This window comes from Gopherus flavomarginatus, chromosome 2, assembly GCF_025201925.1.
Source record: "Gopherus flavomarginatus isolate rGopFla2 chromosome 2, rGopFla2.mat.asm, whole genome shotgun sequence".
Lineage (NCBI taxonomy): Eukaryota > Metazoa > Chordata > Testudines > Testudinidae > Gopherus > Gopherus flavomarginatus.
Genome location: NC_066618.1, coordinates 94,357,830 through 94,502,008, shown reverse-complemented (window position 1 = coordinate 94,502,008; position 144,179 = coordinate 94,357,830). Strand labels below are relative to the sequence as shown.

At 40.5% G+C, this 144,179-nt stretch overlaps 1 protein-coding gene, 2 long non-coding RNA genes and 1 gene segment (V, D, J or C); all 4 read left to right on the top strand.

Annotated features, from left to right (window-relative positions):
• The window catches only part of LOC127044635 (T cell receptor gamma variable 9-like), a 3,103-nt gene extending 828 nt beyond the window's left edge, over window positions 1–2,275 (top strand). Inside the window, 1 exon segment of the V gene segment in view lies at window positions 1,908–2,275. Within this exon segment, the coding sequence occupies window positions 1,908–2,275 (368 nt within the window).
• A 30,334-nt stretch (window positions 2,276–32,609) lies between these two features.
• Window positions 32,610–140,933, top strand: LOC127044634 (uncharacterized). The gene is made up of 10 exons (XM_050939722.1): window positions 32,610–32,828; window positions 32,940–33,253; window positions 67,688–67,733; window positions 79,147–79,452; window positions 118,632–118,703; window positions 119,909–120,048; window positions 125,193–125,502; window positions 137,516–137,821; window positions 139,356–139,409; window positions 140,234–140,933. The coding sequence occupies exons 1-10, from the start codon at window positions 32,714–32,716 to the stop codon at window positions 140,365–140,367; spliced, it is 1,797 nt and encodes a 598-aa protein (XP_050795679.1). The 5' UTR covers window positions 32,610–32,713; the 3' UTR covers window positions 140,368–140,933.
• LOC127043760 (uncharacterized) lies at window positions 96,557–99,186 on the top strand. Its single transcript, XR_007772307.1, has 3 exons — window positions 96,557–96,669; window positions 97,865–97,934; window positions 99,029–99,186. It is a non-coding gene; the product is annotated as an uncharacterized LOC127043760 (long non-coding RNA).
• Window positions 104,002–117,248, top strand: LOC127043768 (uncharacterized). Its single transcript, XR_007772318.1, has 3 exons — window positions 104,002–104,056; window positions 107,023–107,135; window positions 117,162–117,248. It is a non-coding gene; the product is annotated as an uncharacterized LOC127043768 (long non-coding RNA).
• Window positions 140,934–144,179: the final 3,246 nt, after the last annotated feature.

Sequence of the window (144,179 nt, the reverse complement as noted above, 5' to 3'; positions counted from 1 at the left end):
TTTGGGTTGAATTTACAGATAGTTTTGCTGAAAAAAAATGATTTTTTTTTAAAGTTGAAATTTCACTTCAACAGTTTCAAAATGAAACATTTTGACTTTTCATTTTGAAACATTTTGTTTTGAAATTTAGTCAGATTTATTTAAAAAAAAACACCAAAAAGATACGAGCCTCCCCAAAATAAAATATAATGAAACACAAACAAACAAAAAAAGCTTTGGCGAGAACAAAATGTTTAATTCAATCTGAAATTAAAATATTTCAGTTTTTCGTTTTGGTGAGAAAAATAAAAATAGGTTTTATTTTGGCCTGAGACAAAAATTTGGAGAGGATTTTTCAGACACTTACACACATGCTTAACTTTAAGCATCTGGATAGTCGACCATCTCTGGAGAGCAATCACCTATGGCAGCAAATTGTTGCATATGTATAACTGTTTGTGCAAATGAATGTTGGATGGTAGAACAGCATATTTGCTTATAAAAGCCCTAGATTGAGGCTAAGATTCCCCTTGAGTAAGAACTACCCCGGGGCGGCAAAGCGCCAGCATGGCAGGTCTGCGCTGCCACCACCATCCCCTTCCCACTTTACCTGATGAGGAAGTTCCTGAGAGAAAGTAGGCCTAGCAGAAGCACCCTGGGCCTTGCAATCCCCAGCAGTCAGAAGTCCCCTGGGCAGTGGAAGAGTGGGCCAAATTCTGCTCAACATTACACCATTTTCTTGAACATGTGCTGAAATGAAGGGCAGAGTCTGGCCTAGAGAATAATGTCAGCTACAGGAATATCACTGTTGGATGTATAGTAATATCACCAGCTCATTAAAATTATGCCAAATTCTGACACTAGTTACATACAGGCAATGCCAGTGCCAGCAGTGGTCTTGCACCTCTGTAAATGCAATCGGCATATGGCCTATAGTGGCCTGTGCATATTTCACAATAGGATCTCCTCTATCCTGGTACAGCACTTTCACAGACAGGGTGTATATAGCAATATAATTCAAGAACAGCTTATGAAACTCCTTCCGAAACAATAGCAAACTATTACTTTAGGTAAAAACAAAGAGTTAATCCTTGAGGCAACTCTGAGTTTGCTTGACACAAGAGTCAAAATGAGTGCAAGGACAATGCGTTTATTTAAGAGATTACTGATTTGTTTTCCTTAACAACAATTCTATCAGATCTAGAAACTTGATGGGAATCTCAGTTAAGAAAGGATGAAAAATTCATGAGTAAATTCTCTCTAGGAATTGGGGCTTATTCCAAAGCTCATTTAAATCAATTGAACAACTTCCCATTGACTTCAAAGGACTTGGCATCAGACCCTTAGTGATCTATTTTCATCACTGCTTGAAAAAAAAAAGTTATTTTAGTTGCCTTTTTCATGCTGAGAGCATTAGTCCTTGATCAAATCTGCTGATGTTTATATTGAAAAAAAAAAAAGAAAAAGAAAGAAAAAACCCAAAGGAGTCCAGAGAACCTCACTACCTGTAACTATTGTTATAAAAATCTCATACTGTTTTTAAAAAAGTTCTAAACAAGGGAACAGTCAGAGAAGAGCTGGAGGATAGCATGAGGGAAACCAGGGCAGCTTAGTAAATGTTCCTATCTTAAAGTCCAGCCTTATGAACTTTTATAGAGGGAAAACGCAAATCTATATTGCTTTGAAAAAGCTCATTGTCACTGGACATTTCTCCCCTCAGATCTGTCGCTTCCTCTACTCAAGTGACCCCTCCCTTTTTCTGAGATCAGAATTCATATTCTTTTGTTTCTCAGTAGCAGGTTCATTAAAACTTAGTGAGAATGTTACTGTTGCAGGGTTTTTCTACACACAAGCACATTACTGAACAATAATTGGAGATCCTCCATGTTCATTTCAAATTAACTGGTCTTTGTCTCTTTTCTCTGTAGATGGAGATGCTCAAGTACTGGTACAATCTCAACTATCCATCACCAAAGCAGAAGATAGAACTGCACGAATTGACTGTCATGTTTCTGGCATAACCCTTAGTAGTGCTTATACACACTGGCATCAACGGAGACCTGATAAAGCTCTGGAATGGATTCTCTATTTTTTATCAGAAAACCCCATCTTGAACCAGGATTCTGAGAAGGGAAAATTTGAGGCAGATAAGCAGCTCTCTGAGTCGACCTGTACCCTAAGAGTAAAGAAAACCAAGAATGATGCAGCTACCTATTACTGTGCCACTTGGGATCACACAGCATCAGAAAACTATTCACATTCTGTACAAAAACCTACTTTGTATTCTCAACAATAGTCTTTCAAATGTATGAAACCACAGCTCCCTCCTAATCCTGTTTCTCTTGATGGAACCAGAGACAGAGACACCTTACTGGTTTCTGCAGCAAGAGATAAAAAGCAACAGAACTATTGCTCTCAAGTTTTGCAAACAATAAGATCCCACCTGTCTCTGCCAAACAAACAATAAGACCTCGTAGTTGCACAGGACAGCTACATACTCCAAAGCACGTGAAACTAGACTAGCCATGTTATAACATATTTTGACATTAGCAGAGCAGAAATAGGAAAAAGATTTGAGCTCTTTAATTAACTTTTGACCTGTGAACAGCTTTTTAGTCCAGGAGATGCCTGCTCATAGAACCACAAAGCTCAGTTCTAAAGAACCATTTCATATTTAATCTGCGATACCAGTTTGTTAGATGAGAAGTAATATAAAAGTTACATTCTCCTGGAGCAGATATTTCTATCTAGCCATACATGTGAATGCACATTATGAGCAAATAGATGATAAAAGTCCTGGCCCCACAGAGCTGATACCCTAAACTGAGAGGAGTTACTAGAGAAATGTGGATTAATACTTGGATGGATAATGAACGAAGGAAAACAAGGACTGCATGTCATAACCTTAGTCCCAGATTTGGACCTTAGGGTCCAAAATATGGGGGTTAGCATGAAAACCTCCAAGCTTAGCTACCAGCTTGGACCTGGTACTTGCTGCCACCACCCAAAAAATTAGAGTGTTTTGGGGCACTCTGGTCCCCCTGAAAAACCTTCCCTGGGGACCCCAAGACCCAAATCCCTTGACTCTTACAACAAAGGGAAATAATCCTTTTTCCCTTCCCCCCTCCAGGTGCTCCTGGAGAGATACACAGACACAAGCTCTGTGAAACTACACAGAGTGACTCCCCCTCTCTGTTCCCAGTCCTGGAAACAAAAAGTACTTTCCTCTTCACCCAGAGGGAATGCAAAATCAGGCTAGCAAATCCAACACACACAGATCTCCCCCCTGATTTCTTCCTCCCACCAATTCCCTGGTGAGTACAGACTCAATTTTCCTGAAATTTCCCAGTAAAGAAAACTTCAACAGGTCTTAAAAGAAAGCTTTATAAAAAAAGAAAGAAAAATACATACAAATGGTCTCTCTGTATTAAGGTGACACAATACAGGGTCAATTGCTTAAAAGAATATTGAATAAACAGCCTTATTCAAAAAGAATACAAATCAAAGCACTCCAGCACTTATATTCATGCAAATACCAAAGAAAAGAAACCATATAACTTACTATCTGATTTCTTTGTCCTTACACTTAGAAACAGAAGATTAGAAAACAGAACTACTTCTCCAAAGCTCAGAGAAAGCAGGCAGACAGAAAACAAAGACTCAGACACAAACTTCCCTCCACCCAAAGTTGAAAAAATCCAGTTTCCTGATTGGTCCTCTGGTCAGGTGCTTCAGGTGAAAGAGACATTAACCCTTAGCTATCTGTTTATGACACTGCAGTGATGTGACATGCATCTGGGCACATCTTCAGACTTACACATTTTTTTTTAATTTAGTTACTTCTTTTCCACTCTCTGCCATATGGTCAGGAGCTCACGTACACACACACAGAGCACCAAGAGGAATTAGGTTTTGAAGGCCCATGGGACGAATGCATTTTGACAGAAATCTGAAGGAGGGGAGATGATAAAAGCATGACAGACTGGATCAGGGTATAACGGTATAAATGTAAACTAATAGTGCTATAGTGTAGAACGTTAAAAGCAATTGTCACATGCTTTAATGAACTGGAGGCTGTGTGTGCGCGCGTCATAATATAATTCCCAATTCTGAACCTTAGCGTCCAAAATGTGGGTACTAGCATGAATTCCCCTAAGCTTAATTACCAGCTTAGATCTGATAAGCTGCCACCAATCAGGAATTCCAGTGCCTGATACACTCTGGTCCCCCCAAAACCTTCCCTGGGGACCCCCAAGACCCAGACCCCCTGGATCTTAACACAAGGAAAGTAAACCCCTTTCCTCACTGTTGCCTTTCCTAGGATTTCCCTCCCTGGGTTACCCTGGAAGATTACCGTGATTCAAACTCCTTGAATCTTAAAACAGGGAGGAATGTCCCTTCCCCACCCGCTCCTTTCTCCCTCACCCAGAGGCAAAACAGATTCAAGCTCCGTGAATCTAAAATAAAGGGATTCCCCCTTCTCCCCTCCCTCCCTGTTAAGTACAGACTCAATTCCCTTGAGCCTCAACAAGGGGGAAAAATCAGACAGGTCTTAAAAGCAAAACTTTTAATAAAAAGAAAGAAAAAAAGGTAAAAGTTTATCTCTGCAATCTAGATGGTAAAAAGTTACAGGGTCTGTCAGCTTATAGAAACTAGAAAGAAGCCTCCCCCCCGCAAGAAACAATTTAAAATACTTCCAGCAAACTGCACATTTGCAAGTACAGAAATAATCAAAAGACTATAACCGCCTTTCTCACTAAATTACTCACTATTCTGAATATATAAGAGACTGTAGCAGGGAGATTGGCAAGAAACCTGGTTGCACGTCCAGTCCCTTCCAGGACCCAGAGACAACAAAGTAAAACCCAAAAAACACAAAGGCTTCCCTCCACCGAGATTTGAAAGTATCTTGTCTCCTGATTGGTCCCCTGGTCATGTGTTTGGTTCCCTGTCTGTTAACCCTTTACAGGTAAAAGAGACATTAACCCTTAACTATCTGTTTATGACAGCGTGTTAATGCACGCTTCCCTCTAGTGAATGGTTCCAGATTTGCACAACTATGTGACATAGGCTCTATACAGATAAATGAATTCATTTGTGTGGGATTATGCTGCTTTATTCTGTGTTTAACAGAGAAATGAATTGTCTCTTTATAAAAAAAGCTCTTGAAATATACAGATCACCTTTTTGGTGGCTTTCTGATCACTAAACGATAGCTAAACAGAGTTCTTCTTCAGTTCAAGTAGATGGAGTTCTCTGCATTGGATTAGTCCCCAGTGCAAGTCAACAAAAACTAATAATGAAAAATTAATTAAGTTGCTTGTAAATTAAGAGTTGGGGTGAAACTAAGGACTTGTTTACAGTTACAGCGCTGCTGTAGCGCTTACTGAAGACACTATCTATGTTAACAAGAAAGCTGCTTCTGTCAGCACAGATTCTCTGCCTCCTCAAGAGATCGTAGCTATCTCAATGGGAGAAGCCCCCCCATCAACATAATGCTGTCTATACTGGGAATTAGGTCAGTATAACTGTTATCTGGGTTGCGGATTTTCTACACCTGAGTGATGTAGTGATACTGACATAAGTTTGTACTGTAGACCAGGGCTAAGTGTATATGGGCAGCCATTCTATTTCAGTAGAGGACATTAACACACAAGTATGTTAGCTTTGCTATGAGTCGTGAGATGTAAAACGGCCAAGCTATCACAATTAAATAGGGAGAAACACACTGAAGAATTTAAGACTGAAAGATGCACTACAGCTCAATTCTGCCAGATGCTCAGTGTCTCTGGAAACATTGTGAACACCATCAACTTCCACTGGCATTGGTGGGACCTGAGGGCACTCTGTCTCTCTCTGTAGTGGCTCAGCAGCTTTCCAAGGAAAGCAATGAGTGAATGACTTCAAGACAACAACAGTTTTAATTGCACCATCAACAGCGTTTCCTTCTCCCCACTCTTTTTCCAAATGCCCACTCTGGTCCACCAACTGCCTATCCAGTTCTCCAACAAATGAAAGCATGCTTTCTTTCACACTATCACATACACACATGTGTATAGCCCCCAACTGGTTTCATATCCAACATCATTACCTTCTCCTCTGTAAGATTTCTAGTCCACAGGGCATATAAGAAATCTTCTAACACACAATGACTGAGCTTTGGGGATGAGTGAGGAGAAAACAAAAACCAGTGTATTTGTGCATAAACAAGGACATGGGGAAAAAGGTTATTTGTTTTGATTTTCCCTTTTCCCACAAGCTTGGAAGGTCACTCTTTTTTAAGATTGTCAGCAGTCCAAGGCAGAACTTTACCTCTTTGTTTTCACCCCGGGGCCCAGATCCTGCGTAGTACCTCAGGTTGTAATAATTAACAGAAATAATCATCAACACTGATCCTTCATTATTCATTAAAGGATCATGAAATATACCCTAGGAATCTGTTTCATGCTAGTGCTAGGGTTGAAACTCACCCAAGGTCAAAGTTATCATAATGAGCAGCAATAACTCTACGTCACCTTGAAATAAGTCTTCTACAGCCAGTACCACATAACTGGAGGTTACCTAAATGGGTCACTTCCTCTTCCCACCTACAGGTCTCTCTCCATTCAAAATCATCGTTTACATTCCTTGGCTGGAGGCTAACAAGAGCAGCAAAAATGTTGCTGCTGAAGACTTTTGTTTTGGCTACGGTTTGCTCCTATGTGTTTCTCTCACTGTTCTCCACATACGAAGGCCCATGACAGCAGCAGCTGGAGAGCCTTCACTTCTATCATATCCCACCTTAGCGGTCTCTTTTCCAAGCTGAGAAGTCCCAGTGTTATTAATTGCTCCTCATATGGAAGCTATTCTATAGCCCTAATCATTTTTGTTGCTCTTTTCTGTACCTTTTCCAATTCCAATTTTTTTTTTTTAGATAGGGTGACCATATCTGCAAACAATATTCAAGTTGCGGGCGTACAATGGATTTATATGGAGGCAATATGATATTTTCTATCTTATCTATCCCTTTCTTAATGATTCCCAACATTTCTTAGCTTTTTGGACTGCTGCTGCACATTGAGAACTATCCACAATGACTCCAAGATCTCTTTCTTGAGTGGTAACAGCTAATTTAGAGCCCATCATTTTACATGTATAGTTGGGATTGTGTTTTCCAAGATTCATTACTTTACATTTATCAACACTGAATTTCATCTCATTTTGTTGCTCATTCGTTCAGTTTTGTGAGATCTCTTAATAACTCTTTGTAGTCTGCTTTGGATTTTACTGTCTTGAATACTTTTGCATCACCTGCAAATTTTGCCATGTCACTGTTTACCTCTTTTTCCAGATCATTTATGAATATATTGAATAGGGCTGGTCCCGGTACAGAACCCTGAGAGACACCACTATTTACCTCACTCTATTCTGAAAGCTGACCAATTATTCCTACCCTTGGTTTCCTATCTTTTAACCAATTGCCGATCCATGAGAGGACCTTCCCTCTTATCCCATGACAGCTTACTTTGCTTAAGAAACGTTGGTGAAGGACCTTGTCAAAGGCTTTCTGAAAATCTAAATACATGATATCCACTGGATCACCTTTGTCCACATGCTTAGTGAGGCATGAATTCCCTTTACAAAATCTGTGTTGACTCTTCCTTCAACAAATCATGTTCATCTATGATAAACAGAAATTTAAAAAGGTACAGAATTAACTAGAACTTCCTCATTTTCCGTAGTACCCCTTCCTGGTATTAAATGCTACCTTGGTGGCCTGCTTTGGTGTTTCCTCCTGCACAGGGATGTTAAATTTCATATTGTTATGGTCATTATTAGCAAGCAGTCCAGGTATATTCACCTTTTGGATAAGATCCTCTGCTCCGCTTAGGACTAAAACAAGAATTGCCTCTCCTCTTGTGGGTTCCAGGACTAGTTGCTCCAAAAGCAGTCATTTAAGGTATCAAGAAACTTTCTCTCTGCATCCTATCCTGAGGTGACATGTACCCAATCAATAGCAGGATAGCTGAAATCCCCCGTTATTATTAATTATTATTATTGAGTTTTTTTCATTTTTATAGCCTCTGTAATCTCCCTGAGCATTTCACAGTCACTATCACCATCCTGGTCAGTAGAATATCCCTATTGCTATATCCTTATTATTTAAGCATGGAATTACTATCCATAGAGATTCTGTGGTACTGTTTGGTTCATTTAAGATTTTTACTTCATTTGACTCTACACTTTCTTTCACATATAGTGCCTCCCATGCTCCCCAACAGCATGACCTATTTTGTCCTTCCGATATATTCTGTACCCTATTTGTTCTATTGATTATCCTCGTTCCACCAGGTGTCTATGATGCCCGTTATATCAATATCCTCATTTAATATGAAGCACTCTAGTTCACCCATTTAGTAGTTAGACTACTAGCATTTGTATACAAGTACTTTAAAAAATTGTCACTTCTTAGCTCTCTTCTATTATGTGATGTAATTGAATTACTCTTCCATTTGGCTGTTTCTTATCAGATCTTCTCTGTATTTATCATCTTCAGTCCTCTCTTCCTTACTAAGATACAAAGAATCTTGGTTAACTGATCCTCCCCTAATGGCTGTGTCTGTCTGAACCACATGCTTCTCTACATCTGTCAGTTTTCCAGCAACCCTTAGTTTAAAAACTGGGCTTACAGGGTGGAGGTTTGTCATCAGTCTAGAGGAGCATATCAGCTGGAGTGAAAGTCTTGGCTCTAGAGAAGGAAATGGAGCCAGGATCTCTTACCCATAACTGACAAACTACAGTCTCCCAGTCCAATCCCAGTCATTCATCTGCTGAAACAGGAAGCAAGTGAAAGTAAATTTGGAGCATTGGACTGAGTGCATAGGTACAGTAAAATATTTCCCTGTAACTGGGGCTCATCCTTCATAGTATCCTCCTCCGGTACAGAGCCTCATGTTTGTGTCTAGAGATTCCAGTCACGGCTTGACCCAATGCCCATTGAGATACACAAGTATCTTTCCATTGACTTCAATGGGATTTGGATCAGACCACAAGTCACCAAACGGCACTGCAAACCAGCTTGGCCACATCATATTTTGATATTACTCCGAAGGAAACAGGAGTAAGTTTATTTAGGCTGCTTTTTTGCCATTTAAATAGCCCCTGAGGCACAAAGAACTTATTGTTCACTTGATGAAAAAACACAAAGCTCAGTTCTGAAGAATCAACCTTTATTTAGTCTCTGATGACAAGTCAGCAGAAAACACATGGTGTGACAGCAGGTTACACTCTACTTGAACTGATATTATGCTGTATAATTTCAATCTTAGCATGAATGTTCAGGGAAACTTCACAGAATAAGAGATCCAGTCCCTGCCCCAGTGGTTCTTATAGTCTAAGCCAAGTCACTAGAGCAATGAGGATAAATAGAGTCAGATTCTTCAGAACCCATGATTAATATTCAGGGCTTTGTCTTATACAGGTGACTATTACCCCCCACCTACCCTGACTTTTCACACTTGCTACAAAAATTATAGCTTTCTCCTGGCTTCCGCTTAGAGGCAAGATTAAGGAGTAGATACTCCTTCCTGTTTTCTCTCAGCTAGACATAAGACCAACACATACAACTGAGGTTTTTAAGTATGGCAGGTACAGATTTAAAAGTGTGTAGTAAAAGCAAACTTTTATAGGTACAATGCAGCAATTGACAGACCATGTCCTGCAGATAATTATAGAACAAGTCAGATATCTAGTTCCTCCTTCATTTCTGGTTAATAATCTTTGGAAAGTCATTCCTATCAAATCTATCCTGGAATGTAGTTTTACATGCTTGCTATCATTTGCTGGGCCTCTTACCAATGTTGGTTTCAACACAATTATTGCCAGCAACCTTTGGATGATGTTAGTTTGCTGGAGTCCCCTGATTAGAAGATAAAGCAAATTTTCCAGGCCTATGGCGGAAGATCTGTTTATCAAAGAGAAGACATTTTGTCCATGGCTGCTTGAACAGCACATCAAATGAATGGAGAGAGCTAAGATACAGAGCTGGAAGATTTCCCTGCCAGTAATATCATGTCTTCATTTTCTCCCCTATGAAAAATTCTTAAGCATCAGTAGCCAGAAGTGGGGAAAAATTCTAACAAACATTATCAGGATTCTGAACTAGGATGCAGAAACTTGATGACGATGAATCTGCCTCCATGTTCCCACTCCCCAGACTTTGTGCCATGCATGGACAATGCAAGTTTGCCATTGTCGCTACTGGACTTTCATGTGGTACAGCCACTGGGATTTATAATGCAGTCTTCCTGCCACAGTGCTGTATTACTAGGATTGGAATAACTGTACTACATTGTGACAGCAATCGGAAGAGAAGAACATGTACTTAAGCTTCCTACACCTGTAGTCTGAGATCCGATTCCCTCCCACCATCAGTGCAACAGTTGCTAGAATAAATCAATAGTTGCACATTTAAATTCCATCCCTCTTTGGATCACACATGGTGGGGAAGTTGGAGGAAGGGGGACCAGGGGACTGGTATGGCTTCCACATGCAACTGAAGCTAAGGCCACCCTATAGCACATAAATATCCCCCACGACAATAGTTTTATTGGTTGTAACCCAGAAATCTCTCCCACTTATGCTGCAATTTTCCCTAATAGTAGCAACAAAGGTTGCAGCAGTGGTCACTTCCCAGCTGCAGCTCTGGCTCCATTGGTGCTTCCTCTCCAGCACATTCCCTGGGCCCAAACAGATCCTGAAATCAGAACATGGACCTAGGACAGTCCCCAGCCCAGCTGGCCACAGAGTCTGTTCCAAGGTCTAATCCAGGTCTGGACTCTGTTCCTGCTCTTCTGCCACCAGACAACCCTGTGGTGCTGTCCTCATCCTTTCTGCACCAGTCTAGAACTCAGACTATCCCAGTTCAAAAAGCCTGTCATGCAAGAAGGGAGGGATCCATACTCAGGGTTGTGGTGAGCACTATTAGCAGATAAATGAGTTTCTTGGAGGAAAGCTATTGTGGCTTTAGGGTTTTATAAGAGCGTGTAAGGATTTGAGGGTGGGTTTGAGAAAGTTAGGATAATAGTGAGAGATGAAAGTAATTCATTGTACATTAGCCACCCTACCCATGGGGGACAGGTTCCCTTATCAGTTCTAAATCTACCTGCACAGTCCACTCGGCTAGCAACGCTGGTCTCAGTCTCCAGAATTACCCTCCAACACCCTAAAATAAATTCACACTGGCTCTGCAGCCCAGAGGCTCGGGGAGTACAGTGACCCTTTAGATCAGAGGTTCCTGAGGGCGGGCCACAATACAGTCCAAAGTGGTCCACTGACAGGAGTGGAGATTGGGGGGCATGTAAAGGTGTTGCCCCCTGCCCCAAACAGCATCTTTCCACTCGCCTTCCAACCCCGGCCCTTCAATGCCGCTCCAGGTCTCACAGCCCCTCCCATTTCTCCTGCCTGCTAGAATCTGTGTGGAGAGTGTGTGTCATGGGCAGGGTCTGGAAGAGAGGGATTTTGGGGGGGGGGGTGCTGGGGTCAGGAGAGCAGCAGAGGCACAACTGGAAGGTTTCCTCTTCCTTTCCTCAGCATCTGGCTTGCAGACAGACAATGGAGGTGATGGTGGTAAGTTGCTATTTTGCAGTGGGGAGTATCTAGGACCTTCCCCTGTGCACTGAGCTGTCCCCTCCATCTCAGTGGCTGGCAGTGTGGTGTGAGTGTGCTGTTTTGCAGTGGTTGAAGTCAAAGGACCCCCCACCAGGGCACTGACATGTCCTCTTCCCCCCCTCCCATCTCTGCTATCCATGCCAGGAGCCATATTACCCCATTGCTGGCTGCGCACAGTGACCTCCCCAGCTATCCATCCCTGCCCAGGGTGGAACATGAAGCTGCCAGTGGGAGTGATCTCAGCCTGTCCCCAGCAGTCGGGATTGCTCAGCTATTTTGCCAACTGAGGCTCCCCTGCCAAACCCAGAGGTCCCCTGCTCCATTCTGCCCAAACCTGCCCCCCACCACACAACCCCAACTCCCCATCCATGAGGTGGCTGCACCACCCCTTTCCTAACATCCTTAACTCTTCACATGCCACAGCCCAGCCTATCCTATCCACTCCATCTCACCATGAGCCACCTGTCAGTGCCTTCTCTATTGGACCAAACTGGTCTCTGTGTCGCACACCTCACCTCTCTGCCCCTGGGCTAGGCTGGGGGTTCTCTAGGGCTGAACCCCTGCTCTGACTGGGGTAACAGGCTCAGTCTTCTTTCTCTGCCTCCTCCCCTCCCACTCCAGCCCACCCCTGCACAGCTGGATCGAGCACTCTCCTGTCTGCTGCAGGAGAACTGCGCCCTGCAGGCTGAGGTGGGGCTGTGGCAGTCCAAGAGCCGAGCAAAATATGCTGCGCCTGCCGCCAGTCAGGGCCAGCACCAAGGGACCTCATCTGCCCCACTCCCCCAACCAGTGCTCTTGGCCTTGGCTCTTCAAGGGAAGGGACAGAAACCCCCTGTTGATTGTTCTTCCCAGTGGCCTCTCTCTCTTGTTGACCTTGCAATCTTTAAATTAGCATCTGGCTTTGCATGCAGCTAGGCTTGCATTGTGAGAGATACACCCCTGACCAGATAAAGAGAGAGAAGCATCCCCTCTCCCCTGCCCGAACAGAATCTGGCCAAGGTTTGTCACCTCCTGGTGACCTGCTTTTAAATTTCAAGGCTTTAATTTCCAGTATAGATACATGACTTCTTAAACATTACCTGTACATGCATTTCACAGTGCCTGAGCTGACCAGTGCATTACTGGCAGCTAGTAGAGCCCCCACATGCCACCCTTTGGTGCACTATTATGTAGACATCACACCCAGAGGATTCCTATAACCATCTGTGCCTTCTGCCAGTTGGCACCAAGAGGTTCCTGGGTCACAGCAGGATGTCACCAAGAGTTATTTAAAGTCTCTGGCCTGATATTCAAAGTGCTGAATTGGATTTGCTCTGCCTACTTCAGAACTTGCCTTGCTTTCTGCAAAAGTGACCTGTCATGATAGCTACATTCCACCAGAACAAGAGGAGGCTTGTATGAGATAAAGACATTTCACAGGAGCTGGACCTAGACTACAGAACTCACTACTGCAAGGGTGAAAGATGACCAGAGGTCTTACTGTGTTTAGAACTAATTGCAAAACTCTTAACTTCCCTTTCCCACATTAACCACTCCCAACCTCTCTCACTTACACACACCACACCCCAAAAAACACCCATCTATACACCAGAGATCGAGGAGTCAGAGGAGCAGTTCCACTTCTCCTCCCATAGCTCCACTGCTTCCCCAATGTTTGAGTAAAACGATGATTCCTTGTTTTTGTGGTGTGGGGCCAGTTTTGGGCCCCATACTACAAGGATGTGGAAAAATTGGAAAGAGTCCAGCGGAGGGCAATAAAAGTGCTCCAGTCCCCTAATCATATGATTTATGAGGAGAGGCTGAGGGAACTGGGATTATTTAGTTTGCAGAAGAGAAGAATGGGGGTGGGGGGATTTGATAGCTTCTTTCAACTACCTGAAAGGGGGTTCCAAAGAGGATGGATCTAGATTGTTCTCAGTGGTACCAGATGACAGAATGAGGACTAATGGTCTCAAGTTGCAGTGGGGGAGGTTTAGGTTAGATATTGGGAAAAACTTTTTCTCTAGGAGGGTTGTAAAGCACTGGAATGGGTTACCTAGGGAGGTGGTAGAATCTCCATCCTCATAGGTGTCAAAGTCAGACTCAGGACTCACAATTTGTCAGACCACTCTGTTTATTAGCAAAGCGCTCTGCTAATACACCCAGATAGTTTGAGTCTTGCATGGTGCTCACACTATCTTATTTATACAGATAAAAGGGCATGAACTTAACAAGATAACAAAAAAAGAAGCAGAACTGATAAGTTTACCTGAGGTTAGGCACATATCTTATTTCCTTACTAACTACTACCGATCTCCTGTTAATGTCCCACCATAAGCTTAAGTGGACCCATTGTTTCATACCTTAACGTTTCTTTTCCTGACAACTATATTTCAACATTTCCTTATTCCTGCTTAAAGGAACATACAGCATTTCTTTAATCCATTCTATTTTAACAATATAATTCATTCTACTTTCACATAAGTTTTTAAGGTCAGGCTTAACAAAGCCCTGACTGAGATGATTTAGTTGGGGATTGGTCCTGCGTTGAGCAAGGGGTTGGACTAGATGACCTCCTGAGGTCCCTTCCAACCCTGATATTCTATGATGCTCACATTGCCACAATGCACAACCCAGTTATTTACACCATGCACTTCAAGAAGGGTTTGGCTTTTCACTGGTTAAGTTCATCAAAAGCTCAAGAAGCAAATCATTTATATTTAAAAAACACCAGTATCAATTTTGATTGCTCTAGGCAAGTATTGCTGGATAATCCAATCAATTAAGGATGACAATAAGCTATTGCCTAATGAAGCCACATTGTTGCATGGAACAGAAAAAAAACCAACAGACGCATGTGATTATGAGAACTGAATACAACTAAAGTTATGTTTGTCAGTCAGGCATTAACAAAATTATAACCAGCACCATTCACTGTGCAAGCTCTGCTATGCACTCTGCTGGTCACATGGGCAACCAGTTTAGCTGCTTATGGAAGTCAAAGTGATTGGAATGGACTTGATGCAAATAAGTAAGTGGCAGTGTATTATGCAAAATGAACACCCCTTAGTCTGTGTTCTTGCAACATATAAAGTTTTGCTTTAGTTACATGAAAAACTAATTTGTAAAAATCAAACTTCATTTGAAATAAAGCAGCAGGGACTGGAATTGTAGGATGTAACAAATTCTCAATCCACGTTCAAATGAACACAGTAAAGGTCTTCTGGGTATTTGGACTCTGTCGACCCAAATGTACAGATCTTGAATCATTACCTATATCCAGACTCTATGCAAACATACCATGGATTCTTGTTGTGTGCACCTACTGGTCAGCCGCATTTAAAATAAGCCAGTCTCTCCTCAGTTTAAATCACTGAAAGGGAAGAATAAGTGAGCAACACACACAAACAAACACACTGTGTAGAAGGTTTTCTGTGATTAAAGGAGATGCAGTTCCTATGAATGCAAATTTTACAAAGCTGAAGTCATTTTGGAAGGAAATACTGTATGTTTGGATTCTCAGCATGAGAAATTCCAGTGAAACAAAGTTCCCAGGCAGTTCTAACAGCACCGATGAAAGGGTTAACAGGTAGAAGCACACACAGTTTCAGTCCATCCACAAACACCAAGAACTAGTGATGCAGAGAACTATGGAGGGTTTTCGAGACCATGGAAAGTGGAACCTTCAGAGGCTGGAGAGAGCCGTATTGCCCAGGTGGAAATGAATAATTCTGTCACAGAGGAGTGAGGCTCTGAGGGCTGATGACGTAGTTAGAGCTGTGGCACCAGCTCTGCTCCCTCAGCCAGAAATACATTGAGTTTGCCTGAAAAAAATAGTAGTAATGGTGAAGACCTGCTGTTCCTTCAAAGCAGAGCTGTGAACCCTGAATAAGGCGACAGCCTTGCCTTGGCTTCACAGCTCACAGGAGCGTTGACTACAAAAGTTGATGATCAGCAATTCCACACACAAGAGGACCCACTGCATCACATTCTGGTGCCATAGCTGGCTCTGAGGATTCCCCTTGTGTAAGAACTACCCCTGGGTGGCAAAGCACCAGCATGGCAGGTCTGCGCTGCCACCACCACTTCCTCCCCAGTTTGGCTGATGGGGAAGTTCCTGGGAGAAAGTAGGCATGGCAGGGGCACCCTGGGCCATGCAATCCCCAGCAGTTGAAAGACCCCTGGGAGGCCATAGAAGAGTGGGTCACATTCTGTTCAACATTACATCATTGTCTTGAACATGTGCTGAAATGAAGGGCAGAATCTGGCCTAGAGAGTAATGTCAGCTACAGGAATATCACTGTTGGATGTGTAGTAGAATCACCAGCTCATCAGAATTATGTCAGATTCTGACACCAGTTACATACAGGCAATGTCAGTACCAGCAGGGGTCTTGCACCTTTGTAAATGCAATCAGCATTTGGCCTATAATGGTCTGTGCATATTTCACAATAGGATCTCCTCTATGCTGGTACAGCACTTTCACAACACTGGAATTACAAACTTCATTCTTATCGTGCTTTTTTGGCATGAACTGTGCACTAAAAATCACCTAATCTATATCTTTAAAAAAAATCACTGAAGAGTGATTGATACAATGTAACATCACAGAAAATTGTCAGCTAGAGAAACCATCTCTCTTCATATTTCAATTTTAGGCTATTCAATCTGATTCCCAAGAGTTTTACTCTTTATCGCCATGAAAGAGTACCAGAAACTTGAATTTGTATTTAGCTAACCTGAGCTGTTACTTTGTTCAATCTTCAAGGGAGGAACTGGGTGCAATATTTATCATGGAGGCAGGGTTCATCTCTGCAGATATACATTAATTAAGTGAAACGATAGAAGCAAAACCAATGTTGCATGTACAGTAATTGGGTATTGAGACCTGTAGGCAAATATAAAGTAGATTACTCAGTGCACAGTATCATACATTGTAGCAAGCCACCCTGGGAAACAGATATGCATATTAAAACATACACCAGAATTCAAACCATACTCTCTCCCCTTGACAATTGTGCAATGAATAGCTACCAGCATAATAATATGGAGATACACCTATCTCATAGAACTTGAAAGGTCATTGAGTCTAGTCCTTTGCCTTCACAACAGGACCAAGTACTGCCCTGAGAGATTATTTTTGCCCTAGATCTGGAAATAGCCCCCTCAAAGATTGAACTCACAACCCTGGGTTTAGCAGGCCAATGCTCAAGCCACTGAGCTATCCCTCCCCCCAGTTTGGTTTAAAAGAGGAATTGTCAGGGTAAAAAACAAACAAACAAAAACACACACACAAAACCCACCCTGCTATTTTTAACTGCTTCAAAGAAGTACCTCAAATCATCATTTTATAATAATGAAAGAAATTTTAAATCCACCGCCTGATTCACTCTGTTGCTCAGAGCTCTTCCCAATACCTTGGTAATGCATAGCAGCCATAAACCCACTTCATGCTCCCAGTCTTCTTAGATTTTCTTTTTCTGTTTGTTTCCACTTGGACAAAGAGCACTAATTATTCAGTTTTACTTTTTGGTTTTCACGCCCTGGCCCAAAGCTGCAATGTTTGAGTTGCAAGCGCTGCAAAAGAATATTCATTTTCGGGGATTAAAAACAAAATGTGTAAGAAACTCAGTGAGGGCATCTTCACAGACACACACACACAGTGAAATCAACATTAACCTCCATTTGGCAATAAAAATCTAATCCTTCCAAGCCTATCTATATTGTAATGCAGCTGTCTCAGGGGTGAAATGTAATGAGCCTACACAACAGCTTGGAGAGGAAGCGAGGATTACACCATATCCAACTAAAACTCCAGGGGGAAGTATAGGTGAGCAGAAAGGAAGTACTCAGATTGGAATTTGACAAGGACACTAGGGCCCACATCTTCCAGATTTATGGGTGTCTAACATGAATTGAAATTAATTGGAGTTAGGCACAGAAAAACTTTCAGCATGGAGCATAGGCTCCTATTCTTATAAAAGGTTCCATGGGATCTTTAATGACAGCAAGTTAACATGACCTGTCTTACATTTCATTTACAAAAAAATAAAAAAAAGGAAAAGAAAAGGAAAAATGGAAGCCTGTGAGCAGTCAGTTATCTTCCCAAGAAGGGATGAGTTTGTGTTTTATTTCCAATGACAGTACCTCCTGCCTGTTGCATTTGAGGGATCTGGTGCGGAGTTTGAGAGTCAGACATGGTTTCATCCTTCCCCAGTTTTATTGACTAAGAATTATTTTAACATTAACGATTTAAAGTTTGTACGCTTCAACTAATCAAGACATATGACTGTGTAGTTCTCTATTACAGAGTGAAGAGAATGCAGTGAGCAGTCTGTTTTTGGTTAGTGGCTCACACACTGGGCTGACACATGTCCCCTCTCACACTCTTAAATAAATTGTAAACTTTGATACAGTGAGCACGACAGCACTTACATCTCTTCTGCTCAGGACTGGGCAGCCTGCTCCCACCTTTTTCTTTCAGCATTTGAGTATTTGTCACTCAAGACTGAGCAGCATTGACTTCTTGTGCATTTATTTCTCCTCAAGAGCCAGAGCAATTCCAAGAGACATGGTGGGGTTTCTGGAATTTCTCTTTGCTTGCCTCTTGCCACGTAAGTTTGTTGAACTCAGTTCTGTTTGTTATTGATGGTTATTTATGCAGCATTATGGGCTTGGATCCCAAGAGTTACAACATTTTTATTCCAGGGCAACTCTAGTGAAAGCAATGGAGTAAGACTGGAGTTTCAGCACCCTGCATGTGTGTGGAGCTTTGCAGATAATCCAAAGGCAATGGGCCCAGTTCTTCACTGCCCTGCCCTTTACGCTGTCATTGATAACTGTGCCTGGGAGAGAAAAAACCCTGAAATCAGAATTGTCCTCTCACTCACACCCATGGCTGAAATAACACACTTCTCCCTCACTATGCATATACAAGGTGAAAGGCAGCAGAGAAGCAACCCCAGTGTCCCTTCAGTCTAAGCAGCAGGGACTCTGCATAGAGCAACATTACGGCTCCATGTAGATGGATTATTTCTAGTAGCCATTTCCTCATTGCTCCTTATCCTCCTTTTCTCTTCCAGCTGCGCTATGGGTCATTCACCTGGAGCAGGTACCAATCTCCATCACAAAGGAGCCACATGAGAACAGAACGGCTGAATTCACCTGTAAAATGTCCATCATGTCCGGCTTTACCTATATCCACTGGTACCGAGCCCCAACTGGAGGGGCACCGCAGAGGCTGCTCTACCTTTCTTACTCCAAGCCTGACCCCAGCTGGGACGCTGGCTTGTCCAGCGAGAAACTCGCCGCCCATTTTCAAGACCATAGAATCTGCAAACTGTTGTTGCACAAGCTAGAAGAGGCAGACAGTGGCCACTATTACTGTGCCGCATGGGATTATACACAGTGCCACAAACTTCCTGCAGCCCTGCACAAAAAATCCCAACAACAACAAAACCACACACACCACAGCCTGGGGAGGCTGGGCTCAGCTCTCACATTACTGCTGCAGCAGAGCTGAGTGAGCCCCATCCTCAGATTGGCAGCCCTAACACCAGTTTTCTAATAACAGAAAACCATTTTTCCACTCCTTCTGAGGCCCTTTCCCCTGCTCACTCCATCTCCTCTCCCTTCGTGGTTCGCTGTCCCCCACCCTCGCTCACTTTCATAGGACTGGGGTAGGGGGTTGCGGTATGAGAGGAGATTCCAGCTGGGGGTGAAGGCTCTGGGGTGGGGCCAGGGGTTAGGAGTTTTGGGTGTAGAAGGGGGCTCAGGCCTGGGGCAGGGGTGCAGGAGAGGGTTCAGGATTTAGGCTCCGGATAGTTGGCGCTTGCCTCTGGTGGCTCCGGGTTGGCAGTGCAGCAGGGCTAAAGCAGGCTCCCTGCCTACCTCGGCTTAGCATGGCACTCGGAAGAGGTTGGCATGTCCAGCTCCTAGGTGGAGGGGGGCTCCTGGCCAATGGGAGCTGCAGAGCTGGCACTCGGGGTGGAGGCAGCGCACGGAGCCCCCTGGCCAACCTACACCTAGGAGCTGCAGGGAGATGCTGGCTGCTGCCAGTAGCTGCGTGGTGCCAGAGCAGGCAAGGAGCCTGCCTTAGCCCGGCTGTGCCACTGATCAGATTTAAACAGCCCGGTCACCATTGCTGACTGGAGCTTCCGGGGTCCCTTTTCAACCAGGTGTTCCAGTCAAAAACCAGATACCTGGCAACCCTATCTATAGGGCAGACAGCCTCTCAAACACGTACCATAGCCAATACAGCAGACTGACTCCTGCCCAGCTCCACTCACCCATGCTGATGCCCCTTCATCCCAGGAACTGGGAGGAGGAACTTTCCTAGTGAGTGGCACTGGGCCACTCCCCCAGCATCTGCCTAGCAATACCAGCTCCATCTCTAAAGGCAGAACAAGCAATTATCTTGTGATGTGACTACTTCACAAGTGACTTAAGAATGATGGTGAGGGAGGAGAGAATAAGGGATAACAGGGTGGGGAGGGTAACATACTGCAGATGATTTGGGGTAAGTGAACGGGGAAGATGAGGGGAAGAGAATTTCTACTTTGCTCACATGAACAAGTCACTGAATTCATGTCCACTGAGAAATTTTAGCTATAACTGTAGCATTAACCAGGGTGCAGGAATTTTTGCTACCATGTTGTTTAACCCTATTCAAACCAGGTCTAAAATCATGCAATTTAAAAACCATCTGCATCCACTGTGCTCCAGCTCTCCTACCATTGTCACCATCCCTGGATCTGCAACAGTGCAAGGTGCTGATTGAACCCCTTCAGTGTGATGCTATCAACTCCCTCCATCAATGCTTAGGCAACAGAAAGAGACTGAATAGCCTGCTACAGCCTTGGCTAACACTGCTGGCTCTTTGAGCTCATGTTTTGAATCCCTGTTTCCGAAAACCCACCCAGGGACATGGCATTACACTAACACAGACAAGGCCTTAGAACCAGTTTTGCCCGTTTCACACTCAGCAATGGTGGGTGCACTAGTACAGTTGTTCTCAACCAGTGGTCTGGGGATCCCTGGAGGGCCGCAAGCAGGTTTCAGGAGTTCAGCCAAGTAGGGCCAGTGTTTGACTTGCTGGGGCCCAGAAATCTCCAAAGGAAAGGTCTTCTATCCTGCAAGATACTGAGCTATTTCTACAAGGTAGTGGGTGCTCTCATCATCATCTGTAGGCACTAATGAGAGGTGCTTACTTAGGGTTACTTAGCGCTTTACAGTATAAACTCTGTCTGAACAGAGTGTTCAGTTTATTTTTAGTAGTTCTTAGACTTAGGTACAGAATTCAGTCAAGTCATAAGATTTCACACTTGAGCTAGGTGACTGCTTTTCTTCTAGTCCCTTGATCATTGTGCTAGCAATTGTACAATTTATTTTTTAAAGAGTTATGACCCAGTCCTCAGTGCAAATTTATCCCACTGTGTTCCTAAAAAACAGGATTTTCAAAGGGCTGTAGCAAGACCTGGAACATGGATCTGGGCATTAGCAGCTGAGATGATACAGTGACACAAAAATTTTAACTGACTTAATATTGAACCATTAACATCTTACTTTGTGAAGCTACAAGATGTCTAGTGTGACAAAGTTCCTCCTTTACCTTGGTGGGTCCTGCACTTATTGGCAGATTTGCTCACCTCAGTGATCTTCCCCACAGTCTGGGTCAACTCCTCCTGTGTCTGATCAGGAGTTGGGAGGTTTGGGGGGAACCCAGGCCCGCCCTCTACTCTGGGTTCCAGCCCACGGCCCTGTGGATTGCAGCTGTCTATAATGCCTCTTGTAACAGCTGCATGACAGCTACAACTCCCTGGGCTATTTCCCCATGGCCTCCTCCAAAAACCTTCTTTATCCTCACCACAGGATCTTCCTCCTGGTGTCTGATAATGCTTGTACTCCTTAGTCCTCCAACAGCACAGCCTCTCACTCTCAGCTCCTCGTGTCTCTTGCTCCCAGCTCCTCATACACACTTCCTCTCCTCTGGCTCCCCCCTTCCTAATTGGAGTGAGCTCCTTTTTAAACCCAGGTGCCCTGATTAGCCTGCCTTGATTGGCTGCAAGTGTTCTAATCAGCTTGTCTGCCTGAATTGGTTCTAGCAGATTCTTGATTACTCTAGTGCAGCCCCTGCTCTGGTCACTCAGGAGACAGAAAACTACTCAGCCAGTGACCAGTATATTTGCCCTCTACCAGACTCCTGTACCCCACTGGCCTGGGTCTCTCATATCCCTCCCCCCTGCTCAACACCAAGGGGTTGGGCAGCTTGGGAAGCCAGACAGTGCACACGTGACAAGCCATCTGCATTACCGTGACGGCTCCCTGCTCTGTGTTGCACCTGGAACTGGAAAGGTTGGAGGGATAAGAACCACCTGGTCACCCTTGTGTTCTTCTCCTTGTTCCACTGCATCCACTGAAGAGGGGCACGGTCGGTCACAAGGACAAATCTGCACCCGAGCAAGTAGTAGCGCAATGCTTCCATGGCCCATTTTACGGCAAGGCACTCTCTCTCCACCACTGCATATTTTTGCTCCCTCGGAAGGAGTTTCCTACTAAGGTAGAGAATTGGGTGTTCTTTCTCCCTGACCATCTGTGATAGAACGGCCCCCAAACCTACTTCCGATGCATCTGTCTGCAGGATAAATTCCTTGGTGAAATCAGGGGCTATCAGCACAGGGTTACTGCAGAGGGCAGTCCATAGGTCTGTGAATGCTTCCTCTGCTGCGTCAGACCATCTCACCAGATCAGATCCAAGGGCTTTCACTAGGTCTGTCAGGGGGCTTGCCCTTGTGGCAAAGTGGGGATAAATCGTTGGTAATACCCCACTACACGTAGGAATGCCCGGACTTGTTTCTTGCGAAGTGGTCGGGGCCAATTTTGGATGGCCTCCAACTTGTTCACTTGGGGTTTTACCATTTTCCCACAATGTAGCCAAGATATTTGGCCTCTGTAAACCCTACAGCGCACTTGGCAGGGTTTGCTGTAAGGCCAGCTCACCTGAAGGTATCAAGGACTGCCTCCACCTTCTCTAGGTGGGTTTCCCAGTCTGGGGTATGAATGACCACGTCGTCCAAGTAGGCAGCAGCATAACTGTTATGCGGGTGTAATAGCTTCTCTATGAGGCGCTAGAAAGTAGCTGGGGCCCCATGTAGTCCAAAAAGGAGGACAGTATATTGAAAAAGACCCTCTGGTGTAGAGAATGCAGTCTTTTCCTTTGCGTCTTCTGCAAGAGGAATCTGCCAGTACCCCTTTGTCAAGTCTAGAGTAGTCAAGTACCAGGCATTCCCCAGACGGTCCACTAGCTCATCTATGCGAGGTATGGGGTACGCGTCGAACTGGGATACTTCGCTTAGTCACAGGAAGTCGTTGCAAAACCTTGTGGTGTCATCCGGTTTGGGCACTAGCACGATTGGCCTAGACCACTGACTGTGGGATTCTTCGATGATCTCCAACTCCAGCATTTTTTTTACTTCTGCTTTTATTTCCTCCCTTTTGGCCGCTGGTACCAAATAGGGCCTCATTGTTATTCTGGCCCCAGGGTTCATGACGATGTAGTGATATGTCTCGGTTGTTCGACCTGGTTTTGTCAAGAACACATCTTGGTTCCAGAGGATCATTTCAGACACCTCATTCTTCTGGTCTGGTATTAAATCGAGAGACACTCTCACCTGTTTGGAAGGCTTGTTTTCCTGGGTTAGGTCTTTTTGGATAGTTATGCATGCCTCTTGTGCATGCCAGAGCTTCTTGTTTTTGGCATCCTGGCTGCCGCACCTTGTAGGTTACTTCCCCCATGGGTTCAACCACCTCATAGGGCCCCTGCCATTGGGCCAGAAGCTTGCTTTCTGTCGTGGGTACCAACACCATCACCCGATCCCCTGGTTGGAACTGTCGGACTTTTGCCTGGTGATTGTAATAGGTTCTCTGGGCCTCCTGTGCCTTTTCTAAATGTTCCCGTACAATAGGGGTGACACGGGCTATCCGGTCTCGCATTTGTATTACATGTTCTATTATATTTCTCCCCTCATTGGGTTCCTCTTCCCAAATCTCTTTGGCGATATCTAGTATGCCACGAGGGTGATGTCCGTATAATAACTCGAATGGGGAAAACCCAATTGAGGCCTGAGGTACTTCCCGGATAGCGAACATAAGGTAGGGCAGTAGGGTGTCCCAATCCTTCCCGTCCCAACTTACCACTTTCCTTATCATAGCCTTGAAGGTTCAGTTAAACCTTTCTACCAACCCATCAGTCTGTGGATGGTAAACTGAAGTTCTCAGGGTATGTATATGGAGCAGCGTACAGAGGTCCTTCATTAGCTTTGACATAAATGGGGTTCCTTGGTCTGTTAATATCTCCTTTGGTAGCCTCACTCTGGCAAAGATCCCCACCAGCTCTTTGGCTATCGTTTTAGAAGCCATGTTCCGCAGGGGGACAGCTTCTGGGTAGCGAGTAGCATAGTCCAAAACAACAAGTATATATCGGTGGCCCTGAGCAGTCTTCTCCAGGGGTAATAACCAACTGTCCCATGGGTGCATGTTATCCCCGTTCGCTTAGCCCGCAGCAGCTGACTACACTTCACAAGTTTCCCCGAGACAAGCGTGATAGCACTCCCCGAATCAACCAGTGCTGTGGTCTCTACCCCATTTAGCTTTACTGGTCCGTACATATGTGGGGTTAGTGAGACCCCACAAGGTGGATTAGGGAGTATGGGTCTGCCCAGTTCCCCAGGTTACACTGCATAGGCTCCTGAGCACTGGGACACTGTACAGCTATATGTCACCAATCCGCCCAGACATAACATCTGTATGGGGCCTTAGGCATTCCCCGGTGTCTTGGTTTGAGCATTCTAACATCACGATCCTCTTCTCCCTCAGTGCTCTGACTCTTTGTAGCTTCTGGCGGGCCTTCAGCCCCTCTCTTTTTTCCACCTGTGATCCCCTGGTTGCCCAGTCACCCGAGCTCTAGGGCTTGGTGCTGCTAGTTTAACCCGGGGTGCCTCTTCCTTAACTGGTCAGGTCAGCTCCCTCGCCGTCCTTCGCCTCTCTACCAGTACAACCACCTCATCATAGGTGGAGGGTTCGTTCTGGCTTACCCAGGCACGAAGGTCTGGTGGTAGTCCCCTCATGTTTCGGTCGATGACCAGAACCTCTAGTATCTCTTCCAGACTCCGGGACTCCATACGCAACCACTTTCGTGCGAGATGGATGAGGTCATACAATTGGGACCGCAGGGTTTTGTTTTCCTGGTACCTCCACTCGTGATACCGTTGGGCCTGCACTGTGGTCATTACCCCAGATCTGGCCAGGATCTCCGCTTTCAGCTGGGGGTACTCTGCTGCAGCCTCTTCAGGCAGATCATAGTAAGCCTTCTGGGCCTCCCCACACAGGAATGGGGCAAGGATGCCAGACCACTGATCTCGAGACCAGGCCTCCCGTAGGGCTGTCTTCTCAAAGGCCAGAAGGTATGCCTCTACATCATCCTCCAGCGTCATTTTCTGCAGCCAATGGCTGGCCCGTATGATCTGCGTCCCATCATGGCCATGTTTCAGCTCTCTAAGGGTCTTTACCTGGTTTACCAGTTCCCACAACATAGCTCAGTCTTGAGAAGCCTGGTCCATCAGCAGGTGATTAGTCTCTTGCTGCAACTGCACTGTCTCCTGTTGGGCAGCTGCCTGGACACGGGTAGCCTCCTGCTGGGCTGCCATAGCTTGTATCAACACTCGTACTAAGTCATCCATTGTGGTTAAAAAACAAAACAAAAACCCTCTACCTTTTTTTTTTAATCACCCTCCTTCTTCTGCCACGCTCTGCACACCAAGATCTCACTTCTTACACCAGTTGTGACAAAGTTCCTCCTCTACCTTGGTGGGTCCTGAGCTTATTGGCAGATTTGCTCACCTCAGTGATCTTCCCCACAGTCTGGGTCAACTCCTCCTGTGTCTGATCAGGAATTGGGAGGTTTGGGGGAAACCTGGGCTCTACTCCAGGTTCCAGCCCAGGGCCCTGTGGATTGCAGCTGTCTACAGTGCCTCTTGTAACAGCTGCATGACAGCTACAACTCCCTGGGCTACTTCCCCATGGCCTCCTCCAAAAACCTTCTTTATCCTCACCACAGGATCTTCCTCCTGGTGTCTGATAATGCTTGTACTCCTTAGTCCTCCAGCAGCACACATCCCATATCCCTCCCCCTCAGCTCCTCATGCCTCTTGCTCCCAGCTCCTCACACGCACTTCCTCTACTCTGGCTCCCCTCTCCCTGATTGGAGTGAGCTCCTTTTTAAACCCAGGTGCCCTGATTAGCCTGCCTTGATTGGCTGCAGGTGTTCTAATCAGTTTGTCTGCCAGAATTGGTTCTAGCAGGTTCCTGACTACTCTAGTGCAGCCCCTGCTCTGGTCCCTCAGGGAACAGAAAACTACTCAGCCAGTGACCAGTATATTTGCCTTCTACCAGACTCCTGTACTCCACTGGCCTGGATCTGTCACACTTGAGAATAAAAAGTTCATATAGCAAATTTCCCTCCCCTCTCTCCCCATACCATCCTTTTAACAAAACAGGATGTGTCGCTTTTCAGCTGCTTCATCATCAAGACAGGAAACCAACAAATTGCTGTTTAAACTTCTAGCAGGTTTGGACTCCAATTACTTCACCATTATTGTCACAAGCTTTTTTGTAAACAACAACAAAACCACCCTAAGTACCAGGGGGGCTCAATGTATTGATCAGGAATATTGCATATGTACAGCATTCATTACAGTGTTGCCATCCTAGAACTGCATGTTTCTATATAAACTAAACGGTAAAATTAAAAATCAAAGAACCCTGTAGATTTTTATCACAAAGGCCATGTAACAGTATATATATGTGCATAAAAATAAGCACAGCAAATGAATTACTATAATTGAATTTTCTTGTTTCAATATAACTGAGTTACAAGATGGAGTATTATCTGACTACTTGAGGAGTCAATTTTGAAAACAGCCATCTATCTCGAATAAACCCACTTCAGTCAATGAGACTGGTAATGTGAGTTGACTTACTCAAGACCTTCCTCTCCCTTGTACATCCCCATATGTCTCACAGGTAAGTTAGCCCTTAATTAACAAGGCAGGGCTCAGATAATTCTCATCATCATCAAGAATTCCACAGGGAGGCTTTCAGTTTATTTAAACATCCACACTCATCCACATCCAGTACTGCCCTCTTTGTGAGATCATTTCTGGTCTCACAATTAGAAAATGGCTGCCTGTGTACAAATCAGCAGAGGGGTAGCCGTGTTAGTCTGGATCTGTAAAAGCAGCAAAGAGTCCTGTGGTACCTTAAAGGCTAACAGAGGTATTGGAACATGAGCTTTTGTGAGCGAATACCCACTTCGTCGGATGCAAGATGTGGACAATCTATGATATTTAAATCCTTGAAATTCAGACCAAGTTTCTCCATATGACCAAGTTCAGGCACCTAAATTCCTTTAGGGATCTGGCCTTAACTCCCTTTCCCCAGCTAGGTCTATTCAAAGAAAGGTTATAAGAAATTTGTGTTGATGGGAAAAAAAGTAGATTTTCTCCCTCTCTCAAAATGCAGGAACAGCGCAGGTAGCACTCCACATATATACTTAATTGCTATGCTTTTGAAATATGGTATATTTGTTGCTATGTTTCTTTGGATAGGGTGCAAAGTATATTCACAAAGTTACAGATTTTAAGGAGTTCTCAGAATAGTTTATTGTAAAGTTTAATGGGTTAAATTCAGCCCTTTGTAGAGGGGCAAGGACAAGGTTTATACAGCACTTATTTCCCTCTTAAACCCTCAAAATAGGGTTTAAGTGGGGTTAAAACAGAGTAAAGACATCATTCTGGTTCTCTGCACAGAGATGAAGGTCACCTATAAAAAAGTTACATGCTCTTGTGAAGTGGGGGGAATAAACACCAACAGATACCCAAAGGGGAACTCACAGACAGGGTACAGATAGCAACAGAATTCACAAACAGCATATGAAATCCTTTATGAAACAATGTGACTCTATCGATGTAGATGAAAACAAAGTTAATCCTTGTGGCAACTCTGAGTTTGGAGGACCCAAGTGTTTCTAATTAGCATTTGACCTGGGAAGCGTTTGTTAATCCAGCAGATGCCTGCTCATAAAAATCACAAAGTTCAGTTCTAAAGAACTGTTTCATATTTAGTCTGTGACACCAGTTTGTTAGATGAGATGTAATAAAAGTTACACTCTCCTGGAACAGATATTTCTATCTAGCCATACATGTGAATGCACCTTATGAGTAAAAAGATGATCAAAGTCCCTGCCCCACAGAGCTGATACCTTAAACCGAGAGGAGTTACTAGAGAAACATGAATGAAATCTTGGATGAATAATGAAGGAAGGAAAACAAGGACTGCAGTGATGTAACATCCCTCTTTTTTAAAAAAAAAAAAAAATGGCCCCAAGACAAATTTGGTTTTGAAGGCCCATGGGACGAATGCATTTTGACAGAAATTTGAAGCAGGGGAGATGGTGAAAACATGACAGACTGGATCAGGGTATAATGGTATAAATGTAAACTAGTAGTGCTATAGTGTAGAGTGTTAAAAGCAATTGTTATATGCTTTAATGAACTGGAGGGTGTGGAGGTATGCCTGTGCATGCACACTACCCTCTAGTGGATGGATCCAGATTTACTCAACTAAATGACATAGGCCCTATACAGCTAAATGAATTCCTTTGTGGGAATCATGCTGTTTTAAACAGATAAATGAATGGTCTTCTCACAAAAATGGCTCTTGAAATATACAGAACATCACCTTCCCGGTGGCCCCTTGATCCCTAAATGAGAGCTGAACAGAATTCTTCTCTAGTTCAAGTAGAGTTCTCTGCAGTGGATTAGTCCTCACTGCAAAACAATAAAAAAGAATATTGGGAAAAAAAGAAGGAGGTTGCTTGTAAATTAATTGTGCAAGACACATTCAGGTATAAATTGGTCCTTTTTCAGAGCTGGGATGAAACTAACTGTCCATGAACAAGGCCATCCTATTTCAGCAGAGGACCCTAGCCCACAGATGTATTAGAGCTGTTATGAGTAAGATGTAAAACGGCCAAGTAGGAATTAAGTAGGAAAAAACTAAAGTATTTAAGACTGAAAAATACACTACAGCTCAATTCTGCCATATGCTCAGTGTCTCCAGAAACGCTATTAACACCATCAACTTCCACTGGTATCCATGTGATCTGAGGGCACTGACTCATTCTCTCCAGCAGGAAAGGCTCAGCAGCTTCCCTGGGCAAGTGATAAGTGAATGACAGAAAGACAACTACAGTGTTAACTGCACTGTCAGCAGCTCTCGTCCCAGGGCCTCCCAGAGGATTCAGGGGGCCCTTTCCATAAAAAAGTTGCAATACTATATTCCCGTGGGGGCCCCTGTGGGGCCCGGGACCTGGGGCAAATTGCCACACTTGCCCCACTCTGGGCAGCCCTGTCTTGTCTTGCCCCCTCTTGTCCACCACCTGCCTATTCAATTTTCCAACAAATTCATTCATGCTTTCTTCCATACTGTCACATACTCATGGAATGGGCCCCTCGTTTCATATGGAACATTGCTACCTTCTCTGCTGCAAGATTTCTATTCCACAGGATGTACAAGAGATCTGCTAACACACAATGACTTAGCTTTAGGGGTGAGCGAGGAGAAAACAAAAATCAGTGTGCTTGTGCATAAACAATGACATGGTAAAAATATATATGAGGGGAGAAATAAAATGTGTTTTGACATTTCCCTTTCCCACAGGATTGAGAGGTCACTTCTTTTTTCAGGCCGTCAACTAGGCCTTTTTTTAGGCCTGCATGAGACAGGACTTTGTCTCTTTGTTTTCAGCCCGGGGCCCAGATCCAGCACAATATCTGAGATTGCTGCTGTAATATAAGTAATAAACAACAGTAATAATCATCAACGTTGCTCCTGAAACACACCAAAGAATTCTATTTGATTCCAGTGCCAGGGTTGACACTTACCTACAGTCAAAGTTGAGCAGTAACTATCTCACCTTGCAATAAATCTTTTACAGCCAGTACCACTTAACTGAAGGTTACCTAAATGAGTCACTTCCTCTCCCCATCTACACATCTCTCTCCATTCAAGACCTTCATTTACATTCCTTGGCCGGAGTCTAACAACAGCAGCAAGAATGTTGCTGTTAGAGATTTTTGTTTTGGTTATGGTTTGCTCCTGTAAGCGTGTTGCTCGCACTTAGGGTGACAAGATAGCAAGTGTGAAAAACTGGGATGGCGGTTTGGGAGGAAGGAGTAATAGGCACCGATATAAGACAAATCCCTGAATATCAGGACTGTCCCTGTAAAAACCAGGGAATCTGGTCACCCCACTCATACTGCTCTCTGCATACATTGCAACACAAGAGCAGCAGCTGCAGAGCCTTCACATTATTTCAATTTTATATTGATATTTTTTCATTGTTTCTCCACAAATGACTCCTCACAAGTGCATCTGACCCAATCTCAACTGTCCATCACCAGGGAAGGAAGTAAAACCATACTAATTGACTATCACTTTTCTCTATTCGAGGATTTTGGCAAGGCTTCTATACACTGGAATAAACAGAGATCCGGTGCAGCTCTAGACCGGATTCTGTTCATCTCAACACAATCTGTCTTGGATGGAGACTCAGATAAGGAAAGTTTAATGCTGAAAAGATTATGGTCAGGGTACAGGTAGACTGTCCAAACAAAATAACGTCCAGCGACATTGTTACTTACTATTGTGCCTATTGGGATCATACAGTGTTAAAAAACTGCTGACAACCTGTACAAAAACCCACTCTGCATTCTGAGCCACAGCCTAAAAATTCCTCTCAGTCTGGAGCCAGATGCAGAAACTCTTCATTGGCTTCTGCAACTAGGTATGAACAGCAACTGCTGATTTAGTGTGTGTTTCCCACATAAATCAGTAAGACCAGGTCAGGTCTAGCAGAACAGGAGGTCACCTAGGGCAGAAAGGGGAGTTAGGCACCCAATGCCATTACAAGTCAATGGGAGTTGTGCGTTTAGCTGACCCTTGGCGTTAAACACAACTCCCTGCTGAATGTCTGTGTGGGTTATCATGGGCTGACTGGGTGGAGATTTATCATCAGTCTAGAGGAGCATAACACTTGGGGTGAAAAATCTGGCTCTAGAGAAGGAAATGGAGCTAGGATCTTACCCCCATAACTGCCTGACATGACAGTCTCCCAATCCAGACAGCATTCATCTGCTGAAACACGAAGCAAGTGAAAGTAAAACAGAAGCGTTGGACCCAGTGCGCAGGAGCAATAATCTACCTCCTTAACTCCCCAGTAACTGGGGCTCATCCTGCATAGTATCCTCCTCAGGTACAGAGCCTCATGTTAGTGTCTAGAGAGATTCCAGCTGTGGATCTCAGTTGGCATTGGGTCAAGCCCCAAGGGTCTTTCCATTGACTTCAATGGGCTTTGGATCAGACCACAAGTCACCTAATGGCACTGCAAACCAGCCTGGCCACGTTACATTTTGATATTACTCCAATGGAAATAGGAGTAAGTTTCTTTTGGTTGTTTTTCTGCTGTTTAATTAGCCCTGAACCGCAAAATTTCTTATGGTTAACTTAATCAGAACCACAGAGTTCTGTTCTGAAAGACCAGCCTATCTTTAGTCTCTGAAGCCAGTTCAGCAGAAAACACATGGTGTGACAGCAGGTTACACTCTGCTTGAACTGATATTATGCTATATAATTTTAATCTTAGCATGAATGTTCAGAGAATTTTACAGAATAAGAGTCCCTGCCCCAATAATTTGATAGTCTAAGGTGGGTTACTAGAGCAATAAGGATAAATGGGGTCAGGTTCTTCAGAACCCAAGGGAAAAAGCGTGTGATTGCAGATGATACTTGAAAGAAGGTCAGAAGTGGAAGCATAGCTTGTTGAATGATGCTAGAAAGTCACAAGAAAACTAATGGAGCTACAATATAGAAACATCATGGATTGAATTAGCACACATCACAAGGAAACAAAGTGTTTAAGAAAAAAAATGAGGTTACATGTAAATTAATTTGACAAAAACATCAGTTTAGAGTTGGCCCTTTTTCAGAACTAGGACAAAATTGACTGCAAATATACAATTGCAGATCCATCCTGTATCAGTAGACGGCATTAGTACACAGGTATAATAGCCAGTGCACATCACTCTATTTATAGAGCAGAGGGTTAGTATCACACTGAAGTAGGAAGCGATATTCCACTACTTCACATCTGGGGAAACTCAGCGAGAGCAGGATCCTGGGAAGTGCTTAATATCTTCAGAAGGGTTCTGAGTGCTGTACTGGCAACAGCACCACTCAGGGCTGCATCTTCCATGTTCAACAAGTAAAGAAAATAACCCCCAAGAAAATTAGTCTTCAGTGTACCATCACCATGGCTCTGCCTGTCCCTTCATCTTTGTATTAGTTACAGTCATAGCTAGGAACCCCAGTCCCAGATCTGGCCCACTCTGCAGGGGGCACTGTATAAACAAGCAATAAAGTGTTCATACCTGCCCACAAACATCTTGGTGCTTTCTTCCTCCACTTGTGTGTGGAATCTCTCCCTCCCCTACTCCCCAAGCCCCTAAACCAGTAGCCTCTTCTCCTTCAAATCCCTCTCAGGACCCACTCCTGCTGCAACTCCTGCAAGAAATCTGTTGACAAATAACAACTCAGGTTGGGGAGGGGAGGGGGATATGGCATATTTAAACATGAAGTACCAAAAATTCTCTGCTGCTGCAAATATCCTTTTAGACTGTAGATCTTTGGGGCTGTCACTCCATATATTTCTATGTATAGCACCGAACACAATGGGACACCACCCACACAGAGGCCTGTGGGAACCACTGTAATATAAATAATTAAAAGACCACTCCTTCATTACCCAGACTACCATGACACAATCTACACTGGTCTAAAGACAGTGGAAGAGTTTGCTTCATGCCAGATTATGCTCTTTGATAAAAGTAACTTCAGATGAGTTTTAGCCATAACTCTACTTATCTTAAATTAGCATATGCAGCCAGCAAAACCTCTTCCCGTGTTAACTAAATGAGTCACTTCCTGTCCCCAGATGTACCTCTCTCTCCATCCCAACACAACAGTCACATTTCTCACAGATGTAGGATCAAGCAAAACCTGTAAAATGTTACTACTTCGGGTTGTTATCTTGGCTTTGGTTTTGTCTTGTAAGTTTCTTTTTTACCCTTTTTCTACACAGTTGTACATTATTGAGTCACAACTCAACATCCTCCAGATTCATGTTAATTTCTGGTTTTCTTTTCTTGCTTTTTTTCTAGATGGTGTAAGTGCACAAATACATCTGAGACAAGCTAAGTTCTCCGTTACCAGGGCAGAAGATAAAACTGCACATATAGACTGTGAAGCTTCTGGCATTCAGAACTTCGGGAATGCTGTTATACACTGGTATCGACACAGACCTGGAGAAGCTCTGGAGTGGATACTATACTTTAAAACACAAGCTGATAAATCAAGTTTTGACAAGAAGTTTAGGGTTGACAAGACAACTGAAAAGTCCACCTGTACTCTAAGAGTAGACAAACTAACCTACAATGACGCAGCTACCTATTACTGTGCCTACTGGGATCGCACAGTGTTAGAACGCCATAGACAGGCTGTACAAAAACCTCACTCTATTCTGAGCCACAAACTTTCAAAAGTTTACCAAAAAAAAAAAAAACCCCACACACCTAGTTGCCTTTTTAATCTTAATCAACAGAAAGCACAAGTAGATACTCATTTTCTCTGAGCTAGATATAAGACCAGCACACACAACTGATGTTTTTAAGTATGGCAGGTATAGATTGGAAAAGGAGTAATAAAAGCTAAATTTTATAGGTGCAGCATAGCATGTCATTGACCACATCCTGCAGATACCTATAGTAGAAGTCAGATATCCAGTTCCTCCTTCATTTTTGGTTAATCATCTTTAAAAAGCCATTCCTATCTAGTCGCTCCTTGAATGTTCTATATACTTTCTACCATTTTTTTGGGCTTGATATAGGGGTCAGGACACTTAGACCAGGGGACCAACAGCATTATTGGTTTTAACACTATTACAGGCAGGGACAACCTTTGGAGGATGTTAGTCTGCTGAAGATCCCTGATTGGAAGAGAAAGTAAGTTTTCCAGGCCTGTGACAGAAGGCCACTTATTCAAGACAACAACATTTTGCCCTGTGCTGACTGAACAGCAAATCAATGAATGGAGAGGACTAGTAAGCTACTAGAGTGGTCATAAGTGCTGGAACTAGGGATGCTGCTGCACCCCCTGGCTTGAAGTGATTTCCATTATATGCAGGCTTTCCAGTTTGGTTCAATGGCTCTCAGCACCCTGACTGTATACAAATTATTAGAGGGGTATCCATGTTAATCTGGATCCACAAAAACAACAAGGAGTCCAGTGGCACCTTAAAAACTAACAGGTTTATTTGGGCATAAGCTTCCATGGGTAAAAAAAACCTCACTTCTTCAGATACATGGAGTGAAAATTATAGATACAGTCATATATATATATATATATAGGCACATGAAGAGAAGAGAGTTACCTTTCAAGTTGAGAATCAAATGTAGAAGGCCAATTCAGTCAGGTTGGATGTGATCCACTCCTGATAACTGATGAGGTGTCAATACCAGGAAAGGGAAAATTGCTTTGGTAGTGAGCCAGTCACTCCTATTCCCTATTCAAGCCCAAATTGATGGTGTTAAGTTTGCAAATGAATTGTGGTTCTGCAGTTTCTCTTTGAAGTCTGTTTTTGACTTTTTTTTTTTTATTGAAGAAGAACGGCTACTTTTAAATCTGTTCTTGAGTGTCCAGTGAGATTGAAGTGTTCTCCTACTGGCTTTTGTATGTTACCCCCTGATGTCTGATATGTGTCCATTTATCCTTTTATGTAGAGATTGTCCAGTCTGGACAACGTACATGGCAGAGGGGCATTGTTGGCACATGATGGCATATATCACATTAGCAGATGTGCAGTGAATGAGCCTCTGATGGTGTGGCTGGGTCCTCTGAGAGTGTGGCTTGAGTAGATACAAGGACAGAGAAGATAATGGGGCTTGTTACAGGGATTGGTTCTTGGGTTAGTGTTTCTGTGGTGTGGTGTGTAGCTGTTGGTGAGTATTTGCTTCAGGTTGCACATTTAAATTCCCTCCATCCTCCACTTGGATCACACCTGGTGGGAAGGGTGGGGAGGTTGGAGGAAGGGGGAGCAGGGAATTGGCACAGCTTCTACCCACAACTGAAGCTAAGGCCACCCTATAGCACATAAATATCCTCCATAACAATAGTTATATAGGTTTTAACCCAGAAATCTCTCCCACTTATGCTGCAGTTTCCCCCTATAGTAACAACAAAGGTGGCAGCAGTAGCCACTTCACAGCTGCAGCTCTGGCTTTGTTGGTGCTTCCTCTCCCGCGCATTCCCTGGGCCCAGACATATTCTCAGAACATGGGCCTAGGACATTCCCCAGCCCAACTGCCCACAGAGTCTGTTCCAGGATCTAGTCTAGGTCTGGGCTCTGTTCCTGCTCCTCTGCCACCAGAGAACCTTGTGGTATTACCATCATTCCCTCTGCACCAGTCTAGAACTCAGACTGTCCCAGCTCAAAAAGCCTGTCATGCAAGAAGGGAGGGAGCCATACTCAGGGTGGTGGTGAACACCCAGTTAATCTCCTTGTAGTAAGGGCAGGTAGATGGGCCACTATTTTTGCTTGGCATCTTTTGCCTTGTGATAGGCACCCTGAAGGGTTTTGATTCACTCCCAACATTGGAGAGCCATCTGCTGGATCCCCTCCTCTGCCAGTCTCTTGGAGATGCTCTCGCACAGATGCTGGTTTCAGGCACACCTCCCAAAATCATGTTCTTTGCCGTGCTCTCACCAGAGAGCAACAAAAACCCGATGCTTCCACCAGCTAAGCCATGCTGGGACAGCATCTTCTCAAGCTGTTTGAATGAGCTGAGCAGGGCAGAGGTGGAGCAGGCTGGATGAAATGAGGGGTTAAATGCTGACTGGATATATAAACCAGTAGAGGCAAATGGGAAGTTAGTACTGTAGGTAGAAGACCAGAAAAATACAGGCATGGAGAATTGTGGGATGGCATTAGAGGACTACCACATCTGAGCTCCACAACCTGAGATTCAGCTGCATCCCCATTGCAAAGTAGACAGCTTTGGTCCAACCTTAAAGCAAAATTCAGGCTGTAATCTACACTCCCAGCCTGGCAAGCAAGCCCAGGTTCAAAACACATACAAGCTTGGGCATAAGGGTTTTGTGTGAGGAGGAGAGAGGGATTTTAACTAAAACCAGGGTAAGAGCCAAGGTAAATCTAGAGTGACAACACACCCTGAAAGGCATAAAGCAGCAGTGTTCCCATACTTGCTTCCTACAGTGGAACTGACCCAGGGGTAGCAACAGAGAGAAAATTTAGGGAAAAAAGTCTAGTGTAGACAGATGAGGCTAATTGACATTTGTAGTTTCATAAGAGAGGGTGTATGGATTTGAGGGTGGGTTTGAGTTGGTTAGGAGAATACTGAGAGATTAAAATAAATCGTATATTAGCCACTATGCCCACGAGTTACAGGATTCCTTACCAGCTCCGAACCTATCCCCACATACCCTCCACTACCAACCCTGATCAGTTCTAAACGCAGTCTCCAGAACTCCCTTCCCAACACCTCCTTGTGGGGTAGTGTAAGAAGTTCATATTAGTTTTTCAGCAAAAGGCTGAAAAGAGTACAGTGACTCTTCAGATGATTTCTAGCCACTGTATTACAATAGCTTACACATTCTCCAAGGTGCAATGTATACATATGTCTTAACACCGGGGTTCTCAAACTGGGGGTCAGGACCCCTCAGGGGGTCAGGAGGTTATTACATGGTGGGGGTGTCACAAGCTGTCAGCCTCCACCCTGAACCCAGCTTTGCATCCAGCATTTATAATGGACTTAAATGTACAAAAAAAGTGTTTTTAATTTATAAGGGAGGGGGAATCACACTCAGAGGCTTGCTGTGTGAAAGGGGTCACCAATACAAAAGTTTGAGAATCATTGTCTTTACATTAATAACAGTTAAATATGCTGTCAAAGGGTAACTCACCATCAAAATGCCCCTATGTGGCTGGCAAAGTCTTCTCCTTTGGTCCCCCTGCCAACAGCCACTCCAGCCCTGCTGTGGTCTACTCCTGGTGCCTCAGTCCCCAAGCAGGTCACATTCACTCCCACCCCTTCCAGGGTTATGGAGAGTCACACAAAACAGGCCAATGACCTTATGAGAGATCTTCAAAGCAAGTTGAGGCTCAGTAACTCTTATACCCCTTATCTCAGAGGGCTTTTATGTCACCTTCTTTGACAGCCAGTAGAGGAACATGGGTAAACAGGCTGTGTACTCTGGGTTTCAATCCAAGAACCGTGTAGCAAGCCCCTACAGACAGCCTGTTCCTCCCAGCCAGCATTCATCCTCAATTCACCCACCCAGTCCTACCCAGATGAGCATAATTCTAAATTAGGCCTGGCCCACCCTTCAGATGCAACTGGATGCACTAATTGCTGTCTGGCAGTGGCTCAGGTTAACACTTCCTTTGCCGGTGTGTGGTATACACTCCATCACATACGCTATTTAATATCTCACAGGTATGTGAATATATACCGTATCTTTAAAATGAAACCTTGTGGCAATATTTTACCTACACGTTTGAAGCAGAAATACATACCTGTAATTAAGTGCACAAATGGCCTTTTTTGAACGACAGGATAAGGTCAGTTATTAATGTACACAAGCATGTATTATATCTCAGCAGAGGGCAGCAATAGCACACAACTGAACTGAGAGTGAGGCAGCTTGTGGTGGGAAATGTAAGACCCCTGCTGAGGCTGAGCTGTGCTGTCAGTGTGGTACAAGTGGGGCCAGCCACATGGCATGCTCCTCCGAGAACCGGCTGCAGGATTGCCAGAGCAAAGGCTCTGCTCCCTGAGGAGAGAAGGGAGGGAGGCCAAGGCTGGCAGCTCTGCAGGCTCTCTTGCATGGAGGGGCGGCTAAACCGCTTTAACCCACCTCCCTGCACCCAAGCTTTCTACACTCCTGACCCGACTTTGGTGTGAGGGCCAAGCACTCTCTGCCTTCACAGTCCTGTCTGCCACACACCTCCCCTTGCTGGAGCGAGAGCCCAGCATTCATCTCCCCAGCCCTGGCGCAGGACGGACTCGTGAAGGCAAAGCAGCCCACATGCTCCCATTGCCCTGTTGCAAGCGCCCTTGACCCGCTGGTCCTGCATGCCAGGGACTGGAGAGGATAGTGACCATTTCACCTTGCAGCTCTTTGAATCCTACCCCACCCGCTGCCCCCCTTCACACCCAAACCCAGTCCGCTTCCCTTCCCCGCCTAACCCAATACCCCACTGATTCAGTCTGCTTCCCTTCCCCGCTCCAGCCAAACCCGATCCTCCCACTGACCAAACCCAGTCTGCTTTCCTTCCCTGTGGAAAAATAAATTCTAAATTATTAGTGTTACTCTGTGACAGTGTATTGTGTATAATGTATGTGATTTATTTTAAGATCCATGCTACGTTGCACAAAGTGAAAACAATAATGTCAGCACTGTCAGGTTATTCATTTATTTTCATTAAATATGTAAACTAAATAATTAAATTAATAAATGTTCAAGCAAAATGTGTATTAATTCTAATGAACAATGCCACTTTATGCAGTATTCATTTTTGAAAGTTTTTAATAAGTGATGCTAGGGGGAAGGGGGCAAGGTAGAAGTTTTGCCTAGGGCACAAAATATCCTTGCACCAGCCCTGGAAATTGGTGCTGGCCCACATGAGCAACTGAGCACAGCTTCAGGCCCCACTAGGAGCAATGAAACATCCTAATAACCAAATTACGTATTCTCCTAACATGAGTGTGCACAGGGGCATGCACAAGTGGGGGCAAGCAGGGCACGTGCCTCCCCTTCCCCCCTCAGTATTCTTCTAAAAAAATATGCTTTTCTACTCTAGCTCCAGCCACAGCCCTGGCCACAACTCCAGCCATGGCAGCTGACCATGGTTTGCTGCTCCAGCTCTAGGCACGCACTGCTACAGCCCCAGCCCTGGCCCATGACCTGGCCCCTGCTCCAGTTCCCAGCCCCTGCTCTAATGTGCCCATCCAAAAGAGATCAAATTTAAATTCCTGTGCATGGCCCTGTCTGCTGTACCTGGAAAACAAACCAAAAATAAATTATTTGACAGATGGAAATCACATGGGATTCTATGCAAACAACTACACAAGTTTCATTGTATTTGCATTCACTTCTGCTTTAGTAGATGTGGCTGCATTATCTGGAGGACACAATCCTTGATTTGCAAAAAATTTTTACCCCTCCAGATTGTTTATGAAAACAGATGAGACTTCAACTCCCTCATCCTTCCTGGGATTTTAGCTTCTGACCACCTGACCACATACATAGTTTGATGCTTCTGAAAACTTACCCCACACATCTGCAGGCAGGAGAGCTATCATTGGATCCTGCTTAAACAACTCATTTCCTCTCCCCAGCTGCACCTCTCTCACTGTCTCTCCATCTGAGGGGCTATTTCAGAGTCCTCTGTTTCAAGTTCAACCCAACCAGTGAGAATGTTACTGCTGCAGGCTCTTATTGTGACTTCAACATGGTCTTGTAAGTCATTTTTCCATTCTGTTCTTTTCCACATGTACCCATTCCTTCAGCAACAAGGTATGTTCCAAATTCCTTTGGCTTCAGGTTTATAGTATCATTTCTCCTTTTTTCTTTCTAGATGGATCTTCGCAAATAACTCTGACACAAACTCCACTGTCTGTCACCAGAGCGGTAACTAAAAGTGCATATATGTGGTGTAAAATTTCTGGGGAAAGTTTTAATTTTAACAATGATTATATACACTGGTATCGACAGAGCCCTGGGGCAGCTCCAGAGAGGATTTTGTATGTTAGCGCACAATCAGTTTCTACAGATGAAGGCTTTGATAGCAAAAAGTTTAAAGCTAGTAATGATGTTTCTACATCCACCTCAAAGCTCACAGTACACAACGTAATCAGTGAGGATGCTGCAACCTATTATTGTGCCATCTGGCATCGCACAGCACTAGAGAGCCATAGACAATCCCTACAAAAACCCACTCTGCATTCTGAGCCAAGTGTATGAAACCAGACATATCCCTTATCCTTCCTCTCAACTTGAAACCAACAGCAGAAACTCCTCACTGGTTTCTTCAATAGGACAGGAAGAACAGCACCACAGAACTAGAGTTTTGAACTACATTTTGTTACAAATCACACAACAGCTTTTAGAGTTGGCCAAAGTTGTTTTGACATATAGTTTATTCCCCCAAAAAATGCAATTTCAGTTTAACCGAAACTATTTTCAAATTTGGGTTGAATTTACAAATAGTTTAGCTAAAAAAAAAAAGATTTTTTTGATGTTGAAATTTCATTTCAACATTTTGACTTTTCAATTTGAAACATTTCATTTTGAAATTGTCAGATTTATTTAAAAAGAACACTCTGAAAAGATACATGCCTCCCAAAAATAAAACATAATGAAATACAAAAACAACCAAAAAATGCTTTGGCAAGAACAAAATGTTTCATTCAATCTGAAATGAAAATATTTCAGTTTTTCATTTTGGTGAGAAAAATAAAAATAGGTTTATTTTGGATTTAGCCAAAACAAATTTTGGAGGGCATTTTTCAGACAATTACACACATTTAACTTTAAGCATCTGGATAGTTGACCATCTCTGGAGAGCAGACAATCACCTATGGCAGCAAAACGTCACATACGTATAACTCCTTGTGCACATGAGCGTTGGCTGGTAGAACGGCATTTTTGTTTATAAAAGCCCTAGACTGAGGCTAAGCTCTCTGAGGGCTAGTCTACACTAGAAGCACTACATCAGCGCAAATACTCCAATGCACCTGCACTGCTAGTGTGTGTCTGGTGAAGACGTTCTATGCCGATGGGAGAGAGCTCTCTCATTGGCATAATTATTCCATCTCTGCAAGAGGCAGAAGCGATGTCAGTGGTAGAGCGTCTCCCACTGACAGTGCTGGTTTTAACAGCGTTTAGGTTGCTGTAACTTGCAGCGCTCTGGGGCTAGCTTTTTCACATCCTAAGCGATACAGGTTAGAACATCTTAAGCAATAGTGTAGACCTGCTGTCAGTCTTGACAATATTCACCCCAAAACAGGAAGGAAGTGAAAGTAAAACTAGGCTGAAGAAGCCAACATGCTGGTGATATGAAATATATGCTTGTTTCTTCTTGGTATTATGATAGTCTTAATATCATAGAATGGAACATATATTGAGGAGATAGATATACACATACAGAGAGCATGAAAAGGTGGGAGCTGTCTTACCAACTCTGAGAGGCCAATTAAGTAAGAAAAAAACTTTTGAAGTGATAATCAAGATAGCCCAGTACAGACAGTTTAATAAGAAGTGTGGGAATATTTACAAGGGGAGATAGATTCAATGTCCTACCAACTCTCAGAGTTGGTAAGACAGCTCCCACCTTTTCATGCTCCCAGTATGTGTATATGTATCTCCTCAATATATGTTCCATTCTACGCATCCGAAGAAGTGGGCTGTAGCCCACGAAAGCTTATGCTCAAATAAATTTGTTAGTCTCTAAGGTGCCACAAGTACTCCTGTTCTCTTTACTTACATTTTTATATTTTTATATTACTTTTATATTTTTGCATAGGACCCCTCCCTCATTCAATGAATCAATAGTTATTCAGTATTTATTTTTATTCTTCACATCCATGATGTGGCCTCAAGCCTTATTTAACGCAGACCATCCAAACATGGGCATTTCTATGGTGCTGTCACAGTAGTATCTGGGTACTTAAACATTAATGAATTTCTTTTCATAACAGCCCTGTGAAATTAAATGGTGTTATTAACCCTGTTTTACTGTGAGGGAACCGAGGCACAGAAGGATTATGGCCAAAATTGTTAAAAGTGTCCACTAATTTTGGGTGCTCAACCTGAGACATCTACTGCCTGATTTTCAACCGTACTTTACACTTTTATAGCACTCTATATGTTCAAAGCACTGCTCTGACCAACTTCAGTCACAATTGTGAGTGCTCAGAGCTTTTGCAAATCAGGATCCAGGAGGCCACCTAGAAAATGAGGCGCACATAATATCTAGCCAGCTGTGAATATTTTGGGTTAAGTGACATGCCCAGCATCACAAAGGAACTCTGAGGCACAGGCAGGGATAGAATCCAATTATCCCTGTTTGCACCCAACTGCCTTTATCATGACACCAGCCTTTCCTTTCCTGCAACCCCCTCCCTCATCCACTAGACACCTTCCAAATTCTAAAGCAAATTAGTCCAGGGTCCTACATACATTACACAACCGTGATTCAACCTCAGAGCACCAAGCACCCTGTGCACAAAATGAAACAGGAGTCTTACAGAAGAAAAAGTGTGTGATTATGTAATTAAAGATTGTATTGTAACACATATATATAAGGGGACCAAATTAAGGTTACCTGGGCAACATTAAGTCTGGCATTTGCTAACTTCTGAGTGCTTGATTTTACAAACTTAATATTCTATTAAAGTAGTCTTTTTTTATACAGTGTCCTAATTTAAAAAACAAAATAGAGGTTCCATTCTAGACCTCTGTCACTTCAATTAACAGAGAAACTGGTATCGCTACTAGGCTGTTATCCTCTATGTGGATCAGGCACTAAAGGAGGATGATACACACATTTTGCCAATGGGTTTCAAAGGTATTTCCTGAAAGAAGAGAAATACTGAAACTCAGGATTCTTGGGTTTAATTCGAGGAAATTCAAGGGGAATTAGGGCCTTTGGTTCCCACTATAATAATAAAAATGATAATTTTCATGATTTAGGGCCTACAGACCCAACTGCAGGAGAGGGGTCGCACTGTGCTAGATGCTCTAGACCACAGTGAGAAATGGTCCCTGCCTCTAAGAGGTTATAGTCTAAATAGACAAGATATAAAAAGAAATGATAATCTCCTGTCCTCCATCTGTAAAATTAGAACTATGGGCCAGATTTTCAAGAAGAGCTGAGCACTTCTTCCTCCAGCAGAAAACAACAGAAGCTGTGGGTACTCTGCACCTCTGAAAATCAGGCTCATGGTAATTTGCCAATGGGCATGCATGGCATTTGTAACATTGCTGTGAATGGAGTTCAGACTTCTCGAGTCCTAGTTTAGTGCCTTAACACAGGGCATTAATGGTGGGAGAGTGCACTACAATTCGCTACATGGATCTCTCCTTCCATGGAAGGAGAATGCACTAAGGCCAAAATTCTCACAGGTATTTAGTCTCTTAACTTCCACTGAAATCATCCTGAACACTGAATTAGGATTGGATCTAAGAGCCTAAAATGGTTAGTGACACTCTCTCTCTCTCTCACACACACACACACACACACACACACACACGTATTCCTCCTCTTCCCCCCACCCCCAACCCAATAGGAAACCAGCCAGTTGTCATAAACAGATAGTTAAGGGTTAATGTCTCTTTTACCTGTAAAGGGTTAACAAACAGTGAACCGGACACCTGACCAGAGGACCAATCAGGAAACAAGATACTTTCAAATCTCGGTGGAGGGAAGCCTTTGTTTGTGTTTTTTGAGTTTTGCTTTGTTCTTTTCTGAGTCCTGGAAGGGACTAGACATGCAACCAGATTTCTTGCCAATCTCCCTGCTACAGTCTCTTATTTATTCAGAATAGTGAGTATTAGTAGAACAGACGGTTTTAGTCTTTTTAATTGGTTTTCTTTATTTGCAAATGTGTATCTGGCTGGTAGAGTTTTAATGTGTATTTGACTGGAAGTATTTTAAATTGTATTTTTGCTGGAGGAGGCTTTTTCTCCAGTTTCTATAAGCTGAAAGACCCTGTAACTTTTACCATCTTAAGTACAGAGGTAACTTTTACTTTTTTCTTTTTCTTTTTATTAAAAGTTTTGCTTTTTAGGACCTGTTTGATTTTTTTCTCCTAGTTAAGGCTCAAAGGAACTGAGTCTGTACTCACCAGGGAATTGGTGGGGAGAAGGGAGAGAGAGCAGTGGGAGAAGGGAAAATGAATTTTCTCTTTGTTTTAGATTCACAGAGTTTGAATCTGTATTGCCTCTGGGTGAAGGGAAAAGAGGAATTGGGGGGATGGTAACATTCCTCTCTGTGTGGTGATTCAAGGAGTTTGAATCACAGTGATCTCCTAGTGTACCCAGGGCGGGAAAGAGCTGGGAGGAAGGAAGGAGGGGGAAGGGAAATGGTTTATTCCCCTTTGTTGTGAGACTCAAGGAATTTGGGTCTTGGGGTCCCCAGGGAAGGTTTTTGGGGGGACCAGAGTGTATCAGGCAGTGGAATTCCTGATTGGTAGCAGCTTATCAGATCTAAGCAAGTAATTAAGCTTAGAGGAATTCATGCTGGTACCCCAACTTTTGGACTCTAAGGTTCAGATTGGGGAAAGATACTATGACACCAGTACATTAAGAACAGCAGCAATATCCTCATTTCTTGGTTTCTTCAGTCAGGACTGGGTATCAGTTTTTGTTTGTTTCTTTTTTTGGACAAAATTGAGCACCATTAACTTCAATAACTTTCCTTCCTGAAAAGGTGCAGCAAGTTCAGGAGACATGGTGGGATGTCTGGAGGCTCTCTTCGCTTGCTTCTTCCCTGGTAAGTTTACTGGACACATTTACTGTAGTTAGTGATTTTATTCTGTATTTATTGTTAACAAAAAAAAATACAACATTTGCCTGAATCTCAAGTCCAATGTAACAACTTGATGGTGGTGCAATCCCAATGAAGCCAATGGCATTGCACTGAAATAAAACTGGGGTTCTGAAATGGAGAAATCAGAATCCATAATCCTGAATGGTTCCTCACAGATAAAGGGTCTGATTCTTCACTGCCCTGTACCTTGTGTAATTATTCACACTGTCTTTACCCAGGTGTAAACAGAAATTGATCGTTCACTCACAGTAGAGATAGAGGCTTTACCCATTTTCCCCTCACATTTACAGAGACATAAATGGCTACACAAGCTGCAAGGCAATAGATAATTGAACCCTTGTACCTTCCTCAAGAACTTGCAGGTTGCAAGACCATGTACATGTTACTTCTCTCTGAAGAGGGGAATGTGTCTAGGTGCTGTCTCCTCAAGGCTGCTTTCTCTCTTTTTGCCTTCCAGCTGTTCTGTGGGCCATTCACCTGGAGCAGGAGCAGATCTCGGTCACAAAGCAGCCACTTCAAGGCAGCTCTGTCAAATTCACTTGCAAGGTGTTTGGTGGATCGGACTCTACCTACATCCACTGGTACCAAGCCCCAGCTGGAGAGGCCCCACACAGGCTGCTATACCTCACGCTCTCTGGGTCAGACTTAAAGTAAGAGGCAGGCTTCTCCAGTGACAAATTCTCAGCCTATGGGACACAAAGCATCTCTAACTTGGCAGTGCACAAGCTGGAAAAAACAGATAGTAGCCGCTATTACTGTGCCACATGGGATTTTACACAGTGCCACAAGCTTCCTGTAACCCTGCACAAAACCACCACAGCTCAGTGTGTGGGGCTCAACTCTCTCATTACTGCTGCAGCAGAGCAGGCTGAGCCCTGCCTGCCCACCCCGACCCACCCAGGCACACCAGCTGACAGAATAGGAATAGCCTCAGTATCTCAAACCACAGCCAGTGTGAACTCCCATTCTACCAGCCTGTTGTGAAGAGATTTGCCTCAGCCAGGGAAGCGGGAGTTTACCTATTGGGTGGCACAAAGTTGACATCCAGTGACTGCCTGCCAGTGCTGGCTCCATCTCTAAAGGCAGGACAAGTGATTAAACAGTCACTGCCCATTTGACTTCACAAAGCAATGAGTGCCAGAGACACTGGGGAATGAGAGAATGGGGTAGAGACAATAAATAACTGGGGACGAAGGTGGGGTGAGTAAAGTGAACAGGGAAGGTGAGGAGAAAACAGTCTCAAGGTAGGAACAAACAGCAGTTTGCATCTCCACTGGGAATTTTCAGCACATATCCATGGCTGGAGCTGTAGTGTACACAGAATAGAGGAGTTTTCTATTCCGTTTCAGTGGCCATACATAAAATAACTAACTCGGCTTCTCTGAGTGCACACATGTGCCACACTTGAGGAGTTAAGACAAGAACAGCAGCAAAATTTATAGCTTACAAGCTCTTCATTCTAAATGTGAGAAGGACACAGGAAATCTTGGGGGGCTTCCTTCCCATGGAAAAGGGTCCAATTCTCATATTCATCTGCACTGCACTCACTGCAAGACAGAGCTTGGTGACAAAGGTGGCTGGATGCCATCTCTGTGCCTCCATAATGCCGGGGGTCAGCTAGTGGCTTGTTTGGCTCCAACTACACCTTAGTGCATTTAGTTGTGCCCTGCTAGGAATGGCCCTAAGGAGCCCTTGTGGGAGTTAGAGATCACAGTAATGCAGTACCTCCCTCTAGCCATGTCCATTACAGCAGAGTGGAAATGGAATACCTTATCCTAGGTTCCAGGAATTCCAGCCTGTCCTGAGAATGGGTAGGTTTTGGTTCACACTCATGTCCTCTGATAGCTCATTTCACCATCAATTTCCTTTGACTGAGAACTTTTAATCATCATTACAAATAAGCAAATGAAACTGGTTATTGTATTGTTGATGGACATGTGGGGCTCCAGTTAATATCAATGGATTATATATGGTACTCATTCACATATAATTTAGAGAGTCATTCATGTGCATGTCACTTAGACACACTGTTCAGAATGTCCAATATAGATTAATATCCATTCAAGTTCTTGGCATGTATGTTAAGGAAACCATTTGGTCCACAAAAAATCATAAACATGGGACATTTAAAGAAGTATGGTACTTACATATATATTTCCAAACAATTAATTAATATGTAGTTAAGGTTCATAAAATCAGAGAGGTTCGAAATGGAAGAGACCTATTACAGCATCCAGTCCATCTTCCTGCCAATGCAGAACTATTCCCTACAAAGTATTTTCTAGTGCTCTGTCTGGTCTAGTTTTAAAGGTCTCCAAAATGAGGCTTTCATCATCTCCTGGAGAGATGGTTCCATGCCTGATTGAGATCAATGATTGTTCACGCCATCCTCTGGATCAGTATGGAAGATGTTTGGTGTTTCTTTTTTCCTGCATTAAAGGTTCATTAAAGCACTTTGAAATCTCCAAATGAAAGGTGCTCTATCCTGAGCTATTTCTAAAAGGTAGTAGGTGCTCTCATCATCATCTGTAGGCACTAATGGGAGGTGAGAGACCTCATAACTTCTATCATTATTTAGTGTTTTACAGGATAAGCTCTGTATGAGCAAAGTATTCAGTTTATTTTTAGTAGTTCTCAGACTTAGGTACAGAATTCAATCAAGTCATAATAAGATTTCATACTTCAGTTGGGTGACTGCTTTCCTTCAAGTCTCTTGACCACTATACCGGCAACTATATAATGTATATTTTAAAAAGTTATGACCAGTCCTCACTGCAAAGTTATCCCTCTGTGTTCCTCAAAAAAAAAAGCAAAAAAAAAACAAAAACCCAGAATTTTCTAAGGGCTGTAGCAAGATCTGGAACATAGACCTGGGAGTTGAGACATCTCAAGTCTACCTTTTTCAGAATGTGCTCCTTTCTGTAACATGGAGCAAATGGTGAAGGGAGAAAACGATACAGTGACAAAAATTTTAACTGAATTAATATTGAACCATTAACGCCGTATTTTGTGAAGGTACAAGATGTCTTGAGAATAAAAAGTTTATACAGCAAATTCTGCCCCCCCCTTCCTCCCTCCCAATACTAACATCCTTTTAACAAAACAGGATGTGTCGCTTTTCAGCTGCTTCATCATCAAGACAGGAAACCAACAAATTGCTGTTTAAACATCTAGCAGGTTTGGACTCCAATTACTTCACTATTATTATCATGAGCTTTTTTTGTAAACAACAGGAACAAAAAACCAAACAAACCCAAGTACATTCAGAAGAATCTTTCCCCACATTTTAGTATTAGGAATGGGATTTTCATTTTACTGTTGGTGGGATTTAAAGCCATAAGGCCCTGGCCTTGCGAGTTCCTGTTGCCTGTAAAGGGAGATGAAGGTGCTCAGCACCTTACAGGATAGGCCTTTTCAAGTTTCATCCAGAGCCCAGTGAAGTCAGTGGAAGAACTCCCAGCCACTTCAATGAGCTTTGGATCAGGCCCCCAGACATTCACAACACACCCCCTGGAGACTTTCACTCACCCTTTTGCAGTAGAATTACAGCTTTTGTAAAGGGGCTCCCTTCAGATGTTAAGAAAAGGGCTGATGTTGGTTCTTCAGAGGCAAGATTGTTTGGCTGGGAATATTGTATATTTACAGCATTCATTACAATGTTTCCATCCTAGAACTACATGTTTCTATATAAACTAAACAGTAAAAATAAAATTGGAGAACCCTATAGATTTTTATCACAAAGGCCATTTAACAGGATATAAATGTGTATGAAAATAAGTGCACAGCAAATGAATTACTATAATTGAATTTTCTAGTTTCAATATAACTCAGATAGAGGAAGATGGCATATTATCAGACTACCTGAGGAGTTAATTTTGAAAACAACCATCTATCCTGAATAAACTCACTTCAGGCAATAAGACAGTGACTATTAATGTGAGTCAGCTTACTCAAAACCTTCCTCTTCCTTGTACATCCCCATAAGAGTCACAGGTAAGTTAGCCCTTAATTAACGAGGCAGGGCTCAGACAATTCTCATCACCATCAAGAATTCCACAGGGTGTCTTTCAGTCTTATTTAAAAATCCAAACTCATCCACGTCCAGTACAGCCCTCTTTGTGAGATCATTCCTGATCTCATGATTAGAAAATGGCTGCCTGCATACACGATATGATTTTTAAATCCTTGGAATTCAGACCAAGTTTCTCCAGGTGACCAAGTTCAGGCTCCTAAATACCTTTAGGGATCTGACCCTAATTCCCTTTACCCAGCTAGGTCTGTTCAAAGAAAGATAAGATGTTTCTGTTGATAGAAAAAAAAGTATATTCCCCCCACCTACCCAAAAATACAGGGACAATGCAGGTAGCACTCCACTTATATACTTAATTGCTAAGCTTTTGAAATATAGTATATTTGTTACTATGTTTCTTTGGAGAGTGTGCAAATATATTCACAATGTTACAATTTTAAGGAGTTCTGAGAATATTTTATTGTAACGTTTAAGGGGTTAAATTCAGCCCTTTGTAGAGGGGCAAGGACAAGGTTTATACAGCACTTACTTCCCTCTTAAACCCACAAAATAGGGCTAAAGTAGAGTTAAAATAGTGTGAAAACGTTGTTCTGGCTCTGCACAGAGATGAAGATCACCCAATAAAAGTTACATGCTCTTGGGGAATTGGGAGAATAAACACCAACAGATACTCAAAGGGAAACTCACAGACAGGGTGTAAATAGCAACAGAATTCACAAACAGCATATGAAACCCCCTAAGAAAGAATGGGAATCTACTGATGAGGTGAAAACAGAGATAATCCTTGAGGCATCTCTGAGTTTGGATGAGGTAAGTGTCAAATTAAGTGCAAGGACAATGTGTTTATTTAAATGATTACTGATTTGTTTTCCTTGACAATTATATCATAACTATAAACTTGAGAGGACTCTGAGTTAAGACACGATGAAAAATTCCTGAGTAAATTCTCCCTAGGAATTAGGGCTTATTCCAAAGCTCATTGAAATCAACTGAAAAACTTCCCAATGATTTCAATGGACTTGGCATCAGACCTTTAGCGATCTATTTTAATCACTTCTTGAAAATATTATATTAGTTGCCTTTTTTCATGCTGAGAGCATTATTCCTTGCTCATATCTGCTGATGATTATGTTTAAAAAAAACAAGGGGGAGGGGACTGCAGAGAACCTCAGTACCTGTAACCATTGTTATAAAAATCTGGTACTCTTTTTTGAAAGTTCTAAACAAGGCAGCAGTCAGAAGAGTTGCTGGATAGCATGAGGGAAGGTTAGTAGATGTTCATATCTCAAAGTGTAGCCTTATGAACTTTTATATAAGGCAAATGCAAATCTGTATTGCCTTGAAATAGTTCAGTCACTTTTTCTACTCAAGTGACCCCTCCCTTTTTCTGAGATCAGAACTCACTTTCCTTTCTTTCTCAGCAGCAGGCTCAGCATAACTTAGTGAGAATGTTACTATTGCAAGTTTATCTTGTTGCTTCAGTAGTTTGGTCTTGTAAGTTGCTTTTTACACTCTAAGCTTCTCCATGCAGACATGTTACTGAGCAATGATTGGACATCCTCCATGTTCATTCAATTTCAGATTAAATGGTATTTGTCTCTTTTCTCCGCAGATGGAGAGGCCCAAGTACTGGTACAATCTCAACTATCCATCACCAGGGCAGAAAATAAAACTGCACGAATTGACTGTCATGTTTCTGGCATAACCCTTAGTAGTGCTTATATACACTGGTATCAACAGAGACCTGATGCAGCTCTGGAACGGATTCTCTGTTTTTCATCAGGAAACCCCGTCTTTGACCAGGATTCTGAGAAGGGAAAGTTTGAGGTAGAGAAGCAGCTCTCCAAGTCGATCTGTGTCCTGATGGTAAAGAAAATAAGCAAGAATGATGCAGCTACCTATTACTGTGCCGCTTGGGATCACACAGTATTACAAAAGCATTCACATTCTGTACAAAAACCTACTTTGTATTCTCAGCAGCAGCCTTTCTAATGTGTTTAATAGAGAAAGAATTGTCTGTTCAAAAAAATGGCTCTTGAAATATACAGAACATCACTTCTTGGTGGCCCTTTGATCACTAAATGAGAGCTGAACAGAGTTCTTCTCTAGTTCAAGTAGAGTTCTCTGCAGCGGATTAGTCCTCACTGCAAAACAATAAAATCGAATATTTAAAACAAAAAGAAAGAAGTTGCTTATAAATATCCCTTTTTTCAGAGCTGGGATGAAACTAAATGTCCATGAATAGAGCCATCCTATTTCAGGATGACACTAGGACATTAGCACACAGATGCATTAGCACTGTTATGAGTAGTGAGATGGAAAATGGCCAAGTATCACAATTAAGTAGGAGAAAAACTAAATAATTTAAGTCTGAAAAATACACTACAGCTCAAGATGCTCAGTGTCTCCAGAAATGTTGTGAACACCATCATCTACTTCCACTGGTATCCATGTGATCTGAGGGCATTGACTCATTCTTTCCATCATAAAAGGCTCAGCAGCTTCCCTGGGCAAATGATAAGTGAACAACAAACAACTACAGTTTTAACTGCACTGTCAGCAGTTCTTGTCCTCCTGCCTCTTGTCCACCACCTGCCCATTCAATTCTCCAAAAAAATCATTCATGCTTTCTTCCACACTGCCACATACTCATGGAACAGGTCCCTTGTCTCATATTGAACATCACTACCTTCTCCTCTGCAAGATTTCTATTCCACAGGATGTTCAAGAAATCTGCTAACACAATAACTGAGCTTTAGTGGTGAGTGAGGAGAAAACAAAAAACAGTGTGTTTGTGCATAAACAATGACATGGTGTACAAGAGTTTGCCGGGGCTCGACCCTCTCTGGGGTGGTGGGGTGCCACACTGCCTCACTACACCCCATTGGTTTCGGGAAATTAGTCCGGCCAGGGGGTCTCCCCTCGGTAGCCCTTGCTGTAGCCGGCTGAAATGCAGTTAGTCCAGCCCTGGCTCAGGGCGGGGCAACATCGCGAAGTCTGGGTTTGGGCCCTCAGGCAGGGCTGAGCAGTAACAAGAGGCTCCAGCCTCCTCAGGCCAGGGAGAGGGGGAGTCTGCCACCCAAGAGTAGGGTGGCAGGGGGGACGCAGGCCCTTCCACTCCACTGCATCCCATCCCGGGGCCCTAGCAGCGGCTGAAGATCCATTGCTTAGTCAGTGGGGATCCTGGCCGCAACACACCGACATAGGCTCTGGTAGTGCTGCAGCCAGACTAGGGTCAGCTGCCCCTGGGCTACTTCCACACTCCCCCTCGGGCCCTACCTGGGTTCTGGTGTTGGCCTCTGGGGGATCCAGGAGCATGGGTTTGTCGGGGCCGGGGTTGGTCCGCAGGCCCGGCAACTCCTCTGGATAGTGGGGGCAGGGCAGTCCCGGCAACTCCTCTGGATAGTGGGCGCAGGGCAGTCCCGGCCAGTCTGGGCAACCACCTTGGGCCGCAGGAGCTTCCCAGTCGCGGGCTTCACTAGTGACATCTGCTCTCTCCAGCGGCTGGGCTCCTACTGTGCTCTGAGGACCAGCCTTTATAGTTCCGGGACTCTGCTCGACCCTCTGAGGGGCGGGCTCAGAGCTCCCTAGCTCCGCCCACTCATGCATCCGGATGGGCTCTTCCTCCTCCAGGGTGGTGGGGAGCCACACCACCTCACCACACATGGCAAAAATAATATGTTGAAAAAATAAAAATAAAGGGGTTTTGATGTTTCCCTTTCCCACAGGCTTGAGAGGTCATTCCTTTTTTTAGGCTGTCAGCAGCATGAGGCAGGACTTTGCCTCTTTGTTTTCACCATGGGGACCAGATCGAGCATTTACATTCCTTGGCTGGAGTTCTAACAAGAGCAGAAAGAAGGTTGCTGTTGGAGACTTTTGTTCTGGCTATGGTTTGCTCCTGTAACACTGTTCCTTGCACTTAGGGTGACGAAAGCAAGTGCGAAAATTTGGGACAGGGTTGAGGGGTGGGGGAGGAATAATAGGCTCCTATGTAAGACAAAGCCTTGAATATCAGGGCTGTCCCTATAAAAATCAGGAAATCTGGTCACCCTACTCACACTGCTCTCTGCATACATTGCCACATAGCAGCAGCAGCTGGAGATCCTTCACATCATTTCAGTTTTATGTTGATATTTTTTAGTTGTTTCTCCACAGATGGTTCCTCACAATTGCGTCTGACCAAACCTCAACTGTCCATCACCAGAGAAGGAAGTAAAATCATACGAATTGGCTGTCATGTTTCTCTATCCGAGGATTTTGGCAAGGCTTCTATACACTGATATAGACAGAGACCCGATGGAGCTCCAGAGTGCATTGTGTTCATCTCAACGCAGTCTGTCTTGGACGGAGACTCAGATAAAGGAAAGTTTAATGCTGAAAGGAAGATTATGGTCAGGGTATAGGTAGACTGGCCAAACAAAATAACGTCCAGTGACATTGCTACTTACTATTGTGCCTATTGGCATTGCACAGTGTTGGAAAACTGTAGACAGCCTGTACAAAAACTCACTCTGCATTCTGAGCCATAGCCTCTTGAGTGTATGAGGCTATTGTTCCCTCTCTAAAAATTTCTCTCATTGTGGAGCCAGCTGCAGAAACTCTTCATTTGCTTCTCCAACTAGATATGAACAGCAACTGCTGATTTAATGTGTATTTTCCAAATAAATCACAAAGACCAGGTCAGATGTAGAACAGGAGGTCACCTAGGGCACAAAAGGGATTTAAGCACCCAATCCCATTAGGAGTCAATGGGAGTTGTGTGTTTACCTGCCCCTTGTCCTGTAAAGAAATAAAAAACTTCCAGCTGAATATTAGGTGAGGCTAACAGTCAGTAGTTGCCTGTGTGGGTTATCATGGGCTGACTGGGTGAAGATTTGTCATCAGTCTGCAAGAGCATAACACTTGGGGTGAAAAATCTTGCTCTAGAGAAGGAAATGGAGCCAGGCTCTCACTCCCATAGCTGCCTGATGTGACAGTCTCCCAATCCAGACATCATTCATCTGCTGAAACAGGAAGTAAGTGAAAGTAAAACAGGAGTGTTGGACCCAGTGCGCAGGTGCAATAATCTACCTGCTTATAACTCCCCAGTAACTGGGGCTCATCCTGCATAGTATCCTCCTCAGGTACAGAGCCTCATGTTAGTGTCTTGAGAAATTCCAGTTGTGGATCTCAGTGGGCATTGGGTCAAGCCCTAAGGGTCTTTCCATTGACTTCAATGGGCTTTGGATCAGACCACAAGTCACCTAATGCTACGGCAAACCAGCCTGGCCACGTTACATTTTGATATTACTCCAATGGAAACAGGAGTGTGTTTATTTTGGTTGCTTTTCTGTTGTTTAATTAGCCCTGAACCACAAAGAGCTTATTGTTCACCTTCTAAAAACCACAGAGCTCTGTTCTGAAGGACCAGCCTATCTTTAGTGTATGAAGCCAATTCAGCAGAAAACACATGGTGTGACAGCAGGTTAAACTCTGCTTGAACTGATAGTATGCTGTATAATTTCAATCCTAGCATGAATGTTCAGAGAACATCACAGATAAGAGTCCCTGCCCCAATGATTTGATAGTCTAAGGTGGGTTACTAGAGCGATGAGGATAAATGGGATCAGGTTCGTCAGAACCCAAAGGGAAAAGCTTGTAATTCCAGATGATACTTGAAAGAAGGGCAGAAGTGGAAGCATAGCTTGTTGAATGATGCTAGAAAGACACAAGAAAACCAATGGAGCTACAATATAGAAAAGACATCATGGATTGGATTAGCTCACGAGGAAACAAACAAGGGTATAAGAAAAATTGAGGTTACTCAAATTAATTCAACAAAAATGTCAGTTTAGAGTTGGCCCTTTTTCAGAACTAGGACAAAATTGACTGCAAATATACAATTGCAGATCCATCCTATCTCAGTAGAGGGCATTAGCACAGAGCTATATTAGCCACTGCACATCACTCTATTTATAGAACAGAGGGTTAGTATCACATTGAAGTAGGAAACGATATTCCACTACTTCACATCTGGGGAAACTCAGTAAGATCAGGATCCTGGGAAGTGCTTAATATCTTCAGAAGGTTCTGAGTGCTGTACTGGCAACAGCACCACTCAGGGCAGCACCTTCCATGTTCAACAAGTAAAGAAAATAACCCACAAGAAAATTAGTCTTCAGTGTGCCATCAGTATGGCTCTGCCTGTCCCTTCATCTTTGTATTAGTTACAGACATAGCTAGGAACTCCAGTCCCAGATCTGGTCCACACTGCACAGAGCACTGTACAAACAAGCAACAAAGTTTGCATCCCTGCCCACAAACATCTTGGTGCTTTCTTCCTCCACTTGTGTGTGTGGAACCCCCCGCCTCCCCACAAACCCCAAAACCACTAGCCTCTTCTCCTTCAAATCCTTCTCAAGACTCACTCCTGCTGCAAATCCTACAAGAAATCTGCTGGCAAATAATGACTCTGGTTGGGGAAGGCGGGGGACATGATATATTTAAAAGTTAAGTACCAAAAATTCTCTGCTGCTGAATATACCCTTTTAGACTGAAGATCTTTGGGACAGTCACTATGTATAGCACCAAACACAATGGGGACACCATCTGGACAGAGGCCTCTTGGAACCACTGTAATATAAATAATTATGAGACCAGTCCTTCATTACCCAGACGTCCATGATGTAATCTACACTGGTCTAAAGACAGTGGAAGAGTTTGCTTCATGCCAGATAATGCTCTTTGATAAAAGTAACTTCAGATGAGTTTCAGCCATAACTCTACCTTATCATAAATTTGCATATGCAGTCGGCAAAACCTCATCCCATGTTAACTAAATGAGTCACTTCCGATCCCCAAATGCACTTCTCTGTCCATTCCAACAATCACAGTTCTCATAGATGCAGGTCCAAGCAAAACCTGTAAAATGTTGCTGCTCCATGTTATTACTCTGGCTTTGGTTTTGTCTTGTATGTTTTTTTTACACTTTTCTACACAGTTGTACGTTACTGAGTTACAACTCACCATGCTCCCGATTCATGTTAATTTTTGGTTTTCTTTCCTTGTTCTCTTTCTAGATGGATGTGCACAAATACATCTGAAACAAGCTCTGTTGTCCGTTACCAGGGCAGAAAATAAAACTGCACATATAGACTTAAAAAAATAAAGCAACACAATTAATAAAAATCTTTATTGTGAAGTAGTTAAGGCGACCACACACATAACATACTTGATTCAAAGCCAGAAAAACCATGTACCATGATCACAGCTCCTGTAATACCACTGGTACGGGGTGGAGGTAAGTATGGTGTTCAGTGATCACTCAGTGTTAAGAGGCTTGCAGAAGATCTGCTTTTCTCTGTGTCAGATTCCAACTAGCTATTCACAGCAACAAATGGTTCAATGCCTCACCCAGACTCTGTATGGGAAGCCCTTACAGGCACAGTCCTCTGTATCACACAGGGAATACTGCTGAAGGCTTTAATTCTAGGGAAAGAATAATCATTAACACAGAAACAGGCAGTGACTTGTCTTCAGTGGGAAGGCAGCAAAGCAGTTAAAATTAAGCATGGGCTTAATGCAGATGCTTTCCTGAATAAAGGCTTAAATAAGAAAGTTGATTGATGCAGTAGACCCCAACATGAACCCTACATTGTCCATCCTCTTAAGAAACAATGAATATGGTCCTAAGTTCACTAGAGTATTTGCTTCATACTGGACTTAGTGCTGAAACTCATGCTGGCTCACTTTTGTCTAAATGACTATCAATCAAATTAACCTCACATGGAACTGAAAGACCTACAACCAACAGAACTCTTCTTGGCTGCTACTTAAGTGAGTCACTTCCTCTCACCAAAGGCACTCAGCCCTCCATACGCATTCTTAACTTGCAGCCTTCTGTTTCTGACATTCAGGCTCAACTGAAACCAGTGAGAATGTTACTGGTGCAGGTTCTCATCGTGGCTTCAGTTTGGTCATGTAAGTTGGTTTTCATTCTAGTTTTTTACAAATATGCAGATTACTGAGCAACAACCAGAGAGCCTCCAAATTCATGCTTATGGTATTTTTTTCTTCCTTTCTTTGTAGATGGAGCTGCACAAGTACAACTGACACAAGATCAGCTATCCATCACAAGGAAACCAACTAAAACAGGAAGAATTGACTGTAAAGTTTCTGGCATCAATTTTCGTGATGCTTATATACATTGGTATCGACACAGACCTGGAGAAGCTCCGGAATGGATACTCTACTTTAAGACACAAACTGAAAAATCAAATTTTGACAAAGAGAAGTTTAGCGTTGACAAAACAACTGAAAAATCCACCCTAACAGTAAACAAACTAACCTACAATGACACGGCTACTTATTACTGTGCCTACTGGGATCGCACAGTTTTAGAAAGCCATAGACAGGCTGTACAAAAACCTCACTCTGTATTCTAAGCCACAGACTTTCAAAAAGTGTAAAAAAACAAACAAACAAAAAACCACGCACCGCCCCCCCTAAACAGTTACCTTCTTAATCTTAACCATTTGAAAGCACAAGTAGATATTCATTTTCTCTGAGCTAGATATAAGACCATCACATACAACTGATGTTTTTAAGTATGGCAGATATAGATTTAAAAGGGGGTAATAAAAGCTAACTTTTATAGGTACAGCATAGCATGTCATTAAGTATAAGCAGGATGCAGTCATAGGAGAAGTCAGATATCCAGTTCTTCTTCATTTCCGGTTGATAATCTTTAGAAAGCCATTCCTATCAGATCCCTTCTTGTACGTTCTATATGCTTATACCATTGTTTGGGCTTCATACAGGGGTCGGGACACGCAGACCGGGGAGCTGTTAGCAATGTTGGTTTTAACACTATTACAGGCAGGGACAATCCTTGGAGGATGTTACTTTGCTGAAAATCCCTGACTGGAAAAGAAAGCAAGTTTTCCATGCCTGTGATAGAAGGCTATTTATCAAGACAATGGCATTTTTATCCCTGCTGACTGAATAGCAAATCAATGAATGGAGAGGACTAGTAAGCTACCAGAGTGGTCATAAGTGCTGGAACTAGGGATGCTGCTGCACCCCCTGGCTTGAAGAAGTTTCCATTATATGCAGGCTTTACAGTTTGGTTCAATGGCTCTCAGCACCCTGACTGTATACAAATTGTTCCAGCACCCCCGGGGTGCTGGAAGTTTGCCTTATCTAGGAATATCCTTAACTGTCTTGATGCTTAAGAATTTTTTACAGAGGAGAAAAATCACTAACCAGGAATGGGGAAAAAATTCAGACAAATATTTTCAGGATTCTGAACTAAGGCGCAAAAACAATGGAACTGCCTCCACCCCTAACCCCACAGATATTGTGCCATACATGCACAACAACAAGATGCCATTGTTACCAGAAGACATTTTCACATAGTACAGCCACTGGGCTATATTATAATACAGTCTTCCTGCTATCGTGCTGTAATACTAGTATTGAATAACTATACTACAGTATGACAGCTATAGAAAGAAGAATATGTGGAAATATGTACTTAAGCTTGCTAAGCTTGTAGTCTCAGATTGGATTCCCTCCCACCATCAATGCAAAAGTTGCTAGAACAAATCAATAGTTGCACATTTAGATTCTTCTCCACCTGCCCCTCACTTGGATTACACATGGTGGGGAGGTTGGAGGAAGGGGGACCAGGGGATTGGTATGGCTTCCACACGCAGCTGAAGCTAAGGTCACCCTATAGCACATAAAAATCTTCCATATCAATAGTTCTATTGGTTTTAGCCCAGAAATTTCTCGCACTTATGCTGCAATTTCCCCCCATAGTAACAACAAAGGTAGCAGCAGTGGCCACTTCCCAGGTGTAACTCTGGCTCCATTGGTGTTTCCTCTCCAGCTCATTCCCTGGGCCCAAACAGATCCTCAGAGTATGGACCTAGGACATTCCCCAGCCCAGCTGGCCACAGAGTCTGTTCCAGGATCTAGTCTAGGTCTGCAGCCACAGGCACCTTTCTACAGCAGCCTTCCCATACTTGTTTCCACCAGTGGAAATGACCTAGGGGTAGCAACTGAGAGAAATTTTAGAGGAAAAAGGTCTAGTGTAGACAGATGAGGCTAATTGATATTTGGAAAGTGTCCTGGGCAGAGCTGAGTTTCATTCCATCATTTAATGAAAAGTAAGAAATTCATGACCACTGAAATTGTTGCTATGCTACTCACTATTGCCTTGGAACTCCCTGGCAGCAGCAGCAGGGATACATTTCAGACCCTTCTACTCCCAAAAAGCACAGTGCCCTCTCCTTGGGCTGAAAAAGAGTCTTTTTTAGCTACGAGCAGGACTGGGTTATGCCACATAGCTAAGCATTTGTGGTACTATCCTTGTTCTTGGAACATATACAATAATCAGGTGATCACGGTATCTATCAAGGGCTCTTAAGATAATTTGGAGGAATACAGAGAAGGAAAATCCTGACTCTCATAGCACAGTCTGGTAGCCCGGTAGCACCAGTCAATAATTTGTGCAAGTGCAATCAAGCAGAATTAAAGGTCAAATGGATCCAGAGATGACACTTTCCAAGACAGGCTGTTTAAATACAGAAACTACTACCCAGTCCCTGCACAGTTTTTTTGTAATTCATTAGTAAATGGAGTTTTTTGGAGGACAGCTCTTGTGCATTTGGAGTTCTAGAAGAGAGGTTGTATGGATTTGAGGGTGGGTTTGAGTTGGTTAGGAGAACAGTGAGAGATTAAAATAATTCATTATATATTAGCCACCCTGCCCAGGAGGAATAGGCTCTCTTACCAGCTCCAAACCTATCCCCACAATTCCCTCCACTACCAACCCTGATCAGTTCTATATGTAGTCTCTAGAACCCCCTTCCCAACACCTCTTTGTGGGGTAGGGAAAGAAGTTCATGTTGGTTTTCATCTACAAAGACTGAAAACAGTACAGTGACTCTTCAGATGATCTCTGGCCACTGGGTTACAATAATTTACACATTCTCCAAAGTGCAATGTGTACATGTGTCTTAATAACTGAATATGCTGTCAAAGAGAAACTCACCATCAAAATGCCCCCATGTAGCTGGAAAAGTCTTCTTCTCTGGTGACCCCTCCCAACGGCCACTCCAGCCCTGCTGTGGTCTGCTCCTTGTGCCTCAGCCCCCCCACCAGGTCATGTTCACTCCCACCCCTTCTGGGGTTACACAGTCACACAAAACAACAGGCCAATGACCTTATGACAGATCTTCAGCATGACTTGGGGCTCAGTAACTTTTAAACCCCTTATCTCAGAGGGTTTTTATGCCATCCTCCTTGGCAGCCATTAGGGGAACATGGGCAAGCAGGCCGTGTACTCTGGGTTTCAATACAAGAACTGTGTAGCAAGCAGCTACAGACAGCCTGTTCCTTCCAGCTAGCCTTCATCCTTAATTCACCCACCCACTCCTACCCAGATGAGCATAAGTTAGGCCTGGCCCACCCTCCAGATGCAACTGGATGCACTAATTGCTGTCTGGCAGTGGCTCAGGTTAACTCTTTCTTTGCCAGTGTGTGGTATACACTCCATCACATATGCTATTTAATATCTCGTAGGTATGTGCTTATATTATATCTTTAAAATGAAACCTTGTGGCAACATTTTACCTACACATCTGAAGCAAAATTTAAATTCCTGTGCATGCCCCTGCTTGCTGTGCCTGTAAAACAAACCAAAGATAAAGCACCTGACAGATGGAAGTCAGATGAGATTCTATGCAAAAAACTACACAAGTTTCACTGTACTTGCATTCACTTCTGTTTTAGTAGATGTGGCTGCATTATCTGGAGGACACAATCCTTGATCTGCAAACATTTTTACCCCTTCAGTTTCTTTATGAAAACAGATGAGACACCAGCCCCCTCCTCCCTCCTGGGATTTTAGCTTCTGACCACCTGACAACGTACATAGTTTGACTCTTCTGAAAACTACACCACACATCTGCAGGCAGGAGACCTATCATTGGATCCTGCTTAAACAACTCATTTCTTCTCCCCAGCTGCACCTCTCTCCTTGTCTCTCCATCTGAGGGGCTATTTCAGAGTCCTCTGTTTCAAGTTCAACCCAACCAGTGAGAATGTTACTGCTGCAGGTTCTTATTGTGACTTCAACATGGTCTTGTAAGTCATTTTTCCATTCTGTTCTGTTCCAAATGTACATGTTCCTTCCGCAACAAGACATTCCAAATTCCTTTGGCTTCAGGTTTATATCATCATTTCTCCTTTTTCCTTTCTAGATGGATATTCGCAAATAACTCTGATACAAACTCCACTGTCTGTCACCAGAGAGGAAACTAAAACTGCACGTATGAGGTGTAAAATTTCTGGCGAAGGCTTTAATTTTAACAGTGCTTATATACACTGGTATCGACAGAGCCCTAGGGCAGCTCCAAAGAGGATTCTGTATACTAAATCAGGATCAGTTTTTATGGATGAAGACTTTGATAAAGAAAAGTTTAAAGCTAGTGATGATGTTCCTGCGTCCACCTCTAATCTCAGAGTAGAAAAACTAACCCAGGAGGATGCTGCTATCTATTATTGTGCCACCTGGTATATCACAATAGTAGACACCCATAGACAACCTGTAGAAAAACCCACTCTGCATTCTGAGCCACAGCCTTTCAAGTTTATGGAACCAGACACATCCCTTATCCTTTCTCTCAACTTCAAACCAACAGCAGAAACTTCTGACTGGTTTCTGCAATATGTCAGGAAGAACAACAGCATAGAACTGCAGTTTTTAATTACATTTTGTTACAAATCACAACTACACCTTTTAGAGCAGGTCAAAGTTGTTTTGACATACAATTTATTCCCTCCCAAAAATGCAGTTTCAGTTTGACCGAAAGTATTTACAAATTTGGCTGGATTTACAAATAGTTTTGCTGAAAGAAATTTTGACTTTTCATTTTGAAACATTTTGTTCTGAAATTTAGTCAAATTTATTTAAAAAAGCAAGCGCACACTGAAAAGGTACAAGACTCCTCAAAATAAAACATAATGAAACACAAACAAAGTATGCTTTGGCAAGAACAAAATGCTTCATTTAATCTGAAATGAAAATATTTCAGTTTTTCATTTTGGTGTGAAAAATCAAAATAGGTTTTATTATGAGTTGAGCCAAAACAAATTTGGAGGGGATTTTTTAGACACTTACACACATGCTTAGCTTTAAGCATCTGCATAGGCAACCATCTCTGGAGAGCAAACAATTACCTATGGCAGCAAAATATTGTATATGTATAACAGTTTGTGCAAATGAGTGTTGGCTGGTAGAACGGCATATTTGCTTATAGAAGCCCTAGACTGAGGCTAAACTCTCTGAGGGCTAGTCTACACTAGAAGCACTGCATCATCACAGATGCTCCGATGCACCTGCACTGCTAGAGTGTGTCTGGTGAAGACGCTCTATACCGATGGGAAAGAGCTCTCCCTTTGGCATAATTACTCCATCTCTGTGAGAGGCGAAAGCCATGTCGGTGGTAAATGCTGACATAGTGCTGGTGTGGACAACATTTAGGTTGCTGCCACTTGCATTGCTCAAGGAGGTGACTTTTTCATACCCCAACAACGCAAGTTAGATCGACTTAAGTGGTAGTGCAGACCAGCCCCTAGTCTTGACAATATTCACTCCAAAGCAGGAAGGATGTGAAAGTAAAATTAGGTTGCAGAAGCCAACATGCTGGTGATATGAAATATATGCTTGCCTCTTCGTGGTATTATGATAGAGTGAGGAGATGGTCAATGTTATTGTGAATGGGATACTGTAGTCTATGACACAATCTCTTTTTTAATATATGGACCACACAATGAAAAAGTTTGAGAACCACCTGATCCAAGGTTCTATTTAAACCATTATCAAATAGAAGCTGTCATCTAATTTCTATTTTAAGGAATGAGGATTCATTTAAGCAATGAGGATCCATTTGCAAGAACATGCAAATAGAATCACGGTGAAAAGAATTTATGTATCAGCTTTATGATGTCACAAAAATGTGAAATTAGTTAAATTCTCCAAGCAGTCAAGAAACTAGGAATACTTCATTAGAAGTTTTTTTTCCCAGCTACTGGTTACAGTGCCTGGTTATTTGATCAAAGAGATAGCAGAATAAGTAAAGCACCACAGCTTATTGTAAAATGAAAAGTCAACGTGATACTTCAAGCAGGATCAAGTTCTTTGGCACAGGAACCAAATTAGTTGTTTCTGGTAAGTATTTTTATTCTTGATTGAATCTATTTAGCAAAAGAAAAACAAAGGACAAAAAAATTGTACCGAATAAATGAATTTTAGACAAGGAATTTGTACATAAGCCGTGTATTGCTCTTGATCTGAACTGGGACTCCCGAGGGCACCAATGGATTGACTGAAGAGAGTATTTGGTCCTAATGAGTAAAGTGAATACAAGAGTAAAAGGCTGGAATATTTACTGAATAGCTGCTAAGTATCAGGAAGGAGGGAAATGGAGAACTTCAAATTTAAAATATTGGGCCAAGTTCATCTCTCATTCAACTCTATTGAAAGAGTCCAAATGCCAGCAAGTGTAAAATTTACAGCACAGGTTTCAGTTTAGCGGATGTGAGATTATTAAAACTTTTGTTATTGTTAGGGCTATATCAGTGTTCGATGACTAATGAAGGAAAATTGTCTGAAATGAAACAGTGTTCAGGCTCTCGGTATTTGGTTTTATGAACATAATTTTTCCCTTTTATGTATATTTTATAGCATTTAAGCCACAGAAAAACAGTCCAATCAATAATATATGTGTGAATTAACATTGCTGAGTACATATAAGAGCATTTTACAATGTAAAGTGAAGCACAGAGGTTGTGATTTGCCCAAGATCACATATGGAGCCAAATCTCCTCAGTTCCACTCTGGTGCTTTAACCACAAGACCATCCTTCCTGTCCAGGCACATTGGAGATCACTGGACTAAATCCTGCGCATCCACTGAAATTAATGGAATTGCGTGGTGACCAGAAATTCACCCCAATCAATTTGAGTGATGTATGTCAAGGAGTAGAAAACATTTTTGGTAGAAAAAGGCACAGGAATTTACAAAGTGCATAAACTCAGTTTAATACTCACATAACGTCCTGGCCCATAGCAAATCTTGTTTAGATTATGGACTTTGTATTTAAAATATGAACTGCAGAATTTGAATTCATATTTTGAAGATTCATTAGTTTTTGTAGAAGATTTGAATTATGGAATAAAGTACTTTGGCTCTGGCACCAAACTGATGATTTCAAGTAAGTTTCTCAAAATGTTTTCAAAGCATACATCTGCCCTGGGCATGTACTATGCTTGTTATCCAGGACAAAATCAAGCTATTCATAAATATACTAGGTGAAATCCTGATTCCATTGAAGTCAAAGGCAAAACGCCAATTGACTTCATTAGGGTCAGGATTTCACATACTAGGCTCTCTAAATCAGAAAAAGTCAGAAACACTTCACTTAGGAGAATGGAAAGTGTTTGGAGATCTTGTTTAGCATTGTAAGACTGTGAGATGATTATGCAAAACTATTCAGAAGTCGAACTAAGCCCATTGTTAGCAGTAAATGTGAAATGTAAAATTTGTTTTTTATACAATGTAGTATATTTAGCACCCAGTCTTATGAGGTGTTGAGGTACTTCATGCTCATTAATTTAATTGGGAGTTGAGGATGCTCAGCACTTGCAGAATGTGGCCCTTAGATAGCATTAAGGAGTACATTTATAGTAACAATAAATGTATGCAATTGTGGTTTTTTTTTAATAAAGACTCCAGTTCAGTAAGGAACTTAAGCATGTTTCTATTCAGCAAAGAATTTGAGCATGTGTTTAACTTTAAGGCCAAAATGCAGTAAAATCTTCTTGATTCCATCCAGAAATCAGGAATAAAGGGGTTTGCTTATTTATTACATAAAGATCGGGTATGTGATAGAGATACAGATATTTTTAAAGATATTCTCAATTGTTCAAATGTTTTAGTCATGTTTGGATTTAAGGAGGGTCAGAGTATTCCGTGCCTTTAAGCATATTCTTCCCTCTATATCCTACTAAATCACCCTTGCTGGGTGCCTAATCTCTGTGCTGCACAAATATTGCTGAAGAGCAAATGTTTTCTGTTGGGAATATTCCTGATTAGACCAACTAGCAGGAATTAGCCAGAATTTTCCCCATGAAGATACCCACTTTAAAGGCTATATTCTACCCTCAATCTATTGTTATCATTGGGAGATCCATTATGGAATGATGGCAGTGTACAGGCTTAATTTTCTAACCTAAGCCTGTGCACCACAAATTACAATATTTGTTCCTTTCCACAAAATATTCAACACTCTTAATCTAACCCATTTTATCAATGGCATTTATGTGCCAAATGCCCATTGAAACTCAATGATAGTTAGATACCATCATACCTTTTGTGCCTTTGAAAATCTCCCCCACAGTTTTCACATTATTTTACATGTACTCTCCTTCTTTACTATTTTATTGTAAGGTCTGAAAGCAATTTAAATAGCAAATCAGATTTATTTTAAAACAACTACTGGTTCATCAACAAAAAGACACTCACTCTAGATTTTTGCAAAGGATTTGCTCACTGTGATACTTATTACTACTAGTGGTGTTCTCATCAAAGTATTTGGCTCCGGTACCAAGCTCATTGTAACAGGTAAGTCATGTGGTAATTACAGTAATGCAAAGATAAAGAGGCTTATTGTGGTCATAGAAAAGCTTATCATCACAAGTAAGGTCAACAAATTGTAAGCTCGATCTTGTGAAGTACTGAGGATGTGTCATAAGCATGCTGGTCCTTCGTCCAGTTGCAAAAATTTGTCTTAGCTTTGATATTACTCAAGTTCTTTAACTAAAATTTATAAACATGCATAAAATTAAACAACAGTGAAATAATGGATGTATTCTGTGAAACCTCCCGCTCTTGCAGTAACATCAGTACAGCCCCACCAAGGACACCAAGTGCAGCAGTGCTAGGATCACTTAATCCTGTTCAGAACAGGTCAAGACGACATGGTGGTAATATACCAGTGAATGCTATTGCCCTCACTACACCAGTGAAGATTCAGCAGCACTATTGCAATGCTGGGAGATATTCCCAATAAACTCTTGGGTAGTAAACAAGGCCTTTGAAACAACCACCTGCACATTTTGGAGGAACCTATCTCTGTCTGTTCCTTTTCAATTTTCCGTACTCACTGTCAGTGATTTCCCAGAATTATTCTGCAGGTGAGTGCGGTGGGGGTGTCTGTGTCTGTGAGAGAGATCAAATACTCTGGTTAGTTCCCTTCCAATTCCTAGACTGGCATCCACACCTTTTGTCTGAAATGAGATGAGCTTTCTCAGATGTTATCTCTGTTCTGTTATAAAACACCTGTGTATGCAGAGGAAAATATTTTCCCCTCCCCAGCAGCTATATAAAAAGATACCAGTAAATTGGTAACCCACAAACTACAACAATCCCAACATACAACAGAATAAGTATCTAGGGTATAGGCTCCCAGCTGCAGTCTATGGAGCTCTTTGTGCTAGTCTCTAGAGAGCTGGCTAGTCACATAATGCTGGTTCCTCCTCATTACCATCTATTACATTTCAGTAATACAGCTAAGAATTAAATTCTCTCCAGGTATCATTTTTCCATAAAAGCAATTGCTACAGAGATGTGATGTGATTGCGGATGGGAGAAGGAGGTGGTCAGTGCTATTGGGAATGGGAGAGAGGTTGTAGTGCATGAGACAATCTCTCTTTTAATATGTGGACCACACGATGAAAATGTTTGAAAACCGCCTGATCCAACAGTCTGTTTTCAATATTAAAATCAAATAGAAGCAGTCATCTAGTTTCCATTTTAAGGAGTGATCATTCGTTAACTGAAAAGTTGCAAGGACATACAAATAGAATCACTGGGAAGAGAATTTATGTATCAGCTTTACGATGGCACAGAAATGTGAAATTTGTTAAATTCTCCATGCAGTCAAGAAAACAGGAATATTTCATTAGAAGTAATTTCCCAGCTACTGGTTAGAGTGCCTGGTTATTTGAGCAAAGACACAGCAGCATAAATAAAGTACCACAGCTTATTGTAAAATGAAAAGTCAACGTGATACTTCCATCTGGATCAAGTACTTTGGCACAGGAACCAAGCTAGTTGTTTCCAGTAAGTATTTTTATCCTTGATTGATTCTATTTACCAAGAGAAAAATAAAGGACAGAAAAATTGCACTGAATAATTGAATATAAAAAACGGAATTTGCACATAAGCTGTTTATTGCTCTTGATCTTAATGCGGAACTGCCAAGGGCACCAATGGGTTGGCTGAGGGGAGTTTTGGTCCTAATGAGTAAAGTGAGTACAAGTGCAAAAGGCTGGAATATTCACTGAATGGCTGTTAAGAATCAGGAAGGAGGGAAATTCAGAGTGTTACATTTAAAATATTGGGCCAAAATAATCTCTTTTGCAACTCTATTGACATAGTCCAAATGCCAGCAAGTGTAAAATTCACAGCACAGGTTTCAATTTAGCAAGTGAGAGTTTGTTATTATTAGTGCTATATCAGTGTACGTTGAGTAATGGAGTAAAAAAGCATGAGGTGCAACAGTCTTCAGGTTTTGAGTATATATTTTTATTGAAAGTATCTTTTCCCTTTTGTGTGTAATATTCTTTATCAGATTAAAGCTACAGAAACAGTCCAATCAATAATATAAGTGCTAGTTTATGTTGAGTACAAAACAGTATTCAGAATACATTGTCTAGTAAATGTCATTTTCTAAACTATACAGTAAGAGCATGTTAAAATGTACAGTGAAGCACAGAGATTGTGATTTGACTAAGGACAGAGAGGGAGAGCCAGAAAAAAAGGCAAATCTCCCTGAGTCCCACTGTGAAGCTTTAACCACAAGACCATTCTTCCTATCTAGGCACATTGGAGATCAGAGGAATAAATCCTGCTCATCCACTAAAATTAATGGAACTGCTGGAACGGAGTAATTCACTCCACTCAATTAGCCATACACAGATGTATGTTAAGGAGCAAAAAACATTTTTGGTAGCAAAAAGGAACAGGAATTCACAAAATGTATAAACATGGTTTAGTACTCACACAATTATGTGGCCAATAGCAAGTCTTGTTCAGATTGGGGACTTCATATTAAAAATAGAAACTTCAGAATTTTAGTCTGATAAAATTCATAACTCGTTAATTCATTAGTTTTTGTAGAGGATTTCAATGATGTGAGTATGGAGTAAAGTACTTTGGCTCGGGCACCAAACTAGTGGTTTCAAGTAAGTTTCTCAAAATGTTTTCAAAGCATACATATACTCTGGGCATTTACTGTGTTTGTTATCCAGGACAAAATCAAGCTAATCATAAATATATAAAGTAAAATCCTGATTCCATTGAAGTTAAAGGCAAAATTCCAATTGATATCAATGGGGTCAAGATTTCACCCATGATAGTCTCTCTAATTCAGAATGAACCAGTTACACTTGTGTAATCAATGAGAATGATGTAAATTGTTTGGAGACATTGTTTAGCAGTGTAACACTGATATGATTATGCAAATATATTCAGAAGTAGAACCCCTTATTGTTATCAGTAAATGTGAAATATAGAATTTATGGGTTTTTATACAATACCGTATATTTAGCAGCCCATCATATGAGTTGTTGAGCTTCTTCAGTGCTCATTGATTTAAATAAGAATTGAGGATGATCAGCACTTGGAGGATCTGGCCCTTAGGTAGCATTAAAGGGTATATTTACAGTAACAATAATGCAAATGTGTTTTCTTTTCTAAAAAAGGCTCCACTTCAGGAAGGCACTTAAGCATGTGTGCATTCCTATTCAGCAAGGTATTAAAGCATATGCTTAGCTTTTTGGCCAAAGCAAGGCCAAAATGCAGTAAATCTTCTGGTTTCCAGACAGTAATGAGAAAGAAAGGTTTGCTTATTTTTACATAAACATAAGATATATGGAATAGATATAATCCTTTTAAAAAACTATGATAATTGATCCAATAATATGATTCTCCATTTTATTTTTAAAGATGATTTCCAATTATTAGAATGTTTTAGCCATGTTTGGATTTAAGGGGATTGAGAGAATACTGTGTCTTTAATTAGGCTTATTCTTCCTTCTAGATACAGCTAAATGGTCCTTGCTGGGTGCCTAGTCCCTGACACAAACAAATATTTCTGAAGAGCAAATTTTTTCTGTTAGGGAATATTTCTGATTACAACAAATAGCAGAAATTAACCAAACTAATTCTCATGAATATGTCCAATTTAAGAGCTATATTCTACCCTCAATCTATTGTTATCATTTGGAGCACTATCATGGAATGATGCCAGCATACAGGCTTAATTTTATAACCTCAGCCTGTGGACCCCAATTTAAAAAGTAATTTGTTCCTTTCCACAAGTTATTAGAAACAGCTAATGTAAACCATATTGAATCAGATTAATTTCAGGGACAGATTTTCAATGGCACATAGGTGCCCAGGAATGATAGTTGGATGTCTAAGTGTCTTTTGTCCCTTTGAAAATCTTCCCCGTGATTTTCATATTATTTTACATGTACTTTCCCTTTTTATTTTTTTATTGCAAAGACAGAAAGAAATTTAAATAGCAAATCAGATTTTTTTAAAACAACAACTACCAGTTCATCAGTATAAATATACTAGATCTGTACAGTATTTTGTAAAGGATTTGCTCACTGTGATACTTCTAGTGGCTACTACATCAAAGTATTTGGCTCTGGTACCAAGCTCATTGTAACAGGTGAGTTATGTGGCAATTACAGTAACGCAAAGATAAACAGGCTTATTGTGATCATAGAAAAGCTTTTTATCACAGGTAAGGTCAATAACTGTAAGCTCAATCTTGTGAAGTACTGAGCACTTAATGTGAGGTGCTGAACACCCTCAATTCCTGTAGACTTCAGTGTAGGTCAGGGTTGTTAGCACCTCGTAGGGTCTGATTCCGAATACATCAACTTTTCAATCCCAGAGCAAACCTGCAATATTTACTGATAGATGTAAAGTAGATTTTTTCAAGTTAATTAATCTTTCTAAAGATCAGCTGTTTAATGACTTTTTTAGAAGATGTGCCACCATAAGCATGTTGGTCCTTGGTCCAGAGGCAAAAATTCATGTTCGCTTTGATATTACTCAAATTCTTTCACTAAAATTCATAAACATGCATAAAACTAAACTGTGAAATAAGTAACCTTGTGCTTCTCAATTAAAACAAAAGAAGCAATCTCTGAAGTAGTCAGCAACTTCATAGCTGAATTCCTTTTGTTATAACAGTGTAAGTGAAAGAATTTGGCCCTAGAGATTGTCGTCTTGTGTGAAGTACCTTGGCATTGCCGCAAACTGACACTTGCAAGTGTTCTTAATGGTGTTTCACAATATATACTTGGGGCCTGAGTCTTCTTTGACTTGCTCTTGGAAACCATTTATGCTCCTGAAAAATCGATGGGAAATGCTCCCATTCTGATTAAGTTGCATGTTACACTCAGTTTGCATTGGTATAACTGACTGCACAAACACAGGACAAAGGAAAATCAGGTCCTTACCCTTCATACTCATGCTCTGCACATTTATATAAATCAACAAGAATTGCCAGTCTCTTTTATACCTTAATTCACAATCAAGTTTACCTCGGTACCCCTATAGCTCTTGACTAAAGGTAAATTTTTGTAATACTGCTGACTAAAATGAATACGCTACCATAATTAATTCTAAGCATATCAGATCAGGGTCAGCATGTTGCTTTAAGTGAATATTCTATGGACAAAACTCCCACAGATTTACCAGGTGTTTTGACTGTGTAAGAAATGGATAAGCAAGTCTGTAATATGTGTAGATTGTGATTGCTCACTTGATTTATTAGTGTATTAAAACTGTACGATACAATAAAATATTTTAGCAACAAAATATCTTCTCAAAGAGAAATATCAAATATTAGGTAAGTAAATTCCTCCTAAGAAAAAAATAACACTAAGATCATGGAGATATTCAGACTTTGGCACAATTCTAAGTAAAATCAGTAGCAATTGTGGCTGTTTGTGCTAGTCTGAAGTTAACTCCAAAATTATGAGAGTTGGGTCTTTTCTGTTCTAAGACGAGGTGAAATCCTGACTCCACAGAACTCAATGGCAATGACTTTTCGGCCAGCATTTTACCCATGTTGTATAACCGTACTTCTTAGCAGGGACAACATTATTCACAAGTATATTGAACAAGCAGAAATTGCTTGCAAAGATATATATACTTAGCAGTTTTGATTTTGCTCTCACATTCATCATTCCTCTTTTTAAACTGACTTCACTCCATTCATTAAAAATGTAGTTACTTCAGATTTATACCAGTGTAAGTGAGAGCAGGGTCAGGACCTACCAGAATTCTTCAGGATTCTTGCTTAGTGGAATAGATGACTAAAAAGATTTGGAAACAGAACCAAGCTTAATGCTTTCAATGAGCATAACATAGGAATAATGGTGCTTCTCATATTGTATCCATTAAGGTACATCTAGTCATCAATAAAGTAGTTTACATTAAAATAGTATAACTAGATTCTTCTGAACACAATATTATAGGGGGAAAAACTGGCAGGCTCTGTGCAGAAGCCAAAGATTGAACTGAATGTGGAGACTGAACTATTCCCTCTCATCTCTAAAGGTGGTCCTTTCAGGGCAAAATTGACATGGCTTGGTGGGATGGTGTGCAGAAGCTTCCGCTGCCCCTAACTCTGTTGTATCTATCCTGTGTAGAAAGGGATTCAATCTACAATGCTATCCATATGGCAACTTTCAGAAGCACTTGGTCATTTTATTTTAAAATAAAAAAATAATTCACCAACATTTTACATTGTTTCATAGCAGAAATAAATTCAAAAATATTTGGCATGCTTATTAAAAGCTAGATCCAAAGATCATATCTCACATTATATGATGGAAGTTACTTGTTTTTTTATAAAACAAAGTGCATTAAGAACGGAGTGATCAGTGTAGATCATTAGTTATAAAGTACAAAGGAGCTACTATTACCGACAATTATTTTGATGATAAAATTCTCAAGTAGTTTAGGGTTGGTTTAAATCGGTTTCCTGCCTTTTGAAATAGTTCTAGATATTGATTTTTGACATTACCAACTAAATATAACAAACTCTTTACAGAAAAAATATATAAGTATCTGATCCAAACCTGATTGGCCCTAAATGACCAAATCCAAATTTATGGCAGAAAGTGATGTGCAGTTGTGAGCAAAGAATCTTCAGAGGACAGATGTCCTCCTTAAAAAACTTCACCATAATAGGCACTGCTGCTGGTACTTTTAGCAGAAATACCAAGAATATAAAGATATAAGGGATATAAAGAATAAATTTACCATCTCATCCTTTAGAGGTGACCTTTGCAAACAGATTTCAAATACACTGTTAGGACCAGTTGACGAATCCAGGATTAAATAAAATAGATTCTCCAGTAATAGTCCAAAATCACCCATCACAATTTACAATAGCATTACTAAGCACTGGACGACTATTGTAGAATGCTGACATAATTTTTCCATATAGGTAGTTTCCAGTGCTGTCCATTTGGCACCTTTCACAAGTACTACATTCACTATAAAAGAAAAATAGAAATTTCAAGTGACGCTGAGGGATCCCAGCCTGAAGAAATGCTAAGCCTTAGGAATGTAGAATGCATTTGAAGTTTTTTACTTATTTTGCATTTCTGCTCCTAGAGTACTCCAAACATCCAATGCAATCTATTGGAGTTTGGAGTGTCCGAGGAATACATGATCAAGCATTTGACATTTTGTAAGGAAAAGCCATTTAAATCAGAAGCCTAGTATATTAAAGTGATTCTATCAACTTCTGTTCACAATTGCACATATAATAACATGAAGCTATATTGGGCCATATGGAAGCTATATGGGCCAGACCCTCCATGGAACTCCTTTCATTTCCAGCAGCTGAAGATCTGGCCCATGAGTTTTTGCAAAGCTCACGAACACAGTGAGAACTATGATATCAAAGTCTTCGGCTCTGGCACAAAGCTCGTTGTTTCAAGTAAGTTCTGTAGTAGCATTGAGAAAAAGTTATTTGTGATAATATAAAATTAGAGACTGAAGAGCACTATTTATTCAAAAAGGATAACAGACAATGGAAACATGATATGCAATCTACAGTAGAAGAATAAATGTCTTTTATCTAAATGTGAGGCTAATGTACAGAATTCAAAGTAAAATGGATTAGTGATCACACTGACTATTAATTATTGACATAGAATTTTTTTTGCTCACCCTGAATCAAAGCTGGGTTGTTCTCTTGTGTCGGGGTCAATGCCCCAGAAAGGGAGAACATCCACAGTTCCATCCAGTGTGGAGTGCAAGCCAAAAAAGAATAGTGGGGATCAGGGGTAGGAGAGCGGTGAAGGCATTGAATAGCCAGTGGATCTGTGATTAGGGAGATCAGTGAAGGGTCAACTGCATGGACATTATTAAAGTTCCCAGCCTATGATGCTCTGGCTAGGTTGGGGGAAAGATTTTATCTTCCCATCCATCATGTAGCTCTCCTAGAGAAACCCCCTTTACCCTCTTTATTGTGGTGACCAGGATTTAGCCTCTCATATCACAAGTATGTATTAGTCAGGAGATGTAAGATGTTAGGAGTGAAATCCCAGCCCTGTTGAAGTCAATGAGAATTTTGACATTGACTTGAATGGAGCCTGGATTTCATCTTATTTTTTTCTCTCTTGTTAAGGGCATAGGAGCACGTGTAAGGTCTGCAAGAAAGGATGTGCATGGGAACCAAGAGAGCCAATATTTGTGAATATTGTATATGTGATTAGTATGGTAATTTTCTATTGCACAAAATCAATTCAAATTCATACTAAAACAAAATATCATCATATAAGAGTGGACGGGTGCAGGAATAAAAGGGCCTGATCCAGCATCAAAATTCCCCATATTTTTAATAAGTATAAGATTGAGCCTGTAACATGCACTGTGAGCCCAGTCCTGAGAGGTTGTTATTAGCTATTGATTTCAATGGGAGTTGAGGCTCCTCGGTACCTCAGGATCAGAGTCCCTGTCAGTTCTTGATTCACTTAGTCACACTGCATGCGAGAGCGGGTTTCTTCCCTGATATATTGAAATTCTGTTGTCAGAAGACACGGAATTTTCCAAATTTTGCAACAATTAAATGAGTGATTGCTCTCAACAACAAAAACAAGTAATATGAAGGAAGATATTCTAACTTCTTAATTAAATTCTCCTCTGGTTGCATCAGTAGAACTCTATGTCTGCTCAGTCGAGAATTTGGCCCAACATATTTTGTAGTCTGTCTACATCAGCGAGACTCTACGCAACATGTGCTATAGAAAGTCAAACTGGGATTTGCCCCTGTTGCATAATGTTCCATAGGGCTAGCTATATGTCGGTTGCTAAAATATGCATCTCAAAGTACCTCTCTCCTTATTCATTGAGACTTCAGAAGGAATATAACCAATCCTCAAGCCTACTGGCCTTTTAATATTCCTTTTAATTATACTGCACAGGAAAGCAAAATTGTATTAGGTAGTTTTACATTTGAAACCATTCAGGAAACCATTAAAAATAATGCCAGGTGGGTGGAAAAATGTCATAAAACATCTTGAGAAAAGGGGATAGGTCACAGTATACTATAGAATGAGTATTTTTTTCTAATTATATGTTTATTTATATTGATATTTTTAAAATGGAACCATTCAACCACTCTGACAGTACAGAGGGAAAAAACACTGAAATTTAACTGTAATACCATTTCCATCAATCCACTAGATAAGAGAAAATAATATGAGTCCAACATTAGGTCTCAACTGTCAAACAGATCCTCTCTGTCAGTGAAACAAATGATTTTCTGTTAAACAGAATTTAAAACCTACCAAATTAATATTAATATACAGTATTTGAAAATACCAGTGTAAGCTCACCCTGAAAAATACACTGAATTCTTTGGTAGAATTAACTGGCTCTCAGTTGTCCCTATTTAGCAATATTTGCTCAGATCTGATCCCTCTGAACAGAAATATCTTGGGCAGTTTTTGTAGAAAGTTTGAACGCTGTGAAAATCTTTGGAACTGGCACAAAACTTGTCATAACTAGTAAGTTTTCAGATAAACTATTTTAAATATTTCATAATGGTAAAATCTATCAAATTAAATTCAATAATTTATCTCAATGCAAGAAATGTATCCTGACTAAAATTTTATTACAGGTGTAATAATTTATTAACAACACTAATGTTAATGAAATTATAAGACACTGGCCAGCAACAGAGAAATGTCGTAACAATCCTTTTTTCTTTGGGGTGTAAACAACACCAGGTGCTGAGCACCCTCAATGTCTGTTGGTTTCAATGGGAAATGAGAAGCGTTCAGAACTTCATAAGAGCATTCGGCACTTTGCTAGACCAAGCATATAATGCAAAATTAAAATTACAAGCACACCATTTACTTACTTTTAATATATTCTGATGTCATAATGGACTTTGTTCTCAAATAGAACATCAGTATTATTTACGTATGATAGTTTACTTATAAGTGCCATGCAGATTGTAAACACACAAAAATAGTTAGCAGTGAGTCAATTACAACATATCTCTGCAATCCCCACTTTAGAAAACCTCCCATTGAAACTAATAGGAATTTCTTCTGAGCAAGGAATGAAACCAAAAGGCACAAAGTCAATTGCCATCTTAAATAAGAGAAGTGATACTTAAAATAATAAAAATATATCAAGTATATTCTCTTACAACGCACCTCCCTTGTTAAAAGTTCAGCTTGAATAAATTAGACAAGTAAGGTGTTTTGAAAAGTTAAGTTGGAACAAAACAACAAGTAGCTCCACATTGGAAACTATAATTGACTTGGAAATTAAGGGTCTGATCTTCTTAAAGTGTCTTATCCAAAGCCCATTGAAGTCAAATAATAAAAATCCCATTGGCCTCAAGAGATTTTAGAGCAGTGCTAAAGTGAAGCCAGAAATTTAAAACTGATTTTGCTCATGCATCTGCACATTCACTTATGCAAACACACAGGCTGCATAGATATGTACAAAATTCAGATTTTAGATTGGATACAAACCGATCTAACCATGTGCAAATACAAAAAACTGTGTGTGTTTGCAAAAGTGTCAATATGTAAATGGGACTCTAATTTCTAAAAACATCTAATCAGAAATGCCAGAAATAATCATTAGTTTTTGCAAAGCACAACAACACTGGGCAGGAAGATATGTAGAGTTTTCTTGAATAGATACAAGACTGAGTGAATAAATCATTTGGTAAACCTAATGTTCAAGCCCAATCCTGTATTCCTGGGTGTTTTTCAAGAAATTCTAGAATAGCCAGACAGCACAAAAATAAGCTGAAATCATTTTAGAAAAGGATCCTTCACGAGCTTTGACATCAGTAGGACGACTCACAATGCATAAAATTAAACACATGTGTAAGACTTCGTAGGAGCAAGGCCTTAGTATTTATTAATCTATTTGTGTCTCAGTTGACTACAGACAATGGCTGACATTATCAAAGAAGCCTGAATATCAAAGAGATTTGGGCATTTAAATCCCTTCTTGCTGGCTTTAAAAATTCCACCCAATATATTTTGTGGAGTAAAGGACAACTATTTTGTTAAATAGCCTCTAATTTTTCACCTCTTATTAAGTGTTGGAACAAATAGAGAATGCACAAGATACATGGTGCCCATTTGGGAACCTTCGAAACTACTGAAATATCGACAACCTTCCATTTCTTCTTTGTGATGCACATCTATAAAATGAGAATGTTACCTCGTTCTGCAGAGAATACTTCTTTGGCGGTTAGCTGGGTTGGGAAACTTATTCTCTTGGTTGTATCCCACAGTGACAAACTGGAGACAGAGATTAGAGGCAGTAAGAGTGTTTTGAACCTTCTCACTTCTTGTGATAACTAGTAAATTCAATATACTGTTTAAAAAAATGTATTGTTTACTGTCAGCCATATGAAACAAGCAGACAGATAGTGATTTTAACGTGGAAGTCTTCTTTGGTCTAGTTCAGTATTTATTATTTCATGCACTTACACAAACTCAGGGATCAAATAATATTTTTATCCTTTATCATTCAGACTTTTAATAAAAATATTTTTGGTTGTGTTTTATCCAATTTATAACAAGCAACAATTTTGAAAAATTTTATGAATTGAGAAAAAATTGATTTTTTTGCAAATTTTTTTGTCTCAGCTCTATTCCTGGAGAGACAAAATTAATACAGAGGCAGAATTATTTAAAAATAACTCAGGAGACACAGCAAAAGTTCACTAATTGGCACTTCGCTAATTCACTCCAGGATTTGGAAACAAGCAGCAACATTCTCTCTATTCCTCAGCAAAGATTTGATAGCTGAGTTCTGTTGAGAGCTCCATTATTAGTAATGCTTCATAATCAAGATTTTCAGAAGTGATTGACTGAAGTTAGGCTCCTAAATACTTTTTGCAGCATTTAAGTGACTTAATTTTCAGAAGTGTTCAGCATTATGCATAACATTGCATTACATTTGCCAAATACATGATCAACAAATTTTAGGATGCAACATCCTTGCTAATTTCTTAATTGATATTTGTCATTGAGGGATACATGTTAATGTATTTACTGTAATTTCCCAAAATGATGTTCAGCAACAGTTTCCCCAAAGTTGTATCAGCTGAATCTGCAATAGAACATATCTTGTATGTTTTTATATCATTTTAAGGTGATGTAGCGGAGCGATGACTCACCAGCGCAGCACCTCCTGCTGGCTGTCTCAGGAATTAGCTCTTTCCAGCCCAGAGCACCCTCTGCAGGCCGGTGTCTCACTGCCGCTGACCCCGTGTCCCTCCCAGACCCCAGTACCCTTTGCCCAGAGGTTCTGCCCACCACAGTACCCCTAGGGGAATCCCCAACCCTCTAAACCCACTTTGCCTCAATGACTACTGCCAGCAGGGCTGGCTTCAGGGTTTTTGCCACCCCAAGCAACAAAAAGAAAAAAAAATCCACTTCGGTCTTCTCTCCAAGAGGGAGTGAGGGACCTGCGGCCAAATTGCTGACAAAGAGCAGGCGTGCCCCCCCTCTCCATTGTCAGCCCCAACCACCTGCTTTCTAGGCTGGTGGCGGCCCTGACTGGCAGTCATCATCTAGCCCCTGCTCCCTGAGGCTGACTGCAATCTGTAAACCACTCTCATCAGCAAGGGGGTTAGGACCTGCTACCTTTGCCTCTCTCTAGGCTGTCCCTCTGCAGCCCCACTGCCTATTTGGCCCTTTTAGAAAGGCCTGCAGCCTGCGGTTTTTCCTGGCTGGAGCTCCCAGATCCCTCTGCCCTTCCCTAGCACTGCTCCACCTCAGGTACCCTACTCAACTCTGAGGCAGCCAGGTCCTTCCCTCTCAAGAAGCTAGAGAGAGAGTGTGTATTAGCTTCTGGTCCACTGCCGTCTTATAAGGGCCAGCTGCGACCTGATAAGCTGGCCAGAGCTGTGGCTGCTTTCCCCATCAGCCTACCTTTTCCAGCTGCAGCTCTCTCCAGCGCTGCTTTAACCCCTTCAGGGCCGGAACTCGGTGACCACTCCACTACAGGTGAATAATTGATTAAAAATAATTCAAAATGGTTCAGTTTTTTAGTGTGGAAAAGGCTTAAAGATTACTTTTCTAACTCTCTTTTTAAAGGTGATAACCAAGGTTCTTAAATAGCATAAACAGTTAGTTCAGTGCATGTTTATCTTCTGATAAAATAGTCTAGTGATGTTTAAAGAGAGGTCATATTAAAAGGTTTGTGGAATCTTTAATACTCTTCCCTTCAGGTACATCTACACTGTAATAAAAATCCTGTGGCACCAAGTCTCCGAGACTAGGTCAATTGACTTGGGCTCATGGTCTCGGGATTTGGTGCTAAAAACTGCAGTGTAGAGAATCTGGCTCTGACTGGAGCCTGGGCTCTTAGACCACTTCCGTCATTGGGTTTCAGAGCTTGCCCTCCAGCTCAAGCCTAAACATCTACACTGCAATTTTTAGCTGCACAACCCCAGCCCTGCAAGTCAGAGTCAGGAAATTTGGACCAGTCGTGGTCATGCAATGGGCATGATGTACCCTTCCTCTCACTATCATGCTGTTTTTTATACACAAATTTTGGGTAAATAAAGGGAAGATTTTCAAAGTCACAAATGTTTTGAAATGAACCAGAACATAAGCTGTACTCAGCATTCATTCAAAAAGTGTTTAATATGTTTTGAGTTTGGAAGCTAAGTTAGTGGGCACTCTCAAGGATTCTTTTGTTGCACAAAAACCTACATTCAATTCAAGCATGTAAACTTCTGCAAATCCAACTCCCTAAAGCTGTAACTCATAAATGGTCAATTTACTCCTATCTTCAGAATTTAATAGGCCGTAACAATATATTATAGACAAAGTAGATAAAATACATTTGGCAATGAGGTATTGTTCTCATGATGAACTCAGAGTTAAGATTGTGTGCTTGCATGCAGTTTGGAGGAATTGAATGCAAGGAATGAAATTGCCCCCTCTTCCACTTGCAAATCTGTGAATTCTTTATTGTTTCAAAAGCAAAGCATGCTATGTATAATGCAATTCTGAATTTACTTAATTCCTAACAAATTCATTTCTCTCTCCAAAATGAATCCAGGCACACCAGCACATTTAAATTCCACCACAATGCAGGTCCTGCCTCCTTCTACTGAACAAGATGAGAAAGTATCATACATGTGCCTCATTGAGAATTTTCACCCAAATGTTATTAAGGTGACTTGGGAAGATGAGAACAAGAATGAAGAGAAAAATGGAGTGCATGAGGAAATTTGGCCCCCTGGTGACAATCAACAGTCATACTCATTGAGCAGCTGGCTGACCGTAGATAAAAATAGTGGCAAGAATTATCGCTGCAAATATGAACATGAAATCAAAGGAGATTATGTTCCTATGGAATCTCCAGGTATATACTATATTATTAAAACTAGTTCTATATATATTTAGAGAGGTCACTGTTTCTTTACAATAAAACAAAGAGTATTACTGTTCCTAAAAGTGTGTACTCTCTCCAGGCCAATATTAGTTTCCATCTCTCCATAAGTTGGCGATCACTGAAGCCTGCTTCACCATCAAAGTTTTGGCTTCTCCGCCCCAGTTTAAAATCTTTCTAGAATGAAAGAAAATGTTGGCTGAGATCCTCAGCTAGTGTAAAACAGCATAACTCCACTGAAGTCAATGGAGCACTGTAGATTTACACCCACCAGAGACCTGACCTGCAGTGTTTGGTTTTGAACAAGTGCTATATATTGCAACAAAAGCAATAACACACACAGCATCTAGCGTATTAAAACAGACCAGAAGAATTACACAAAACAAAATAAAAAAGATAATGCAAGAAAAAAAGAGATTCAAAGAAGTAATTTCTGCTTGGTTCTTATCTGAGACACATTTGTATCTGCTGTTATTAATTTATAGTATCTCTTTCAAATGCAATGGGAAAAAAGGGTTTATTGACCATCCCCCTCGTGCACATCAAAAATACCTAAGAGATGGGCCTTAGACTGTCTTCTCATCAGGACTATTTTCTTCTGTGTCTTCTACCGCTATTAAATAACATTACCACTACCCTGAATGCCATCAATCTCAGGCTAGAGACAAACTTAGGCAGCCAGGTTTTTATCTGCAGACTATACATACACATTGCAAAGGGGCAAACACAACTGAGTAATTTTGTGGACAAAATACATCTGGCTCCATATGAGCAGAAACTTACATACACAGAAGGGCCAATGTCCAGAACCTGCAATCAGATCTGCTAGTTCAGACACAGGCGCCCAAGCTAATGCCAAAGACTTCAAGTGAGGTCGTTACAGACACAGAGGTCTGCACTGCCTGAGCACATATTAACTTTCCATATCTGAGTCACTGTAGTTATAATACTTTTACCATCTTTCTCTTTGAACGTCTATCAGGAAAAGTATGCCTTAATTTTCAACAGGAATCCCATTTGACAATTAAAGCCCTTTTTACATGTTATGCTTTTATCCTTTCAGACAAACCTGTAGTATCTCAAACCACAGGAAGTTGTATCGACAAACCTGAAAATGGCACCACGCTTTCCACAGGTAGTTGTGTCCCAGTTCTCGTTTTCTATACAATACAGTTAAGAATTAAGCACTATTTGATACAGTTAAGACAAAACTGAAAATATTCTCTCTTTCTAAAAAGGTCCAAACATAATTATTGTAGATATGGAACACTGCTGTAAGCACAGGCCCCAACTTTGGGGCTGGAGCACCCATGGAAAAAAAAATAGTGGGTGCTGAATACCCACCAGCCACTTGCCAATCAGCTATTTGGGGCATCCAACCTATGAGCTGCTCAGTGCTAGGTGGGAGGCATTGGGGTGAGGAGCCAGAGCAGGGGTGGGGAAAGAGGTGGAGTGAAGGCAGGGCATGCTTAGGGCAGGGGGCAGAGCATGGATGGGAAGTGGTGGGGCAGGTGCAGGGCCACAGGGAAGGGAGCAGAGCAGAGTGGGACCTTAGGGGAAGCAGTAGAATGGGGTGGAAAACAGAAAGTCGGCACCTGTCACTGCAAGTTAACATCGGTTGCGGGTTACCAAAAGGGTCCAAAACTTAATGCCCATAGGCAGTTCAGGTTAAACATTGTAGAAGTCCTGCTGAAATATATGTTTTGGTGGTATTTGTTGTGCTTTGCTAACATGCCACATGGGTCATTGTTCTTTAACCTGCACGTGCCACTGTTCCTTAATCTAACATTCAACATGTTAAATTATAAAAAGTATTCAAAGACAGAATTTTCAAATGGTGCATAAAGGTGCTGAAAGCTTGAAGACCCAACTGATTTCAGTGTAATTTCAGTACTTCTGAAAATCAGACCATTTGATTGATCAGCTGCTTGGACATAGATTCAGAACAAACTTAGGCACCCAGGTCTGAAAATTTTGGCCTAACATCATAGCAACACCCTATTATAAGAAGCACCAGCATTCTGCTTACTCCTTAGCAGACACCAGCGATACCAGCACTGAGAGTGCCTCTTTGTTTCTCTCAGCTCTGCCATACCATGGGAAGGTATGATCAGAACGTAGACCTGTTTAGAGGACACAATCAGATATTGTTTTAGGCATAGTCTGATTAGGTGGTATAATTACTGCAATCAAATACCATATATACCTTACACTATCACACATGGTTTTATATTTATTTTTCTTTGCAGCTAGAAAATATGCAACATTAACCACTTTTTCTCCTTGTTGTATTTTGTGTAGATATTACAGACGGTTTCATACATAGGACGGCGTCTTTAATATACATTGCCCTTCTCCTGAAAAGCACCATGTACTACGTCATCATACTCTTCTTCATATACAGGATGCAAAGTCCAATCAAGCATCGGGGAAAAAAACCTTAAACTTCTCCTTACACCTTCCAATGTCAGTATTTGTGTTTGAAATTTACTTTGCTTTGCCATAAGCCTGATCATATGAAACACCTTGCTCTAAATATTAAGAGATGCATTTCAATTTGATTTTGTTGGTTAATTTTCTAATTAGCACAGATGGCTTCTTCTGCTTGAGAGCAAACAGATTTATATGTGACCATTTTTCCTATTTTATTATTTTAATTTTGTAACTGTGGAACTTCAAGGGCTGAGGCTACACTCCTTGATTTCAATCAGAATTTTGCATTACAAAGCAGTGCAGAATCATTCACTTAGGGCTTGGCTACACTCGAAACTTCAAGTGTGAGCGTTGTCCCAGCGATGCACGTACTCCACCACCTTTTTTTCACACCCCTGAGTGAGAAAGTTGCAGCTCTGTAAAGCGCCAGTGTAGCCAAGGCCTTAGTCTCTTAACCTGCTAAAACACTTGTGCACACAAAGAACTTTTTCAGTGTGGTTAGGCCAACTGCACTCAGTGAAGTCCCATAATATACCTCTACCTCAATATAACGCTGTCCTCGTGAGCCAAAAAATCTTTCCGTGTTATATGTGAAACTGCGTTATATCAAACTTGCTTTGCTCCGCTGGGATGTGCAGCCCCACCCCTCACATTCCCCCGGAGCACTGCTTTACCACATTATATCCAAATTTGTGTTATATTGGGTCGTGTTATATCGAGGTAGAGGTGTATTTGCAGGGGTGGAGTCCTAATCTGTAATTTTAAATGATTTGTCATTTCATTTCTACTAAATACATTTAATTGCTTTATAAAACAAAAACTAGCTTCTGAAATATGATTAATTTTCTTTAAGTGACAGATTAATGTATTTAAAATAAAATTCAGCATTGCAGAATTCTGTCCAGTTCATTTATTTAAAGGAAATCAATTCTAGGAACTGCAAAGGAGGGTCTCTAGTGGTCAGAGACCCGTTTCTTTCATTCCCTGCACCCAACCATATAATATATTTGTATGGATTTTACCATAGTAGTATCTGAATGCAATCACAATCTCTAATGCATTTATCCACACAACACTGCTGTGAGAGAAGGAAGTACTATTATGCCCATATTACAGATGAGGAACTGAGGTCTGCAGAGAGTAAGTGACTTGCCCAAAGCCACATGGAAAGCCTGTGGCAGAAGAGAGAATTAAATATGGGTCTCTTAAGTCCCAGGCTAGCACTAAGCACTAGACCAGGCCTCCTCCTTTCAGCTTGAACCCTGTCTCTGTCCCCCCTCTCTCATATCCACCCCTCCCCTTCAGCTCCTATCCTCCCGCATATTTCTGCCTATACACACTGATATGCCTCCTCTGCCACTCCCTTTAGTCCTGTCCACCACCCGTTACCACCAGTCCATTTCCTCCTCTGCTGTCCCACCTGTCCCCTCCTCCCCGCACTGTTTCCTGTATCCCACTGCTTCCTACCACTTCTGGCAACCATCCCCCCTCCCACTGTGCTTCTTCTCACACTCTGGCTCTGCACCTGTCTCTTCACCCATCTGCATTCTCAGTCAAGCTGCTTCCTCCTCACTGCCTGGGTGCTAGTGGCGTGAGAGGGCAGGCACTGATCACACAGAAGAGAGCAGGTCCTTGCTCTCACATCTGGTGCTAAAGTGGCCTGCAGCAGCAACAGTGTTTTCAGCCTCAAAACTTGAGCTTTTAGCAAACATATGTTAAAAGTAGCCCCCAGAATTGCTGAGGTTGGTGACACTGCTCCTCCCACACTCCCACTCCCCCAGCAGGGCTCCAGTGCATACATCCCAACCTTTCCAGTGGCTAAAGTGGGCTCTGGAGATGAAGGGGCTGATGAGCCAAACCTAAGTGGTCCATGACCCCATGCACTAGGTCATGATGCCATTTGGTGGGGGGCCTGGGGCAAACAGGGATTGTGGGGGGTCAAAGGACAATCCCACAAAATCCAGGACTTTGGAGAGTTCTGGTAATATAATCACTTCCCCTTGCAGTAACCCCCAAGGCATGTACACACACAGGCTGCTGCTGACCCTTGATCCACCACGAACCTTGGCTGCAGCATTCCCTTCTCACACTGCTCTCTCCACAGCCTGCCTGGCTCTTTGTTTCCTGGTACCCCCACCTCCCGCCTCCTCCTCTTCCTCACATGTACTGAAAGCAAACAAGCGTGATGGCTAAGGATACAGCTATGTCACGCTTGTCACCGCTGTCAAGGGCTGGGAACTTTGCCTGTTATATGGTCCCTGATGCCTCACAGTATCAGAGAGTTAGGTCACTTTGATCAACTGCCACATATTAACAGGTCGTGTCTTCGCTTTGAGCCAGTGGATCCAAAGGGTGCTATGACCATGGAGTGACTTGATCTGTTTTTACCATGACTGTGTTTGGAAAAGGTATAAGCAACTGAAAACAGGGTCTTGGAATGGGAAGTTTCAGGCAATGTTAACTTACAGTCATCTATCCCTAAGTGAGCCATCTATAATTAAAATGTTTGTCTATATCACTCACTTTGAAATTCCAGCCTTGCCAGTATCTGTCTCTTACCATTTCATCCACCTACAACAAACCCATTTTTATTAAATATAAACACTCACGTTAATGTATATTTATGGCTGCACATTTAAAATACAAAAAGGAAGGATGATTCTTCTATTTCTCTTTTATTCACTCTCCTGGATTCTAGAAATGGGGAGATTTTGATGAGTCCTTACAACCTATCACGGAAACCATTGGTAGTCTATAGCCTTCCATGTCCAATTTTATATTGTTATTTATCGTTCATCACTGAAGTGTCTGAGTGGTGATGCATTAGGGTGATCCCAGTTGACACGAGCCAGGGTTATCAAAGCTGCTACAACAGGAATGGGGTTAAACAGCTGCCCTTCCTGCTGCCCAGGAAGGAGTACTGTGGAAAGGGATCTGGGGATTCATAGTGAATCTCAAGTTAAATACAAGTCAACAGTGTAACACTGTTGCAAGAAAAGTGAACGTCATTCTTGGATGTATTAGTAGTAATGTGGTAAGAAAGACATGAGATGCAATTCTTCTTCTCTACTCAGTAGTGGATTAAAACATAGACCCCTGTGCCCCATTCCCAGGGCCCTGGCCAATTTGAGGCCCTCACAGGGGTGCTGGAACCTGTGTACAAGTGGGAGAGACCAGCACCAGGACTGTGACCCCCACCCGTTCCTCCTCTTTCTCCTAAGTCTCTGCCCCCGCATCTCCGCATTCTTCCTTGCATGACCAGGTCACATATCCTCTCTGGGTTTCAGTTTCTCCTGCTATGAATAATACCTGCCTCACATACACATTTATGCTTAATGCATTAAAATACATTGACATGGACGGAAAGTGCTACACCAGTGCAAGTTATTATGCACGATGATTAGACAATGGCTAAAATACAGTTTTGCTCTCTTCATACTGGCAAGACCAAATCATATTACAACTACAGTGTTAGATAATGTAGGACTATGACTTGGTATATTTGCTAGGGAGAAGGGCAACAATGGATGTATTCTGTCAGTACAGCCCCACCAAGGAAACCAAGTGCAGCAGTGCTAGTGTCACTTAAACCTGCTCAGAGCAGGTCTAGAAGACATGGTGGTAACATGCCAGTGAATGCTATTGCCCTCACTACACCAGTTCTCCCATGGCTCACCAGTGAAGATTCACCAGCACTATTGCAATGCTGGGAGATATTCCTAATAAACTCTTGGGTCATAAACAAGCCCTTTGAAACAACCACCTGCACATTTTGGAGGAACCTGTCTCTGTCTGTTCCTTTTCAATTTTCCGTCCTCATTGTCAGTTAATTCCCAGAATTATTCTGCAGGTGAGTGAGGTGGGGGTGTCTGTGTCTGTGAGAGAGATCAAATACTCTGGTTAGTTCCCTTCCAATTGCTAGATTGCCATCCACACCTTTTGTCTGAAATGAGGTGTGCTTTCTCAGATGTTATCTCTGTTCTGTTTTAAAACGGCTGCGGATGCAGAGGAAAATATTTTCCCCTCCCCAGCAGCTATATAAAAAAAAGATACCAGTAAATTGGTAACCCACAAACTACAACAATCCCAACATACAGCAAAATATATATCTATGGTATAAGATCCCAGCTGCAGTCTATGGAGCTCTTTGTGTAGTCGTTAGAGAGCTGGCTGATCACATAATGCTGGTTCCTCCTCATTACTGTCTATTAAATTTCAGTAATACAGCTAAGAATGGAATTCTTTCCAGGTATCATTTTTCCATGTAAGCAACTGCTAAAGGGATGTGATGTGATTGCGATGGGAGGAGGAGGAGTTGGTCAATTCTATTGGGAATGGGAGTGGGGTTGTAGTCTATGAAACAATCTCTCTTTTCATATGTGGACCACACGAAGAAAATATTTGAGAACCGCTTGATCCAACAGTCTATTTACAACATCAATATCAAATAGAAACCATCATCTAGTTTCCATTTTAAGGAGTGAGGATTCATTAACAGAAAAGTTGCAAGGACATGCAAATAGAGTCACTCGGAAGAGAATTTATGTTTCAGCTTTATGAGGGCACAAAAATGTGAAATTTGTTAAATTCTCCGAGCAGTCAAGAAACCAGGAATACTTCATTAGGAATATTTTCCCAGCTACTGGTTAGAGTGCCTGCTTATTTGAGCAAAGACACAGCAGCATAAGTAAAGCACCACAGCTTCTTGTAAAATGAAAAGTCAATGTGATACTTCATGCTGGATCAAGTACTTTGGCACAGGAACCAAACTAGTTGTTTCTGGTAAGTATTTTTATTCTTGATTGTTTTTCTTTTCGTAAATAGAATCAAGGGACAAAAAAAATGGACCGAATAAATGAATATTAAAAAGGAATTTCCACATAATCTGTGTATTTCTCTTGACCTGAGTATGGAACTCCTAAGGCCACCAATGGGTACACTGAGGGCAGTATATGATCCTAATGAGTAAAGTGAATACAAGAGTAAAAGTCTGGAATATTTACTGAATAGATGCTAAGAATCAGGAAAAAGGGAAATGTAGAACTTTACTTTTAAAATATTGGGCCAAGTTCATCTCTTGTGTAACTCCATTGAAAGAGTCCAAATGCCAGCAATGTAAAATTCACAACACAGGTTTCAATTTTACAGGTATGAGATTATTTTTAAAATTGTTATTGTTAGGACTATATCACTGTATGATGATGAATGAAGGAAAATTTTCTGAGGTGCAACAGTCTTCAGGTTCTCAGTAAGTAGTTTTACTGAAAGTATCTTTTCCCTCTTTATCTGATTAAAGCTACAGAAACAATTCAGTTAATATATAAGTGCTAGTTAATGCTGAGTATATAACAGTATTTACAATACGTTGTCTAGTAAATGTCATTTTCTAAACTGTACATTAAGAGCATGTTAAAATGTAAAGTGAAGCACAGAGGATGTGATTTGCCCAAGGTTACACAGGGAGAGCCAGAAACAAAGACAAATGTCCTCAGTCCCACTCTGGTGCTTTAACCACAAGACCATGCTTCCTATCCCCATTTGAGATCGTAGGATTTAATCCTGCTCATCCACTAAAATAAATGGAACTGCTTGCTTATCAACAATTCACTCCACTCAATTTGCCATGCACTGATGTATGTGAAGGAACAAAACACATTTTTGGTAGAAGGTGGCACAGGAATTCAGGAAGTGCATAAACTCAGTTTAATACTCACACAATTAAGTGGCCAGTAGCAAGCCTTGTTTAGATTGTGGCCTTTGTATTAAAAATATAAACTTCAAAATTTTAGTCTGATGAAATTCATAACTTGATAATTCATTATTTTTGTAGAGGATTTCAATTATGTGAGTATGGAATAAAGTACTTTGGCTCGGGCACAAAATTGATTGTTTCAAGTAAGTTTCTCAAGATGTTTTCGAAGCATACATTTACTCTGGGCATTTACTATGCTTGTTATCCAGGACAAAATTTAGTAATTCATAAATATACTGGGTGAAATCCTGATTCCACTGAAATCAAAGGCAAAACTCCAATTGACTTCACTGGAGTCAGGATTTCACCCATAGCAGTCTCTCTAATTCAGAATGAACCAGTCACTCTTGTGTAATCATTGAGAATAATATAAATTGTTTGGAGAGCTTGTTTAGTATTGTCACACTGTGAGATGATTATGCAAAAATATTCAGAAGTAAAACCAATTATTGTTAGCAATAAATGTGAAATGTAGAACTTATGGTTTTTCTACAATATGATATATTTAGCACCCCATGATAGGAGTTGTTGAGCTTCTTTAAGGCTCATTTATTTAAATAAGAGGTGAGGATGATCAGCTCTTGGAGGACCTGGCCATTAGATAGCATTAAAAGGTACATTTCTAGTAGTAATATCTTAATGCGACTGTGTTTTCTTTCCTAAATAAATCTCCAGTTCAGGAAGGCACTTAAGCATGTTTCCATTCGTATTGAGCAACGAGTTTAAGCATGTACTAAATTAAAGGCCAAATCAAGGCCAAAATGCAGTAAATCTTGTTGATTCCATATAGTAATGAGAAATAAAGAGATGTGCTTCTTTTTTTACATAAACACAAGGTATTTGTGATAGAGTAATCCTTTTAATAAAACATGATAATTGATAGAATAATATGATTCTCAATTTTATTTTTTAAAGATGATTTCCAGTTGGTAAAATGTTTTAGCCATGTCTGGATTTCATGTGGTTGAGAGAATTGTATGACTTTAATTAAGCTTATTCTTCTCTCCAGATACTGCTACATAATCCTTGCTGGGTGCCTAGTCCCTGAGACAAACAAATATTTCTGAAGAGCAAATATTTTCTGATGGGGAATATTTCTGATTACACCACATAGCAGAAATTAGCCAAAATTATTCTCATGAATATACCCAATTTAAGAGCTATATTCTACCCTCAATCTATCGTTATCATTAGGAGCACCATCATGGAATGATGGAAAGATAGCAGCATGCAGGCTTAATTTTATCACCTCAACCCGTGGACCCTAATTTAAAAAGTAATTTGTTCCTTTCCACAAATTATTTGGCATGGCCAATCTTAACCATGTTTTATCAGATTTATTTTAGGGGCAGATTTTCAATGGCATGCAGGTGCCCAGGAATGATAGTTAGATGTCTAAGTGTCCTTTGCCCCTTTGAGCAGTTTTCACATTATTTTACATGTACTCCCCTTATTTACTATTTTATTGCAAGGCCAGAAAGCAATTTAAATAGCAAATCAGATTTTTTTTAAAGCAACATCTACCAGTTCATAAATATAAAGATACTAGATCTGTACAGTATTTTGCAAAGGATTTGCTCACTGTGATACTTCTAGTGGCTACTACATCAAAATAGTTGGCTCTGGTACCAGGCTCATAGTAACAGGTAAGTTATGTGGTAATTACAGTAATGCAAAGATAAAGAGACTTATTGTGACCATAGAAAAGCTTTTTATCTCAGGTAAGGTCAACAACTGTAAGCTTGATCTTGTGAAGTACTGAGCACTTAATGTGAGGTTCTGAACACCATCGTAGATTTCAGGGCAACTTAGGGCTGTCTGCACCTCATAGGATCTGATCTCAAATACATCAACTTTTCAGTCCCAGAGTAAACCTGCAATTGTTACTGATAGATTTAAAGTAGATTTTTTCAAGTTAATGGTGAATATTTCTAAAACTCAGTTGTTAAATGTAATTTTTCAAAGGATGTGCTGCCATAAGTATGCGGATTCTCGGGATCTAGTTGCAAAAATTTATCTTAGCTTTGATATTTACTTAAATTCTTTCACTAAGATTCATGAACATGCATTAATCTAAACTGTAAAATAAGTAACCTCATGCTTCTCAATTAAAACAAAAGAAGCAATCTATGAAGTAGGCAGTATCTTCCTATCTGAGTACTTACACTAGTGTAAGTGAAAGATTGTCATCTTGTGTGAAGTACCTTGGCATTGCAGGCAAACTGACACTTCAAAGTATTCTTAATAGTGTTTCACAATATATGCTTGGGGCCTGAGTCTTCTTTGCCTTTCTCTTGGAAGTCACTTACGCTCATGAAAAGTCAATTGGAAATGCTACATCCAGTTTGCATTGGTATAACTGACTGCACAAACACAGGACAAAGGAAAATCAGGTCCTTACTCTCACAGAATCATGCTCTGCACATTTATGTAAATCAACTAGAAAGGTCAGTCTATTTTAAAGTTCAATTCACAATCAAGTTTACCTTAGTACCCCTATAACTCTGAACTAAAGGTAAATTGTTGTAATGCTGCCAATTAAAATAAATACACCATCATAATTAATTCTAAAAATATCAGATCAGGATCAGCATGTTGCTTTAAGTGAATATTCTATGGTATTAAGAGTGTAGATATAATTTAGTTAGCATTATAGTTTACAATGGACAGTTTTCCTAAATTGTCCTACCGGTATAAGAGCCTGCACTCTATGAAAAACCAAACTCCCATAGATTTACAAGGTCTTTTGACTGTGTAAGGAATGGAGAACCATGTCTGTGATATGTGTAGATTATTTATTACAGCATGTAGACCTAAGATTGCTCACTTGATTTATTAGTGTATTAAAACCGTAGGATACAATAAAATATTTTAGTAACAGAATATCTTCTCAAAGAGTAATATCAAATATTGGCAAAAACAGTGAGAATCCGGTAGTACCTTAAAGACTAACAGACTTATTTGAGCATAAGCTTTCGTGGATAAAAAACTCACTTCTTCAGAAAAAACCACTTCTGCATGCATCTGAAGAAGCGGGTTTTTTACCCATGAAAGCTTATACCCAAATAAATCTGTTAGTCTTTAAAGTGCTACCACACTCTTGGTTGTTTTTGTGAATATAGACTAATACGGATATCCCTGATATCAAATATTGGCTAAGTCAGTTCCTCCTAAGAAAAGGAAAACATCAAATATCATGAAGAAATTCAGATTCTGGCACAATTCTAAATAAAATCAAAAGAAATTGTTGCTGTTTGTGCCAGAGCTGAATTTGATTCCAGAATTATAGGAGTCGGGGCTTTTCTGTTCAAAGAACATGAGGCGAAATCCCAACTCCACAGAACTCAATAGCAATGACTTTGGGACCAAGATTTTACCCACGTTGTATAACCGTACTTCTGTGATTTCCAGCAGCTGAAGATCTGGCCCATGAGTTTTTGCAAAGCTCATGAACACAGTGAGAAAAATTATATCAAAGTCTTCGGCTCCGGCACAAAGGTCATTGTTTCAAGTAAGTTCTATAATAGCATTGAGAAAAAGTTACTTGTGATAATATAAATTTAGCAATTGCTGAGCACAGTTTATTCAAAAAGAATAACAGACAATGGAAATGTGATATGCAATCTACAGTAGAAGAATGAATGTCTTTACTATCTAAATGTGAGGTTAATGTACAGTAAAACAGATGAGTGATCATATTGACAATTATTGATATAGAGGGTTTTTTTCCTCATCCTGAGTCAAAGCTGGGTTGTTCTCTTGTGTAGGGGTCATTACCCCAGACCAGGAGAACATCCATAGTTCCATCCTGTGTGGGTGGCAAGCCAAAGAGACAATACTAGGGTATCCTGTGCACCAAAGAACAGTAAGGATCGGGGGTAGGGGAGTATATTGATGGTATGGAGTGGGCAGTGGTCTGTAACTCGTGAGATCAACTGGTTAAAACTCCTGCTAAGTGGTTGGGCAACTGCAAGGACATTACTAAAGCTCCTGGGTTATGATGCTCTAGCTAGGTTAGGGGAAAGATTTCATCTTCCCATCCATCATGTAGCTTCCTAGAGCAACCCCCTTTACTGTGCTTAGCGCAGCATCCAGGATTTAGCCTCTCGTATTAGTCAGGAGATGTAAGAAGTTAGGAATGAAATCTCAGCCCCAATGATGTCAATGGGAGTTTTGACATTGACTTGGATGGAGCCTGGATTTCACCCTATTTTTTTCTCTCTCTTGTCAAGGGCGTAGGGGCAGGCAAAAGGTCTGGGAGAAAGGTTGTGCACTGGAACCAAGAGAGCCAATATTTGTGAATATTGTATATGTCATTACTGACATGAGCATTTTAAATTAGTATTGTAATTTTCTATTGCACAAAATCAATTCAAATTCATAGAAAAACATAAATGCCATCACATAAGGTTGGAGGGGTGCAGGAATAAAAGGGCCTGATTCAGCATCAAAATTCCCCATATTTTTAATAAGCATAGGCTTGAGCCTATAACATGCATTGTGAGCCTAGTCCCGAAACCTTCTGCTCTGCCATTTACTTTGATGGGAGTTCAGGCTCGTCAGTACCTCAGGATCAGAGTCAGGTTTCTTCTCTGACATTTTGAAATATTGTTTTCATAAGACAACGAATATCCCCAATTATACAATAATTAAATGAGTGATTGTTCTCAAATACAAGCAATATGAAGGAAGATATTCTATCAGTACAACTCTATCTCTGCTATGCCAAGAATTTGGCCCAACATATTTTGTAGCCTGTCTATATCAGCAAGAGACTCTACACAACATGTGCTATAGAAAGTCAAACTAGGATTTGGGCCTTCTTGCATAATGTTCAATAGAGCAAGCTAGATTTACATTGCTAAAATATGTATCTCAAAATACCTCTCTCCTTTGTCACTGAGACTTCAGTTGGAATATAAACAATCCCCAAGCCTACTGGCCTTTTACGATTATACTGCACAGGAAAGCAAAATTGTATTAGACAGTTTTACATTTGAAACCATTCAGGAAACCATTCAAAATAGTGTTTGGTGGGTGGAAAGATGTCATGAAACATCTTGAGAAAAGGGGATAGGTCACAATGTACCATAAAATGAGTATTTTTTTCTAATTATATGTTTATTTATGTTGGCAATTTAAAAATGCAACTATTCGACCGCTCTGACAGTACAGGGACAAAACCACTGAGCATCAAGCAGAATTTAACTGAAATAGCCATTTCCATCAATCCACTAGGGAAGAGAAAATAGTACGAGTCCAACATTAGGTCTCAAACCTCAACCAGATCCTCTCTGTCAGTGAAATGAATGATTTTCTTTTAAACAGAATTTAAAAGCTACCAAACTACAATGTATGAAAATACCAATACCAATGTAAGCTCACCCTGAAAAATACATTGAAATTTCCACCATTTCTTTGGCTGAATTAACTGGCTCTCAGTTGTGCCTATTTATGCTATTTTTGCTATGTTTGTTCAGACCTGGTCTCTTGGAATAGAAATGTCTTGGGCAGTAAAAATTGTGGGAACTGTGAAAATCTTTGGAACTGGCATAAAACTTGTCGTAACTAGTAAGTTTTTAGACAAACTATTTTAAACATTTCATAATGGCAAAATCTGTCAAATTAAGCTCAATAATTCATCTCAATGCAAGAATGTACACTGGCTAAAATTTTGAGTGTAATAATTTATTAACAACACTAATGTTAATGAAATCATAAGTCAGTTACTAGCAACAGAGAAATGTTCTAACAATTCTTTTCTCTTTTGGGTGTAAATAATACCAGGTGCTGCGCACCCTCAATGTTAGTTGTTTCAATGGGAAATCAGAACTTTACAGGAGCATTTGGCACTTTGCTGGACCAAGCACATAATGCAAAATTAAAATTACAAGCACACCATTTACTTATTTTTTTAATAAGTGGCATGCAGATTGAAAACACACACAATGATAGTTAGCAGTGAGTCAATCACAACTTAACTCTACAATCCTCCTTTTGGAAAACCTCCTATTGAAACTAACAGGAATTTCTTTTGAGGAAGGCTTGAAACCAAAGGGCCCAAAGTCGATTGTGGTCCTAAAAAAGAGAAATGATACTTAAAGTAATAATATACCACGTATATACTTTTACAACATGCCTTCCTTGTTAAAAATTCCACTTAAATATATTAGACAAGTGAGGTGTTTTAAAAAGTTAAGTTGGATCAAAACAACAAGTAGCTCTGCACTGGAAACTATAATTGACTTGGAAATTAAGGGTCTTATCTTCTTAAAGTGTCTTATCCAAAGCCCACTGAAGCTAAAGGAGAAAAGCCCATTGGTCTCAAGGAGTTTTAGATCAGGCCTAAAATGAGGTGACAAATTTAAAACGCATTTTGCTCATGCAGCCTCACATCCACTTATGCAAACACACAGGCTGCATATGTATGTACAAAATTCAGATTTTATATTGGATAGACACCCATCTAACCATGTGCAAATACAAAATACTACATGTGTTCACAAAACTATCAACATGTAGATGTGACTTCAATTTCTAAAAACATCTAAGGAGAAATGCCAGTAATAATAATTAGTTTTTGAAAAGCACAACATCACTGGGCAGGAATCTATGTAAAGGTTTTTTGAATACATACAAGACTTGAGTGAGTAAATAATTTGATAAACCTACTGTTCAAGCCCAATCCTGTATTCCTGGGTGCTTATGGTGCATATGGAATGTAAGATTGAGCTCCAAACGTTGAACTAATTGTGCTGGAGCATGAGGATCTAAATTGGAAAGAACAGAAAAATCAATTCCCTTTTTGGTGACAATTTCAAAAATGAGGGAAAATTCTTTAATGAAGGAATTTTTCCTGGTTGGGTAGTCTTATGTCTCAGCTGTGTTTATTTGCTCCTAAATTCAAGAGATATTTTGAACACTTTTTGACAGAGCCCTAATTATAGTGTTTGGTTCAGTTCCAAATAGTTTCAGAAAACTCTAGAATAGCTGGACAGCACAAAAATAAGCTGAAATGATTTTAGCAGAAGAGCCAACACAAGCTATGACATCAGTGGGCCTACTCACAATGCATACAATTAAGAACTCTTAATTAAGCATACTTGTAGGATCAGGACCTCAGTATTTATTAATCTGTTTGTATCTCAGTTGACTAAAGACAATGACTGACATCAGAGAACGCACAAAATACATGGTGCCCATTTGTGGACCCTCTAAACTACTGAAATATCAACAACCTTCTGTTTTTGCCTTGTGATGACATTTATAATATGGGAATGTTGCCTCGTTCTGTAAAGAATATTTCTTTGGCAGTTAAATGAGTTGGGAACTTTATTCTCTTGGTCGCATCCAACAGTGACAACAGGAGACAGAAATTAGCAGTAGTAAAAGTGATGAGAACCTGCTCACTTCTTGTGATAACTAGTAAATTCAATATGCTGTTTAAAAAAATGTATCATTTACTGTCAGCCATATGAAACAAGCAGATGGATAATGATTTCAGTAGGGAAGTCTTTTTTGGTCTGATTCAGTATTTATTATTTCATGCACTTACACAAACTCAAGGATCAAATAAAGAGAGGCCTTATTAAAACGTTTGTGGAATCATGAATATCTTTCCTTCAGGTACATCTACACTGTAATAAAAATCCCATAGCAACAAGTCTCAGAGCCTGGGTCAATTAGCTTGAGCCCTTGGTCTCAGGCTTTGGTGCTAAAAACTGCAGTGTATACATTCAGGCTCTGACTGGAGCCTGGGCTCTTAGACCACCTCCGTCATTGGGTTTCAGAACTTGCGCTCCAGCTCAAGCCTAAACATCTACACTGCAATTTTTAGCTTCGCTACCCCAGCCCTGCAAATTAGAATCTGGAGACTTGGGCCAGTCGTGGTCGTGCTGCATGTCTTTTATTGCAGTATATCTATCTATCATGATGTCTTTTATACACAAATTTGGGGAAAATAAAGGGGAGATTTTCAAAGTCATAAGTGTTTTGAAATGAACCAGAACATAAAATTGTACTCAACATTCATTCATAGATTCATAGAATCAGACTCTAGGACTGGAAGGGACCTCGAGAAGTCACCGAGACCAGTCCCCTGCCCTCATGGTAGGACCAAATACTGTCTAGACCATCCCTGATAGACATTTATCTAACTTACTCTTAAATATCTCCAGAGATGGAGATTCCACAACCTCCCTAGGCAATTTATTCCAGTGTTTAACTACCCTGACAGTTAGGAACTTTTTCCTAATGTCCAACCTAAATCTCCCTTGCTGCAGTTTAAGCACTTCAAAAAGCATTTAATATGTTCTGAGTTTGGAAGCTAAGTTAGTGGACACTCTCAGGGATTTTTCTGTTCCACAAAAACCTGCATTCAATTTAAGCATGTAAACTTCTGCAATGCCAACTCCCTAAAGCTGTAACAATTTACTCCTATCTTCAGAATTTAATAGGCAGTAACAATATATTATAGACTTAGAGTAGATAAAATACATTTGGTAATGAGGTATCGTTCTCATGCTTAACTCAGAGTTAAGATTGTGTGCTTACATGCAATTTGGAGGAATTGGAAGCAAGGAATGAAATTGCTCCCTCTTCCACTTTCAAATCTGTGAATTCTTTATTGTTTCAAAAGTAAAGCATGATACATATAATGTAATTCTGAATTTACTTAATTCCTAACACATTTATTTCTCTCTCTTAAATGAATCCAGACATGCAAGCAAAACTTGATTCCACCAAGATTCAGGTCCTGCCTCCTTCTACTGAACAAGATGGGAAAGTATCATACATGTGCCTCATTCAGGATTTTTACCCAAACATTATTAAGGTGACTTGGGAAGAAGACGAGAAGAATACAGAAAAAAATGCAGTCCATAAAGAAATTTGACTCTCGATAACAATGAGCAGCTGGCCGACCGTAGACACAAATAGCAACAAGAATTATCACTTCAAATATCAACATGAAAGCAAAGAAGGTTTTGTCCCCACCAAATCTCCAGGTATATACTGTATTATTAAAAACTAGTTCTATATATATTTAGAGAGTTCACTGTTTCTTTACAATAAAACAATAAAATGTATTACTGTTCCTAAAAGGATTTGCACTCTCCAGGCCAATATTAGTTTCCATCTCTCCATAAGTTGGCTATCACTGAAGCTTGCTTCTGCATCAAAAGCTCAGTTTTGGCTTCTCCCCAGTTTAAAATCTTTCTAGAATGAAAGAAAATGTTGGCTGAGATCCTCAGCTAGTGTAAAACAGCATAACTCCACTGAAGTCAATGGAGCTCTGTAGATTTACACCCGCCAGAGACCTGGCCTACAGTGTTTGGTTTTGAACAAGTGCTATATATTGCAATAAAAGTAATAACACACACAGCATCTAGCTTATTAAAACAGAAGAATTACACAAACCAAAATAAAAAAGATAATGCAAGAGAAAAGAGATTCAGAGAAGTAATTTCTGTTTGGTTCTTGTCTGAGATACAATAAATTAATAACAGCAGATACAAATGTATCTCTTTCAAATGCAAAGGAAAAAAGGGAGTAATTGACCATCCCCCTTGTGCACATCAAAAATACCTAAGAGATGGGCCTTAAACTGTTTCCTCATCAGGACTATTTTCTTCTATGTCTTCTACAGCTATTAAACAACATTACCCTAAATGCCAACAATCTCAGGCTCTCTCAGGCTACAGATAAAATAAGGCAGCCAGGTTTTTATCTGCAGACTATACATACACATTGCAAAGGGAAAATTCAACTGAGTAATTTGGTGGGACAAAATGTATCTGGCTTTACATGAACAGAAACTTGCATACACAGAAGGGCCAATGCCCAGGCCCTGCAATCAGATCGGCCAGTCCAGACACCAGCACCCAGGCAAATGCCAAAGGCTTCAAGTGAAAATGTAACAGATACAAAGGGCTGCACTGCCTGAGAATATGAATTTTTCCCAATTTTATCTCTACTTCGTTTTGCACATCTATTATGTGCTACTGAACATTTATTCTGTGGATGGAATCTAGGTGCTCAAGCTTTAAAATATTAACTTTCCATATTGGAATCACTGTAGTTATAATACTTTTACCATCTTTCTCTTTGAACGTCTATCAGGAAAATTATGCCTTAATTTTCAACAGGAATCCCATTTGACAATTAAAGCCCTTTTTACATGTTATGCTTCTCTCCTTTCAGACAAACCGTAGTGTCTCAAACCACAGGAGGTTGTAGCCAAAACCTGAAAACGGCACCACGCTTTCCACAGGTAATTGTGTCCCAGTTCTCATTTTCTATACAATACAATTAAGAATTAAGCACTATTTGATATGGTTAAGACAAAACTCAAAATATTCTCTTTCAAAAGGGTCCATACATAATTACTGTAGATGTGGAACACTGCTGTAAGCACAGGCCCCAACCCTGTGGGTGCTCCAGGAGCACCCATGGAAAAAAAATAGTGGGTGCTGAATACCCACCAGCCACATGCCAATCAGCTTCTCGGCACCAGTTGAGAGGTATTGGAGGGAAGTGCCAGAGCATGGGAGAAAGAGGAGTGAGGGTAGGGCGCGCTCAGGGGAGAGAACAGAGCGTGGGTGGGAAGAGGTAGGGTGGGTGCAGGGTCACAGGGAAGAGGGCAGAGTGGGGAAGAGAAGTGGCAGAGTGAGGGTGGGACCTTAGGGGAAGGAATACAGTGGGGTGGAGAACCCACCAGGAAAGAAAAAAGTTGGCACCTGTCGCTGTAAATTAACATCTGCTGTGTGTTACCAAAAGGGTCCAAAACTTAATGCCCATGGGCAGCTCAGGTTAAACATTGTAGAAGTCCTGCTGAAATATATGTTTTGGTGGTACTTGTTGTGCTTTGTTAACATGCCACATGGGTCATTGTTCTTTAATCTGCACGTGCCACTGTTCCTTAATCTAACATTTAACATGTTAAACTATAAAATGTATTCAAAGTCGGAATTTTCAAATGGTTGATCAGCTGTTTGGATACCGATTCAGAACAAACTTAGGCACCCAGGTTTGAAAATTTTGGCCTAAAATTATGGCAACAGCCTATTATAAGAAGCACTAGCATTCTCCTTGCTCCTTAGCAGACACCAGCAATACCAGGACTGAGAGTGCCTCTTTGTTTCTCTCAGCTCTGTCATAACATGGGAAGGTCTGATCAGAATGTAGACCTGTTTAGAGGACACAATCAGATATTGATTTAGGCATAGTCTAATTAGGTGGTATAATTACTGCAATCAATCACCATGTATACCTTATGCTATCACACATGGTTTTATATTTATTTTTCTTCACAGCTCAAAAATATACAACATTAACCACTTCTTCTTCTTCTTGTATTTTGTGTAGATATTACAGACAGTTTCATACACAGGACAACATATTTAATACACTTTGTCCTACTCCTGAAAAGCACCATGTACTACATCATCATACTCTTCTTCATATACAGGATGCAAAGTCCAATCAAGCACCGGGGAAAAAAACCTTAAACTTCTCCTTACACCTTCCAACATCAGCATTTGTCTCTCAAATTTACTTTGCTTTGCCATAAGCCTGAGCATATGAAACGCCTTGCTCTAAATATTAAGACATTCATTTCAAATTTGATTTTGTTGGCTATTTCTCTAATTAGCACAGATTGCTTCTTCTGCTTGAGAGCAAACAGTTTTATATGTGACCATTTTTCCTATTTTACTATTTTAATTTTGTAACTGTGGAACTTCAAGGGCTAAGCCTACACTCCTTGATTTCAGTAGGAATTTTGCATCACAAAGCAGTGCAGGATAATTCACTTAGTCCAGTGGTCTCCAATCTTTTCGTCTGCCGCCCATCAAATGAAGGACTGTGGCGGTGGTCGAGCATTCACCGAAATGCCACCGAACACCTCTGGATGACTTCGCTTGTCGATGGCAAGTAGTGTCATCCAGAGGCATTGCTGCCAAAATGCCGCTGAATTTCAGCAGCATTTCGGCGGATGCTTGACCGCCGGCTAAGACATAGGCACCCGCGGGCACCACGTTGGGGACCCCTGACTTAGTCTCTTAACCTGCAAAAACATTTGTGCACACAAAGAACTTTTTCGATGTGGATAGGTCAACTGCACTCAGTGAAGTCCCATAAATATTTGCAGGAGTGGAGTCCTAATCTGTAACTTAAAACGATTTGTCATTTCATTTCTACTAAATACATGTATTTGCTTTAAAAACAAAAACAGGTTTCTGAAATATGACTAATTTCTTTAATTGACAGATTAATGGATTTTAAATAAAATTCAGCATTGCAGAATTCTGTCCAGTTCATTTATTTAAAGGAAATCAATTCTAGGAATGCAAGGGAGGGTTCTCTAGTGGTGAGAGATGCGTTTCTTTCATCCCCTGCATCCAACTATGTAATATATTTGTATGGATTTTACCATAATAGTATCTGAATGCCTCACAATCTCTAATGCATTTATCCACACAACACTTCTGTGAGATAAGGAAATACCATTATGCCCATATTACAGATGGGGAACTGAGGTCTGTAGAGACTAAGTGACTTGCCCAAAGCCACATGGAAAGCCTGTGGCAGAAGAGAGAATTAAACCCAGTCTCCCAAGTCCCAGGCTAGCACTAAGCGCTAGACCAGGCCTCCTCCCTTCAGACCCACCCTGTCTTTGTCCCCCCTTCTCTTAGCCACCCCTTCCCTTCAGCTTCTATTCTCCCGCACATCCATGCCTATACACACTAATATGCTTACCCTGCCATTCCCTCTAGTCCTATCCACCACCCGTTACCTCCAGTCCATTTCCTCCTCTGCTCTCCCACCTGTCCCCTCCTCCCCACACTGTTTCCTGTGTCCCACTGCTTCCCTCCACTTCTGGCAAACATCCCCTCTCCCACTGTGCTTCTTCTCACACTCTGGCTCCTGCACCTGTCTCTGTCTTCCCCCCCACACACACACACTCTTCACCCCTCTGCATTTGCAGTCAGACTGCTTCCTCCTCCTCCTCACTACCTGGGTGCTAGCAGCGGGGGTGGGGAGGCATTGATCACACAGAAGAAAGCGGATCCTTCCTCTCACATCTGGTGCTAAAGTGGCCTGCAGCAGCAACAGTGTTGTCATTCTCAAAACTTGAGCTTCTGGCAAATGTGTGAAAAGTAGTCCCCAAAGTCACCAAGGTTGGTGACATTGCTCCTTCCACACTCCCCCTCCCCCAGAAGTAACACTCTTCCCCTCCTCCCTGCAGCACTCTAGTGCATATGTCCCAAGTGGCTAAAGTGGGCTCTGGAGATGCAGGGGCAGATGAGCCAAACCTAAGTGGTCCACGACCCCATGTGCTAGTTTATGATGTCACTTGGTGGGCAGCCTGGGGCAAACAGGGGATTGTGGGGGGTCAAAGGACATTCCTACAAAATCCAGGACTTTGGGGAGTTCTGGTAATATAGTCGCTTCCCCCGCATAGTAGCCCCCAAAGGATGTACACACACAAAGTGCTGTTGGCCATTCCTCCTCCCCATACCTGTGGTTATGCATTAGGGGATCCCAGCTGGTATGAGCCAGGGTTATCTAAGTTGCTACAAAAGGAATGGGGATTAAACAGCTTCCCTTCCTGCTGTTGCAAGTACTTTCATGGATAGGATTAAAATTCAAAATGATCTGGACAAACTGGAGAAACGATCTGAAGTAAATAGGATGAAATTCAATACGGACAAATGCAAAATACTCCCCTGAGGAAGGAACAATCAGTTGCACAGCTACAAAATGGGAAATGACTGCCTAGGAAGGAGTACTGTGGAAAGGCATCTGGGGGTTATAGAGAATCTCAAGTTAAATACGAGTCAACACTGTAACACTGTTGCAAGAAAAGTGAACGTCATTCTTGGATGTATTAGAGGAGTGTGGTAAGCAACACATGAGATGCAATTCTTCTGCTCTACTCAGAGGTGGATTAATACATGGGCCCACGGAGCTCATGCTCATGCCCAAGGAGCCCATGCCAATTTGAGAGGGCCCACAGGGGTGCTGGAACTTGTGTGGAAGTGGGTGGTGACCAGCACAGAGACCCCACCCTCTGCTCCTCCTCTTTCGCCCAAGTCTCTGCCCATTGCACCTCCGCACTCTTTCTTACATGACCAAGTCACTTATCCTCTCCGGGTTTCAGTTTCTCCTGCTGTGAATAATACCTGCCTCACATAGACATTGAAGCTTAATGCACTAAAGTACATTGACATTCTTGGATGGAAAGTGCAACACCAGTGCAAGTTATTATGCATGATGATTAGACTATGGCTAAAATTTAGTTTTGCTCTCTCCATATTGGCAGGACCAAATCATATTACAACTACCCTGTTAGATAATGTAGGACTATGACTTGGTGTATTTGCTAGGTAGAGGGGCAACAATGGACCGATTTTGTGAAACTTCCTGCTGTTGCACTAACATCAGTACAGCCCCACCAAGGACACCAGTGCAGCAGTGCTAGTGCTGGCATTTTTATGATGGTGTCACTGTAGTGGGGCAGCTGCCCCACTCCTGAAGAACAGGGGTTAAAAGCAGCCCTGGAGAGGGCTGCGGCTCTGAAAGGCTAGGCTGTTTGGGGAAGCAGACATAGCTAGGGACACACCCCAATCGGGCCACAGCTGGCCCTATAAAAGGGCTGTGAGGGAGGTGCTGAGAGAGTCTCTCTTTAGCTGTAGAGAAAGAAGGACCTGGCTGACTGGAAGCTGAGCAGCATACCTAGAGTGGAGCAGGGCTGGGGGAAGGCCAGAGGAGCTCCAGCCTGGAAACCGCCCAGGCTGCAGGCCTTGGTGAAGGGCTACAGAGGTATGGGGGCTACAGAGGTGCAGCCTGGGGACAGGCAAAGGCAACAGGTCCTAACCCCTTGCCAATGATGAGTGGCCTTTACAGACTGCAGTTTGCTCCAGTAACCGGGTGGTACAGAACGACTGACAGTAGCCAGTGAGGCAAGGTGGGGATAGAGGGTTGGGGGTTCCGCTGGGAGGGGAGACTCAGACTGTGGGTTACTGCTGGGGGAAGAACCTGAGGGTAAAGGGCATCGGAATCTGGGAGGGACACAGGGCCTGAGACAAGTGAGACATTGGCCAGCAGAGGGTGCTCCAGATCTGGTGAAAAGCTAATTTCCCAAGATGACCAGCAGGAGGCGCCGTGTCAGTGAGTCATCATTCACTACAATCACTTAATCCTGCTCAGAGCAGGTCTAGAAGACATGGTGGTAACATGCCAGTGAATGCTATTGCCCTCACTACACCAGTTCTCCCAGTACTCACCAGTGAATATTCACCAGCACTATTGCAATGCTGGGAGATATTCCTAATAAAGTCCTGGATAGTAGACAAGCCCTTTGAAACAACCACCTGTACATTTGGAGGAACCTCTCTCTGTCTGTTCCTTTTCAATTTTTCTTACCCATTGTCAGTTATTTCCCAGAATTATTCTGCAGGTGAGTGAGGCAGGAGTGTCTGTGTCTGTGAGAGAGACCAAATACTCTGGTTAGTTCCCTTCCAGCTTCTAGATTGGCATCCACACCTTTTGCCTGAAATGAGATGAGCTTTCTCAGATATTTTCTCTGTTCTGTTTTAAAACGGCTATGTATGCAGAGGAAAATATTTCCATCCTCCCCAGCAGCTATATAAAAAAAAGATACCAGTAAATTGATAACAAAAACTGCAACAATCCCAACATACAGAAATATACGTATCTAGGGTACAGGCTCCCAGCTGCAGTCTATGGAGCTCTTTGTGCTAGTCGCTAGAGAGCTGGCTGGTCACATAATGCTGGTCTCTCCACATTACCATCTATTAAATTTCAGTAATACAGTTAAGAATGAAATTCTTCCCAGGTAGCTTTTTTCCATGTAAGCAACTGCTAAAGGGATGTGATGTGATTGCGATGGGAGAAGAAGGAGGTGGTCAGTGCTATTGGGAAAGGGAGAGGGGTTGTAGTCTATGAGCCAATCTCTCTTTTAATATGTGGACCACACAATGAAAATGTTTGAGAACCGCTTGATCCAACAGTCTGTTTCCAATATTAAAATCAAATAGAAGCCGTCATCTAGTTTCCATTTTAAGGAGTGATCATTCATTAACTGAAAAGTTGCAAGGACATGCAAATAGAATCACTGGGAAAAGAATTTATGTATTAGCTTTACGGTGGCACAGAAATGTGACATTTGTTAAATTCTCCAAGCAGTCAAGAAATCAGGAATACTTCATTAGAAGTATTTTCCCAGGTATTGGTTAGAGTGCCTGGTTATTTGAGCAAGGACACAGCAGCATAAGTAAAGTACCACAGCTTCTTGTAAAATGAAAAATCGACGTGATACTTCAGGCTGGATCAAATACTTTGGCACAGGAACCAAGCTAGTTGTTTCTGGTAAGTACGTTTATTCTTGATTCATTCTATTTACCAAAAGAAAAAATAAAGGACATAAAAATTGTATCAAATAATTGAATGGGAGAAGTGTTGTAGTGCATGAGACAATCTCTCTTTTAATATGTGGACCACACAGTGAAAATGTTTGAGAACTGCCTGACGCAACAGTCTATTAACAACATTAAAGTCAAATAGAAGCCATCATCTAGTTTCCATTTTAAGGAACAAGGATTCGTTAACAGAAAAGTTGCAAGGACATGCAAATAGAATTACTGAGAAGAGAATTTATGTATCAGTTTATGAGGGCACAAATGTGAAATTGTTAAATTCTCCATGCAGTCAAGAAACCAGAACTATTCCATTAGAAGTATTTTCCCAGCTACTGGTTAGAGTGGCTAGTTATATGAGCAAGTACCACAGCTTCTTGTAAAACAAAAAGTCAACGTGATACTTCAAATTGGATCAAGTACTTTGGCACAGGAACCAAACTAGTTGTTTCCAGTAAGTATGTTTATTCTTGATTGATTCTATTTACCAAAAGAAAAAACAAAGGATAGAAAAATTGGACCGAATAATTGAATATAAAAAACGGAGTTTGCACGTGAATCATGTATTGCTCTTGATCTGAATGTGGAACAGCCAAGGACACCAATGGGTTGACTGAGAGGAGTATTTTGTCCTAATGAGTAAAGTGAATACAGGTGTAAAAGGCTGGAATATTTACTGAATGGCTGTTAAGAATCAGGAAGGAGGGAAATGGAGAGATTTACATTTAAAATATTGGGCCAAATTCATCTCTCATGCAACTCCATTGAAAGAGTCCAAATGCCAGCAAGTGTAAAATTCACAGCACAGGTTTCAATTTAGCAAGTGTGAGTTTGTTGTTTTTAATTCTATATCAGTGTACATTGATTAATGAAGGAAAATTGCCTGAGGTGCAACAGTCTTCAGGTTCTCAGGGAGTGTTTTTATTTAAAGTATCCCTTTTGTGTATAATGTTCTTTATCAGTTTAAAGCTACAGAAACAGTCCAATCAATAGTATAAGTGCTAGTGAATGTTGAGTACATAACAGAATTTATAATACATTGTCTAGGAAATATCATTTTCTAAACTATACATTAAGAGCATGTTAAAACAAAGTGAAGCACAGAGGTTGTGATTTGCCCAAGGTCACACAGGGAGAGCCAGAAACAAAGACAAATCTCCTCAGTCCCAGTTTGGTGCTTTAATCACAAGACCATCCTTCCTATGCCCATTTGATATCATAGGACTAAATCCTGCTCATCCACTAAAATTAATGGGACTGCTTGCTTATCAACAATTCACTCCATTCATTTTGCCATGTAGTGATGTATGTGAAGGAGCAAAAAACATTTTTGGTAGCAAAAAGGAACAGGAATTCACAAAGTGCATAAACATGGTTTAGTCCTCACACAATTAAGTGGCCGATAGCAAGTCTTGTTCAGATTGGGGACTTTGTATTTAAAATATGAACCTCAGAATTTTAGTCTGATGAAATTCATAACTTGATAATTTATTAGTTTTTGTAGAGAATTTCAATGATGTGAGTATGAAATAGCAAAGTACTTTGGCTCGGGCACCAAACTGGTGGTTTCAAGTAAGTTTCTCAAAATGTTTTCAAAGCATACATTTACTCTGGGCATTTACTATGTTTGTTATCCAGGACAAAATCAAGCTAATCATAAATATATAAGGTAAAATCCTGATTCCACTGAAGTTAAAGGCAAAACTCCAGTTGATTTCAATGGGGTCAGGATTTCACCCATGATAATCTCTCTAATTCAGAACAAACCAGTTACAATCAATGAGAATTATGTAAATTGTTTGGAGATATTGTTTAGCAGTGTAACACAGACGATTATGCAAAAATATTCAGAAGTGGAACCACTTATTGTTAGCAGTAAATATCAAATGTAGAGAATTTATGGTTTTTTATACAATACCATATATTTAGCAGCCTATCATATAAGGAGTTGAGCTTCTTCAGTGCTCATTAATTTAAATAAGAATTGAGGATGATCAGCACTTGGAAGATCTAGTTCTTAGGCAGCATTAAAGAGAATAGTTATAACAACAATAATTCAAGTGTCTTGTTTTTTCTTAAAAAGGCTCCATTCAGGAAGGCACTTAAGCATGTGTTCATTCCTATTCAGCAAGGTATTTAAGCATGTGCTTAACTTTAAGGCCAAAACAAGGCCAAAATGCAGTAAATTTTCTTGTTTCCATACAGTAATGAGAAAGAAAGGTTTACTCATTTTTTACATAAATATAAGGTATGTATAATAGACCTAATCCTTTTTAAAAACTATAATTGAGCCAATAATATGACTCAAATTTATTTTTAAAGATTTCCAATTATTAAAATGTTTTAGCCATGTTTGGATTTAAGGGGATGGAGAGAATTCTGTGTCTTTAATTAAGCTTATTCTTCCCTGTAGAGACCGCTAAATGGTCCTTGCTGGGTGCCTAGTCCCTGACACAAAGACATATTTCTGAAGAGCAAATTTTTTCTGTTGGGGAATATTTCTGATTACACCAAATGGCAAAAGCTAGTCAAAATAATGGATATACCCAATTTAAAAGCTATATTCTACCCTCAACTTATCGTTATCATTAGGAGAACCACAATGGAATGATGGCAGCATTCTGGCTTAATTTTATAAGCTCAGCCTATGGACTCTAATTTAAAAAATATTTTTTTTCTTTCCATAAATTATTAGAAACAGCTAATCTAAGCCATATTGAATCAGATTCATTTTAGGGACAGATTGTCAATGACACGTACGTGCCCAGGAATGATAGATAGATGTCTGAGTGTTTTTTTGCCCCTTTGAAAATCTTCCCCACCATTTTCTCAGTATTTTACATGCACTCTCTTTATTTACTATTTTATTGCAAGGCCAGAAAGCAATTTAAATAGCAAATCTGATTTTTTTTTTTAAAGCAACAACTACTACTAGATTTGTACAGTATTTTGTAAAGGATTTGCTCACTGTGATACTTCTAGTGGCTACTACATCAAAGTATTTGGCTCTGGTACCAAGCTCATTGTAACAGGTAAGTTATGTGGTAATTACAGTAATGCAAAGATAAAGATGCTTATTGTGATCATAGAAAAGGTTTTTATCACGAATAAGCTCAACAACTGTAAGCTCGATCTTGTGAAGTACTGAGCACTTAATGTGAGGTGCTGAACACCCTCAATTCCTGTAGACTTCAGTGTAGGTCAGGGTTGTTAGCACCTCGTAGGGTCTGATTCCGAATACATCAACTTTTCAATCCCAGAGAAAACCTGCAATATTTACTGATAGATGTAAAGTAGATTTTTTTCAAGTTAATGATGAATATTTCTAAAGATCAGCTGTTTAATTACATTTTTCAGAGGATGTGCCACTATAAACATGCTGCTCCTTGGTTCAGAGACAAAATTTTATGTTAACTTTGATATTACCCAAATTCTCTCACTAAAATTTATAAACATGCATAAAACTAAATAACTGTGAAATAAGTAATGTTGTGCATCTCAATTAAAACCAAAGAAGCAATCTCTGAAGTAGTCAGCAACTTCATAGCTGAATTCTTGCAGCTATATCAGTGTAAGTGAAAGAATTTGACCCCAGAGATTGTCATCTTCTGTGAAGTAACTTGGCATTACCGCAAACTGACACTTGCAAGTGTTCTTAATGGTGTTTAACAATATATACTTGCGGCCTGAGTCTTCTTTGCCTTTCTCTTGGGAGCCATTTACACTCACGAAAAGTCAATGGGAAATGCTACCATTCTGATGCATGTTACACCCAGTTTGCATTGGTATGACTGACTGCACAAACACAGGACAAAGAAAATTCAGGTCCTTACTCTCTCAGAATCATGATCTGCACAATTATATAAATCATCTAGAATGGTCAGTCTATTTTAAACCTTAATTCACAATCAAGTTTACCTCAGTATACCTATAGCTCTCGATTAAAGGAAAATTTTTGTAATACTGCCAACTAAAATGAATACACTACCATAATTAATTCTAAGCATATCAGATCAGGGTTAGCATGTTTCTTTAAATGAATATTCTATGGACAAAACTCCCATAGATTTACCAGGTGTTTTGACTGTGTAAGGAATGGAGAAGCAAGTCTGTAATGTGTGTAGATTGTTTATTACAGCATGAAGACCTAAGATTGCTCACTTGATTTATTAGTGTATATAAACTGTAGAGTACAACAATATGTTTTATTTAAAAAAATATCTTCTCAAAGAGAAATATCAAATATTGGGTAAGTAAATTTCTCCTAAGAAAAAAATAACATTAAGATTATGGAAAAATTCAAACCTTGGCACAATTCTAAGTAAAATCAAAAGAAATTGTGGCTGTTTGTGCCAGGGCTAAAGTTGACTCCGGAATTATGAGAGTCGGGGCTTTTCTGTTCTAAGAAGATGAGGTGAAATCCTGACACTACAGAACTCAATGGCAATGACTTTTTGGCTAGGATTTTACCCATGTTATATAGCCGTATTTCTTAGCAGGGACAACATTATTCACAAGTATATTGCTTATAAAGTCATATATACTTAGCAATTCTGATTTTGCTCTCACACTCGTCATTCCTCTTTTTAAACTGACTTCACTCCATTCATTTAAAATGGAGTTACTCCAGATTTACACAAGTGTAAGTGAGAGCAGCGTCAGGACCTACCAGATTTCTTCAGAATTCTTGCTTAGTGGAAAAGATGACTAAAAAGATTTGGAAACAGAACCAAGCTTAATGCTTTCAACGAGCATGACATAGGAATAATGATGCTTCTCATATTGTATCCATTAAAGTGCATCTAGATTCATAGATTCATAGATTCTAGGGTCAGAAGGGACCAATGTGATCATCTAGTCCGACTCCCCACACAAAGCAGGCCACGGAACCCTACCCATCCACTTCTATAACAAACCCCCTAACCTATCTCTGCGTTATTGAAGTCTTCAAATTGTGGTTTGAAGACCTCAAGCTGCAGAGAATCCACCAGCAAGTGACCCATCCCCACGCTGCAGGGGAAGGCGAAAAACCTCCAGGGCCTCTGCCAATCTGCCCCGGAGGAAAATTCCTTCCCGACCCCAAATATGGCCATTAGCTAAACCCTGAGCATGTGGGCAAGACTCACCAGCCAGCACTCAAAAAAGAATTCTCTGCAGTAACTCAGATCCCATCCCATCCAACATCCCATCCCATCCCATCACCGACCACTGGGCATACTTATCTGCCGATAATCAAAGATCAATTGCCAAAATTAAGCACTCCAATCATACCATCCCTTCCATAAACTTATCAAGCTTAATCTTAAAGCCAGATATGTCTTTTGCCCCCACTACTCCCCTTGGAGGGCTGTTCCAGAACTTCACTCCTCTAATGGTTAGAAACCTTCGTCTAATTTCAAGTCTAAACTTCCTAGTGTCCAGTTTAGACCCATTTGTTCTTGTATCTACATTGGTACTAAGCTTAAATAATTCCTCTCCCTCCCTAATATTAATCCCTCTGATCTATTTATAAAGAGCAAGCATATCCCCCCTCAGCCTTCTTTTGGCTAGACTAAACAAGCCAAGCTCTTTGAGTCTCCTTTCATATGACAGGTTTTCCATTCCTCAGATCATTCTAGTAGCCCGTCGCTGAACCTGTTCCAGTTTGAATTCATCCTTCTTAAACATGGGAGACTAGAACTGCACACAGTATTCCAGGTGGGGTCTCACCAGCGCCTTATATAACGGTACTAACACCTCCTTATCTTTGCTGGAAATACCTCGCCTGATGCATCCTAAAACCGCATTAGCTTTTTTAACGGCCATATCACATTGGCGGCTCATAGTTATCCTGTGATCTACCAATACCCCTAGGTCCTTCTCCTCCTCTGTTGCTTCCAACTGATGTGTCCCCAATCTATATCTAAAATTCTTATTATTAATCCCTAAGAGCATGACCTTGCACTTTTCATTATTAAATTTCATCCTATTACTATTACTCCAGTTTACAAGGTCATCCAGATCTACCTGTATGACATCCCAGTCCTTCTCCGTGTTAGCAATACCCCCAGCTTCGTGTCATCCACAAACTTTATTAGCACATTCCCGCTTTTTGTGCCAAGGTCAGTAACAAAAAGGTTAAATAAGATTAGTCATCATTAAAGAAGTTTACATTAAAATGGTATAACTGGATTCTTCTGAATGAAATATTCTAGAAAAAACCTGGCAGGCTCAGTACAGAAGCCAAAGATTGAAGTGAATGTGGAGACTGAACTATCGACTCTCATCTCTAAAGGTGGTCCTTTCAGGACAAAATTGACATGGCTTGGTGGAATGGAGTGAAGGAGCTTCCTCTGCCCCTGCCTTTGTTGTATCTATCCTGTGTAGAAAGGGATTCAGACTACAATGCTATCCATATGGCAACTTTCAGAAGCACTTGGTCATTTTATTTTAAAAAAAGAAAAATAACCACCAAAACTTTACATTAAGTTTCATAGCAGAAATAAATGCAAAAATATTTGGCATGCTTATTAAAAGTTAGACCCAAAGATCATATCTCACTTTATATGATGGAAGTTACTTGGTTTTTTTTATAAAACAAAGTGCACTAAGAACAGAGTGATCAGTGTAGATCATTAGTTATAAAGTACAAAGGAGCTACTATTACTGACAATTATTTGGATGATAAGATTCTCAAGTAGTCTAGGGTTGGTTTAAATCAGTTTCCTGCCTTTAGAAACAGTTCAAGGTATTGATTTTTAACAGTAATGACTGAATATAACAAACTGTTTATAGAAAAAAATGTAAGTATCTGATCTAAACCAGATTGGCCCTAAAAGACCAAATCCAAATTTATGGCAGAAAGTGATGTGCAGTTGTGAACAAAGAATCTTCAGAAGACAGGAGTCTACCTTAAAAATCTTCATCATGATAGGTACTGTTGCAAGCACTTTTTGCAGAAATACCAAGAATTTAAGGGATATTAAGAATAATTTACTATCTCATCCTTTAAAGGTGACCTTTGCAAACAGATTTCAAAAAAAGTATTAGGACCTGGTAAGAAATCCAGCATTAAATAAAATAGATTCTCCAGCAATGGTCAAAAATCACAGATCACAATTTACAATAGCATTACTAAGCACTGGACGACTATTGTAGAATGCTAAAATATTTTCAATATAGGTAGTTTCCAGTGCTGTCAATTTGGCACCTTTCACAGATACTACATTCACTTTAAAAGAAAAATAGAAATTTCAAGTGATGCTGAGGGATCCCAGCCTGAGGAAATCCTAAGCTTTCGGTATGTAGAACGCATTTGACGTTTTTAACTTATTTTGCATCTCTGCTCCTAAAGTACTCCAAATATCCAATGCAATCCATTGGAGTTTGAGATGTCCGAGGAATACATGATCAAGCATTTCCCATTTTGTAAGGAAAAACCATTTAAATCAGAAGTCTAATATATTAAAGTGATTCCTTCAACTTTTGTTCACAATTGAACATCGAATAATATGAAGCTATATTGGGCCATATGGAAGCTATATGGGCCAGATCCTCAATGAAGCTCCTTTGATTTTCAGCAGCTGAAGATCTGGCCTATGAGTTTTTGCAAAGCACATAAACACAGTGAGAACAATGATATCAAAGTGTTCGGCTCTGGCACAAAGCTCATTGTTTCAAGTAAGTTCTATAGTAGCATAGAGAAAAAGTTACTTATGATAATAAAAATATAGCAACTGCCAAGTACAATTTATTCAAAAAGGATAATAGACAACAGAAACGTGATAGGCAAGCTACAGTAGAAGAATGAATGTTTTTACTACCTAAATGTGAGGTTAATGTACAGAATTCAAAGTAAAACAGATTAGTGATCACATTGACTATTAATTATTGACTCCAAATTTTTTTTGATCACCCCGTGTCAAAGCTGGGTTGTTCTCTTCTGGAGGGGTCAATGCCCCAGACCAGGAGAACATCCATAGTTCCATCCAGTACAGGGGGCAAGCCAAAAAGGCAATTCTAGGGGACCTCTGTGCACCAAAGAACAGTGGGGATAAGGGGTAGGAGTGTGGTGATGGCATGGAATGGCCAGTGGGTCTGTGACTAGGGCGATCAACTGGTCAAAATCCCTGCTCAGTGTGGGGGCAACTATATGGAGATTATTAAAGCTCACAACCTATGATGCTCTAGCTAGGTTGGGGAAAAGATTCATCTTCCCATCCATCATGTAGCTCTCCTAGAGAAATACCATTTACTCTGCTTAGTGCGGTGACCAGGATTTAGCCTCTTGTATCACAAGTATGTATTAGTCAGGAGATGTAAGAATTTAGGGATGAAATCTCAGCCCCATTGATGTCAATGGGAGTTGACACATTGCCTTGGATGGAGCCTGGATTTCATCCTAATTTTTTTTCTCTCTTGTTAAGAGCGTAGGGGAAGTGGAAGGTCTGGGAAAAAGGAAGTGCACTGGAACCAAGAGAGCCAATATTTGTGAATATTGTATATGTGATTACTGACATGAGCATTTTAGATTAGTATTGTAATTTTCTATTGTACAAAATCAATTCAAATTCATACGAAAACATAAATGTCATCACATAAGAGTGGATGAGTGTAGGAATAATAGGGTCTGATTCAGCATCAAAATTCCCCATATTTTTAAAAAGCATAGGATTGAGCCTGTAACATGCATTGTGAGCCCAGTCCTGAAAGCTTCTGATCTGCCATTGACTCTGATGGGAGTTGAGGCTCCTCAGTACCTCAGGATCAGAGTCCCTGTCAGTTCTTGACAAATTTAGTCACACTGCATGGGAAAGAGGGTTTCTTCCCTGACATGTTGAAATACTGTTGTCATAAGGAATTTTCCAAATTATGCAACAATTAAATAAGTGATTGCTCTCACACACAAGCAATATGAAGAAAAAATATTGTATCTGAATCTAATTCTCCTCTGGTTACATCAATAGAACTCTATCTTTGGTCGGTCGAGAATTTGGCCCAAAATATTTTGTAGCCTGTCTATATCAGAGAGACTCTACGCAACACGTGCTACTGAAAGTCGAACTAGGTTTTGGCCCTTGTTGCACAATGTTCCATAGGGCCAGCTACATTTAGGTTGCTAAAATATGCATCTCAAAATCTCTCTGTCCTTTATCATTGAGGCCAATAAGAATATAACCAATTCTCAAGCCTACTGGCCTTTTACGATTCCTTTCAATTGTATTGCACAGGAAAATAAAATTGTATTAGACAGGTTTACATTTGAAACCATTCAGGAAGCCATTTAAAATAGTTTTTGGTGGGTGGAAAAATGTCATGAAACATCTTGAGAAAAGGGGATACATCACAGTGTACTGTAAAATGAGTATTTTTTTCTAATTATGTCTTTCTTTATATTGGTAATTTTAAAATGCACCCATTCCACCACTCTGGCAGTACAGAGATAAATCCACTGAGCATCCAGCAGAATTTAACTGAATAGCCATTTCCATCAATCCACTAGGCAAGAGAAAATAGTATGAGTCCAACATTAAGTCTCAAACCTCAACCAGATCCTCTCTGTCAACGAAATGAATGATTTTCTTTTAAACAGAATTTAAAAGCTACTAAATTACAGTATTTGAAAATACTGATACCAATGTAAGCTCACCCTGAAAAATACATTAAAATTTCCACCATTTCTTTCGTTGAATTAACTGGCTCGAACTTGTGCCTATTTATGCTATGTTTGTTTACATCTGGTCCCTGTGAAAAGAAATGTCTTGGGCAGATTTTGTAGCAAGTTGCAACACTGTGGGAGCTGTGAAAATCTTTGGAACTGGCACAAAACTTGTCGTAACTAGTAAGTTTTTAGACAAACTATTTTTAAACGTTTTATAATAGCAAAATTTATCAAATTAAGCTCAATAATTTATCTCAATGCAAGAATGTGCACTGGCTAAAATTTTGAGTGCAATAATTTATTAACAACACTAATGTTAATGAAATCATAAGTCACTGGCCAGCAACAGAGAAATGTCATAACTATCCTTTTCTCTTGTGGGTGTAAATAATACCAGGTGCTGAGCACCCTCAATGTCCATTGGTTTCAATGGGAAATGAGAAGCATTCAGAAATTCACAGGCACATTCGGCACTTTGCTGGACCAAGCACATAATACAAAATTAAAATTACAAGCACACCATTAGCTTATTTTTTAATAAGTGGCATGCAGATTGCAAACACAGACAAAAATTAGTTAGCAGTGAGTCACTTACATCTTAGCCCTGGAACCCTCCCTTTAGAAAACCTCCCATTGAAACTAATAAGAGTTTCTTTTGAGCAAAGAGTGATGCCGAGGGGCTCAAAGTCAACTGCTGACTTAAAAAAAGAGAAGTGATACTTAAAGTAATAAGAATATATCACATTTATTCTTTTACAACACGCCTTCTTTGTTAAAAGTTCTACTTAATTTAGACAAGTGAAGTGTTTTGAAAAGTTAGGTTGGGACTCATCTTCTTAAAGTGTCTTATCCAAAGCCCATTGATGCCATGGGAGAAAATCCCATTGGCTTTAATGGGTTTTAGATCAGGCCTAAAATGAGGTGACAAATTTAAAACTGATTTTTGCTCATGCAGCTGCAAAACCACTTATGCAAACACACATGCTGCTTATATATGCACAAAATTCACATTTTATATTGGATAGACATCCATCTAACCATGTGCAAATACAAAGTACTACATGTTCTTACAAAAAAGTGTCGACATGTAAATATGACTCTAATTTCTAAAAACCATCTAGAGAGAAATGTCAGATATAATCATTAGATTTTGCAAAGCACAGCATCACTGGGCAGGAAGCTATGTAAAGATTTTTTGAATATCGACGACTCGAGCAAGTAATATATTTTCTGAGTATAGGCAAACTATTTTGTTAAATAGCCTCTAATTTTTTCACCTCTATATAAATGTTGGAATAAATAGAGAATGCACAAGATACATGGTGCCCATCTGGGAACCTTCAACACTACTGAAATATCGACAACCTTCCATTTCTTCATTGTGATGCACATTTATAACATGAGAATGTTGCCTTGTTCTGTAGAGAATACTTCTTTGGCAGTTAGCTGGGTTGGGAACTTTATTCTCTTGCTTGTATCCCACAGTGACAAAGAGGAGACAAGGATTAGAGGCAGTAAAAGTGTTTTGAACCTGTGATAACTAGTAAATTCAATATACTGTTTAAAAAATGTATCGTTTACTGTCAGCCATATGAAATGAGCAGACAGATAGCAATTTTAGTAAAGAAGTTTTTTAGGTCCAGTTCAGTATTATTTCGTGCACTTACACAAACTCAGGGATCAAATAATGTCTTTATCATTTCTAGTTCAGACTTTGAATAAAAATATTTTGATTGTGTTTTATCCAATTTATAGCAGGCAGCAATTTTTATAAATGTTATGATGTGACAAAAAATTGATTTTTTTTTGCAATTTTTTTGATCAGTTCTATTCCTAGAGTGACAAAATGAATACTGTGGCAGAATTATTTAAAAATAACTCAGGAGACACAGCAGAAGTTCGCTAATTGGTGCTTTCCTAATCCACTCTAGGATTTGGACACAAACAGCAACATTCCCTCTATTCCTCAGCAAAGATTTGATAATTGAGTTATCTTGAGAGCTCCATTATTAGTAATGCTTCATAATCAAGATTTTCAGAAGTGGTTGACTAAAGTTAGGTTCCTAAATACTTATTGGGGCATTTAAGTGACTTAATTTTCAGAAGCATTAAGAATTATGCATAACACTCCATTACATTTGCCAAATACACGAACGATGCATTTCAGGATGCATCATCCTTGCTAATTTCTTAAGGGATATTTGTCACTGCGGGATACATGTTAATGTATTTACTGTAATTTCCCAAAATGGCGTTCAGCAACAGTTTCCCTGAAGTTCTATCATCTGGGTCTGCAACAGAATATATCTTGTATGTTCTTATATTATTTTAAGATGAATAATTAATTTTAAAAAATCAAAATGGTTCAGCTCTTTAGTGTGGAAAAGGCTTAAAAATTACTTTTCTAACTCTCTTTTTAAAGGTGTTAACCAAGGTTCTTAAATAGTATATACCTTTAGTTCAGAGCAAATTTACCTGCTGATAAAATATTCTAGTGATATTTAAAGAGAGGTCTTATTAAAAGGTTTGTGGTATCTTTAATACCCTTCCCTTCAGGTACATCTACACTGTAATAAAAATCTCATGGCACCAAGTCTCAGAGCGTGGGTTAATTGACTTGGGCTCATGGTCTCGGGATTTGGTGCTAAAAACTGCAGTGTAGTCATTCAGGCTCTGACTGGAGCCTGGGCTCTTAGACCACCTCCGTCATTTGGTTTCAGAGCTTGCGCTCCAGCTCAAGCCTAAACATCTACACTGCAATTTTTAGCCACACAACCCCAGCCCTGCAAGTCAGAATCAGGAGACTTGGGCCAGTTGTAGTTGTGCTGCAGGTCTTTTATTGCTGTGTAGATGTACCCTTCTTCTCGCTATCATGGTGTCTTTTATACACAAATTGTGGGTAAATAAAGGGGAGATTTTCAAAGTCACAAACGTTTTGAAATGAACCAGAACATAAAGCCGTACTTAGCATTCATTCAAAAAGTGTTCAATGTATTTTGAGTTTGGAAGCTAAGTTAGTGGGTATTCTCACAGATTCTTCTGTTCCACAAAAACCTGCATTCAATTTAAGCACATAAACTTCTGCAATTCCAACTCCCTAAAGCTGTAACTCAAAAGTGGACAATTTACTCCCATCTTCAGAATTTAACAGGCAGTAACACTATATTATAGAGACTTAAAGAGTTAAAATACATTTGGCAATGAGATATTGTTCTCATGCTGAACTCAGAGTTAAGATTGTGTGCTTGCGTGCAGTTTGGAAGAATTGGATGCAAGGAATGAAATTGCTCCTCTCTTCCACTTTCAAATCTGTGAATTCTGTCTTTATTGTTTGAAAAGTAAAGTATGATACATATAATGTAATTCTGAATTTACTTAATTCCTAACAAATTCATTTCTCTCTCTAAAATGAATCCAGACATACAAGCAAAACTTGATTCCACCAAGATTCAGGCCCTGCCTCCTTCTACTGAACAAGATGGGAAAGTATCATACATGTGCCTCATTCAGGATTTTTACCCAAATGTTATTAAGGTGACTTGGGAAGAGGAGAACAAGAATGCAGAGAAAAATGGAGTGCACGAGGAAATCTGGCCCCCTGGTGACAATCAACAGTCATACTCATTGAGCAGCTGGCTGACCGTAGATAAAAAGAGCAACAAGAATTATCGCTGCAAATATGAACATGAAATCAAAGGAGATTACGTTCCTATGGAATCTCCAGGTATATACTATATTATTAAAACTAGTTCTATATATATTTAGAGAGGGTACTGTTTCTTTAAAATAAAACAATAAAATGTATTATTGTTCCTAAAAGGGTTTGCGCTCTCCAGGCCAATATTAGTTTCCATCTCTCCATAAGTTGCTTCTCCTTCAAAAGCTCAGTTTTGGCTCCTCTCCCCCAGTTTAAAATCTTTCTATAATGAAAGAAAATGTTGGCTGAGATCCGCAGCTATTGTAAATCAGCATAACTCCACTGAAGTCCAGGGCCGCCCAGAGAGGGGGACGAGTGGGGCAGTTTGCCCCAGGTCCCCATGAGAATATAGTATTCTATAGTATTGCAACTTTTTTTTAAATGGACGGGGCCCCCAAAATTGCTTTGCCCCGGGACCCCTGAATCCTCTGGGCGGCCCTGCTGAAGTCAATGGAGCTCTGTAGATTTACACCAGCCAGAGACCTGGCCTACAGTGTTTGGTTTTGAACAAGTGCTATATATTGCAACAAAAGTAATACCACACACATCCCCCTCTTGCACATCAAAAATACCTAAGAGATGGGCCTTAGTCTGTCTACTCATCAGGACTATTTTCTTCTGTCTCTTGTACACTTATTAAACAATATTACCACTACTCTGAATGCCAACAGTCTCAGGCTCCCTCAGGCTAGACACAAAATCAGGCGACCAGGTTTTTATCTGCCGCGTATACATACACATTTCAAAAGGGCAAATTCAACTGATGGGACAAAATGCATCTGGCCTTACATAAACAAAAACTTGCATACACAGAAGGACCAACGTCCAGACACTGCAATCAGACGTACTATTCCAGACACCAGCACCCATGAAAATGCCAAAGACTTCAAGTGAGCTAGTTACAGGCACAGGGCTCTGCATTGCCTGAGAATATGCATTTTTGCCAGTTTTATATCTACTTGGTTTTGCACGTCAATTATGTGCTACAGAGCATTTATTCTGTGAATGGAACCTAGGTGCTCATTTTTTAAAATACTAACTTTCCATATTTGAGTCACTGTAGTTATAATACTTTTACCATCTTTCTCTTTGAATTCTATCAAGAAAAGTATGCCTTAATTTTCAACAAGAATCCCATTTGACAATTAAAGCCCTTTTTACATGTTATGCTTTTATCAGACATATTATCAGACACAACTGTAATGCCTCAAACCACCAGAGGTTGTATCAAGTTTGCTGAGAATGATACCACGCTTTCCACAGGTAATTGTTTCTCAATTCTCATTTTCTATACAAGAATTAAGCACTATTTGATATGGTTAAGATAAAAGTGAAAATATTTTCTCTTTCTAGACGTGGAACATGGCTGTAAGGAGTGGGTGCTCCAGAGCTGGAGCACCCATGGAAGAAAAATAGTGGGTGCTGAGTACCCCCCAGCACCTGCCAATCAGCTGTTTGGTGGACCCAGCCAATCAGCTGCTCGGGGGCAGGTGGGAGGCATTGGGGGAGGGTCCAGAGCAGGGGGGAAGAGGTGGAGCGAGGGCAGGGCGCTCTCGGGGGAGGGGGTGGAGCATGAGTGGGGAGAGATGGGGCAGGTGGGGTGCAAGGCCAAGGGGAAAGGGGTAGAGCAGGGAAGAGAAGAGACGGACCGAGGTTGGGACCTTAAGGGAAGGAGTGCAATGGGGTGGAGAACCCACCCAGAAAGAAGAAAGATGGCACCTGTCTCTGTACGTTAACATCTGCTGTGTGTTACCAAAAGGGTCCAAAACCTAATGCCCATGGGTAGCTCAGATTAAACAGTGTAGAAGTCCTGCTGAAATACATGTTTTGGTGGTATTTGTTGTGCTTTGTTAACATGCCACATGGATCATTGTTCTTTAATCTGCACATGACACTGTTCCTTAATCTAAGATTTAACATGTTAAATTATAAAAAGTATTCAAAGCCAGAATTTTCAAATGATTGATCAGCTGTTAAATTATAAAAATTCAAAGCCAAAATTTTCAAATGGCACGTAAAGGTGCTGAGAGCTTGAAGACCCAACTGATTTCAGTGTAATTTCAGTACTTCTGAAAATCAGACCATTTGATTGATCAGCTGCTTGGATACCAATTCAGAACAAACTTAGGCACCAAGGTCTGAAAATTTTGGCCTAAAATCATGGCAACAGCCTATTATAAGAAGTGCTAGCATTCTGCTTACTCCTTAGCAGACACCAGCGATATCGGCACTGAGAGTGCCTCTTTGTTTCTATCAGCTCTCCTGGATGGGAAGGTCTGAGCAGAATGTAGACCTGTTTAGAGGACACAATCAAATATTGATTTATGCGTAGTCTGATTAGGTGGTATAACTACTGCAATCAAACACCATGTATACCTTACGCTATCACATATGGTGTTATATTTATTTTTCTTTGCGGCTATAGAATATGTAACATTAACCACTTGCTGTTGCTGTATTTTGTGTAGATATTATGGAGAGTTTCATACACAGGACGGCGTATTTCATATATATTGTCCTACTCCTGAAAAGCACCATGTACTACGTCATCGTACTCTTCTTCATATACAGGATGCAAAGTCCAATCAAGCGCCAGGGAAAGAAACCTTAAACTTCTCCTTACACCTTCCAAAGTCAGCATTCGTGTCTGATATTTACTTTGTTTTGCCATAAGCCTGTTCATATGAAACTAGAGTGACCAGATAACAAGCGTGAAAAATCAGGACGGGGATGACGGGTAATAGGCATCTATATAAGGAAAAAAAAACAAATATTGGGACAGTTCCTATAAAGTCAGGAACTCTGGTCACTCACTTTGAAACCCCGTGCTCCAAATATTAAGACATGCATTTCTATTTGATTTTGTTGGCTATTTCTCTAATTAGCACAGATGGCTTCTTCTGCTTGAGAGCAAACAGTTTTCTACGTGACCATTTTTCCTATTATATTATTTTAATTTTGTAACTGTGGAACTTCAAGAGATGAGGCTACACTCCTTGATTTCAGTGGGAATTTTGCATCATAAAGTAGTGCAGAATCAGTCTTTTAGGCTCTTGTCCTGCAAAAACACTTGTGCACACAAAGAACTTTTTGGATGTGGATAGGCCAATTGCATTCAGTGAAATCAATGGGAAAACTCGTCCCATAAATATTTGCAAAGAGTGGAGTCCTAATCTATAACTTAAAATGATTTGTCATTACATTTCTACTAATTATGCTTATTTGCCTTATAAAATATAAACAGGCTTCTGAAATATGACTAATTTTTTTTAATTGAAAGATTAATGGATTTTAAATAAAATTCAGCATTGCAGAAAATTCTGTCCAATTTATTTAAAGGAAATCAATTCTGGGAACTGCAGGGGAGGGTTCTCTAGTGGTCAGAGACCTCTTTGTTTCATCCCCTGCACCCAACCATGTAACATATTTATATGGATTCTATCACGGTAGTATCTGAATGCCTCACAATCTTTAATGCATTTATCCACACAACACTACTGTGAGATAAGGAAGTACCATTATACCATTACAGATGAGGAACTGAGGTCTGCAGAGACTAAGTGACATGGAAAGCCTGTGGCAGAAAAGAGAATTAAACCCAGGTCTCCCAACTCCCAGGCTAGCACTAAGCACTAGACCAGGCCTCCTCCCTTCAGACCCAACCCTGTCTCTGTCCCCCTCTCTCATATCCACCCCTCCCCTTCAGCTCCTATCCTCCTGTACATCCATGCCTATACACACTGATATGCCTCCCCTGCCACTCCCTCTAGTCCTATCCACCACCCGTTACCTCCAGTCCATTTCCTCCTCTGCTCTCCCACCTGTCCCTCCTCCCCACACTGTTTCCTGTAACGCACTCCTTCCCTCCACTTCTGGCAACCATCCCCTCTCCCACTGTGCTTCTTCTCACACTGGGGCTCCTGCAGCTGTCTATTCACCCCTCTGCATTCTCAGTCAGGCTGCTTCCTCCTCCTCCTCACTGCCTGGGTGCTAGCAGCGGGGGTGGGGAGGCATTGGTCACACAGAAGAGAGCGAATCCTTCCTCTCATATTTGGTGCTAAAGTGGCCTGCAGCAGCAACAGTGTTTTCAGCCTCAAAACTCGAGCTTTTTGCAAACACATGTGAAAAGTAGCCCTGAAAATCGCCAAGGTTGGTGACACTGCTCCTCCCACACTCCGCCTCCCCCAGCAGGAACACTCTTCCCCTCCTGCCTGCAGCGCTTTAGTGCATACGTCCCAACCTTTCCAGTGGCAAAAGTGGGCTCTGGCGATGCAGGGGAAGATGAGCCAAACCTCAGTGGTGCCATGACCCCATGTGCTTGCTCATGATGCCACTTGGTGGGGGGCCTGGGGCAAACAAAGGATTGTGGGGGTCAAAGGAGAGTCCCACAAAATCCAGGACTTAGTGGGGGGTCTGGTAACATAGGCTGTTGGCCCTTCCTCCTCCCTGTGCCTGTGGTTGCAGCATCCCCTTCTCACACTGCTCTCTCCACTGCCTGCTTGGCTTTTTGTTTCCTGGTCCCCCCACCTCCTGCCGCCTCCTCTCCCTCACACGGACTGAAAGCAAACAAGCGCGATGGCTAAGGAAACAGCTATGTCACAGTTGTCACCACTGTCATGAGCAGGGAACTTTGCCCATTACATGGCCCCTGCTGCCCCGCAGTATCAGAGAGTTAGGTCATTTTGATCAGCTGCCACACATTAACAGGTTGTGCCTTCGCTTTGAGCCAGTGGGTCCAAAGGTGGCCGTGACCATGGAGTGACTTGATCTGTTTTTACCATGACTGTCCTGTGAATTATACATAATTTCACTGGGATAAAATCGTGTCTAGAATCATGGCGGTGGCTATGGGCAGGCTGCCTCTCTGGCCCTTGGCTCTGCCCACTGAGACTCCACGCCACCTACCACTGCCTGCACAAAATGGACCTCAAAATGAGGTCTCAGCTCACTGCTCCTGTGCCGGCTCAGGCCCGGCTGCTTTCCGTGAATCCGCTGCAAACACCAGGCCTGGCCCCTCCCACCTGCAGTTCTCTGCAGCCATTCCCCTTATACCATAGAGAGGAGGCACCACTGGTGCTGGAGCTGCGGCTATTCAGCCTCTCCCCCTCTCACTGCTGCTGTGCTGCATGGGGGGAGGGGCACAAAGCAGCAAAGGAAATAGCTCCAGGTGGGAGGAAGGAAAAGGTGCCACCACCCGCTGAATGAAACAGGCACTGGGAGCTGTTGCACCTGTGCGCTCCATGGCAGTGTCAAGGCAGCAGCCATGGCTCACTCGCACATGGGACAATTCTGGTTTATGCCCCACCCGCACTTCTCCACTGGCCGCCTCCCTACCCAGCTGTGCACACACTGTGGTGGCCGCTCATTCACAAAGGTGACCCAATGGCAGCAGAGACAGGGCCCATTTGAATCACCCAGAGATCACTCAAAGGGTCACCTGTTGCCAACTAAAGGGTTATCGGGTTGTGGTGGGGAGGTTTGCTGCCAAGGCCTTTCAATAGTCACCAAGTCAGCAAAAAATTGCCAAGGTTGGCAACACTGAGCAGCAATTACAAGGAAAGTCCTGCTCAGCCCCCAGAGCACCAGGTTGCAGCATGTTCAGTAGCTTTGTGGAGATGCCACATGGGCAGACTGAACACATATCTGAACTGGACTGGACACATCTGGACTGGGAGGGCACTGTAGCATGCTTATTGCAGATGGAGTCTTCAGGGACTGGAGCTGCCAAACTTGAAAGTGTCTCCTGACATGTGCAAACTGAGATTTTTTCAAAGGCTGATATATGTGGCCAAATTTGGGTATTTTTCTCACCCGAATTGTAAACAACACAGCTGTAAGAATTATTCAATATGGGCAAAAAATGGATTTTTCTAAAATCTACTTCACACAAATAGCTGCACCATTTTGTCAAAAATATTTTTTTAACATCAGGCTAAAGCAGAAAGCTAGCATGGAAAGTTTCAACTAGAACAATTTATATTTGGCAAGGGTATAAGCAACTGAAAACAGGGTCTTGTAATGGGAAATTTCAGGCAACGTTAACTTATAGGCATCTATCACTAAAGTGTGCCACCTATAATTAAAATGTTTGTCTATATCATGCACCTTGAAATTCCAGCCCTGCCAGTATCTGTGTCTTACCACTTCATCTACCTACAAACCAACCCATTTTTGTTTACATTTAATGAAAATATAAACACCTATGTTAATGTATAATTACATTATATATTGGACAGTTAAAATAGACAAAGTGAGCAACAGAAGGAGAAGAGAGGATGATTCTTCTATTTCTCTTATATTCACTCTCCTGGGTTCTAGAAGTGAGGAGATTTTGACCAGTCCTTACAACCCATCACAGAAACCATTGGACCTTCCCTGTCCTATTTTATATTGTTATTTATCGCTCATCACTGAAGTCTCTCAGTGGTGATGCATTAGGGTGATCCCAGTTGGCATGAGCCAGGGTTATCTAAGCAGCTACAAAAGCCATAGGGCTAAACAGCTTCCCTTCCTGCTATTTCAAGCACTTTGGTGGATAAGATTAAAATTCAAAATGATCTATACAAACTGGAGAAATGGTCTGAAGTAAATAGGATGAAATTCAATAAGGACAAATGCAAAATACTCCCTTTAGGAAGGAACAATCAGTTGCACACCTACAAAATGGGAAATAACTGCCTAGGAAGGAGATCTGTGGAAAGGGATCTGGGAGTCAAAGTGAATCTCATGTTAAATATGAGTCAACACTGTAACACTGTTGCAAGAAAAGTGAACGTCATTCTTGAGTGTATTAGAAGGACTGTGGTAAGCAAGACATGAGATGTAATTCTTCCGCTCTACTAGCAGTGGATTAAGACTTGAGCCCCATGGGACCCAGGCACAGAGCCCTGGCCAATTTGGGGCCCTCACTGCCTAAGAAGGAGTACGGTGGAAAGGGATCTGGGGGTCATAGAGAATCTCAAGTTAAATACAAGTCAACAGTGTAACACTGTTGCAAGAAAAGTGAACATAATTCTTGGATGTATTAGAGGAGTGTGGTAAGCAATACATGGGATGCAATTCTTCTGCTCTACTGAGTAGTGGATTAATGCATGGGCCCACGGAGCCCATGTCCATGCCCAAGGAGCTCATGTCCTGGCCAATTTGGGAGCCCCCAAAGGGGTGCTGGAACCTGTGTGGAAGTGGGGGGTGACCGGCACCAGGACAGTGACCCCACCCCCTGCTCCTCCTCTTTCTCCCAAGTCTCTGCCCCCTGCACCTCCGCACCCTTTCTTGCATGACCAGGTCACATATCCTCTCTGGGTTTCAGTTTCGCCTGCTGTGAATAATACCTGCCTCACATAGACATTGATGCTTAATGCATTTAAGTACATTGACATTCTTGGATGGAAAGTATACCTCTATGCCGATATAACGCTGTCCTTGGGAGCCAAAAAAAATCTTACCGCATTATAGGTGAAACCATGTAATATCGAATTTGCTTTGATCTACTGGAGTGCGCAGCCTCCCGCCCCCAGAGAGCTACTTTACCGCGTTATATCTGAATTCGTGTTATATCGGGTCACGTTATATTGGGGTAGAGGTGTACATTGATATTCTTAGATGAAAAGTGCAACACCAGTGCAAGTTATTATGCATGAGGATTAGACAATGTCTAAAATTCAGTTTTGCTCTCTCCATACTGGCAAGACCAAATCATATTACAATTACCATGTTAGACAATGTATGACTATGACTTGGTATATTTGCTAGGTAGAGGGGCAAACAATGGATGTATTCTGTGAAACTTCCTGCTGTCGCACTAACATCAGTACAGCCCCACCAAGGACACCAAGTGCAGCAGTGCTAGTGTCACTTAAACCTGCTCAGAGCAGGTCTAGAAGACATGGTGGTAACATGCCAGTGAATGCTATTGCCCTCACTACACCAGTTCTCCCATGGCTCACCAGTGAAGATTCATCAGAACTATTGCAATGCTGGGAGATATTCCCAATAAACTCTTGGTTAGTAGACAAGCCCTTTGACACAACCGCCTGTACATTTGGGAGGAACCTCTCTCTCTGTAAGTTCGTTTTCAATTTTTCTTACCCCCTGTCGGTTCTCAGAATTATTCTGCAGGTGAGTGAGGTGGGGGTGGGGTATGTCTGTGTCTGTGAGAGAGATCAAATACTCTGGTTAGTCCCTGTCCACTTGCTAGATTCTCATCCACATCTTTTGTCTGAGATGAGGTGAGCTTTCTCAGATGTTATCTCTGTTCTGTTTTAAAATGTCTGTGTATGCAGAGGAAAATATTTCCCCCCTCCCCAGCAGCCATATAAAAAGATACCAGTAAATCAGTCACAAAAACTGCAACAATCCCAACATACAGAAATATATGTATCTAGGGTACAGGCTCCCAGCTGCAGTCTATGGAGCTCTTCGTGCTAGTCACTAGAGAGCTGTCCGATCACATAATGCCATTTCCTCTTCATTACCATCTATTAAACTTCAGTAATACAGCTAAGAATGGAATTCTTTCCAGGCATCATTTTTCCATGTAAGCAATTGCTGCAGAGATGTGATGTGATTGCCATGGGAGAAGGAGGAGGTGGTCAGTGCTATTGGGAATGGGAGAGGGGTTTTTGTCCATGAGAATCTCTCTTTTAATATGTGGACCACACAGTGAAAATGTTTGAGACCCACCTGATCCAAAAATCTATTTACAACATTAAAATCAAATAGAAGTCATCACCTAGTTTCCATTTTAAGGTGTGAGGATTCATTAACAGAAAAGCTGCAAGGACGTGCAAATAGAGTCACTGGAAAGAGAATTTGTGTTTCAGCTTTATGAGGTCACAAAAATGTGAATTCATTAAACTCTCCAAATAGGCAAGAAACCAGGAATACTCCATTAGAAGCATTTTCCCAGCTACTGGTTAGAGTGCCTGGTTATTTGAGCAAGGACACAGCAGTATAAGTAAAGCACCACAGCTTCTTGTAAAATGAAAAGTCAATGTGATACTTCAAGCTGGATCAAGTACTTTGGCACAGGAACCAAACTAGTTGTTTCTGGTAAGTATTTTTATTCTTGATTATTTACCAAAAGAAAAACAGATTCAAGGGACAAAAAAATGGACCGAATAAATGAATATTTAAAAAGGAATTAGCACATAATCCATGTATTGCTCTTAACCTGTGTATGGAACTCCCAAAGACAACAATGGGTTCACTGAGGGCAGTATATGATCCTAATGAGTAAAGTGAATACAAGAGTAGAAGGCTGGAATACTTAACTGAATAAGTGTTAAGAATCAGGAAGGAGGGAAATGGAGAGCTCTACATTTAAAATTATGTCCAAAAGCCAGCAAGTGTAAAATTCTCAGCACAGGTTTCAATTTAGCAGGTATGAGAGTATTAAAAAGTTTGTTATTAGGACTGTATCAGTATACGATGAGTAAGGAAGGAAAATTGCCTGAGGTGCAACAGTCTTCAGGTTCTCAGTAAGTGTTTTTCCTGAAAGTATCTTTTCCCTTTTGTGTATAATATTCTTTATCAGATTAAAGCTACAGAAACAATCCAATCAATACTATAAATGCTAGTTAATGTTGAGTACGTAACAGTATTTATAATACATTGTCTAGGAAATGTCATTTTCTAAATTATACATTAAGATGTAAAGTGAAGCATAGAGATTGTGATTTGACAAAGGGCAGAGAGGAAGAGCCAGAAAAAAGGCAAATCTCCTGAGTCTCATTCTGGTGCTTTAACCACAAGACCATCCTTCCCATCCAGGCACTCTGGGGATCACAGGACTAAACCCTGCTCTTCCACTGAAATTAATGAAATTGTGTGGTGACCAGCAAATCACCCCAGTCAATTTGCCATGCAGTGATGTATGTCAAGGAGCAAAACACATTTTTGGAAGAAGGTGGCACAGGATTTCACGAAGTGCATAAACTCAGTTTAATACTCACACAATTAAGTGGCCGGTAGCAAGCCTAGTTTAGATTGTGAACTTTGTATTAAAAATATGAACTTCAGAATTTTATTCTTATGAAATTCATAACTTGATAATTCATTAGTTTTTGTAGAGGATTTCAATAATGTGAGTATGGAGTAAAGTACTTTGGCTCGGGCACCAACTTGGTGGTTTCAAGTAAGTTTCTCAAGATGTTTTCGAAGCATATATTTACTCTCTGTATTTACTATGCTTGTTATCCAGGACAAAATCAAGTTATTAATAAATATACTGGGTGAAACTCTGATTCCACTGAAATCAAAGGCAAAACTCCAACTAACTTCACTGGGGTCAGGATTTTCACCCATAGCGGTCTCTGTAATTCAGAGCAAACCAGTTACACTTGTATAATCAATGAGAATAATGTAAATTGTTTGGAGAGCTTGTTTAGTATTGTCACACAGTGAGGTGATTGTGCAAAAATATTCAGAAGTGGAACCAGTTATTGTTAGCAATAAATATGAAATGTAGAACTTATGGGTTTTGTACAATACCGTTTATTTAGCACCCCATGATAGGAGTTGTTGAGCTTCTTTAATGCTCATACATTTAAATAGGAGTTGGGGATCATCAGCCCTTGGAGAATTTGGCCACTAGGTAACATTAAAAGGTACATTCCTAGTAGTAATATCTTAATGCAATTGTGCTTTCTTTCCTAAAAAAGCTCCAGTTCAGGAAGGCACTTAAACATGTTTCCATTTGTATACCTCAACGTATTTAAGCATGCGCTTAATTAAAGGCCAAAAGGCGGCGAAAATGCAGTCAGTCAATCTTGTTGATTCCATATAGTGATGGGGAATAAAGAGGTGTGCTTCTTTTTTACATAAACTCAAGGTATATGTGATAGAGTAATCCTTTTAATAAAATATGATAATTGATCCAATAATACGATTCTCAATTTTATTTTTTAAAGATGATATCCAATTGGTAAAAGGTTTTAGCCATTTCTGGATTTCATAGGATTGAGAGAATTCTCTGTCTTTAATTAAACTTATTCTTCCCTACACATACTGCTAAATCATCCTTGCTGGGTGCCTAGTCCCTGAGACAAACAAATATTTCTGAAGAGCAAATGTTTTCTGTTGGAGAATATTTCTGATTACACCAAATGGCAGAAATTAGCCAAAAATTGTCTCATGTATATATCCAATTTAAGAGCTCTATTGTATCCGCAATCTATCGTTATCATTAGAAACACCATTGTGGAATGATGCCAGCATACAGGCTTAATTTTATAACCTCAGCCTGTGGACCCTAATTTAAAAAGTAATTTGTTCCTTTCCACAAATTATTAGAAACAGCTAATCTAAACCATATTGAATCAGATTAATTTAGGGACAGATTTTCAATGGCACGTCTAACTTAGCCATTTCTAAGTTTCTTTTGCCCCTTTGAAAATCACCTCCACAGTTTTCACATTATTTTACGTGTACTCGCCTTATTTACCATTTTATTACAAGGCCAGAAAGCAATTTAAATAGCAAATCAGATTTTTTTTTAAAGCAACTACTACTGGTTTATCAATAGATCTGTACAGTATTTTGCAAAGGATCTGCTCACTGTGATACTTCTAGTGGCTATCACTTCAAAATATTTGGCTCCGGTACCAAGCTCATAGTAACAGGTAAGATATATGCTAATTAAGTAATGCAAAGATAAAGATGCTTATTGTGATCATAGAAAAGCTTTTTATTTGCTCACTGTGATACTTCTAGTGGCTATCACTTCAAAATATTTGGCTCCGGTACCAAGCTCATAGTAACAGGTAAGATATATGCTAATTAAGTAATGCAAAGATAAAGATGCTTATTGTGATCATAGAAAAGCTTTTTATTACAGGTAAGGTCAACAATTGTAAGCTCGATCTTGTGAAGTACTGAGCATTTAATGTGAGGTGCTGAACACCATCAATTCCTGTAGACTTCAGTGCAGGTCAGGGCGGTTAGCACCTTGTACGGTCTGATCCCAAATACATCAACTTTTCAATCTCAGAGCAAACCTGCAATTTTTACTGATAGATTCAAAGTAAATATTTTCAAGGTAATGCATATTTCTAAAGATCAGCTGTCAAAAGTCATTTTTTAGAGGGTGCCATCATAAGCATACTGGTCCTTGGTCCAGTTGCAAAAATTTGTCTTAGCTTTGATATTACTCAAATTCTTTAACTAAAATTCATAAACATGCATAAAATTAAACAACTCTGAAAGAAGTAACAACATCATGCTTCTCAATTAAAAGCAAAGAAGCAATCTCTGAAGTAGTCAGTATCTTCATAGCTGAATTCCTGCACTTACACCAGCGTAAGTGAAAGAATTTGGCCCTAGAAATTGTCATCTTGTGTGAAGTACCTTGGCATTGCAGGCAAACTGGCATTTCCAAGTATTCTTAACAGTGTTTCACAAAATATACTTGGGACCTGAGTCTTCCTTGCCTTTCTCTTCAAAGTCAATTACGCTCATGAAAAGTCAATGGAAAATGCTACTCTTCTGATTAAGTTGAAAGTTACACCCAGTTTGCATTGGTATAACTGACTGCACAAACACAGAACAAAGGAAAATGAGGTCCTTACTCTTCAGAATCATGCTCCGCACATTTATATAAATCAGCTAGAATTGTCTGGCTATTTTAAAGCTCAATTCACAATCAAGTTTACCTTAGTACCCCTATAACTCTGAACTAAAGGTAAATTGTTGTAATGCTGCCAATTAAAATAAATATACGATCATAATTAATTCTAAAAATATCAGATCAGGATCAGCATGTTGCTTTAAGTGAATATTCTACGATTTTAAGTGTAGATACAATTTAGTTAGCATTATAGTTTAGAATGGACAGTTTTTCTAAATCCTCTTACTTACATAAGATCCTGCATTTTTTGACAGGCAAAACTCCCATAGCTTTACCAGCACTTTTGACTGTGTAAGGAATGGAGAACCATGTCAGTGATGTGTGTAGATTATTTATTACAGCATGAAGACCTTAGATTGTTCACTTGATTTATTAGTCTATTAAACCTGTAGGATACAATAAAGTGTTTTAGTAACAAAATCTCTTCTCAAAGAAAAATATCAAATAACTCTAGGATCATGGAGAAATTCAGACCCTGGCACAATTCTAAGTAAAATCAAAAGAAATTGTGGCGGTATGTGCCCAGGGCTGAATTTGACTCCAGAATTATAGGAATCAGGGCTTTTCCATTCTAAGACCATGAGGTGAAATCCCGACTCCACAGAACTCAATGGCAATGACTTTTGGGCCAGGATTTTACCCATGTTGTATAACCATACTTAACAGGGACAACATTATTCACAAGTATACTGAACAAGCAGAAATTGCTTTTAAAGTCATATATAGTTAGCAGTCCTGATTTTGCTCTCACACTTGTCATTCCTCTTTTTAAACTGACTTCCCTCCATTTAAAATGGTGTTACTCCAGATTTACTCCAGTGTAAGTAAGAGCAGGGTTAGGACCTAACAGAATTCTTGCTTAGTGGAATAGATGAATAAAAAGATTTGGAAACAGAACCAAGCTTGGTGCTGTCAACAAGCATGACATACGAATAACAGTGCTTCTCTTATTGTATTCATTAAAGTGCATCTAGTCATCATTAAAGAAATTTACATTAAAATGGAATAAATGGATTCTTCTGAACGCAATATTCTAGAAAAAAACTGGTACTAATGGCAGGCTCAGTGCAGAAGCCAAAGATTGAATTGGAGACTGAACTGTCTCTTCTCGTCTCTAGAGGTTGTCCTTCCAGGACAAAAATGACATAGTTCGGTGAAATGGTATGAAGAAGCTTCTCCTGTGTTGTATCTATCCTGTGACGAAAGGGATACAGTCTACAATGCTATTTGACAACTTTCAGAAGTACTTAGTCATTTTGTTTAAAATAAGAAAAATAATTCACCAAAACTTTACATTCTTTCATAGAAGAAATAAATGGAAAAATATTTGGCAATTAAAAGTTATGATCTTTGGGTCTCTCTCACATTATATGATGGAAGTTACTTGGGTTTTTATAAAACAAAGTGCATTAAGAACAGAGTGATCAGTGTAGATCATTAGTTATAAAGTACAAAGGAGCTACTATTACTGATATTTATTGTGTTGATAAGATTCTCAAGTAGTTTACGGCTGGTTTAAATTGGTTTGCTACCTTTTCAACAGTTCTAGGTACTGATATTTGACATTACTGACTGAATATAACAAACTCTTTACAGAAAAAAATATATAAGTATCTGATCCAACCCCCCCATTGGTCCTAAAAGACCAAATCCAAATTTATGGCAGAAACTGATATGTAGTTGTGAGCAAAGAATCTTCAGACAACAGGTGTCCACCTTAAAAAACTTCATCATGATAGGCATTGTTGATAACACTTGTATCAGAAACACCAAGAACTTAAGGGATATTAAGAATAATTTACCATCTTATCCATTAAAGGTGACCTTTGCAAATAGATTTCAAATACACTGTTAGGACCAGGTGAGAAATCAGCATTAAATAAAATAGATTCTCCAGTAATAGTCCAAAATCACTCATCACAATTTAAAATAGCATTATTAAGCACTGGACCACTCTTGTAGAATGCTGAAGTATTTTCAATATAGGTAGTTTCTAGTGCTGTCAATTTGGCACGTTTCACAAATGCTAAATTCACTTTAAAAGAAAAATAGAAATTTCAAGTGATGCTGAGGGATCCCAGCCCGAGGAAATTCTAAGCCTTAGGTATGTAGAACACATTTGAAGTTTTTGACTTATTTTGCATATCTGCTCCTAAAGTACTCCAAACATCCAATGCAATCTATTGGAGGTTTGGATATCAACGGAACACACAATCAAGTATTTGCCATTTTGTAAAAAAAAACCATTTTATTCACAAGTCTAGTATATTAAAGCGATTCTGTTCACAATTGCACATCAAAAAATATGAAGGTATATTGGGCCATATGGAAGCTACGTGGGCCAGATCCTCAATGAAGCGCCTTTCATTTCCAGCAGCAGAAGATCTGGCCCATGAGTTTTTGCAAAGCACATGAACACAGTGAGAACAATATCATCAAAGTCTTCGGCTCTGGCACAAAGCTCGTTGTTTCAAGTAAGTTCTATAGTATCAGAGAAAAAATTACTTGTGATAATATAAAATTAGAGACTGCTGAGCACAATTTATTCAAAAAGGATAACAGACAATGAAAACGTGATATGCAGTCTACAGTAGAAGAATGAATGTCTTTACTATCTAAATGTGAGGCTAATGTACAGAATTCACATTGACAATTATTGATATAGAGGGGTTTTTTACTCATCCTGAGTCAAAGCTGGGTTGTTCTCTCGTGTAGGGGTCAATACCCGGGACCAGGAGAACATCCACAGTTCCATCCAGTGTGGGCGGAGGGCAAGCCAAAGAGGCAACTCTTGGGCACCCCTGTGCACCAAAGAACAGTGAGGATTGGGGGTAGGGGAGTGGTGAGGGCATGGAATGGCCAGTGGGTCTGTGACTAGGGAGATCAACTGGCCAAAATGCCTGCTCAGTGGGTGGGCAACTTCATGGCCTTTACTAAAGCTCCTGGGCTATGATGCTCTAGCTAGGTTGGGAGAAAGATTTCATCTTCCCGTCCATCATGTAGCTCTTCTAGAGAAACCCCCTTTACTCTGCTTAGTGCGGTGACCAGGATTTAGCATCTCGTATCACAAGTATGTATAAGTCAGGAGATGTAAGAAGTTAGTGGGTGGAAAGATATCATGAAACATCTTGAGAAAAGGGGATAGGTCACAGTGTACTATCAAATGAGTATTTTTTTTCTAATTATATGTTTATTCATATTGGGATTTAAAAAAAATGCACCAATTTGACCACTCTGCCAGTACCGGGACAAAAACACCGAGCATCCAGCAGAATTTAACTGAAACACCCTTTTCCATCAATCCACTAGGTAATAGAAAATAGTACGAGTCCAACATTAGGTCTCAAATATCAACCAGATCCTCTGTGTCAATGAAATGAATGATTTTCTTTTAAACAAAATTTAAAAGTATCCAATATTAATATACAGTATTTGAAAATACCAATGTAAGCTCGCCCTGAAAAATACATTGAAATGTCCACCATTTCTTTGCTTGAATTAACTGGCTCTCAGTTGTGCCTATTTAGCAATATGTGTTCAGATCTGATCCCTCTGAATAGAAATGTCTTGGACAGATTGTGTAGTAAGTTGCAATACTGTGGGAGCTGTGAAAATCTTTGGAAATGGCACAAAACTTGTAACTAGTAAGTTTTTAGACAAACTACTTTAAATGTTTCATAATGGCAAAATCTATCAAAATAAGCTCAATTTATCTCAATGCAAGAATGTACACTGGCTAATATTTTATTACGAGTGTTATAATTTTTTAACAACACTAATGTTAATGAAATCATAAGTCACAGGCCAGCAACAGAGAAATGTCATAACAATCCTTTGCTCTTTTGGGTGAAAATAATACCAGGTGCTGAGCACCGTCAGTGTCCATTGGTTTCAATTGGAAATGAGAAGCATTCAGAACTTCATAAGAGCATTTGGCACTTCACTGGAGCAAGCACATAATGCAAAATTAAAATTACAAGCACACCATTTACTTATTTTTAATATAGTCTGATGGCATAATGGACTTTGTTCTCAAATAGAACATCAGCATTATTTATGTATGATAGTTTTTCTATAAGTGGCATGCAGTTTGCAACACAAAAAAATAGTTAGCAGTGAGTCAATTACAACTTAACCCTTCAATTCTCCCTTTGGAAAACCTCCTATTGAAAGTAATAGGAATTTCTTTCAAGCAGGGAGTGAAACCAAAAGGCCCAAAGTCAATTGCCGTCTTAAAAAAGAGATGTGATACTTAGAGCACGTATATTCTTTTACAATACGCCTTCCTTGTTAAAAATTCCACTTAAATAAATTAGACAAGTGAGGTGTCTTGAAAGTTAAGTTGGATCAAAACAAAGAGTAGCTCCACACTGGAAACTATAATTGACTTGGAAATTAAGGGTCTGATCTTCTTAAAGTGTCTTATCCAAAGGCCTTTGAAGCCAAAGGAAAAAATCCCATTGGCCTTAAGGGGTTTTATATCTCACCTAAAATGAGTCGATATTTAAAACAGATTTTGCCCGCTTATGCAAACACACACACTGCTTATATATGTACAAAATACAGATTTTATATTGGATAGACACCCATCTTACCATGTTCAAATACAAAAAACTATGTGCGGTTGCAAAAGTATCAACATGTAAATGTGACTCTAATTTCTAAAAACATCTAAAGAGAAATACCAGAAATAATCATTATATTTTGCAAAGCACAACATCACTGGGCAGGAATCTATGTAAAGGTTTTTTGAATACATACAAGACTTAAGTAAATCATTTGGTAAACCTACTGTTCAAGCCCAATCCTGTATTCCTGGGTGCTTATGGTGCATATGGAATGTAGGATTGAGCCCCAAAGGTTGAACTAATTGTGCTGGAGCCTGAAGATCTAAATTGGAAAGAACAGAAAAATCAATTCCCTTTTTGGTGACAATTTCCAAAATGAGGGAAAGTTCTTTAATGAAGAGATTTTTCTTGGTTAGGTAGTCTTACATCTCAACTATCTTAATTTGCTTCTAATTTCAAGATATTTTAAATACTTTTTGACACAACCCTAATTACAGGGTTATAGTCTGGTTCAGTTCCAAATTGTTTCATAATAGCCAGACAGCACAAAAATAAGCTGAAACCATTTTAGTAGAACCTTCACAAGCTTTGACATCAGTGGGACTACTCACAATGCATAAAATTAAGCACATGTGTAAGGCTTTGCAGGAGCAAGGCCTTAGTATTAATCTATTTGTGTCTCAGTTGACTAAAGACAATGGTTGACATTATCAAAGGAGCCTGAATTTGAAAGGGATCTGGGCACCTAAATCCCTTCTTACTGCCTTTAAAAATTCCAACTAAATGTTTTGTAGAGTATAGGCCAACTATTTTGTTAAATGGCCTCTCATTTTTCACCTGCAATTAAGTGTTGGAACAAATAGAGAACACACAGAATACATGGTGCCCTTCGACACTACTGAAATATCAACAACCTTCCATTTCTTCTTTGTGATGCAAATTTATAACATGAGAACGCTGAGTCATTTTGTAGACAATACTTCTTTGGCAGTTAGCTGGGTTGTTAACCTTATTCTCTTGGTCGTATCCCACAGTGACAAACAGGAGACAGAAATTAGCAGCAGTAAAAGTGTTTTGAACCTGCTCACTTCTTGTGATAACTAGTAAAATCAATATGCTGTTTAAAAAAATCTATCATTTACTGTCAGCCATATGAAACGAGCAAACAGATAATGATTTGAGTAGGGAAGTCTTTTCTTGCCTGTTTCAGCGTTATTTCATGCACTTACACAAACTCAGGGATGAAATAAAATTTTCATCCTTTCTAGTTCAAACTTTTAATAAAAAATATTTTTGGTTGTGTTTTATCCAATCCTATAGCAAGCCGCGATTTTTAAAAACTTTACTACATGACAAAAAATTGATTTTTTTTTGCAATTTTTAAGCTGTATTTCTACAGTGACAACATTAATACTGTGGCAGAATTATTTTAAAATAATTTAGGAGATAGAGCAGAAATTCACTAATTGGCACTTTGCTAATTCACTTCAGGATTTGGACACAAGCAGCAACATTCCCTCTATTCCTCAGCAAAGATTTGATAGCTAAGTTCTGTTGAGAGCTCCATTATTAGTAATGCTTCATAATCAAGATTTTCAAAAGTGGATGACTAAATTTAGACTCCTAAATACTTAAGTGACTTGATTTTCAGAAGCGTTGAGCATTATGCATAACACTCCATTACATTTGCCAAATACATGAACAAAGTCATTTCAGGATGTATCATCCTTGCTAATTTCGTAATTGATATTTGTCATTGAGGGATACATGTTAATGTATTTACTGTAATTTCCCAAAATGGCGTTCAGCAACAGTTCCCCCAAAGTTGTATTATCTGGGTCTGCAATAGAACATATCTTGTATGTTCTTATATCATTTTAAGGTGAATAATTGATAAAAAATGTTTTTACAAAGGTTAAATTTCTTAGTGTGGAAAAGGCTTAAAGATTACTTTTCTAATTCTTTTTCTAAAGGTGCAAACCAAGGTTCTCAAATAATATATACAGTTAGTCCAGGGCAAATTCATCTCCTGATAAAATAGTCTAGTGATTTTTAAAGAGAGGCCTTATTAAAACATTTGTGAAATCTTTAATACCCTTCCCTTCAGGTTCATCTACACTGTAATAAAAATCCTATGGCACCCAGTCTCCGAGACTGGGTCAATTGACTTGGGCTCGTGGGGCTCAGGCTTTGGTGCTAAAAACTGCAGTGTAGTTATTCAGGCTTTGACTGGAGCCTGGGCTCTTAGACCACCTCCGTCATTGGGTTTCAGAGCTTTCGCTCCAGCTCAAGCCTAAACATCCACACTGCAATTTTTAGCTGTGTCACCCCAGCCATGCAAGTCAGAATCAGGAGACTTGGGCCAGTCGTGGTTGTGCCGCGGGTCTTTTATTTCAGTGTAGATGTTCCCTTCCTCTCACTATCACAGTGTCTTTTATATACACATTTTGGGTAAGTAAAGGGGAGATTTTCAAAGTCACAAATGTTTTGAAATGAACCGGAACATAAATCTGTACTCAGCATTCATTCAAAAAGTGTTTAATATATTTTGAGTTTGTAAATTTCTGCAATTCCAACGACCTAAAACTGTAACTCATAAGTGGTCAATTTACTCCCATCTTCAGAATTTAATCGGCAGTAACAATATATTATAGGCTTAAATAGTTAAAATACGTTTGGCAACAGGATATCGTTCTCATGCTCAACTCAGAGTTAAGATTGTGTGCAGGAGTGCAATTTGAAAGAAATGAGATTGCCTCTCTCTTCCACTTTCAAATCTTTGAATTCTTTATTGTTTCAAAAGCACAGCATACCATGTATACTGCCGTTCTGAATGTACTTAATTTCTAACAAATTCATTTCCCTCTCTAAAATGAATCCAGATACAGAAACAAAACTCAATTCCAACAAGATCCAGGTCCTGACTTCCATTACTGAAAAAGATGGGCAAATAACACACATATGCCTCATTGAGGATTTTTACCCAAATATTATTAAAGTGACTTGGGAAGACGACAAGAAGAATGAAGAGAAAAATGCAGTGCTTGGGGAAATTTGGCCCCCCAATGACAATCGACAATCATACTCAATGAGCAGCTGGCTGACCCTAAATAAACCTAGCAACAAGAATTATCGCTGCAACTATCAACATGAAAAAGAAGCAGGTTTTGTCCTTACCAAATCTCAAGGTATATACTATATTATTAGAACTAGTTCTATACATATTGAGAGAGTTCCCTGGTTCTTTATAATAAAACAATAAAATGTACTTCTGTTCCTAAAAGGATTTGCGCTCTCCAGGCCAATATTAGTTTCCATCTCTCCATAAATTGGCTATCACTGAAACTTGCTTCTTCATCAAAAGCTCAGTTTTGGCTTCTCTGCCCCAGTTTAAAATCTTTCTAGAATGAAAGAAAATGTTGGCTGAGATCCTCAGCTAGTGTAAAACAGCATAACTCCACTGAAGTCAATGGAGCTCTGTAGATTTACATCAGCCATGGACCTAGTCTACATTGTTTGGTTTTGAACAAGTGCTATATATTGCAACAATAACTAACAACACACACAGCATCTGGCTTACTAAAACAGACCAGAAGAATTACACAAGCCAAAATCTAAAAGATAATGCAAGAGAAAGAGAAAATAATTAAGAGAAATACCGTATTTTCTGTTTGATTCTTATTTGAGATCAGGTGTAGATCTTTAAGAACAAAACCTTTCTCCGTTCTTTTGATTGAACATGTATTTTTCCCAACTTCTATTCACACATAGCTAGATTCTCAGATGGTGTAAGCTTGCATAGCTCTAGTCAAGTTAATAGAGCCAGGCCAATGGACACTAGCTCAGAATCTGGTCCATAATCCTTACATTTCAGTTCTCAAAGTGCCCTCTGATAAAAGTATATTTTAAGGTTATTTATTGATTTGCAGTATGTATCTTACCCCCAGGTCTCAGTCAGCATGGAGACAATTAATAAGAGAATTTATCTATTTCAAATACAATAGAAAAATAGCCTTATTGACTATCCCCCTTTTGCACATCCAAAAGGTCTAAGATATGGGCCTTAGGCTGTATCCTCATCAGGATTATTTTCTTCTGTCTCTTGTACAGCTATTAAACAACATTACTCTGAATGCTAACTATCTCAGGCTCCCTCTGACTAGAGACAAAACAAGGCAGCCAGGTTTTTATCTGCAGACTATACATATACATTGCAAAGGGGAAAACACAACTGAGTAATTTGGTGGGACAAAATGCATCTGGCGTTACATGAACAGAAACTTGAATATGCAGAAGGGCCAACATCCAGACCCTGCAATCAGATCTGCTAGTCCAGATCCCAGCACCCATGTAAATGCAAAGACTTCAGTCGAGCTTCTAACAGGTCAGAGGTCTGCACTGACTGATCCGATTGCAACATCAGTAACTAAATCTCGATATAAGGCATACAAGTTCTCACTTGCAGGAGCATATGCATTTTTCCCAGTTTTATCTCTACTTGGGTTTGCACATAAATTATATGCTACTGAGCATTTACTCTTGATGGAATCTAGGTAATTTTTTTTAAATATTAACTTTCCAAATTTGAATCACTGTAGTTATAATACTTCTACCACTTTTTTCCCTTTAAGCTTCTGTCAAGAAAGTGGTGTGTTAATTTTCAACAAAAATCCCATTTGACAATTAAATCCCTCTTTACATGTTATGCTTCTATCCTTTCAGACACCACCATAGTGCCTCAAACCACAGCAGACTGTACCAACAGACTTTTCACAGGTAATTGTGTCCAATTCTCATTTTCTCTACAATATAGTTAAGAATTAAGCACTATTTCATATGGTTAAGACAAGAATGAAAATATTCTTTGTAAATAGTCCACACAATTATTCTAGATGTGGAACACTGCTGTAAGTTAACATTTGCAGTGTGTCCAGTACCTAATGCCCATGGGTAGCTCAGGTTAAACACTGCAGAGGTTCTGCTGAAATACATGCTTTGGTGGTATTTGTTATGCTCTGTTAACATGCCATGTGTGTCATTGTTCTTTAGCCTACACACTGTTCTTTAATCTAATACTTAAACATGTTAAATTATAAAAAGCATCCAAGGCCAAAATTTTCAAATGGTGAGTAAAGGCGCTGAATGCTTGATGACTCAACTTATTTCAGTGTAATTTGTGGGTGATCAGGAAGTCTTAAAATCAAACCACTTTTATTTAGCAGCTTGAATATGGACTTAGAAGAAACGTAGGCATCCAGGTCTGAAAATTTTAGCCTAAAATCATGGCAACATCCTATTATAAACTGTCAATGCCAGAAGCATGAGCAACGTGCTTACTCCTTAGCAGATAGTAGCAATACCAGCACTCAGAGTGCCTCTTTTCTATCAGCTCTGCTGGATGGGCAGGTATATTCAGAATGTAGACCTGCTTAGCAGACACACTCATTTATGCATAGTCTGATTAGCCAGTATAGTTACTGCAACTGAATACCATATAGATCTTCCACTATCAGACACATGGTTTTATACTTATTTTTCTTTGAGCCTGTAAAATATGCACCATTAACTGATTTTTTTTAAATTTTGTATTGCTATTACAGTGAGTTTCATGCACAGGACAGCATATGTAATATACATTGCCCTTCTCCTGAAAAGCACCATGTACTATGCCATCGTACTCTTCTTCATGTACAGGATGCAAAGTCCAATCAAGCGCCAGGGAAAGAAACCTTAAACTTCTTCTTGCACCTTCCAAACTCAGCATTTTTGTCTGAAATGTACTTTGCTTTGCCATAAGCCTGTTCATATGAAACACTTTGCTCTAAATATCAAGACATGCATTTCAATTTGATTTTGTTAGTTTATTCTCTAGTTAGCACAGATGGCTTCTTCTGCTTCAGAGCGAACAGTTTTAGATGTGTTCATTTTTTCTATTTTATTATTTTAATGTTGTAACTGTGGAACTTAAAGGGCTCCTTGATTTCAATGGGAATTTTGCATCACAAAGCAGTGCAGGATCAGTCTCTTAGGCTCTTATCCTGCAAAAACACTTGTGCACACGAACAACTTTTTGGATGTGGATAGGCCGACCGCATTCAGGGAAGTCAATGGAAAAAAACTCACTGCTGTAATCATTAGCAGGCATGGAGTCCTAATCTGTAATTTAAAATGATTTGTCATTTCATTTCTATTAATTTCGTTTATTTCCTTTATAAAACAAAAACAGGCTTTGAAATATGAGTAATTGTTTTTAAAAAATTGAAGGATTAATGTATTTTAAATAAAATTCAGCATTACAAATTATTCAGTCCAGTTTATTTATTTAAATGAAATCAAAACACTTTTTAAAAAGATTTTTCAAGGCAGACATACACAAGTCTGAAACAGAATGGTAAAGCTAAACACCTACTCTTGCTTCATACATGGCAAACTTCCATATTATATCTTTTAACAACGTACAAGTTATACTGAATGAAATACAATCTTAACTGGATATACCCTCTTCAGTATATGCCTAAAGAATTTCAAAAAGTGAAATACTCTCTTTAATACATACTGTAAGCTCAAAGAGTTCATTTTAAACCAATAAAGGCAAGAGTTCTCAGGTATCAATCTGAACTCATCTCCAAACTCTGCAAGTCCTTATTTTGATAAAATAATTAATATTAATCTTTCTAAAAATGTTGTCCAAGTCTGGGCAAATTATTGGCATTAAGTATAAGCACATTGGGCCCTGAATGCTTGCAGTATCCATATAGAAAAAATCATATTAGCTGTATTTTACATATACACAATTACCAGTATATCTTTTACTTTAATAGCTTGTGCAGTTATGTTCTTAGTATTCCCACATCCTGTATAAAGATTAGATGGTTTCTGCATACTTATATTTACTTCTCAAGAGGTTAAAATTCTTTAAAACAAACAATTGTGTTATTTCCTGAATCATATATAGGATGTGTTTTCCATTACTTAACCAACAAAACAATTTAATAAAAAAGTTTCCTGTGGAACAGGAAGTGGGAAACACATATTGTAAATAAAATAATTTTGTTTTCAAAGGGTGACATTTGCAGAAGAACAAAGTAGTTTGTACCAAATTCTGCCATTCCCACTCATTTTTGAGAAATTTGCCCAATGAAATCAACAGGGTTAGTCATAGATCAGGATACTACGTACTGTTCAATATCAGGGTGGAGAGTCTGGCTCTTATTCAGTAATGTCTTAGCCTTGAAACTTTTCAAACATACTGGTGTTTAAATTGGCTAGCTTGGTCTGTTTCATTGAAAATAAATACCTACAAAGCTCTCTTTGGACCAAATACCTTATATACAATTACAATGGATTATAGTGCACACTTATATTTTGGAGAAAAACAAAACACACCTCTGTTCCTGCTGTTGCAGTCCAGAACACAAGAAAACACAGCACAATCCACTAACCTTAATAAGCCAAGCTTGTTCTGATCAGGCCACATCCTCAGCTGATGTAAATTATCATAACTCTGCAGCTGAGACTCAGGTCTGAGTTTGAAAGAAAAATATTTGTCTGATATTGTATTAAAGCACCTACCACTTCCCATTGAGACTTATTTTGTACTATGATTTCATTTTGTTTGCACAACACCCTGACCGTGATAGCAAGAGGGGAAACTTTTAAAAATGAATTAGATTGCAGTAATTAGATTTGTAGTGCCGATTCTGCCCCCTCCATTTGTTTTTATGGGAGCTGTGTGCATAGCCACGAGCAGAACAGGTTTTTATGTTTTAAAGCTTCTTGTGGAAAGGCCTTTGCTCACCCCCAGCCCTAAGTGAAGTCACTATGTAGCAATTACAGAGGTTTATCAAGTGTGTGGTAGCAAATTTCACAGCTGCAATGGCTCATGAGCACCTAAGGTGACCTCCGGCTGCACTTTTACATGCTGAACATGGGAGCCAGGGGTTGTTTTGAGTATTATTTTTGAGGCTTGAGTTATTTTGTTTGCTGGAAGATGTGGTTATTTAGTGGAAAATTCTATAAACTAAGCTAGTCACTGCTGTTGCAGAAAAGGTAGCTTGTGATTGGCGTGTGTGATAGCATGAGGACAGTTAAACCACAGCCAGTCCTGCGCCCCACCACATACGTATTTACAAGCCACAGCTAATGGAAATACAGTGTAATACAAAGACATGCGTGAGTTGCATGTAGAGAGTACAGTAACACTTCATAGTCTACTACTATGGTATTTGTAGAAATACTGCAGTTTACTCTACAGTGTGTTCGAAGCACATTAATACACACAGGCTACCATTGCAAGACTAGGAGGACTGCAGGAAAGCTACATGCACTGATGTTCCTCCTTCCTACCATGAAGTTAGATTTTGTCTAGTGAGTTTAATACCATTCAAGAGTTAACCATCTTCTCAACTGTGAAGGCAAGCATCCTATCATATTGTATCCACACACACGGTTGAATACGTATTTTCTACCAGTTATGATTTCATAGGTCACAGTGCCAGAATGACAATCCACATTCAATTAGGGCAACAGTTATTAAGAATTATGAATAATGTACAAATTCCACCCACTGTACATTGATTATATAACAGCAATTGTTGACAAAAATGCTAGAAAAATGACAAGGGAGTGTCAGTCTGAAGGAAGTATGTGGTACTTCTAGAGATAAACACCATACAGTCACTTCCTCCAGTAGAGCACAAGTAAGATTCTTACACAGAAAGCCTGAATAATGTAAAAAAGCCTGATACATGTTATGGCAACTACCCATGGATTATTTCCCTCCTCAAGTAAGTGCTTCATACACTAAGGGAGACATAGCTTGGTGGTTTTAGCATTGGCTTGCTAAACCCAGGGTTGTGAGTTCAGCCCTAGAGGGGTCCATTTAGGGAACTGGGGTAAAAATCTGTCTGGGGATTGGTCCTGCTTTGACCAGGGGATTACACTAGATGACTGACTGAGGTCCCTTCCAACCCTGATATTCTATGATTCTACCTCTGGATGAAATCTGATCTGCAAATGGCTATTATAGAGCTGTGAAAAAAGCTACTATTTCATTTTGTTTTTCTACTTGGTAAAGTGTGGCTAGGTTTTGAAACTACTGCTATCATATCACAGGTCACCTGCTACTCATTAAACCCGGAATTAAAGCATGGACACCCACACAAGGCATAGGAGGATGGTTGTTATGCACCTGGGTATTAAAATTAACAAACAAATAGCACAAGATTTTGAAGTAACTAGTAATTTGGGGGTAGCCAATTTGTGACCCCTTAAGTGCAGGTGCTCAGCACTTTCTGAAAATCAGGGCCCCTTTGAGGTGTCCCAAGTTGAGTGCCCAAAAACTGAGACTCTCAAAAATCACACCGGTAGGTTTAAAGTTTCCTGTTTTCTCTGGCTAATGCTATTTTAAAAGGAGACTATCAATAAAAGCTGAATAGATTTTCTGTGTGTGATTAGTTTTCATATGCTAGGCCTTAATTTCATTTTAAAGTAGATTACAGTTTCAACCCTCCCACAATCCACATAATTATTGCAGAAGCTCATTTC

Excerpts from the sequence above, each read along its gene's own strand:
- LOC127044634 (XM_050939722.1), top strand. The coding sequence starts at position 32,714 with ATGTACCTCTCTCTCCATCCCAACACAACAGTCACATTTCTCACAGAT. Across the intron at positions 32,829-32,939 it reads CTTGGCTTTGGTTTTGTCTT|ATGGTGTAAGTGCACAAATA; the intron begins GTAAGTTTCTTT and ends CTTTTTTTCTAG. Across the intron at positions 137,822-139,355 it reads TGTCCTTACCAAATCTCAAG|ACACCACCATAGTGCCTCAA; the intron begins GTATATACTATA and ends CTATCCTTTCAG.